Source organism: Gavia stellata, chromosome 6 (assembly GCF_030936135.1).
Source record: "Gavia stellata isolate bGavSte3 chromosome 6, bGavSte3.hap2, whole genome shotgun sequence".
Classification (NCBI taxonomy): domain Eukaryota; kingdom Metazoa; phylum Chordata; class Aves; order Gaviiformes; family Gaviidae; genus Gavia; species Gavia stellata.
Genome location: NC_082599.1, coordinates 28,741,121 through 28,885,299, shown reverse-complemented (window position 1 = coordinate 28,885,299; position 144,179 = coordinate 28,741,121). Strand labels below are relative to the sequence as shown.

The following is a 144,179-nucleotide window of genomic DNA, read 5'->3' as shown; positions in this document are numbered from 1 at the left end:
TTTTTCTTCTAGCAAATGTTGTCATTAAAGGATTATCTTTGTTGTGATGGCAAATGTTCTAGCTTAATTGAGCATGTGTGTAGTCTACATCTTTTTCTCTGAATAAGTTGTTAAACACTGAGAAATCTTGCCGTTTCCATGTGAAATAATTGCATATGGTACTCTCTGACTTTCAAGACAGGAGTCTCTCCTTGTTGACGAAAAATGCAGTTTGCTTTGGCAAAGAGTTTTGTCTTATAAATGTGAAGCTTGCTGACTTAATCTTCAAACTGCAAGAAAATGTCCTTCCTACAAGTTCTGCCTGTTTCTTAACTCTTTCTTGAGTTCATTAAAGGTTTCCTGCCTTGGATTGTTAAAACATCAGATGTCAGCATCTGACCAATGATTCCACAACTTGCCATAACAGAGTAAATGGTCGAATTTCATAAATGCATAGCTGCAATGCTGGTCACTTTACAGTCTGTGTTCCACTGCTGTAGGAGAAGCTGGTGTGCGCAGGAAAAAAGCACCAGGTTAATCTCTCTGGTTTGCCTAATGTCAATGGAGGAATTTCTAGATTTGCTAATCAAAATGCTTTCTAACTTTTTTCTCCTTTAACATATTCCTTTGTTTGCGTGTGTGTAGTTCCTCCTTACAAGAGAGAAACCCAAAATTATGGGAAGGGGAGGGAATCTATTGCTGTGTTCCAGGAGACTTACTAGAAAGTTAAAAGTAAGAGTTAGATGTTGGAAGAACATTACTGAAATAGTACCACACTCTTAAAATTAGTATCTTAAAAAAAGAAAGAAAACTTGTTCAAGCTATATGATTTTTGGAGTAAGATATAATTTTTAGCCTTTTTTTTTTTCCCCCCTTGTTCAACCAAAGGCTTGTTATTGTTAATGTCTTTGTATTCTGAACACTTACTGAGAGATTACTTAAGTAATAATTTCCAATTATACCTTCCGAATCTGGAATACTGGAACTGCTCTCTGGCATGCATGTTACCTCCTTAGCTCTTATAGAGTTGTACAATTTACACAGGTTTGAATGTAAGGCATTAAAATCTGGATTCTTCTGCTCTTTTGTGTCCTAGATTAGTCTCTGTTCAGTGATTAAATGACATAGTTTTATATACTTATAAACTGGTATCTTCCTTCTGATGCCTTTTTTTTTTTGTATCAGTACTGAATTGTGTTACAAAAACTGTAAATCTGTAAATGACTTGGCTTTTGGCTTTTGTGGGTTTTTTTGGAGGGGGATGGGGCTGTTCAGTAGTACTGTATTGTTTGACATGGAACAGAATCTGTCATGAACAAACCGTCAGTTGTGGAGAATTCCTAGCTTAAGTGCTGTGCAGTAGAGACAGCAGCAAATTTAGTGATACTAATTTCATATTTGGTATGTTTTCTAGCTAGATGAAGAGATCTCAGGAGTTCTTGAAGTAGTGGGAAGAGTAACAAATCAGGCAACCATCATGTGCATGTCATATGTCCAGTTCAGAGAAGATAAAAGTCCATTTGGTAAGTAAGAATATACATTATGACATTCATTTTGACTTCTGAACTCTTCTTCAATAAGTAAGAAGGGAGAGTGATTATATTTTCTTAGGGACAAGGTCTTTCTTCAAGCTGCCAGATATGGAGAAGAATGTAGAAAAGGAGAGTGTCATGGGAAAAATTATGTACAAAATACACTGTTTTACTGTCAAACTGTAGGGACTGACTGGAAGCTGGAGCCAGTCTGTATCCTTGCCATGGTTTGATCATTCTCACACTCCTGACCGCATGGTTCTTGTCTTGCACTGGACCTTGTGTGATGGTGCAGCTAGCAGGCCTAAAAATAACCCTCCAGAAAGCAAGCAATGAGTGTGTGGCTGCCTTGGGAAAACTGGGGAGGATGAGGGAGACTGGGAATGCTCAGCTATACTGCTTTAAAATAAGCAGTGTTTTAATCTGGTCATTTGCTTGTGGGGAATTCAGCTTATGCATCGTAACTATTCTCTTTGCCCTCTTTCAGATCTGGAACTCTACAATGAAGCACTAAAAATTATTCATGAATTCCCTGAATACTTCCCATTCGGTACTGGGAGGAACAATTGATTTTTCTTAGCATATATTCTGTGGATATCTCCCTGTCTGTATATATTTAAACCTTTTGCATCGATGAGGAGTGTTCTCTTGCAGGATTGTACTTGCTAGAAACTGAAGCTTTGTAGGCGTCTTTTTGTTGTTGTTGGTAGAGGTTCTAGGACACTTTAGAGGAAACTTGTCTTGAAGACATTTGGTGGGGTTTTAATGTAAAGATTTTTAAATTTCGTTTGCTTTGATACAAATTTATCGAACATGGGTATTTTTGCATCTTGAAAATGGACTCTTCTCCAATAAAAAAGATGGGACTACATTTAACTATTTGTGTCAGTGTTACATGTTAGAGTGCTGTTTTCAGTGATACTTGGTGACTCCTGTTCTATTTTACCTGACACAGGTGGAGTACAAGGTACTTACCTTTTGCACTGATGTTGAACACTTGGAAGATGTCTAGTTAGGCTTGGGGATTTCAAGCGCAGTTGACTTCCCATCACAACCTTCATTCTTGGTGGGAGTCTAAGCAGCAGTGCCAGGACTCAGCCAGCTTGCCATGATGACTTTAACCATATAAACCTCCACACAGTTCCCAATTTTGTTCCCAATCCAGGCTACTTACAGAACATAGCAGAGTTCTTGTATCTCTTAAGGTAACACAATCAAAGTAAAATCTAACTTTGGAAATATTCTCTGTAAATTAATAAATAAAATATTTCAAAGTATTTTAAATAAACCTTAGCCATGTTCATTAAGCTTTCATACAAACAGGTTTGAGGTTTAATAGCTAGATTTAGTGCCTTATTAAGATTGCTAGCTTTGTGTTTACTTATAGCCATCTCTGTTTTCAGTCAAGGAATTTGTTTTAAAGCCTTATTATCAAAGTTACTACAAACTGGGTGGATGATCAAGTTAAAGGTGATCTATTTCTTTCCCCTCTCTACTTAGAAGACAGACAATGACAAAGTTACTGTCACTGGGAAGGAGGGTAACTTCTGAAGTAGGAGTCAGTCTCATAGCATAAGCAAGAACGTGAGGTCCATATGGCATAGCATGCTCCATCCTGTAGTGCTATCACTGCTATATTTTAGTGCTCAGTAAAATAAAATGTCATTCTTAGTAACTGGGTGCATGTTTTCCTAGCATTTAAAGTCTTTTGTACTATTCTACTTCAGAAAATTGCTGTTACTTTGTGCATGTACATATATTCTGTAAAATGTTATGTACAGTTATGTCACCAAGACTATCCAGGCCTAATAAAAGTCTACCACTAGATGGCTATAGTGCTTCACCCCCATACAGAGACCATCCTTGCATATGTGGTCTTGCATGTCAATGTTTGAATGCACCTGAGTGGTAAATGCTAGTTTCCCTTTGTCAGTCAAGGCTCTTGTTCATCCAGTCCTGCAGTGACGGTATGTGGCTAGGCAAGCAGTATACAACTGAAAGTTTCCACTATGTGCTTTTCATTCATCTGCTTCTCTATAGACTGTTCACAAACCTTAACAAATGGCCTATCCTGGCTACATGGCTATACTAACAAGACAGCAATACAAGGAACTGTAAAATATTCTTGATATTAAAGTAATGCTCAGGTCACATATGCACTTACCAGGGTAGCGATGTGGGAAACTGCCATCCATTCCAGATACCCAAGGGAAATGAATAACCATGGGGCCTGCTAACCATCAGTTAGGACTGCACTAACAAGAGGAAGGTCTGAGAAACCGCTAGACCTCATAGATAATAAAATGGGAAATAGTGGCTTCATGGATCACTGACTGAAGGGCAGTCACCAGGGCAACTGTATCATAAACACCGAAGAGGGATGTCACCAAAACAAGGGCTGGGAGCAGGGCCAGTAATGGAAGGTGTAAATAGGAGCTAGCGGCATCTATGAGAGGACATTGAGGGTGGTGAAAGGTGGGAACCTGGGGGAGGAAGGGCAATATGAAGTGAATGATGTAATCAGGGCTGACTGGGAGAGGTTTCTGTCATGTGGAGCAGGACAGTGAGCCTACTGCTCCCACTGCACTTGTGACTGACTTCTGAGACCTGGCACCTTTTTCCCTGCCCTTGCTCAGGGAATGTTTGGAGCACCCTTCCTCACATAGGCATGGGGGACACTTGTCACATTGCCTTCTCCTCTTGTAACTTCTGGCATAGTTGGCGAGATCCTGATCTAAGCAAGCATAACTGGAAAAAATGAATCTGGTATAGAAGGGGTGTCTGCCAGAGGCACAGGGAAGCACAGATTGGGCAAGATGATAGCTGTTAGAAAGGTGGAGAGGGGATTTTTGAAGTGCTCAGTAACCAGCTTCTGCTAAAGCCTAACTCCACTGCTGCCAAGTAAGCCCAGTTTGTGCTTAATCAGGGAAGGGAGGCAATAATGAAAGGTAATCAGCATGAACCATAAGGTCAAAACATTTTAGGCTGCAAGGCCACCTTCATCTAGTGAACTCTGTCAGTTGAGCAGATACCACAAAACAGTAAATGTAAAAGTAACTGCAGGTAATAAAATGTGTGTAGCTATACTTTTTGTTAGAAGACAACAAATCACCGCCAAAATCACAGCTTTATTAATTTAAAAGCCAAACAAGGAAAAAATCTGGTCGTTAAAAAACATACACCTCTTACTTTGTAACTTTTGCAAATAGTGTAATTACTGGCATGAAAGCCTCATTACCAATTACAACAGCCAAAACTGATAGTTACACTATGCCAGAATATGCACACATTCATAATCCAAAACATTTCAAAGACACACTAAGTATCAAAGTAAGCATCTAATTTAATGAAATTATAGAATTTGACACAAACAGGTACAGTCAAGTCAAAAACGTTATAAATGAGTTTTCTTTAAATAAGAAAATGAGACGTTGTAAGTTAGTTGTGTTCACCTGGACATGGAATTTATCAAGAAAATTTACCAAACGTTGCTATTACAGAGGAATAAAAACATATCCTTGACACTTAAAAATCCTCATTTCCATAAAGCAGAAGTTTTATTGCCTGTATTTATATAAATAGGGTATCATACATTAAACCCCAGTTTACATTTATAAATGGAGACTATTTTGAAGACCTCCTCAACAGCAACATGAAGTGTGCAAAAATACTGGAAAGAGAAATAAATATTCTAACAAAAAGTAACTGCTCTCCCATGCCTACAAATACCAAGTACCTCTTAGATTTTTAACTTAAAAAAGATCTTTGTCAATTAGACAAGAATTTTAGATCAGAATAAATGTAGCAGGTGTATTACAACATTAATGCTAAATCAGAAAATATAACCCAAAGTCCTGAATGTAATCATGTACATCTACAGAAAACGTTTCCACATTCTATCTTGTTGCAACTACACTAGAGCACTTAGAACTAGTGGTATATTACAATATATTCCCTTTTAAAACACCAATTTTCACAGTCCTGGCAATACGGTACCAGTTTATTGCTAGCATTCCATTTAGTATTTCATAGCACGCAAGTGTTAAGTAACTCATATACTGTTTCCACTAGTAAGTAAACACACACCAAGTAAACTGATGTTATTATCACATACCTTAAAACAGGTTTTTTTCCCCCAATTTGTGTGAATTTTGTTGCCTACAAAATCAAGAACAATACCGATTCGCTCCTAGCACAGTATTAGCAAAGTATCACTGACTGTCTCTCAAGTTAATAAATAATCTTAATTCCAGCTGGTAACATACCTAGAACTACTTGTGGTCAATGTCCTAAAATTGTGCAGCCTTTTGGGAGCAGACTGGTGTCCGCTAGTGACTAGAAGCAGGATTTATATAGGTTGATTTCACACTTCCCAGCATATTTCAGAAGTATAGGGAAATGCTGATTATCCAAAAGTCTTCAAATTATTTTTTTAGTCAAAACTCAGCATGTAGTTTAAAACTTAAATATTTACAAGTCTCCAGTCCTTGAGATTTCAGATCTTCACAGTACTACGTTAAAAATTAATCAATCAAATGAAACCTCCTATAGTTTACCTGCACTCTGCACTGAAACAGACACATGACGTTTCAGGGAACTCTCCTAGCAATGTCTATATCCTGGAGGAGACAAACCCCCAAAATTCTTTAGCATTAAAATTCACATCAGCTAGGTATGTAGGTAAATTAAATAAGACCTCGAATTGCAAAGATATTGCTTTACTATTAACAAAACTTGGGAAGAGAAAGAAATGGATTTTTCTTTGAAATAAAAATCTTTAGAATACAATTAACAGTGGCACTTTGAATGAACTTACAAGGAAATGATCATTTGCATATAAGAAAGCGTGATCAAACAATGAACAGAGGAATCCACGACATCACTGTGTGATCTTCTTTAGAACACTTTTCAGGAGTTTGTTTTGAAGGCCCACTTTCACAGCATATAAACACTGTTTTGTTTGGAAAACAAATAAAAAGGGCCTATCAGCATTACCCTGAAAACTTCATTAAAAGTGCTTTTGAACTGAACTGCTTCAATCCTCTGAACAAGGACCACATACTATACTCAGAGGCTCATTTCAGGAACACCTGTTTCTACCAAGCACAGTCATACACACATCATTTTACTAATCTGATAGCAATTTTATTTTTTCACAGTCAGTAAGTCACAAATGACCTTTATCTAAAATATATGCTTGGACTATGATGGACATACATTAGAGAGCACCACATTTTCAAACAGTATTTATGCCTGGACAGTCTCTGCTGGAATGAGATTCCCTGTTGTATCCAGCTGCATACACTTACAAGAGCAGGCAGAAACTGGGCACTCAGTATGGTCCCTAGATAGCAACAGCAGAAAAAAAAAAAACAGGTGAAGTTAAAACTAACAAGAATTTTGTCATCTATACATTTAAGTATGTGCAGGGACATAGTATCTCAGAAAAACTCAGCATCGAAGTTAAGTTTTGCTTATGTTCTAAACCAACAAAACATTATAATGACAGATACAGCAAAGGAGGCATGTCCTACTCAGCGTAGCATACACATGTGAAATAAGAAAGATTTTAATGTCAACTTACCTGAACCAGCTAAGCATATGCCCAGCATGTCCACCATGCCTACAGTTGTGACACCAAGTAAACCAGTTGTTGAACTGGGCTAACTTCTTGTCTTTGCTAAGATCCACTTTTTCATCTGACTTGGATCCTCCTGTGCAGAGGCAAACCCACACCCCCAAATATGCTTGTAAATCATTATGCTTCATTTATATTTCAGTCCTAGTAACTCTATTAGAATAAATTTGAAATTGGAAACATTATGTGAAGAAGTGGCCTGATTTTAAAAGAGAAGTCAGTAAAATTACTAAGAACTGGTAGAATGCCAAAACAGGAATTATATTGCTGAGCTGTTGTTTCACATCTTACGGACACGATAAACTTGCCTATTAAATTTTACAAACAGAATGTCTTTCAACAGTGATTTATGTTTCAGTTTTACTCTACATTAAATGTTCTGCTTTAGAAAAATCAACAAAATCTAAGTTATGAATTGGAACAATTACAATATAGAAGTCATAACACAGATCAGTGAAAGAAAGAGAAGAGATATATAAATAGATGACAACTGCACAGCTGCGCATGGCTCTATAACAAGGCTGACCTAAAAATATGGACAAAATCAGTTTCATTTAGACCTCGTATAATGCTGAGCCCAAGACATTTAGAACCAAAAGATTCTAGTCATAATATTTCTTAGCTGTGACAGCATGACCCATACATTTTTTCATACTTAATGACAGAATGTATAACACATTAAATTTATTCTCTCTTCCTCTTCCAGCTAAAAATCAATTAATTTACATTCCAAGATTTCTGTAGCATCCCTACAATTCATCTCAAGAAAACGCATTTCCCATTTCTTACAGTTTTAAACCTCACAATACTCACCACCACAATACTTACATCTTTTCATATCTCTAACCACGGAATTTCACTGACAGTCTCACTGGGAAAACTGTCAGAACCAAGTAACTGTGCATACTGTCTGACACCAAAGAACTGAGACATAGGTTTCATCATAAAATCAGATGGGATGTAAACAAGTTTTCAATTACGGTCTTCCTCCCTCAAAATAACGAGTATGACTATACACAGTATGAGTACAAATAGAAAGAAAAAGGTGCAACAGAAGATCTTCCAACAGGAACTGCTAATTAGGCCTCTAACTAGTACTCTAGGTGAATAACTAAAACCCACTGTGTCATACCTGGACAGCTGGAAACCGGTGTTCCCATATTTATCAAGCAAAGTGCACAGCGAGGAAGGGGTTTACGGCAACCAGGACAGCTTGTAACTTTTGACTTAGTTGGTGAGCCGCTAACTCCATATTGGCTAAAACCTCGCCCCTGATGAGGAATAGCTGAGCAGCTGTAAGAGATTGATTTTCCACAGAAATTGCAACTCACAAACACCTAAAGAGAACAAAAGCCCATTAATTTTTTGGTTCGGCTCCACTTTTGCTACACCTATGAGTGCATTCGTTCAAGCTAGCAAACACTTATTTACCAGATATTCTACAGAGTGTCCCGGAAAGCCAAGGCTACTTGTGAAGGAGCTCCTAACATCTTGGCTTATAGATGTGGCACAGAGTCCTGAGAAGTAGGCCTTAATGATGCTCTCTTACCTCAAAAGCACATAAAACCATGCGTAATTGCTAAAACTTGGAAAGGTGTTATTAAATAAAAAGCTGTATCTGCAGTAATGAAAGAAACTAAGTTTACTCTACTTACTGTATAATTAAATCTGGTCTCTCCCTCCTTTTAGTCAGGTGACCCACTCTGGAGTCCCCAACATGAGGATTTTCCTAATAATCTTTATCTGCATTCCTTATGCCACAAGCTGTGACTCGATTCCAAGGAGCACATATTTTAAACTCTTTAAGGGCTATTTATGTTGATCACATAAGGAAGCAGCAGTAAGTTCAACTCCGTCCCACTTGGAACAGCAGAGATGCAGCTCTCCTTAAACAGCTGTGACAAGATACATGAATTCAGAAATAGCCTCCTTAGAAACCCTTGGGCCCTAAGGCTTCTAATGCACATATTTCGCAGACATGAGAGAGCGGAAGGTGCTATGGTAAGACCCTGTTGGCTAAAAATGCCACCAGATGTTAAGCAGATAGCATTTGGACAGAGGGTTAGTTTTTGGTTTAGCTTATGTTCAGAACTGATAATGAAAGTTGCTGCTGTTCACTTTTAGTTTAAGGTTCAAGGGCTTCAAAATAGCTTTGAACTTCACTTCAATTAGAATATAGACAATTTGAACTGATTCTTGGTTCAATTCCCTGGTTTCAGCATCATCCTCAGCCTGATGCTGAATTCAGTTGGATGATACATGTCTGATTTTGTTTTTCAACATGGGAGGAAAAAAACAAACAGTTTCCCCAGAAAAAGTGTTGAAAAGTTACAGTTTCTGTAAGACAACCTGCTATTTAGAAGAAAAAGGTTTAAGAAAAGAAAAAAAAAAGGAACACAAATAAAATGGTAGGGAACTGATTTCCTAGATTATATATGAAGAAATGTAGATTTGTTTACCATATTTCCATACTCTCTATCAAAACAGTTACCAAGTCCTTTTTAAAAGAGTATTTTGAAAAAAAACACAGCTACTTTTGTGGGGCAGCCTTAGTTGAAATCTTTCTTTTGCACATGAATCCTTATGAAAGCCAAGGTGCAGCCAGCAACTTTTTTCTATAGAAGGAGCATGCCACCTTCCTTTCTGGACTGGTCGTACTTCATACAAGAATTACATTTACCTGGGCTAAAGGTTTCGAACTGGGATCCAGCTTACTCCTGTGGATATCAAATTCTGCACGTTTATGCCAAAATCTCCAAGCATCTAAAAGATTCCTGTAGTTCTCGATCCAGTACTGAACCCTCTCATCCTTAAGTACATCCGATGGAGAACCCTAAAGCAGGCAGGAAAAATGTCAGACACACACTGAGGATACACAATACCTATTATTCACTTTTTCAGGCGGCTTTACAAAGCGTACTACAAGATATGAGAAATAATACAGTGTAATTTGCCTAGAAAAAGATTAATTTTCTGTTAAACTGTAATGTGAGTTTGATAAAAATTTTCTTCAGTCTGCTTCTCTGGTTGAAAATACTTGTGCTGCCATGTCCTCCTAAAAACTCACGTCTGTCAGATGAAGGATTATAAAATTCTGTCACATATCACAGTCTGTATCAGTTATAATTCCATATGCAGTTAAACACAGTGGAGGCAGTAGCTGCAACTGTGTAAGGGCCAAGACAAGTCCATCATAAAAAAACCCAAACCCAATGCCTAGAGACAAACAAAAAACCTCACCTCAGTTCTCTACCAAAATCCTGGAAACAAAAAAAATAATGAACCTATCAGGAAACACACCAGCAATAAGCAGGAGAATGGGTATTCCCAGTTCAGCTAGTGAAAAGGACTATGTTTTCTTTTTGTTTCTTTCCCATACTATCTCCTCAAGCTATCTCAACCAGAGAGAGTGAAGATACATGTTTATAGTTAACATTCAATGTTTCAGACGATTCCACAAAACAGGCATGATATATATCATCCCAATTTACTATAGAAAATAATTTCTAGTTCACAAGATTCAGTACTATACTGCTAAAGGAACTATATTTAGTTCTCCTCTATAAAGTTTATTTTCAAGTGAAACACTAACCTGTAGCATGCAATAGCTTGCTGTCTGGACATCTCCAGTTCTGTCAACGTAACTTTCCATCAAGTCAACTCCATCTTTTGTCAGCCCTGTTAACAGTATTCCCTCCAAATTCCCAGCATCCTTCATTTCATTCGTCAGCTTTTCAATAAACCTGTTCAGCTATAAAAAAAAATTTACTTAACTTTTCAGTCTCTTCACCCCTTCCTAACTTATTTATGTTGGCATATGACAAAACTTCTCATGATTTGAATAGCTTTCTTTAAGAGCGTCTGCTGCTAACAGAATATGCTGCTTCCTGGATGGTACGCAGAAAAAGTTATACGGTTATATCCACTATATTGCAAGAATTCAAGTATTTATCAACAAACTTTAAGCCTCCCGATAGGAAGTGCAAAGAGGGAGGTTACATTTTCTTTAAATACTTCAGTGAATTTAAAAGAAAATATTCCTGCTGTAAAACCAAGCCTTAATTCGAGAGAATGTAAATATCTGGAAATAAATGCTGAATAAGTACAAATACTGTCCAGTAAAACAGACATACAGGTAATGCAATAGCATTTAACAAACTAGCATGTCATGAATACTAAACCAAACAAGAAAAAAAACCCAAAAATCAAGCTGAAAGTACAAACTGAAGACCAGATTATACCTTATATCCTACTGTGATGAGAAAAACCAAATCACTCATGACTCATTGCTTCCACTGTTCACCCCCCCACCCCAGAGTTTCTTCTGCCTCTAAATAAAGCCCAGCTTAACAGTTTGCTTAAATGTGCAACCACAACCTTACCTGAGCATCATTGAGGAACTTGCAAGCAAATGCCACTCTGTCTCGTACAGCTACATTATTTTCATACTTCGGAGAGAAAAATGGGAATACTAGCATCACATGCAAGTTTCCACTTTTTCAATACATTGTTTGTAAAAGTCAGAATATTTGCACTGTTGTATAATACTATGAAATTGTTTATGTACAAAGAAAACATCACATCTGAAAAAAGCTAACATTAAATATCAGATTATCGTTTATACTCAGATAAAGGTATTAGAGCAAGACTGCGGCTACTGGAACAATCTACTCAAATGGCAGGAAGCCTGGTACAACACATCCTATGTGGTTTATGAAATTTTAGAAAAAGAAACTTTGCAAGTCATGTAGAGCTGGGCTTAGTGCTTCCAGCACATACAGCCAAGAATCTCATCAAGTCACCAGGGGAAGAAAAACAAACAAACATTCATTTACCATATTTACTAAACAACTAGCCTAACCACTCAATTCCTTCCTAAAATCACAACTGAAAGTTAATAGACATAATAAACAAAAAACCCCCAACCAAAAACTAACAGCAAACACATGGATTTCTCACAAGTGTATTGGCACTCAAGGTGCAGCAATGCACTATTACTTTCTGCTTTTTAATCCTTTTACTAGATGCAACACTGAAGAAAAAAATTCCTTGACTAGGTTAATTCTGGTACTTAGCAGTGCCCATATTCCCTCCTGATATTCTCAGAATAGAAATTGTGATTGACACTGCCAAAACAAGGAGATGTGCTTGGCATAATCTTTTTCATGCAAATTTCAACAGGTCTCACTGAAGTAAACATTAAAATTAAAAAAACCACCTTATGATCTGTTAGTTTCCAATTTATGAATAAAAAACAACTATAAAATTATTACCTAACATCCAGAGAACAAGGACATTCTCTCTTGAAGAGAGAAAAAAAGTCTCAGGTTTCTCTCCTCTGGGATTCTTACCTTATTGTTTTTTAATACCCTAAAAGCATCATATTATGACAACTTTTGTTTTCAACAGGTTTAGGCCAATTACCCTGTTGCATTACAGAAGTCCTCCCTTGGGCTAAATAATTCCTACTGAATCAAATACTTCTGTTGTTCTCTAACCAAGGATCAAGTATGTTACTCCTCTAAAGGCTTAAAGTCTCTCATAATTAAACATTTAGTTTACTCTTCACATGGCAATTTTATACCAATTTCAGAAGATGTGAAACTATTGTGTTTAGTTTCAACACAGTGAAATTATTTTAACAAGTAAACAAGGACAAACAAAATACAATTCAATGCAAATACAGCTTGATGAAAGTTCTGCAAACTCCCCTGCACTTACTGTGTTTTGTGCATTTCTATTATTAACCTCTCTCCCCTGTTTTCCCCCTGCTTAAATTATTTTGATAATGTATTTCTAGTGGTTTAATAACTCCATGCTAAAAAAAAAAAATGTGTGAACTATACTGGATATTTTGGCTGCTTAGGCATGTTTTGTTCACTAACGTAACATTCACTAATAGGAGATGTCTGTTTAGCAGAAAAATATGTTATCTGCCAGCATCAGGAGAAAATAATACATTCTAGTCTGATTACTTCATGGAGTATATAGCACTTTCCCTACGTATGTGTATGTATATATATGCACCTATTACTTAAAGGAATTTTAACTTAACAGAAAGTTACTCACCAAAACACCATCATATGAACCAGACTCACTTGTCAAAAAAGCAAACATAGCACACAAGTAGGGATTGTTCAACTGCAGTCTTAGAGTACTGCACATTTCTCTCCAAAGTGAGTTCTTCTCATCTGTGTAGCCTGATAGAGCCATTGCTACTACATTAAGGTTCAGATCACCTGATGTATTAAAAACAATCAGGGAAACAATATTCAAGTTAATGACTTAAAAAAATCCCATTAAAACTGTAATTGAAAGCATCAGTTTGAAACAGAACATTTTGTCAGGATGCAAGACAAAACACAGTAGAATTAACACTAGCCAAAAAAAAAAGTGCATACGCTAGCATTTATTAGTTTCTGCTTTAAATGCCTCTGTTCAGGTAAGTTAACAGCTCTAAAAGTCACAAACCCACATGCATGACAGCCTGAGTTATACTTCAAGCAACATCACACTGATTCTGGTATTTTGAAATAGTTTTGAACTGCTAAATGTGTTCCTATCACTATCATAAAAGACTGTCATTACTGTAATTCATACCCACAAGAAGTGAAAAGATAGGACTGTATATATAGCCATCACTTAAAAGACCTAGCTGCAGGATGACAATTGCACGTAGCAGCTTCAAGTTGACAAGTTTCCTAAAAAACATTAAATCTATTTCATCTGACCATTCTGTCAGAGAGTTCAATTTTATTTTTGAATTTGAAGATAGCCTGTCTCTGCTCTGAACCTTAGCTATGGAAAGCACACACATACTTCCCCCCACCAAAAAGGGGCAATATTAAAAGTAAAAGAACCTTAACAGCTCCCTTCATGTCTTACCTACCCACTTTAGTGGCAAGATAGTCTTTTAAATTTAATAAGAGAATACAGATGCAAAGCAGAGCTGTAGGAGGACTACGGGCAAGAAAACAGAACAAAAATACCTCCATCTCTTGGCTCCAGTATCTTAACTTTTCCCTCATGGGTTGCAACTCGTATCAAATATTACTCCAAAACAAATGTTTTCTGCAGACCCTGAATATTACATTTCGGTTATTCTACAGCCATCGCACTGGCAGAAAGCTGCACACAGCGCAACAGAAGCAGACATACATGACATCTGGCCAAGATGCAATTCCATTAAAATAAAAGAATCCCACTAGTTCTGAGTGTAACACTTTCTGGGGTATGTATCAACAGACTGTATGTTTCAGAATTTCCTATTTTAACTAGACAGTAAGGCATATGACAGTCTGAGGAGTGAAAGGTCTGTATCTGTCAGATTCTCAGGCTCCAATACAACCACTTCAAGTAACTATTTTATAAGACAACAGGCATCTTTTCCATACTATCTTCCATAATTCTGTTTACAGAAAAAATCTGCTAAGGTCATATAATGCCAAAATAAAAGATACTAAACACAATACGCACCTTTTCCTGAGGAAGCCCCTTTATTTAGAATTTGTATTGCTCGCCGTATGTCCAAGTTGAAAAGTGCTACAGCAGCAGCTCGCTCCCAGTCTCCCTCCTGTTCCAACGAATTTAAAAAAGGTTCCACATCTAAGTCTGTTCCCTTCTTTATCCACCCACAGAGCTGCAAAGCCAAGGATCTCTCCTCACTCAAATACTGAATAATATCTGCCTGTCTATCAGATCCACTCCTGCTGTGCCTGAGGTTCTCTGTTGTTCCTAGAAACGGGAAATGAGTTAAATTATGCTTAAATCGAAACTTAAATTGCAATCGCAATGCAATGCTTTGATTTCCATCATAAAGCAGAGTACAAAAGCTGAGTATCGTACTTTAGTACTTCATATTAACACCACTAAAAACTCCATGGCAAGGAGCAGCATACATAAAATTATTCTGATCTGCTAAAAATCATGCATCTAAACTTGACACATTCCCCACTAACTTTTTTCTCTCCTCTACCTCCTAAGATTTTGGAGGTTCTTGTTACAGTTGACAGGAGTTATCAGTATGTTCAATCTGAAAAGACATAATACACAGTCAAGCACCTGCTCTACCAGTTCTCTAAGAAACAAGCAGCTTTCCCACCACTGAAGAGTTATTTTTTGCTCCAAGGAGCATAAGTATTAATAAGACAGATTATGAACAGAGAAGGAAAGATTCAAATAATAGATTATACTACAAAAACTTCACTGAGCATGAGAGGCATAATGTGATGCACCAGGGATGATTACCACTTCAGAACAAGACAGCTCATTTAAACATAGTTATACAAACGTACTTAGTACATTAGCAGTGACTACAGTAAAGTCAGCTTCCTAGAACTACACCCCTGTGTGGAACTTCGAAAAAATCCAATAGTTACGTGAGGAGCAAGAATTTTCAGCACCTTAGTCAAAACCGAAATGTTTGAAATAGTTCAGTTGAAGATTTACCTCTGAGAATACTTTGTTTTTATGATTACTGACTTTCCAAGAACACTGAAAATTCTTAAAATTACTGTAATATAAACGGTTAACTTACATATATTGAAACACAAACAGAAACACTTTGCTTCTATATTTTTAAATAGCTTATTTCAACAATTTTTAAAGACAAACCCATAAGTGCACCATTCTGTAAACATACTACAATAGAACTTAATCAAAGTTGGAACATTCTTACCCAAAGATGACTTCACAATTGATTTAATGCCAGCATAAACTAAGGGGCCTTTGTTTCCTGTAAGTTTTTGATCCATATCTTCAGTATACTGCTTCATAAGTATTTTCATGTATAGGAAGCTTAATTTTTCCCAAGTGTTTGAAAAACTTTTTTTTTTTAAAGTCACATCCTATGAACATATGCAAAGTATTTACAGGATGTTGCATTACATTTAAAGATATTCATGCATTTCATGTAACTGGTTTACATATAAAGGTACATTACTTCTTTAGAATATAAACTACAGTAAAATAAAGGATATAATGCAGAGTGTACCAAAGTGACTTCAGCTGAGGATCTTCATTTCCAGCTAGGAGGTGGTTTCTCCAAACTTGTTCAGTATCAAGACCATACCTTGACAGAGCTCTGAGCCGCATTTTGGTTGCTATGTCTTTTTCCAAGGAACTAGCCTTTCCTTCTTCTGTACACTCATATAAATGTCGTCCACAAGCCCACATTAAGGATGTCACTGGACTCCACGCAAGAGAAATTCTTTCAAAAACTGTGAAGTCAGACATAGTCCTGTTGGGAGTCACTACTACCATTCGATTTTGACTTGTGGGATGCCAGGCAAATGAAGCAATGTAGTTTTCACACGGTTGGACACTTCTTTCAATTATTGTTGGCTCAGTTTCATCTCCAATAGGGGTTGGAGTATGCTGCATGTCATACAGTCTAATGATATTACTATCTCTTGTTAATGTAGCTAACAGTCCAGTTCTTGTTGGACACCATGCGACTTTTGTTAAGGGTTTTGGTTGCTCTGTCAAGGTCAAAACAGGCTTTTCAAACTTTCTTAAATCCCATATGGCAACCTGACCTTCATAGAAGGAAGCTACACGATCATGGAAATAGGGATCGACAGTCACTCCTTGGACAGCCTTGGTGTTTACAAATATTTTTTGGCTTGTGTTCCTCAGATCAAAGATAGCCAGATTTCGATGCATTCCAGCTAAAAGCAGCTTCTGGTCCCGTGGAAGCCAACAGAGAGAAAGACAAGCATCGTTCTGTCCTAATTCATACAGTGGCTTTGTTACTACCAGTCCTGCTTCTGGATCTCCTGCTGAAAGTCTTACTTTCTCTGTAGCAACTGCAGTCTCTGGAGCATATTTGCTACTGATATCCCAAATCAATACTGAAAAATCAGCCCGATGTTTATCTAACCCAGCAGCAAGCCAATTACTATCTAGCGGGTTCCACGCGAGGGTATTGCATTGCCGTGCATGTTTGGGAACAAACTCTTTGCCTATCAAATCTTTAGATTTTGAGTTGTGATCTTGACCGAGGCTAGTAAGTACCACTCGACCATTGGCCTGTCCAACAGCAAGGAGACATTCAGGATCGTACTTTGGATACCAAGCCACACATTTCATATACGGTGTATCTGAATTTATTGACAATAGCGTAGCTGTAGTTTCCTCCGATAGCCGCAAGGACCCTGCCTTGAGTTCTGAACTCACAGCAGAGTCAATGTGATAAAGGCTCAATTCCGAATCGCATACAACGAATCTGTCAACGTGGTGCGGGGCCCAGAGAATATCAGGTTTGGAGCCACTCATGATTAGGATAAGTTTACAGATAATTTAAGCTCTTGTAAGAAGATTCAGGTGATATCCATGCATATGGAAACTGTTGAGAAAAAAACATGTAGGAATGTTATAAGAACCCAAACTCCTTTGTAATCCGAGATCATCTTTAAACAAAGAAAAATATGGTTCTGAATGACTTTCAGCCCAAGTGTTTAATATGTATACATTTCAGGTCAAAACCTTAAGCATTACATCACGTTCCCCGCAGCACACTTTGTTTTTGCTGGTATGTACTTACTGAGACAGGACCAACATAGCAACTTACAAACTGACAACAGGATTTGCTGTGTTTATAAACTCCACACCAGTATTAAGGACAAAGGGATTAACTGAGATGTGATGTGGCATATGTGGGTGTGCTGCTGGTAAAGAGCCACTCCCTAAAACAGGTAGAAGAAAGTTTTTCTGTGTAATTGAAGTGCATTAGTTGACAAAAATTAGAATCTGTCTGTTTTGTCTGAAGTCTGTTCCGTAGCCTAGAAAGGCTTGCCCTCTGTGAAGATTTCTACAGAAACACAACTTTCTACTCCTCACCTTACTCTACTGCTCCTAATCCCACCTTCTGCCCCAACGTTACCTTGTCTTCGTTCATTTTTGGCCTAGCAGCTTTCATAAATGTACAGTACTGTTAAATTCCACTTACAGTTTCAGTAGGCGCATGCCGAGAATCATTATACATGCCTATATACAAAGAGACCCCACAGATTCTATAAACCTCTTCTATAATTAGAGAAAGGGACACAGGAGGTTGGGAAGCATGAGAAGGGATCGTTATTTATTTGCCCCGGGCCTCCTTCGTGTGTCTGCTGGTTACCCCCCAGCCCAGCTCCTACGTGCTCTGGGGGGCGCAGGGCCCCCTGGCCGCAGCCCGGCCCGCCTCGCCGCTCCCCACCCAGGGGCAGCGCGACGCGGAAGCCGCGGAACGAGAAGGCCGCCGAGGCCCGCCGGGACGCCGCGGCGCGGGAACGGACCGGAGCGCGGACGACCGCTACCCTCCCACCCTTCCCGGGCACGGCAGCTGCTCACCCACCCCGCGGAGCCCGACGACGACGACGACACTACTACTACCGCCGCCAGGCAGCCCCGCCGTCCGAGGAGGAACGGGAGACGCGCGAAGGCTTCCGGTTGCGGGGGCAGCGGGGAAGGAAAAACTGTGGCACTTCCGGCGCGCGGGGAAAGAAAAGCTGCTGCACTTCCGGCGCGCGGGGCGGCAGGGAAGGTGAGCGTCAGCCCACGCACAGCGCCTTCCGCTGGCGGAGGCGTGCGCTCACTTCCGGCCTCGGGCCGCGCTGCCTTCATTGGTCCGCGGGAGCCCCTCCCCCTTGCCGCGGCGGCTGTTGGGGCGCGGTGGCGTCACACCCGGCGCCCGCGTGGTGGGGCGCGGCGGCTGCCCTCAGGCTGGGGCGGCTCCGCCGGCGGCGGCCGGAGCTGCGCGGCCCGCAGAGTGCACGTAGGTTGGTCAGCGGAAACTCCCAGAGGGGGTTTGGGTGGCTCGGTTACAGCTGAAAAGCTGTGGTTTTAATCAGAGATACAAGAATTCATACGGCTGAATAAACACAGGTCGCACCGTGAACCAGTGACAGAGCGGGGGGAAGATCACCTGACACCCGCTCCGTTTTTGTTTGCTGAAATGCTGCTTTATGTAACGTAGTTCAGTGTCTCATCTTTAAAAGGTTGGTGTCGATAAGGATGCCAGTGACAGGTGGATAAAGGAGCAACAGTGGCAACAACACTGATTCTTTCACGTTAGTGGAAGTGGCTAGTAAGCAGAAAGAGCCCGATGGTGTTACTTGCAGTGAAACATGCAGTGGGTGTGAACTGAGATGACAAAACCTCTCAAAACCTCATTCGGTTTGGAGCCTGCTGTTGCCTGTTGGCTTTCCGAATGGCTTTCCAGAGTCCTCCCCACAGAGAACTGGGGTGTGACAAGTTTTCTGGCACCAGTCACTCCCTCAGCTTCACGTTCAGCCCTTTTTACATTAAGTCCTTCTAGCTTCCCTCTTTCCAAGTTCTCTTCCCTTTTCCAACCCAAGTGTTTCATGACTGGGTGCAGATTACCTTTTTCAAAGGTGTACAGGTTGGCTGCAATTCAGTAGATTTGCATAAGAACTGCAGCAAGTACATGCTCTTCCACCTTCTTTCTCCTGCCCTAAGCTCTGTACTTTCTAAAGTATACCTTAACTGCTTTAAAACATTAGGGATGCAGATTTTATTTAACCAAAGAAAAACGCCTGTTTTTCGTTAGCCTCATTCTTGGAGATGACTGGATTGCTTTGGCTAAAATTTAGATGGAATGACATCTGGCATGAGTAGTTTTCAGTTTATGTTTTTAAGGTTACATAAAGCTATAAACAACAAAAAACAGAGGCTTAAATATGAAATACTGGGCAACCTCAATAAAAGGGCGTGGTACCCAGCCTGTCAGTAATTATACAGATGTGTTCTATACACGCTCTGGAGGTGTGTTCTTTGCTTCATCTCTGTTTTTGAATGTGCTCTGTGATGGGAATTACAAGTGGATATGGAGTCTAATCCAAGCCCTACAGATGCCAAACAGGAGTCTTCATTTAACTTTGTAGACTCAGAAACATGCCCGGGGAAGAACAATTGAGGCCTTAGACATGTAGGATAAACTCAAAATTATCTCACGTAAGTAAAAAATACTGAAAAATAGGTATCATTGTCATTGCTCAGATTTAGCATGTGAATCCTAAGTCCTGTTGATGGTAATTCTGAGTATTTTTCCTTACATTCTATATATTATATCAAAAACAAAATGGAAGTGTTTGTACATTCCTAGAGAACAGTCATTAAGCAAAGTATTTCAATAAAGAGCTCAACAGAAAGCAAGAAGTTTTGTCAAAAGAAAGAAGAAATAGTCTTCTGTGGCATATGAAGGCACGGACTCCTGCTGTGCGAGGCAAGAATTGTTTTATGGAGATTATACATGTACCTATATACCCTAGTTGCACTGCCCACTCATTCCTGTACTTTTCCATCCATGTTTTCTATTTTGGCATCGGTTCCAGTGAGGCGCTGCAGCATCTGCTCTCAGTTCCGTATCAGTGATAATTACGCATCAGCTGACACTATCTACAGTTCCCCAAATATTCTTGTTTTAGTTCATTCTCTTTATTTCTCTGGCCTTTGCTGATCTTGCAACTTCTTCTTAACAGTTGCCACAGTCTTTGACATGGTAACGTTCTGAAGGCACAGGAAATTTGGTGTCTCCCTTGGGGTTTGTAGCATGTCTTCAGGAATAAGGGAATTATAGAAAAAAAAGTTGAAACATCCATCTAGAGAGGAAGTATTTAATATCTCATACAAGAAAGGCAAAAAATGTCTTAAACAACCTTTTAAGAAGCTGTTGGGAAGCCAAGGAAACTGTTTTATGAGATAACAGGAAATTATTCAGGGCACGTTTTGAAGGCTGCCTGAACATAAAAAAAGCAGCCCAGAAAACTGTACATAGACTCTAGTGGGGTGGATTATAAAACTTTTTTTTAGTAACTTGTAAAAGATAGTGATGAAACAAGCATTTGTCATCTATAAAGTATCAGAAACTATAATGAACTAAGAGGGGCTATAAAAGGCAACAAAAGACTTGGTTTGTTATGAAGGACGATGGTTCAGGGTATTTCAATGCAGAATATTGGCATACTGTTTAAAAGCAATGTTTAAGAATTAATACTGAATACTTGTTATTTTAAATGTATTTTTAAGTTTTTGATAATCCAACCAAATTATTAGTAATTGTTAAGAAATATTAATAAACAAAAATACTTTATTTCTGTCTTTCCTTTTTTTATATGTAGGGACTGGAGGTCCATTTGGCCCTAAAAGACCTTGGGGACCTCAGGTAAGTGAAACATAAGGTATAGAAATACTTTTACATAGTTTTCTGAGAGTTCAATGTGTATTTCATACACAGTCTAATTTTGTTGCTAAATGGTACAAATTTGGGGGCAAATAGTAATGCATTCTGGTAATTTGCTGCACATCTGGCACGGGGCACGGAGCTGTGTTGGTGCAGTCAGCTGTTCAGCTGGGCCCTTCGTATGTGCTGTGATATTTTTTCCCTTTCACTGAGGACCTGCCAGTTTTTCCCTGCTGCTGGAATTTCTGGCGAGCTACTAAAGTAGCCAAAGTGGCAGCTTCCCCAGTGTCCCAGAATGACCAGCAAAGTAACTTCTCCAACAGCCAAAGAGACTGAAGCCAATCAAGCAGTCTCAAAAATGCCGTGAATGAGAGAAAAATCAAAACAGAAGAGTCCCCTTGGTAGCAATTGCCCACCATACTTTTTTTTCTCATTAGCTGTTGTCAATGGCAGGTCCCTGATGCTTTCTGTCTCCGCAGTTGCTGGAAGGCGTTGTAGCAGCCGTTGGGTATTTAACTTCTACAGTTAAAGGAGCTTAGTTTTTGGAGGGGAGAGAGGAATCTGTAGAGAGTTGCTTACTGTGACAGGGATCTCATAAACATTGTCGTATGTTGCTAGCTCTATACGTCGACAAAGAGAGGACAGAATTTTCCTACTCCACTTCAATGCAACTGCCTGGACATGAGCATCTCTGGAGTAGCTGAAGCAGTACAGCAAATACAGAGTATCACAGATACACAGAATGGTTGAGGTTGGGAAAGAGGGTAGGGAGTTAAGGAGAATTTACTCGGGTCAGAACATGAACCTTTAGTCCTAAATTCCATTCTGCGTAGTTTAAAGCAACATTACTCAGCTTTCCCTATAGTGGACAGTGTTCTTTCTACGATACTATCCAAAATTAGTATTTTTAACAAAACCAAATTTTTGCCGTCTAATAAAAAACAATATTTGTTATTCTTGCCTCTGAGCACTGGGTTAGCTATTTTATTGAGCCGCCTCTGCAGAGAGAGCAGGAGGTTTCTGAGCCAGACCATTACTGCAGTGACAGTGAATGTGCCATAGATGTGGCATCACCATCACTCGAGGTGTTCAAAAAAAGTGTAGACGTGGCATTGCAGGACATGGTTTAGTGAGCATAGTGGTATTGGGTTGATGGTTGGACTTGATGATCTTCCAGATCTTTTCCAACCTTAATGATGCTGTGATTCTGTGATTTGGGAGACTTAAGATCTGCCATGAAAAGGGTTAACAAGAGAAACAAAGGAGTCAACATTTCCTTGCAGAAATCAAGCTGTTACTGCAGTGTTCAATTCGTATATTTTAAAATGTTAGCTGGTCTTCCAGGTGAAGTCACAACTGACTTCTATTAAACTGATTTTTTAACATGGAAGCAAGCCAGATTGAATTACCTTTTCTCTTTTAAGAATGTAGAAGTTATTTTGATTATTACTTCTATAATCTCTTTATTTCAAGCCTTGCATTAATGCTGCATAATGTTACAGTCTACATTCTGTTTATATTTGTCAGACTTTTCATACCAAACAAAACAACTACTGAAAAGTAAAAGTAGATGAACATTCTACTAAAACAGAGAATTGAGCCAATAATTTACTGTTGCAGCAAATAGTGGAAATTAATTACTTACTAATGGGCATATAAATCATAGAATCGTAGAATAGTTTGGGTTGGAAGGGACCTTTAAAGGTTATCTAGTCCACCCCCAATGAATATATATAAATGAATATGCCATGCCATAAATAGCATAACAATTTATACTAATGTACTTATAGACAATTACATATTTAGTAAGTTCCATTATTTCATAAAGAAAAATAAAAGCTTCCTAAAAGAGTGAAGATTTGGAATACTTTTTCAGGTTTTGAGTTGTAAGAGACTTCTACCTAAGATGTTGGTGATTCTTCCATGTCCCTTAGCTATTAACTTAATAGGATAGAATTTATTATTTAAATGAAAGAGAAAAACTGTTAAAATAGCTGGTAACAGTCCCTTTTATATTCCTTGTAAGAGCTGTATAATTATAATACCATATGTGAGAATTGCTTTCATGCAGTTGTATGTCAAACTATTTTCAGCAATTTCTCCTCATGGATGAGGTATAAATTTACATTTTTTGTAACTCTGACTGCAGAATATTCCAAGTTCGCTTTATGTACAAGTCTATGAGTTCTTCAAGAATTTTTAATCATGTAGGGACTTTGTTCAAGGGAAGCTCCATTTTGAGCTTCTTTTCTTCTTTAAAGATCTCTTAAGGATCAAGGTATACCAAGGTTAGTTAATGGTTTTTGACATATTAATTGGAAACAGTTTTTTTCCCTACAACTTTGTTATGCTTTTCTGTATTTGATTCCTGGAAGGCTGGCTTTTCTTTTAGTTTATGTCCATCTCTGAGATTTATTGTATTTGTGTCATGTCTGGCCAAGGCCAAATGAGCCAAATCCTTTCAGGAATACAGAAACAGAACGCTTAAATACTACTGGAGTTTTGCATGTTGCAATGCGATGAAAACACTGTTTTTTTAAAGACATGGCAATTTCTAATCAAGTTATGTAAGTCTACTGCTGCTCTTCCCTTACAGAAAAAGAAAAAAATACGTAGTCTGACATACATATACGGATTCAGCAGTGTGATTGCAAAAGTTGTAGGTACAGATTGCAAGACTATTTCCCCTAGGTTTTGCTATTTCTACTGAAAATTCTTTCATTTGTACAGATCATACTTTCACTCTTTGTATATGTTGTGTTTATCACTTAATTTTGTATGATTTCATAATAAAATCCTAATGCAAGTTACTGTATTCAAATGCCATATATTTTCAGGGTGGAAAAGGTTTTGAGGGTCCAGTAGGTCCAATTGGCCCACCAGGTCTTTCACCTTGGGCATTCATTAACTGAGGCATTCAAAATAATAATAATAATAATATTCAAAATAATAATGAGTAAGGAAGGTGACTGTTTTTATACAGCAGAGCATCCTTTGCAACTGCATAGGGTCGGATAAGAATGAAAGAACCTCTCAACTTCACTTGTTCCACTAGTATCAGTTGTTGTGGCTGTCCTTGTTATTCACTGAGATGCATAGAAATGTGAGTGAAGGGAATTGAAATAATGACAGCAAGACTTTCACAGGCACATTCATTTCCATTTGAAGTTAATTACTTCATTTTATTAATTGAAAAACTAATCTATGAAAGTTTTGGAATTGGTCTCCTACCTTAACTTTTTAGGGTATCCAGGGTCCTGAAGGAATACCTGGACCAAAGGGATCCCAAGGGTTGGGTGTTCAAGGTCTAAAGGAAACAGGTGAACAAAAAGCATGATTTTAGAAGGATAGAGCACGGGATATATGTTCCTGAGAACAAGCATTTTTAGACATTTAGAGCTCGTGAAAACTCGTGAAAGAAAAGGTAACTCTTCGGTTTGAATCGCTGTCAGTAGCTGACTGTTATAGAGAGAACTCCTCTTGAACTATATCATACATTATGGTAATCAGCCTCGGTCACCAGGTGCTTCCAAAAATAAATGGAAGTGTAGAGGCTTTACAAAGGGTTATTTAAAGGATTTGAAGATGAAATATGCTGTATTCTAACCAGGTTCCTCATTGCTGAGCCTAACCAATGCATTTTTTCAAACAGATGATGTGATCCCTGCACATAAAAACTTTGGTCATTTTTGCTTTAAGCTGTCAGCGAAGTCAAACATTTTACAAAAATGATTCTAAATTGAAATTTTGGGGTTTTGGGGGGGTTTTCTGGGAGGTTTTTTTTTTGTTTTTTTTTTAGGGACAACAAGGTGAGCCTGGTCCAAAAGGGGATTGTGGAGTTTCAGGAACCGGACTGCCAGGAAGTAAAGTAAGTCTGTTTTGGAATGGTTACTGTTTTAATCCTTGCTCTATTTTCTTACAACTGTAAGTAATAAATTACCTTAAGATTAATGTGGAACATTTCTCGGTGAGTATTACATGTGTTCTTAAGTGTCACAACAAGGCTGTCATTTGAATTCTCTGACAACCCGGAACTGTACTTACTTCAGCAGATCATACTACCTTGCTGATACATTCACTGATCACTTTCATCTTTCATTGACTTTGTAGTGCTTAGAAGATCCATGTATCAGGTACTGGCGCTCCCAATCTGGGTATCTAAAAGAGAGGGATGTGTGAAATGAGTATTTAGTTTCTCAGGATCAATTAGGAACTAAGGAGTAAAACCAGTTCTTCCAGGAGATATCCTCCCTCCTTGAAGCATTATATCTTAGTCTTTTAATATCTTAGAGTCCACCTTCTATTGCAAGGGGAAAAATGTTTTGCCCAGACACTAGCCTCGTTTACTAGCTGTGTCCTGATTAAATGCTGAGTGAGTCACCCAGTATGAAATACTATCATTATGCATTATCATGTAGATACACCAGAGGGCAGGATTTAGATAGCATAAATATCTTTATAGCTTACATAAATTGAATTCAGCAACTAAATGATTCTTTTGATATATTTATTGCAATCTCATTTTAAAAAGGCATATAATCATGGCTTCACTTACATAGTGTATGAATAACAATGGCACTGAGTTAAGCTATATCTAGTATTACGAAGAGTGGTTTTTAAAAACGATTTAAAATATTTACTTCAAATTGCATCCATTAGCTATGTCTCCTAGCCAGAAAAAAATCTACCGTTCTTTGTAGTAACTATTCTCATTCTTATTGAGTGAAGAGCATACTGGGGGAAAAAAAAGTAAATTTAGGGCAGTCAGTTTTGGTTAATATCATCAACCAAACTGATCCACAATGTTAAGACCTTTGACATATTACTTTCATGTACTATAGAATAGTCACCCTCTTTCATATTTTTATAGATCTGTATCACATTCACATTTGGTTGTGGCTTTCCAAGCTACAGAATCATAATTTACTTTGTCTGTCTTCATACAGAAGCTATCTCTTATCTTTGTTAGCTCTCTCTGTTTCTTTTTATTTCTTCTTTACCATTTTTGAGTTGCAGTAATAAGAATAGCAGGAAGCATTCAAGGATAGGTATTGTACCAGGAAAGAAAGCTGATACATGATTTTTTCCAGTAGAAGAGGTGACTTAGCATGAATGCAGGAAATAAAGGCTTTTTAGCTCAAAATTCAATAGCAACGTAAGATGAGTTTTACAGATAAAACTTTGTATTGCAGACCAGAGCTTTAGTATGGTCATATAATGAGTTCATTTAGACAGATTCAGTAGTCCTGGGAGCTAGATGTACTGAGCATCTGGTTCAGAACATGTGGTTCAGTGCAGCCAGTGAAACACCGCAGTACTAAACAGCTTAGAAAGAAGTATTACTAGTGTTAAAAACCATGCTGTAAATCTGGAGGCATTACTTCCATCAGATTTGATTTCCAAGTGAATATAAAGCTATGAAACTATATACTGGCAAGACTAGTGAGAAAATAAAGCTCTGAATTGTAAATATACAATCCTGTAACAGAACTGTCAAGATCCTTATTCTTTCCCCTTCACCAAAATTTTAATGAAATCAGCAGGAAATGTACTCCACTTACTTATAAGCTCAATGTACTCTGCTTACTTAAAAGCTCCTAGTTAGCATATTCCATTGCTGTTTTTTAAACATCAAATGAAAAGCGAATCAGGCATGGTTTATGTACATTTTTCTACAAGGGAACTGAAAAGAGACAGGAAAGTGTGATTATCTACAACATTTTATAATGGCAATGGTTTGTGAAACACCACTTGCTTCAGTCCTGTAGCCAGGGAGACCTGTAACACTGTAGTTACTGTCTGATTTAGGAGAAATCCTATCCTATAAGACATTCAACTACACTGCTATTAGGGTCTGTAACTGTACCAAAAATAAAAAATGAGGATTTGATTAGTGAAGTTTAATTAATTCATTCTTTTTCCTTGTAGTTTTTCGTACTGCAGAAATTGAAGGTAATCTGAATTTTAGAATGTTACGCTCTCCTCAGTGGATTGCTTCTTTTCCTCTCTGCTCATAACTGTTTTAACTTTCTTCAAGAAGAATATAACATTTGTATCTAGATTTATGAAATATGCCTTCCAGTACAGCAAGTTATTTGATAAACAATGAAACTAACACTGGTTTTCTTTGGGTCCTACATCCCCTACACTCCCAGCCATACAACAGTAACCTCAAATTTCCTAATATATTTATTGCAATGCACCCAGGTACTGCTCCAGCGCTTGGAGTCCTCTTCTGCAGTACTTCTGCTCCCTTCCCACATTACTTAAGTTTCTTGTCTTCATTCCCCTTCCCTGTCCTCACTGCTCCCACCACCCCTACCAGCCACCCGTGTCTTTTCCCTCTGTTCTGGTAAGAGTTAGCAAATTATGTGTCTGGTTTGCAGCCGTGGGCTCTGATTGCCAAGTTCACGAGTCCATCTGGACTGAGCAGCTGGTGGAGGAAACTCAGGTAAGGGCTGATCTCTCTTTGCCATGTGTGTTTGCGTCAGAGGGTGGTGGTGGTAGATGCCACCAAGTGCTGCATTCACTGCACTGCTCCTGTGTCTTATTAAAGGTGCATAAACTTAGTATCTCTGTTTTAAATCAGGTAGAAAGTAGCCAAAGAACTCAAAGGCTGACTGCAGGAAGTTCACTTGCATTAGAAAAGAGGCTCTCAGGATTCTGCAGGAGGGAAAAAAGAGTTTTCCCCACCTTGTTTAGTCTGCCATAGGTAAAATATACCCCATTAATTTTAATGGATTTGGTTTTATATGGGTGTAGTTGATAGGCTGCTGCAAGCATAGTTCAATGGATTTATAATCACAGAAGGCTGGTCTTTCCTACTTATGTACTTATAGAAGCCTTCCTTGTTGCCTTAGGCTTCAGGAATCACTAAATGGCTTTAATATTTTCCATTTTGCATTTTTAATTTATCATATGAAGCAACATTAAAGTTAATCTTTTGATGTATAGTTAACTCTCTCTTTCTTTCTGTTTCTCCATTTTCCTCATACTAAAATCTGGATCGTAGCAAATCATCAGCCTTGTTAATGACATTTCTTCATCAGGAGACCAGGAATTCTCTGAAAGCAAGTATTTGCACTCTACCATGTTGTGCTCTAATAGCTTTCTAAGGGGTATGCTGTGAAAGAGCTATGCTTGAAGTAGAATAAACAGATGTGCTTTAGCACTTTGTGAAAGTTGAATGCCTTCAAGGAAGATGTATCAATGGCAATTGATAGACATGGTGTTCACTCTGTTTCTATTAAATAACCTGATTAAATCTGCAATATCAAAATCAAAGTTTAGAATTTCTATATTCTCTGCCTTTTGCTTTTCATCTTTCAGATATGCTTTTCCTACAAAAGTAAAAAAGCAGAAATTACTTACAGAGAACACAAAGCCTTAACATTAATTTTTTTTGGTAAGACAAGTATTCCTAAGCTTTGCCCAGTACTTGCCATGCTGAAAGTGTTTTCTGGGTAATGAGAGGTATTCATTTCACTGTGAAATTTCCATCAGGTGCTGGAACAAAAAGAGCAAACACAGTCTTTGGGTTTGTAAACACAAAAAAGCAGTGAATAGACAACATTACTGTCCTATAGAATTTGATATTGAGTCTGGATTTTGTGTATACGTGTAAAAATAATGTCTGAGACATAAGCTACCAAGGTGATCTCAGGTCTAGAAAATGTGTCTTGAGAAAAGTTAAGGAGTGCAACTTACATAGTATTTAGGCAGAATTCTTTTAAAACTATTCAGTATAGTTGGATGGTTAATGAATTATAAATTTTATAAATTTTCAATCCTAAGTTTTTGATGAAAGATTGGACCTCTGCCAAAAAATCTGCTTCCCTCAAAAGCATCTTTTTATCATGTGTTTTTGAAATGCCCAAATTATTCATATATCACTTGAATTTTCAATCTGCAATTGACACATTTCAATGCTTAATCACATTGCAGTTCAGGGACCTGATGCATCCCAGTGATGAAGCCCAAGTCCTCCATTCTGCAGCACCATGCGAAGGAGCTCTCTGCTCTGCCCTGCCACCAAGGCGCCAAGGGATGTCCTCCCTCATAGGCGATGCCTGTCTGGGGGCACAGACCTTTTGCCCGGCATCTGCACAAAACTCCCTTAAGGCATGTCATGGTTCCTTGAGACTTACCACTGGCATACTTTCTCTCACCCTGATTTTTTACTTAACACCGTAACGTTACAATTTTACTCTGCAGCCTGCTATTAGATAGAAGAAATATAATTTGCATGCACCATGCTGAGAGCTACTCAAATGACAGCCCCTTTCAGCTATCCTGTCTATGTCTGAACATTTAGAGGATTTAAACAGTAGAAAGAATTTCTGAGAAAAACAGCTCAGGATTTATGTTTTTTCTTAAGTTGTCTTTTATTATTGTAATTGCTAATGCAGTTACCACCCTTGAGACATTCTCAGGGTCCTGGCAGACTCACCAGTCCTTGGGTCAGAATTCAGTTCTAGCCTACAAATGATAATGTACTAATCTCACATCTCTGATCTAGCCAGTGCTGCAACATTAACATGGACAACCTGAAGAGTTGTGGCCGTCAAAGTGATGGGTAAAGATGCAGATTGTCTAGAAGTGAGTTTTTTAATGTAAAAGTTCAGTTATTTAAAATGGGAAGACACTCATGCTCCCAGACTGACACTGTGCCTTTAATAAAATGGCTTGGTCTCCCACTCAGCCCTGGCTAAGTGCCTGACTATCTTCATTTAAGTTTTGGCCAACTAAACAGCAATAATGGACTGTAAAGGATCTAGATGCAAGGTAGAGCCATTTACAAGTGGATAGGCTATTTATTTACAGATTGCTTTGATTTTGTAAACAAAATGTGTTTTCCAGTATGACCTACTGGACATATTTTCTACACTGACTGCTTATTCAATCCACAATTTGCCTTTTGAATGCCTTCTAAGGTAAGAGACTTAGTTGTTTCATTTCTGTTTTTAGAGGACTACACTTATGGTTTCTGTATATGTAACTGCTTGATGGACTTGAAAAGAGGATTTAGGAAGGGTACTTAAATTTAGCATATTGTCTTTGTTATTAATGATATTTAAAATGAATTATTGTAAATTACAGGCATTTTTTGTAAATCAATTTTAATGGAGTTCAGTTTTCTCTAGAAATATTTTGAATCGCTGACTTAAATGTTGTAATGTTCATTTTATTAGTTTGTATTGTCATTATAATAGAATATTGTCTTCATGGAAAATATTTTACACATTCTGTTACAGCCATGTAACATTAATAATACATTCATGTATTGAATTTCATTACTAAGCCGTTGTTTCTTAGAGGAGTAAGTTGTTCATACTGATGTTCCAGACCAGGGTAATATACCTGCATCCCAAAACACCCAGATCTTTGTTTATTCCTAACAATTAGGGATTTCTAGAAACAAACTATAGTCTGTGTTTTCTATAATATTTCTGGTAATTTAATATAATCAGTTTAATAGCAAAGTAAGTTAATAGCAGTATGCATTAGTAAGAATTTCTTTTACCCTTCTGTGTATAGATGTTCAAATGAAAGCTAAAGATAGCACTGGCTTTTTTTAAGAAAGAAAAGGGAGCACTGTGTTTGTTCTACCCATATTTCTTCTCTAATAAAACAGGTTCTAATGTACATGTGAGCTGCTGTTGGGATTGTACTGGCTGCTATGCTTAAATCACCTACCCAGTGACTTTTTATGATTGTTTTTTATATGTTGTACCTAGAATTGTGCTTCCCACAAATGTGTATTCTGCATGTAAAGTATCTGTATTTATTTATTTGCTTCTATTAATGAAGTATTCATAGGTGTTTTTTTATTTTTAACAGGGAGGAAAAGTCATCTACTTTGGGATCAAAGTCACTATGTGGAAAAAACATCTTTGCTTTTGCTTTTTCCTTCTGGCTGTGACAACAAACCAGATAGTATATGGGCAAAACAGAAAGAAAGGAAAGAATTCGTATTCTCTCATGCAAAAAGATGAAGGTAAAACCATTTTCCTACAATTCCTGATTGACCATGTTGTATGTCTCCACATATTTCAGGATAATTAGCTAGTAATTGACAACTTACTTATGCATTTATAAAATGTGATTTATTTTGATTATCAGGCCTGGAAAATACTGTGGTGACATTTACTTGGTCATGGACTCCAATTTGATCTATGATTTTCGTTGACACGCATGTATCTCTTTTAAGATAAATGATAAGAAACCTTATTTTTAGTTTGAAATTGCATGTGGAAAATTTTGTATACAAAATCAACTAAAATTCTAAAACAATCCCATCAAGACCCTAATTTGAAAGTTTTTGCCTGTAGAGTGTATTTAATAATACCGGTATGAATTGAAGTAACTTAAATTTAGTTACTTGACTTCAGTAGAATTTCTTGGCATTTACAGTGAAATTTATCCTTAGAATTTTTACTGGGAAGACAGAGAAATCATTGGGGAAATTATTTGAGGATTGGGATTGTTGCAGAGAATTATCTGAACTCTGTTGTGCAGATGTGCTCATCATTCATAGATTTAACTTTCTTGTTCCATTACAGGTGATACATGTCTCATTGATATAGTTTTTATCTTGGACAGTTCAGAAAGTGCCAAAAATGAGTTGTTTGATTTACAGAAGAATTTTGTTCAAAACTTAACTGACAGCATTTTCCAGGTGAAGCCGGTTAAGTCTCAGAAGTATAATGTCAAACTAGCAAGTATGCAGTTCAGCAGTACAGTCAGCATTGATCATCCCTTTACAACCTGGAAAAATGTGCAGAATTTTAAAGAGAAAATCAAGTCTCTGGGCTTTATTGGCCACGGCACCTACTCCTATTATGCAATTTCCAATGCAACTCAGCTGTTTAAAACTGAAGGTCGTAAGAAAAGTGTGAAAGTGGCTTTTTTGATGACTGATGGTATGGATCATCCAAACAGCCCTAATGTCCAGGGTATAGCCACAGCAGCTAGGAGTCTTGGAATACATTTTTTTACCATTGGCCTTTCTAAGACAAAAGTCCAAGAAGAAAAATTGCGTGTGATATCTGGTGATTCATCGTCTAAACATGTCTTATGCCTGGATGATCAGAACCTGATAGTTGATACAGCGTTGGAACTGGTAAGTAATGCTAATGTTAATCTTGTCACGCGTCTATCCATGGCAGCTTTCATTTAACTTTGATAGGTAAGTCCTGAAGGCAGCGCAGAGGATTTTGTGGTGCATGTCTCTGCTACATCAGGAGTCAGGACAGAGGGAGCTTCCTCCTCCCAGCTGTTGTCCAAGGAGTTGTGTGCTTGGACAATAATGGCTCAGCTGCACTGATCACTGATGGAGGGACAGGGTATTTCCCAGCACGCAGAGTGTCTGTCTGAGCTTATGATAGTACTTGTTCTCATGCATAAGGCTGATAAAATCAGTGTCCTTCCCCTTCCGTAGTAAGGCCTTTCATTAGGAAGTCTTTTCATGTTCCCCTTGTTAGCATTGTTCCTTAATATTGTCTGTTTAGCTGTCCCATTACATCTCATTTGTTTTCTGATGATTATGGGTCACATGAAGTAACCACCTATTCCTACCGGAGGACCCAGTAGTTCCACAGACTGGTTCTTACCACAGTGAGGAAGGGATGAAGAATGATTCTTTACTATTCACCTTGGAAATTCTGTAAACTAGAGAGGAAAAATGGTTAAATTAGTACTCTGTTAAATTAAATCTGTATGAAAGTAATATTTTTCTTTTCTTTTCAGGAAGCCTTACTTCAGAAGCAGGTAGGTTTTTTGAGTTTTGTGTGTTTTGATTACTCTTACTCATACTAGATGTCCTGGTGTCTGCTTCTTCTGTAATGCAACAATACTCCAGGATTAATCAACCTTCCTTCCCTGAGTAAAGATTCCAACCATGGTTTCTTTTATTTTAACTTTCATCTATTTCTTCCATCCCTTCTCCTGAGAAATCTACCACTTCTGTTCATTAGTGAGTAGTATCAACAGTAAGACATAAAGAACTCTTCTTACCAGAGTGAAATAGAACTAGTATGACACATGCAAGTTCATTAGTGGTCTCATTAGAAAACAATAGTAATGTCAAAATGCTCCAAAAATTATGTGAGTTTTCACAGTGCAGTATACTATGTATATGCTACCTTAAATGTTTGCAGTTACAGTAGTAACAGGTTTATTTGGTTTTGTTATAGAAAAATCAAGCAACTGATTTTGATTGGGCTATACAGAAGTGTACTGTTGATTATATAAGAAATATATATATTATAAGATCATTTATTTCCTGTCACTCCACTTTTATGTTCTTTAGTCTGTGGCCAGGCAAAACCAGAGTTTTTGCTTTAAAAATTTGAAATAATACATTTGAAAAATGTTCTTCTTAATGTTTCTATTAACCTTGTAGTGTCTGCAGAAGAACTGTCAGTGTGAAAAGGGAGTAAAAGGAGACAAAGGTGATTCTGTAAGTATGCATTCATTTGAAAAGCCTCCAGAACTTGAATTTTAATCATTGAGATCAATGGTGCACAGTATTTTAATTGGTTACTATGTCTGTAAAAAGCAAGACATTAGCTGTGCATGTACGGCAAAAAGAAGTGATGTATCATAGCATATCACTGTGAAAGGCCACTGTTATAAGAGCTCAGAAAAAAAATCTATTCATGATCAGATACTGTCTGGGAAATATATTTATATTATTGGGTAATAAAACACTGTGGATAAATAGGTGCATGATTTTGAAGCCCAAATCAAAAAGTCATTTTTAAATCTTGCAACAGGGAAGGAAAGGTCCATTAGACAAAGGTTATCTTTCACAAGCAGCTTCTATTTATGTAAGGCATACAGGTTCAAAAGATTGAGGGTGATGACATGTATGAAGAAAGGTCTAAAACTCTGCCTCCAGCACTCTCTTTTCTCTTGTGACACGTCAACACATAACTGTTTCTTGGCTCTGGTGAAGAAGAGGGAAGTGGGAGTTCAGACAGTGTGTGACCTCTCTCATCCCTTTTCTATCCTTAATAGCTCCCCTAGAGACAACCAAGGTACATACAGAGGTTTTTGCTTTTCTCCCTAGACACCATATGTGTAGCAGGTTGTGACAGGGCTTATCATCCAGTCCCTTGGCTCTGGATAATGTGCATTTGGAACTGAAACCCCTGTTTCCAATTTAAAATTTGAGATCCAAGAATTTTAAGTTATTTTATCAAAAATTGTTAGAAGTAACGTATTATATATGTATTTTTTGTATATACACATATACACCAAGGTTTCTAATCCCTACCTTCATGATCCTCCAAATAGGAATAATGGTGTAGTAATCTTTTATTTTGGGGCTGCTGAATATTGACACTAAGCTGTTCTGTGCACAGTTTTTTTTAAGCAGAGAAGATCAGATAGTGGTGGGTAACTCTGAAAAATGGGGAGGAGGAACCATGTATGTTTTCTGTGACACCTTCCTGGTTAGATTTTCAAATGCTCTGTAGAAAATGTATTTATCATTGAATATTGATAAAAAAAAATCACAGATACCTTGTAATACCAGATTTTTTTTAGCTAAGTGAAAGTAGTGTCACACGTGCCATAGCTGAACCAGTGTGGGTTTCTACCTAAGCTTATTCCAGAATGATTTTGGCCTGCCCCCAAGATATAGTCTTAGCAAAACTGGAGAATTTTATCCTCACAATGGTAATAACATTTTCCTGCTTTGTTTCAGGGCAGTGCTGGTAACAGAGGGGAAAAAGGTGAGCCAGGACCAAAAGGAAACAAGGTAATGTGAATTTAAAAAAATAAAGCAAATTACTATCTAGTTTTATTCAGACCACAGAAGTGAATATAGCAAAGGATAAATATGTTAAAATATGATTTAAAAGATTGACTTTTGCTATAAGAGGTTTATAGTTAGCTGCTTTAGAAGTGAGAGAGAAAAATTTGAAACTAAATTGCTACCAAGTTAACACTGCCTATTATTCCAGTTTTTCTCTGACAGCAGAGGTCTCTGAATCTCGTTGAAGGCTCTCTAAGCTCGACAGAGCTTTCTAACAGTAAACAAATGTCTTGAGCAGAGCGGCTTTCTCTGATGACTAAGATTTCAGTCATCTAATAACAGTAGTTGAGTTTTCTGTGTTAATGTTCAGGAGTTGTGTGTCCTTGATTGTGGGAAGAAGTGTGGATGTTCGTAAATAGGAAAAGCAACTTCTGCTCCTTAAACAGAGTTCTTGGTTTTAGTGTAACAGTGATAAATAAAAGAGCAATAGATATTTCAGTTGTATTCCTTTGCTTCCAATAGGGCGATGCTCAAAAAGGAGATCATGGAGAAAAAGGTGAAGAGGTATGTGACTACTACAGTGCTAACTCATATTTGGTCTTTTCCGATTATCTTCCAGATCTTGATTCACGGTTTAGTTCCACTGAACTGAAAATGTGTTTTTCATTTTTCACACATCTACTTTACTCAATTATTTAGAGCGCCTGAACTAAGTTCTGGTTTAGATAAGCATCTATACTGAGAGAAACAGTCTAACCGTGTGCTCAAGTATCGAGATGGAATGCTAATGACAAAAGGAACTTTTGAAGCTATGTGATTTTGTATTGACTTGCGTTAGACTTATCCCAAAGATAGAATTGAAAATGTCATCACTAAAAACATCCAGATAGTTCTCCAGTAGCTTCTTACATCTGATATTTCTCAGCTTGAATTCTTGTTGGTTCACAGTAGAAAGATTTAACACTACTCCATGCATAAGATCAATTCAGTTTAAAAGTCCCATTTAAATGGTAGCATATATCTGCTAAGAAGCTGGCAAACTGAGTGATGTATTTACAGCTAATGTTATGAGGAAAATACGCATCTAAATTTGCATGTACTTATATGCATATATGATTCCAGAGAGATACTTTATTGTTGTGAATAGTTAAACTCTGAAATGTAATTCTTTACTGGTTTTTTTTTCCTACTTAAATTAGCCGTATGTCAGTATGTTACGCCTTTGCTTTCTCTTTTATGATTTTTTTTCCCTTGTTTTTTACATTTTCTAATAGGGAGCTCCTGGCTACAAGGGAGACAAGGTAAGGTTTTTATAGAATAGATGTAGTCTGAAAATAGATTGTCACTTGCTGACGGTGTGTGTGAAAGAATGGAAAGAAGAGCCTGTCTTGTCTTTTTGTCATGGGAGCTCCTAATGCAATCCCTAGAAGTAAATTCATCATTTATGTAAATGCTCGCAGACTGGCTTGTTGGAATAAAAAAAAAAAATAATGAGAAAACGTAATCTAAATATAAAACCAAAAATGTCAAAGACCAGTAATAAAGCTTCTGGAAGGAAAAAGAAAGTTGAGGGTTGAATAAGAGGTTAAGTAGAAATAACGTAAAATTGTTTACTACAAACACAAATAGATGTGGCAATCATTAGCTTTCAAAAAACTTACCACACGGAAGTTTACTTTTAATCTAGTTATAACGTGCAAGGGCTAATGCTTGATCAAAAAGAATCTCAAGATAGGCTCTCCAAGAAGCTAAAAAAATTATACACTTCAATGACTTGCAAGATTCTAGAGCCAAAATCTATGTTGCAAACTGGACCATCATAGCCAGAACAGAAACAGAGATAATCCCATTTTAACTTTGCTTGGTTTGGACACTTATCTCTCAGTGCCTCTCTGAATCTTTGAATTCATTAGAAAAATGCTTCAGTCAATTTTATGGAAACATTTCATGGAAATGGGAAAAGTAGACTCATATGTCTACTTTTCATATGTCTATTGATATGTTAAATCATCAGTGGAACACATTAGTAATTCTCTTTCTTCATTCAATTTATACAATCTTACAATTGTTATTCAGGAAAATCTCAGACATCACAGTAATGAAATCAGAATATAGAAAGGATCTCTGGAGGCAGTGCAGCGAGGTGGAAAAATACAGCAAAACTTATTAGATATTAAATGTATTATCCTCTTATGATGTAGGTTGGAAATTTTGTAGGCATTCTCAGAGACAAAAAGTATCTATCTTGAATAGAGCAGACCATATCTTCTACAGATGATATCTAATGATGCCACTCTCAGATCCTCACAATCTACTAAACCTCTTGTGCTATTGAACTGCTTGCACAGTCTTTAATGCATATAGTGTAATCAAAACATCTTGATTAGCTGTTAACCTTTTGATTTCTTATAAAGGGTGAAAGAGGAGAATGTGGATCACCAGGAATAAAAGGGGAAAGAGTAAGTGTAATTTTTATTTGAACTGTTTCACATTGATGAAGATACTAGAAAATCATGTAACTTATTCATAAACATAGCTTGTAAACATTATTGTAAATTTGGAACATCTTATAATTCCCTGGTAGTAAAGATACATTCATAGTAGAAATACAATTTGTAGAAACTGAACCCACAGTTCACCATATTATTTTTTTCCATTTTGTGGAAGAAATATAGTCACTTACCTAAAACAAAAGCTGTCCTGACCAATGCCAAGCCCTGCTTACAAAGGACTGTGAGTGTGTTACAGAGTTCACTGGATTTTTTTCCTTAAAATGTTAATTTTAATTCAAGTGTATAAAGTTATATTACAATAGAAGCAGGTTCTTACACAACCTGAACAACTTTCAAGTCTACCAGCCCATCTGTGCTGATGTACATTCACACTTCTATCTAGTCTTCCTCTTCTTTTAATCTGAAGTGCAGAAGCGATACAAGTGAATACAGATTTTTACCTGTTTTCTAAACTCTGAAAGATGGAAGGATAATGTACTCCTGAGCAAGATAATTATGTATCTTGGGTTCATCTAAGCAGGTTTGTATGAGTACTACAAACTCTGATTTATAGTACTACCAACTAGATTGCAGTTGATCATTCTATTAAAGCACATTTCTTCAGTTTTAATATCCATATTATGCTCACCTTTATCAAAGACCAACTTGAAATGTTTGTGGTTCCTGGAACCTGTTACTCAATGATGAATTTCAGGTAGGAATTAGGAAATACTCAAAGCAGCAGTATTTGTTGCAAAGAAAAAAGAGCATTATACTATAATAATATAATAAAAATCTAAAGACTGAGAATATCTTGTGAGATGCTGGGGTTCAAAATGGCAGCAAGTGAGTCAGAAAAAGCTGAAATAGCGATGACAAAGGAGAAATAGTTGCATCTCTCAGAGGAATAAAGAAAGATCATAACTTATTTATCCAGGCAATATGTAAGAAATAGCACGAGGTTATGTGAAACGTCTACTAAGATAAAAGGAAGCTGTTCAGAAGCTGGCAAAGAACATAATCAATGCAGCCAAGAAATCTGGATGTAGAAAGCATATGCCAGGGCTGCAGGAAATTTGCTGGTTTCATTTATGTTGAGGACAGTGATGGAAAAAAAAAAGTTTCACATCTTCAGAGGATCAGAAATTATAGTGGATTACGGACTTCAAGAACTTAGTGAACAAATGGAAATTACAGTCACTTCCAGAATTCCCAGCTTCTCATTTACAAATGCAAAAGATAGATAGAACAAAAAAAATTTTTTTTTTTTTTTGATGAAAGTAGTCTATGCTGGAAAAAATCATCAGAAACAGAACGTACATGGCCAAATGTATGAGAAGTAAATTCAATATTCTGAGGTGGATCTTTAACTGCAGTGATGGATATTGAAGCATAATTGGCAGTAGTGTTGTCTGATTTGAAAATGTTGCATTTTTCCCACGCCACATTCCAATCTCACTGATCAGACTGAGTCCAGCAGAGGTTTTGGTGCTGTGAATCTGAGTTTCTTCAAAAGCTGTTTGGGCTTGAAATTCAGACAGTTTGTGTTTGGCTTTGAAATCAAAACTGACTCCAATCATATGTGTGTATTCTACCAAAAGTAGCAATCATTGCATCAGCATATTGTTGTTTGTGCCATCCATTGCTTTTGTAGTTTTGTAAATGGGCTAGAACCAAGTGGGGTTTTCTGCTGTCTCTGGTGGCTGACGCTTGGCGTGGGAGCAAATTCTAGGGAGTAGAGAACTGTTAAAAAATTCTGAATCTGAATTTGTAGGGGAAGACAGTCAGTGAGGTGTGGCTACGTAGGTATCGCTGCTAAATTTGTCAAGGCTATTAGAAGCTCAAAATGTGACACATGCCTTGAAAAATGCAGCAGTCTTCCGGTGCCTCTGTGTGTGGAGATGTTGCTAATTAGAAGAAAGAAAGAAAAGACCAGTAAACTATTTGCTGAAAGCTATTTTTGCTTTAGAAATAAATTATAACTGAGTATTGAGTCAACTGGAAGTGAAATCCTGTAGAATATGCATTCTGGTGACTGAAGGAAAAAGCAGTGCGGCAGAAAGATTTGTGAACCATCTACAGTGGCAGTAACTGGTAAGAACTCATTAATGGAGAAATGACAGCTAATGGAATAAAAAAATACGGCATTTTACTTTTTTTGGATGCGTTTTTTAATGTTTTTTGCAAACTATTAGTGTGATTCTGCCATACTACTGATCAGCAGTTTGAGTTAGTGAGACAAAGTTACCTGAAGTTATTCTGATGTAAAGACTGCAGCATTTTTTTAAGAATTCTGTATCTAATATAAGTCTAGAAAATGAATTTAAAGACCTGTAGCGAATAACAACTAGTTAATCAAATAGCTAAGATGTGAGGTAGCCATCCAAAATGTTTGTTGTATATGAAAAGTATTTTAACCAAATATTGAGGATGGAATGTAAGAGGCAGTTACTGAATACAGAATGAGAACAGCAGTACTCTGGAGATAGAATAAACTTCCTAGAAAATGCTTCAACAGAGGTACGAGTCATTACAAGTACACTGCGGTTTTCAATACTTTAAAGCAGATAATTGCAATTTCCTATTAGTCTGATAATTGAATCTTATTTTTCCTCAGGGTTTGGAAGGTCCTTTTGGCCCTAGGGGACCTCGGGGACCTCAGGTAAGGGAACTAAAAGCTACCAAATAAAAAGAAAACACATTATATTCTGTACGTTTCTGCTACATATAACCTGTCAACTCTGTGGAGAGCAGTGTGTTTGGTGCATGAGGCACCAAGACAGCAGAGTCTGGCGAATCTTTGTCTTTTGGAAATAATTTTCAAACAAAAAATCTGCTGCTGCTTAAAGCTATTCAGAGGGGTGTGGTCCACTTGGGCTCTCCAGCTGCAGAGCTCTCCTCCTACCCTTAGAGTATAATCATGCCCTGTCATACCCCTACTTGCTAAAATCCTCTTATATTACATGGCAGTGTCCACCTGTATCTTGGAAAGCTGTACACAGTCCTCCTGAAATATAAAGCAGCCAGAGAGGCTGAAATTTGTTGGAGACTAAAATCTGCAGTAATTATTTAAAAACCTGAGAAACGAGTCAGAAAAAGTCTCAATGTTATTAGGAGCAGAGATTCTTACCACTCCCAGATCAGTGATCATTTGTTATCTGTGCAGAAGTCCAGATCGTCCTCTTTCTGTCTTTGCAGTTGCTGAAAAGGGTTATTGCTGTCTTTGTGTTTCTTACAACCTGAGTAATTTCTATTAAAAAAATTGGTACTAGACACGTAAAAAGAGCTGCTGTATGGAGTAGAGATCTCAAGAAGTTATACCAGTCTCCTAATAGATCCATAGGTGATGTGGAATGATGACAGCCAGCACTTGCCCACTCCTTTACTCGGCCTGTTTCTGGATTATACGAAAGAAAACATAGTGGGGGCATAATAGAGTAACAGAAATTTATTACTTGGTATTAGGAGGTGAACATTTAGTTCTAAATGCTGTTTTCTATGTTTTTAAATTATGTTTTTCTACTTTCCTTTTGCTTGGCAGCAGATATGCAATAATGCTACAAATTTATTAATGTGTTATTTTATGCTCCAATAATTCTGTTTGGTAAGCAATTAGTAAAGATGTGATCTGTGCCCCAAAAGATGGCACTTAGTTATTCTTGTTTATTAAAAAATGGAAATGCATGGAGTCAAAGGGATTTTTGGCCAATTTTGACAGGAATTAATGAGACAAATCAGATCACCAGCGTTTCCCTACATAAATTCAACTCACCATACAGTATATGTTCAGTTTTGCACACTCTGTAAAATACCAGCTGCTGTTGCAAGTCAAGCCATCTCTAAATTCTCGTACAATGACATAACCTGATTATTTTAAGGCAAAATATTTTTTTTTCCTTTTCATATACAGCATCACTGCAATTACTTCTACATTATCTCAGTTTTGAGCTTAATGTTACGTATCATCATATAGTACAATGGTCTACATTCAGTTTAGGTTTGAAAGGCTCATGAAAAAAAAAATCCTAACTGCTGGAGAACAGAAACAGATGAATGTACCACTATACAAGAGGACTAATGAATGGTTACAAGGTTTTACTGTAATTCTGAGCTATGAGAACTAAGTAATTACCATGGGAACTACAACCCACTTAATGACTAGAAGGAAGATAGCATGCGATGAGCTTGAGAATGATTTATCTTAACTTACGTATTAATATTAACAGATTATATTATGTATTTCCATTAGCACACCCTGCCTCAAGCACATTGCCATTTTACTGCTGGGACATTTGTCCATCTCACGTCATGATCATAATTTTTTTCTCGGGAAGAATAGCTTATAAAAATGTGATTTTTCAAAGTCTTTTTTGAAAATGCTTTTCAAATACTAAGAGACTTTAAAGAAATATTTTCTTTCTTTATATGACACCAAGATACTAAGAGAATAAAGTAGAGTTTGCCTCTTTTGAAACAAAGAAAACTGCAAGATTCCTTTTAGTAAATAGTAAATTAAAATGCATAAACCAAGGAGTAAGGCCATATAACTGTGAGTTTGTGCACAATACAGTACTTGGGACATCGCTGTACTCTTATGAGACAGTTATTCCCCAGTTTGTAAAGTTAGGATTTGAGCATAATTTGGAACGCTAACTATATTCATTTCATTCGCTGTTTCCCCCCCAATATTTAATTTTGGTTGTATAACTGTTACTTAGGTGTGTGATTGCATTTTTGTGTGCTTTGTGCACAAGCTGCAAAAGGAAAGGAGAGAGTAATAAATATTTTTTTTCTGACTGGATATCCATGGGAGACACAAAATCGCAGATATTCCAAAGTTTTCATATCTGTTTGTGAGCAAAAATGCAATATTTTGGAGGATTTACTATAGCTATTAACGATGGTAGCTGAAATGGATTTTTTTTTATTTATTTTTGGATTGTCATGTGTTTCCTGTAGTTTATCATATTTAAGAAAGGGAATGAACACACTCTGAGTACATTTTTGTGTCAGCAATGAGACCAATATATTTAGATTTGGGCCAGTTTTTGTCTTTTTATAAGCATAAAATTATCCATATTTGACCCAGTATTTTTACTACAATAAACGGTGATTTTGTGGTATTATTCTTTTGATAGCTTTTTTTTTCTTCTTCACTTTAAAAACTTCCTGAGGCTTCCACTTCGTTTTGATTATCAACCAGCTCTGTTAGTGGTAGTTGCAACAATGTTGACCAATCTGACCCAACTGGGCAGCCCAGCAGATGCCAGTGGGATGTTCACTAACTCCCAAGTTGGTGAACTTGGGAGTTCCAGGAAGAGTTAAAGCTTTAACGCTGGACTTGGGTGTAATCTGTTCATCCTTTACCTTACTGCTTTTCATAATTATCAGACCTACTTTTTTCTAGCTGTTGTACCAGCCACTGCATTGGTGAAGGGACCTCCTCAAACATCATCACTCCAGAAAGAGTACCTTACCTCTTCTGTCTCTTCCAAAGACCAATTAATTATTTCCTTGTGTGAGGAGACGCAAGGGTTGTAGTAATGTCAGGGAATTAAAATTAATCATCTCAGCTCATCATCAGAGAGGGATGTAGGGGAGGTGATTTCTTACGAATGGAGCTAAATAGGATGTGACAGCTTAGTTTATTTGCTTGGACAGAAGAGAGAATATGTAAATACAGCAAAGTCAGGAGCAGGAGGAGAAAGGAACGGAAAGCTTCAGATAAAACAGATGCAGTTCACATGGTATAGTAACATACCCTTTCTGCCAGCACTGGTTATTGAATATTAACAATATTCAATGTATTGGGCACTTCACAGGATATGACGCGGAAAACTCTTGTCCTTTAGAGATTAGCATTGTGCTACATTTTACTGTACCCTGTTTGGGCCAAATTCAAAAGAAACTTTACATGCATCTTCAAAGGCAACTCATTCTATACTTTGACTTTTATGTAGGGTATCACTGGACCTCCAGGTGAGCCAGGCCCGAAAGGCATTCAAGGAAGCAAGGTAAAATGTAGTTGTATATGTGTAGATGTTATTTATATAGGGAGAGAGGATGCAGAAACTGTGTAGAATCTTTATACTCTACTATCCTTTTTCCTCAGTAGTTTTTTGTTAGTGGTGTCCTTTGCACAGCAATAATGTGCACCACCTGCTTGGCGCACCATAGTGTCGTCATGTTATGAAGGCTTTGTATCATTGGCACATACAGACGATTCTCCATCTGGGTCTCCAGGACCATTTTGTAGGGCCACAATAGGGTGCTACCAAGGACCTGCCTAGAGCCACAGCACTTAGGTTGGAATTTAAATAACCTGAATATGTGTCTTGGCTTCTGCCATTACTTTGGAAGTTTTTTCTAGAATATTTTTGACTAAAATGCCTTGTGTTTAAAGATTTTAAGTAATTCTAGATAGTGGTTATAAAATCTTTAGATTGAATATTTAAAGTAGTTCTTAATTTCTTGTATACTGTAAAAACTCAGGACAACTTTGAAATTGGTAGAGGTGTAAGATTTGATGATGATTAATGCCTTAGTTATATTTGAAATAGATCATTTAGCGTTAATGACTGCAGCTTGTCAAGCAAAATCAGTTGGATGAAGTATCTGATTAATTTAAACAGTCTTCTGGTTTGCAAACCTTTGGGAAATTGCTTTATGTGAATACAGTTCTCTTGCCCATGAGACAGCTATTAACGTCATTGTTCGGTACAGAAGGATCTTTCATGTATCAGTTTGAAAAAGTAAGGTCTAATGACAAAGACTTTCTACCACAGGATTATTGATAGCCTGGTTAATACAATGCCATATCTAAGTTATACAAGGCAACTAAATTCACACCAAGCAATTTACCAAAGATGCAATATTTAAACACTCATGTTTTGTTTCTTAGGCAATGATTTCTTTTGAAGATTCACAGAAATAAATTTAGATATGGGAAATGTTTATGGTAAAAAGTTTGGAATACTGGTATCCATCATGATTTTCTGCTTACTGTCATGCTTTTTCATACTTCTTATTTCTTCATCTTCTCAACAAAATGCTTGATTAGGAAAGCTGCTACAGAATATTTCAGAAGTGGGGAAAGAAAGAGGACGATGGGTCTGAAAAGAGCTATTCATACATGTGGTGGAAAAGTCATGCCTCTCTTTAACTTCAGCACAGCAAATTACAGTAATTTTTTTATCTGTCATTTCACACTGATGAGTCCAAGATAGTACTACCAGATGCTTTTATTATACACTAAACCGTACTTGTTGAATGTTGTTTGTCTTCCTGTCAGTCTCTTCACACAATTTCATGTCTGTATACATGCAGGTCTTTCTAGAATTCATCTACCTGGATACAATATTTATGGTCTCTTGCTATACTGTAGCTGCAGATTTTCAGTATGAATAAGAAAGTTAGTTCCCTCTTTTTTCAGCTTCCTACTTTGCAACCTGCTGTTTAAAGTCTATAGTCGAGGTTTTTCCAGGCTCAGACATCTAGCATAATAAAAATATTGCTAGACAAGTTTAATTAATACACTTAGGTTATTATACTTAAAGAGTATAGCAGAAACATATGTATGTTTGGAGGTTATCTCTTGTCCATACCTAGCGCCAAAGCTAACCTTTGGCATTTTGGAGCTTATTTGAGGTAAGTGAAAAATTTTTTAATGATGATCAGTACATATAATCAATGGTTGTTTACAGCTTAATAAACACCCATTCAGCTAGTAAAGGTCAAGGCCTTTTTTGGTTCAGACACATAGCAGTCTTTCCAATATCTTTTGTCCTTACAGAAGGATTATTCAACTGCTCTTTTAAAATTAGTTTGCATGACACATAATACAATATCTCTGAAAAGTGGCAGTTATAAATAACTGCCTTGGATAAAATAAATAAGTCTATTCTTCGTGCAGTTCCTTATACCCATGGCGTTTCCATGCTAATGCTTTCTGCTTTTTGACCTGAACTACTGATTTGACCCCAGTTTAGTAGAGCTAAAGGCAGTTGCATGGCATTAGTATTGATGTGACACAACGCAGAACACCGCCGCTGAACACTTTTATTCATTGTTAGTGGGTCATGTTGAGGTTTGAAAGAGGAGATTCAGTTCCTCAAAATATAAACTCTGGGTCAAGCTCAGCCTACAGATGTGTTGGGTCTCATTTGTGAAGTCTACAGTTCACTCATATATTTGGCTAGCTCAGTCCATCCTGCTCCTCAGTAAGGCAGTGCTGTACCCATCCTCTCACTTTGCAATGCCAGGCAGCAGACACAGCTGGAGACAGTGTCATCTGTGTACTGTCTGGATGCCACTGGCTCTGGCAGCCACCAGCAGGAGAGGGTTGATAGCATTGCAACTTCAACTAATTTAATTTGACTTGTCTGAAGCAAGGTAGCATGGAGTCCAGAAACATTGTCCAAGAAATTACTTAAAAGAACTTTTCATACCTTACTTCTTCCATTATTCGTATGCATTTTCTTATTCTGTCTTAAGCTGCTGGCTAATCTATCAGTGTGAAGTCTTACTGGCTGCACAATACTCTACTTCCATCCCTTTTCATGATGCTGCCTTATCATATTGCCAGTAATAAGTTGAATCTCTCTCAAAGTCCCACTGCCTGCATTGACCAGCTTTCCACTGACTACAACAGGAACTCAGCGAACCTGTTTCCATGTAGACACGTAAGTTTAGGAGTGATCATATGCAGCTGAATCACATCCTTAATCTCTTAAAGTCTTTCTGATGCACTTTGCAATCAGTTCTTATCTTTAATAACCTCTTTAATATACAAGCAAACTTCATCACTTTATTTTCACCCTCTTTCCAATTCATGCGTGAATATGTAAAACAACCTGTATCCTGCACAGAATGTAGCTCAACGTGACATTAACTAAAACCAGTTTTTGCTATTAAGCAAACTTTAAAAAAAGTTTTCTCTATTTGCATTTCTGCAAATCATATATACAAACCTTCTTCACAAAGAGACTGAGGCATTTAAAATGATAAATTCAAACTCCACTTCTATAAAAATAAAAATACATGTTAACTACTCTTATATTATTATTAATTTACCTAAATATATTTCTGTTTAACCAAATGCTGAACTTGCATGTTAAGAGTAAACCTTCAACGCAGTATAAAACATAATAACTTTAAGCGAAAAACATTAGAGAGTAACAGGACATTTCACTCAAACACAGTTTTCACTGTGTATCTCCTGTCTTCTTAAGCATTCATCTCGGTCCTGTTTCCCAAGCACGTCCTGAGCAAAGGACCAAGATTATTCTGTTTGTTTTCTGTTCTACTAACTTTCTATTGCCTATTGGCAATGTTTCAATAGAAAGATGTTATATTTACAGAAGAAAAATGATATTGTTAAAGCCAAATTCTACATTATTTTCTCTCTCTAACTTAAAATACCAAGAAAAAATGCTGTTCACAGCTGTGCTTTATATTTTCTTAGACTTTTGCTTCACTTTAAGGCATTCTTCAGCTTCATCAGCCACCACATACTATCTGTATTGTAACATAAAACAAAAACTACGAATGCAAAGATGGCCCATGATACGATTTTGCTGGCTGATGCAACAATTTCCAAAAACCCAGAAGACACTATCTCGCTTAGAGAAAGACTGAAAGTACCAGAAACAGAAAGTCGGCAAAGAGAAAAGCCATGCCACTCTTGGTTCTGCTCCGGTAATATCCCTTATTCCTGCCTAGATGGCCAGGAATTGGCTAGACAGCTGTTTAATAGGTGGTTTGGGGACTAAATCAGTTGTTGTTGTTTTTCCTTGGTTTGCTTCTCAAAGTTCACATTGAACTTTCAACATTCCCAGTAACCTGTTTTCATACTTAGGTTCTACATATCTCTTAACTGCATTGGTTAATAGAGTAAAATAGCATCCTAACTGGCTACTGCATTTACTGTTGTTGGATTTATTTATTACCACATATATTGTGTGGTTACGTTCTCATTGGAAGACAGCTTTGCCCTTCAATAGCAATAAAACCCAGGAAAAATGCAAATATTCTAACACAAAAGGACGTCATGCATTTGGTTTCATCTCTAAAAAGGAAACAGAATCACCATGATTTTTCTGGAAAACAGAGTTCTAAGAATGAATATAATGCCCTTTATTTTGGTCAGGCAAACTTCTTAGCCCTAACGTTCTGCTGCTTACATTTTTGCATAGCTAAAGTACCTCATTGGGGTCAACAATGTGAAATGTGCCCATCCACTTTCCCCTAGGTGTTAGATAAAAAATGAATTTTCAACATGTATACATCTATTAATTTATTCAAAATAGTAGGCATTATTTTGTCTGTTTTCATTACTTTATTAAAAAATGCTTAACTAATATTTATTTTTAAAAACCCCCGGCAATGTATTCTATACAATAGCACTAGTAAGGTTCGATAAGAGTGTTTATATTCAAGGTAATTTTGAAAATGTGTTTGTTAGTGAGGGGAATAATAGTGGCTGTTTGCAAATTTCAGTGGACAATTTACAAACAGAATGATATGGTTACAGATTACAAAATTAAAATACACATTTCTAGAAACCATGATATATTCATGGAAAGACTGAAAACAACACATTCTTAAAAGCCACTCCTATAGTAAGAGCCTCTCTGGAAGATTTCTTGTGCATAGTAAGATTCTGAATCAGAGTCTAAAGTTGTATGAACAGATGTGTATTCAGACTTTTAAGGAAACAGTTAAGTTTGTGGGTATTCAAAGCAGTTATTCCCATAAAAACATCTTGGGATAATCATTGCATATTTCCTGGAAAATGTGTCCCAGAATGAACTGCTAAGGGATGCTGCTTCTTGTCTGAGGACTTACTAACAAATTCTTTCCTTACTTATGTAGCAAGTTACATCTTTCCCAGGAGACTGAAAAATCCAGTTTCCTGTAAAGAAGTGTAGTTCCTAGGTACCTCAACTAGCTTAGAAATGCGAAATATAAATAATATCTGTTAAAATATCTATATCTACTTGCATTGTTGTTGCCACTGTTTACTTTAAAGATAAAATAATCATATTTGAAAGATTATTTTTTACAATAGTTTTATCACTATCACATTATAGACTGAAATACAGAGTCTTTGTGTTCCTTACAGTATGTATGTGCTTTCTTAAAAGTAAAGAAATTATTTATATTGGCACTAACTGGTTGGTGCCCATCATAACATAACAAACTATTTGCAGGGGGGTGGGGGGTGGGTAGGCTGTTAAGTATGTTCCAAACTTAAAATGGTGAAGTTTTAATATGAAAAAATACTAAGTTCAGATCAAGTGTAATTTTCCTTCCCATTGCTCTAACTTATATTAGATGCCACCTGAAGGAAAATCCCAATAGGGAGAGAAAAAAGAATTTGAGCAGAGCGTTAGACAAAAAAAACAGTTACAAAGAAGCTACTTTGAAAAGCAGACTTTTCATTCTACGTGTAGAGATAATTATATTATTGCCAGAACTTTACGGTTTTAATAAGTTCCACATTACCTGTAGCACCAAGACCATAGAAGATAAAAGACAGGCTTACTAGTAGCCATATGAGGTTTGAAATATATATTCTTTAAAATGGATTGAAAATTTTAAGTTTCCGTGTTTTGCATGTTGTGTGGTAGAAGGTGGGTTTCTTTCTCCATTAATATTCAGGCATCCTCTGCTATCAGTGAGAAAGAATTCAACAGAACAATATTTTCATGCTACCCTAGATGCTTTTTATCCTAAGGGCTGTTTACACTGCCTACACTGGTACCTACTAGTACAGCTGCTGGGAGGCAGATTACATGACACTAGTCATTGGAAAGATAACTCTGTAATGTTTTTATCATGATTTAAAAAGCAGCTTTTTGAAAAACATTAACTTCAGTAGGACTCCTGTCTGCATTCAAGGCAGCGCATATATTAGCATAGCTCTTTCATGTGGGTGAACATGCGAAGGAGTGAATGATTTGCGATAGGAAGCATTCCTCAGAGTTACTGTCCTTGGGAAGTTTCTGTCAGAAATAGATACAAAACCCAATGTCCGTTTGGACAACAGGACAGAAAATTTGGAAGACACTTTCCAAACACAACAAAGGGGTTTACTTTATTGTTTCAGCTGAGAGATGAGCCTGTATTTATCAAACATAATTTTTCAGAAGGGAACAAGTTCCTACACCATTTCAGAAGTTTAGTTTTGACAAATAGTGGTGTTTGCTGTGCCCAGAGTAGCCTACTTACACATAGTGGTGCTGCATGCTGCTGAATTATTATTAATTTTTTATCTGATAGATTTTTTTTTTATTATATTTTTTTAAATATATTTTCAATGTTGTGCATCTTTTGCATTCATTCTGTGAGGCGTGCTAACACATCATGGCACAACAGAGATCCCAGGCTGCCTTCTCCATGAAAGAAATGAGGACTGTGAATTTGAACAGCTAATATTTAGCATACTACTGGTGTTATAGCAGCCTGTGCCTATTTCTTTCTCACTGAGGCACCTCTTCCTTGAAGTGGGGAAGTCCATCCCTAACTAGACTGTCTCCAGGCCCTGAAGCTACATGGAGCTGTATAATGTTGCTTGTCAAGTGGAGAGGTATTGAAGTAAGAGTGGGTGGTGAGGTAAAGGAGCCTATAGGCTGAAAGGCAAAGCTTCCTGGGCACCAGGCTGGTGTGCTTGGCTTAACGTTCTTCCAAAACCACGCTTTGTGCATCTTGACCAGCTTTGCAAAAAGCACAGCTGTGGGTAAAAGTGGCAGAAGTATCTCTGTCCTTGAGGGAGTGTCTATGCATGGAAATTTGCTTGAAAAACTTTCTATTGAAACCTTAATACAACAGTTTTACTTGTATAGCTCCCATGGGGATAATTTTGCCCTGGAAGCAAAGCACGCCACAGGGCTGGGTGTTTGTAACTACAGCACTGTGGCTTTGCTGATACTGTTCTGCCACTGCACTTCTACATACTGATGCACAATCAGAAGCTGAACTTCCATTGATGCTTAGATGCTTGCGACCTGTCGGCATGAATGAAATTCAATAGCCTAAATTACTGCCATTGGAAATGAAATGGAGACTTCTAAGTCACTAAAACCCTTCTGAAAATGTTGCTTTTAGTATATACTATTTTCTAAAGAAATAGCATTAAACATTTCTATGTATTTCCCCTACTTCTTGTCTGAACAGAATCAGCCCTAAAAGCCCTGAAATGCAGCTAACTGTTGGCTTAAAGGACAACAGTACTTAAAACAGAGGGTTTGTAAAGAGAATTAAAGAGGAAACAAGTATGAGCTTTGGTTGTATTATTCTTGGCCTTTCCTAAATTTCCTGCTGATGGGAAACACTTAATAAAAATTATTTTCGATCAGCTGATTTTAAAAGGACAGTTTGTTCAATGCCAAATTAATCCCATGGAGGAACTGGAATTCTAGAAGATGGGCCATTTGGGGAATTTTTGTTGTTGTTTGATCAGTTTCAAAACAAACACAGGAGGAAAAAACCGCTATGAACAAAACCGGTCCATTTCCAGTTGGCTTTATATCAGTAAAAATTGCATCATTTATGATAATCTGAATACACATGAGCCAAGTTGTGACCCTGGTCCCGAGGCTTCATGAAAATCTTATTAGGAAACCCAAAGAATAAGGTCTACCTAGGAATACAGTAAAATTCTTTGCTATATTCTGTATTTTGGCAACAGCTACATGCACAGAATCCACATTAAAGCAATGTCATTGTTGCTAATACCCCATCGGTGTGCTATGTGGAGATACATGTGCTATTCTGCTGAGTTATGCCAGCTTTCTCTGATTTTTCTCTGCCTTTTAAGACTCACCTCCTATTGATGCTGTATCAATTTATTAGATTATGAAGGTGTGCTATAAAATCTTGTGTTTTGAATAAGCATTAAATTTCATAGCTGCTCTTCAAATTATATTGTTCTGTAATGGAATTAATTTAAGACTGGGCATCAAGTTCCACTTTATTCTAGGTTTAAAGCTGCAGTAGTAGCACTCCAAGTGCATAGTTATCAGAAATTAATCTTCAAGGATAATCTGTTTATTTACTTTCACTGTATATTCCCATTCCTGCATCTTAGCTTCATTCTTTGGAAGATTGCAAACTGTTAGATTTCTGGAGAAATACCTGGCTTTGAAGTTGTTTTTTACGCTTCCATTGACCTCTCAAGTGCAAAAATCTCATTGAAAGGTTTCAGAACTCAGCATATAAAATTTCTCGGTATATACAAGATTTCAACCCCCCAAATGCGAATACCTCCCCAGAAAATAAACACATTTTGATAAAAAGCCCTTTTAATAATTGTGTGGCTATGTTGGCTTTGTTAGAAACATACTAAACATGGAAGATAATTAGGAGCTGCAGTCAAAGATAGCAGTAGGAACAACAGTTGTGATATGCAGTTGTTGCTATGGGAAGAACCTTGGGTGCAATGTTTAAAGTATAAACACTGCTTAATTTCCAAATGCCCATCTTCCTAGCAAGAAAAAAGCTGAGGAAGCACCAAATTATTGGATCAAATCAGAACCAAAGATATGACAAAGAATAAATATATTTTTTATCTTTCCTGATGGGTATGAAAGACTGGCTTTGTAACATTATTTTCTATCCCAGCAACTTGAATGGCCCTGCTCCTAATCTAAACATCTATCTTTAAGACAGGGTTTTTTTTGTTGTTGGTTTTTTTTCTTTTACTTTAAAACATATTTCCTTAGCCCTAAATGAGGCTGTGGAAAGACACTCTGGCACAATTTGCTTAAGGTTCCATTTGCATTAATAGTTTTCTTTCCATTTTTTTTTCCTTTAGGGAGAGCAAGGTCCTTTAGGTCCCTATGGTCCTCCAGGACTCCCTGGTGTTGGACAGCCAGGACCCAAGGTAACTCTCAGTAATATGTCTGTTAAAGTGCTAACTGTGGGCAGTCTTTTTTTTGGATTGAAGTTCTCACCTGCTGTTTTATCAAACTCAAACCCTTATCATCTAAATGTAAAACTTATACAATATTGACAGGTTTTTGTATTTGCGTAGGATGGAGATAACAGACCTGCCTTTCCAGCAACTCTAAGTTTTTATCATGATCCCATTGACATAATAGAAGTCAGAAATAATGCCATCTAAATGGCAGTTAAATATGTCAGACCTTTTTCAAGCACTAACAGATGCTTGCACTAATGAGTAAACCATACTTCAAGGCATAGAAATGCATCTCAGTCACTGTGATGCACAGTCAAGTGACAGATTTGCCTTGTTATTTCCTCACTAGGGAACAGATATTCTTCTAGGTTATAAAATTCTCTCTCTCATGCAGCATTTAATTCCTCCATCTTATTTTATTGCAAAACACTAGAAGCTGGAATCCAGTCTTGCTAATTTGGAAAAGTCATGTCTGCCTATCCTGGCCAGCCAAATCTCCTTTTCAAAAACTGCAAAAGCATCTATATAGGAAACATGACTACTTAGTTTATGAGAGTTTTGTCAGAGACCTATAGCTCAGACTCAAACTTAAGAAATCTGGTTTGGGCAGAACTAGATCTCACCCTAGTTCTTCTGGCTGCTAAGTCTTTGGTGTTGCTTTATGCCATTTCCCCCCTATTTTTTGGAGCAAAGTGCCAGTGTCTAAAATACCTGCACTTTTTTTTGCTTTTCCTGCTCTAATTTGTACATTCATTGAACTCCTACATATTTTCTGTGCAGTGGGGCAGACCCTGGAGCATAGAGAGGGTTTATATAGCTCAGAAACTAGTAATTTGCCATGTAAAATGAACAACACTGGGTCATTCCAGAAGGGAAAATAGTTTATGGAGAAGGATTCTCACTCCCTGTCTCTGTGCTACTTATAAAAATAAGAGAGAGAGAAAAATCCTCTGTGCTTTTATCCTTGAAGCACATAGTCCTCAGTAAACTGGAGGAATTGTGAAGATTATGATGCCTTATAAATAGAAGATACAGAAACTATGCAGTTCCTGCAGTTCCCATGCAATCCCATATTCTACTAAGCAGGCTTCAATTCGAGTGCCTAGACAGAGGCTACAGTGAGGATCCCTTACACCTGAGCATTCCTTCTTCATGGTTGGGTTGTACTGCAACCAAACTTAGCCTGACTTCGCTCCCTCATCCCTGTCATCTCTCAGGTCCTGCACTTTTAAGCAGTTACCCCTATGCAAAGTGATAACACCCCTTTGCTGTTGGCATGAGGGCTGGAATGCGATATAGTGCTTCAAGTATTAATTGAAAGGTAGTTTCAAATGTTTCTAAATTGTTATTTACGCTTTTTTTACATCAGGAGATGTTACACATTTGATTTCAGACCTTTCTGGTGACATCATTAAGTCATCTGTATGTAAATGTTATGCTTTTCAAAAGCATTGAGTTGAATTCAGACTGAACTTTCTAATTTCTTTTTCACAAGGGTGCTCAAGGTCAAGAAGGTAAAATTGGATTCCCAGGACCGCCTGGAATTGGTGAGCCAGGATTACCTGTAAGTCAGTGATATATGCATTGACAGTGAAAATAAAGTAAGTCTTAGTGAGTGTAATTGATTGAGAGCAGCTATATTGGCTACTGATTCCATAAACCACCTTGTACCTAGTCTAGAGTAGCAGACGTGTTTGTCTGTGCCAGCCCAGTGTTGTGGCAGTAATTGCATGTGGCTTGCCCAAGTAGGAGGATAAAGCCATGCCCAAACAAGTTTTGGGGAAATAAAAAATTGCTTGGTCCATGTGAGCAGAATTGCAGTATCCAGTTTTCAGAAAGACATGGAGTTGTATATGAATAGCTGTACCCTGCTTGTTTGAGTTGAGGATAATCTTTAAAAATTGTCTAAAATCAAATTTTAAGAAGATGAAAATGCACGAGCTGAGACATTCCTCAACTCCTGTGTGTAATTTGGATTACATCAAAACCAAAGACCCAAATTATATGCTTTTAATTATATCTTTATCTTCTGAATTACAGAACTTTAGCAAGGGTTTTGTAACATAGAGTTCGTACTCACTGGCTGCTTTTTCTTCCTGAAATGTATAAAATATATGGTTTTCTTGTGTATTTCATTAAAAAATCTCAAAGAGATTGTTGATTAAGAAGCCACGAATACAGATAGGTGTTAGATTATTTCTAACAGTATTTTTGAAAGTCACTTTGTGGTTGTAAAAGACTATTTTTCGCACAAAAAATGTAGAAACTTTTTATTTAATCAAGATCATCCTTAAAAACTCTTTATTAGCTTTAAATAATGAAAGATAGCTGAGTTTTGTGGAAGAACAGAAAGTATTACAAAAATTATTATTTCTGTACTTGTTTGAAACAAAATTGTCATTCTCTAATTTTGGATGTCTAACCTGCCATTTTGTATGAAAAAACCCTATGTTCAAATTAATGCTTTTCTTTATGAAAATCATTAAATTATATGAAATTACAGGGAATAAATTTCACAGTCGTAAATGTATTTATTATAAATTAATCTGCAGGTTCATTTGAGTTTTAAGGGTACGATCTTTAGACATTAATTATGTAATTCACACAATTTCAGCATTAGCTTATTCTAATCTAAATCCTCCAATTAAAGGTTGCTACACTTCATTTTAATTGCTGGGGCTCAGCCAGCTGTTACAGGAGCATTTTTACTTACCAGTGTTGTAAGAGTTGCAAGAACCTATACTAACAAGTTAGACAAACTGCCAATGAAAAACAAAATTGCTGATATGCTGATATAGTCTGGATATATTTTTCTTTCCTTACAGGGACCACGTGGCCTTGATGGTCTGCCAGGTGAGAAAGGTCTAACAGGAGAGGGCATTCAAGGCCAAAAGGTAATTTTATGGAAATTTTTTTTTTAACGTTGTGGGCCAGATTTGCAGTAGTGTCTAAGTTATTTAAGACCACTGATCATTCCACTGGTATAAAATGTCAGCTGATGGATCTTGGTCTTCTGAATCACTGTGCTCTCTGACTATCCCTCTGAGTTCAGAAACTCTATCAAGATAATTACAAAAAGTTGTACAGTGTCTCTAACAGTAGTAAGGTAATGATTCTCTTATTTATGTGTTTAATAAGATACCTTATTTTGGTAGCATTAATGAGATAAATTGTGTTCTGAAAGACTTCTTAGCTATTTATGTTCTGTATTGGAAGAAAACATTCAGGAACTGTTTTCATAGGTCTTACCATTTTGGGAAACTAAAAGATGGGTTGTATGAATCTCTGTGGACAGTTACCTCATTAAGGGCACTTGGTTAATCTGAAGTAACATTGGTTAATATGAATGGTGAACATTCCTTTTTTTAAAAATAAGTGCAAACAAGCAAAAATTTGTCATTAAATCACAACTGGCCTTCCCATCAAAATGTATCCCTCTTTTTTAGTGGCTTCAAGATTCTCTAGAGCCTTGAACTACTAAGCAAAGATTTTTCTTCCTGTTACGGAAAAGACGTTAGTTGTGTCCTTGCACCAGGTTCTAAACTGCTCTCTCTGACTAATGAACATATTATTGCATTTTCAAAATGTAGCTTCCTTCTTCCTAGTATTTCATTTTCTCCTTTGGAAGTCCTGTGTTCAACAACACAATGAATGCAGATGAAGCCTGTTATGAATTATAACTGAATCACTTTTCTCTAATACTGATAATCCCATTGACTATTTTTCCTGTTTGTTTGTGAAGGAATACTTTTTTCCTCATTATCCGTATTGTGATGACCAGTTTGTCTAGGATGGTGTTCTTTATAAATTCCCAAACACAGGTACAAAACTGTCACATATTTCTAGGGTGAAAAAGGCTCTGAAGGTGTAGCTGGTCCTCCTGGACCGCCAGGTCAACAAATGAAAGGTGACAAGGTGAGGCACATACTATTTTTCTAATCGTATCTATAGTTGATTATATTTATAGTTAAATTAATGATGAATTATTCACACAATATCCCAACAGTACCAAGGTATGCTTTACCTGGAATCTGAGGAACTATGCTACACCGTTCCATGCAGCTCCATAGGCTGCACTCATCTATACAAGTAGCTGAGTCTGTTAATGTTAACTGAGAGCACTAAGGACTGTATTCTATGCAGCTGGGAGTATGAGGGAAGAAATGGACTTTTTTCTCCTAAATTTATTTCAGAAATACTGTATTTAAAATATTTTAAATTTTATTTAAGTATTTTTAAAAATGTTAAAAACCTTTTGAGTCATCTAATCTAATGGACCTGTAACAGGCAAAGGAACACTCTGGCTTTTGAAATTTGTTAGCTTTTTGGTGCCCAGTCCCCCAAAGAGGGTTCCAGAACAATTTTAATTCCCTTGACCTGATGAGATTCCAGCCTGTATCTTGTGCATCCCCAGAGAGTGGCTGATGCAACATGTCCAGATGTCCTATAGAGCACAGGCTCTATAAGATTCCAAATCTTCCTTCTCATTATTTAGTGCCATAGCCCTCTTCCTACTCCCCGTTGTTTTCCTTCCCTCCTGTCCCCACAACTCCTGCTCTCCTTGTTGCCCCACACTCAGCTTCAGTGAGAGGAGAGGACAGCTGTCCCATCCAAAGTCGTTGACAGCTTAGTCAGCAGGAAGTGCTTCATGGATGTGGCAAGTTTAACTTGAACATACTCATCTCATTGTCCAGTCAAATGGCTCTCCAGAATCTTCAGAGCAACCTAGGTGGTGTGGTGTGGTCTGATTTGGCCTGTCTGTGAGGGATATGCTTGGTGAGCACGTGCCCAGACCATCTTGCTCAAGGCCTTAGTTAGAGGAAGATTGGTTGTCTGTGCAGGAATGAGTCATCTTTTTCCCAGGTCTGTATAGGAAAAATGCAGTGATGGCCAGGACAGTAAGTGTTTGGGACCATTTCAGTAAGTAAGTGTTTCTGGCATAAGTGAAACTAATTATTTTTTGTTTTCTAGGGACTAGTGTCACACATCCTTGACAGCTTCATGGGGCTGTCCTACTTCCAATACCCACATGACGTCCCCATATTCCTCTATTCCCATAATTCCCGCTGCCGTAATTCCTCTATTCCCTCCCCAAGTGCTGTACAATACCATTGAATACCAAGTGAGAAAGATTTTTCAAAAATACTCTCTAGCTGCTCTGTTTACACTTGCAAGTTTTTCTTCTGAATGTTGTGCAAGAAACTGTGTGTATTTCTGTACAAGAAAATCTTTCAAATTACAGTCAGTATGTAAAGATAAGCTATGAATCCTTCTAATAATGAAGTTACAGCTGTGATCATCTAATGTTATAAATGAGATAGAGTTTGTAGGTAGGAAGGGGTATTATTTTTATCAGATCAATTGCCATAGGCAGACTTTCAGGTATTCCAAACACATTTAACTCAAATAGAAGCAGCAAACTTCAAGATAATACGGCTTGGGGACTGTTGCTTGTGCTTAGTTTAAATATGTTAATCAGCTAGCATGGCCTATTGCAATTTAGCTCTTGGGAATACTTTTTGTATAGGGTGAACAAGGCCAAGTAGGACCGCAGGGCCCAGCAGGTCCACCAGGAATAGGCAATCCAGGAAGCCAGGTAAGTCTACATTTTGGACATGTAATGAGCATTTGCATGTGGTTTTCGTTTTGTACTTTATCAGAGCTCTAATTTTGATGTGAAGACATTAAAAATCTCACAGTGATTTTTCATTTTAAAAAGTATCAAACTAGTCTTTAAGCAAAGCTTATAAATATAACTGATTCCAACTGATTTCAATTGTCTTAGAATCAAACAAATAGAAATCTGGTCTAACTTGCATAATAATTTGCATAGGAGATAAATCAGACGCATTTCATGGATGATGACATATTATAGATAAGAGTTTCACAAGGTAAGAATCCACCACTTCTGAATTTCAAGCCCTTTGAAGCTTGAACACAGCTTTTAACAGTTGGATACAGAAAAACTGAAACATCCCAAAAGATCTTTTGATTTTTGGTTTTTTTTGGAAAGAAGATAAGAATTCATGCTTCCACCATACTATGCCAATGAATCAGGGCTTAGATGCAGATACTGAGACATTCCCCACTTGTTTTGTCCCTAAACAGTAATTGTCATTACACTTGGATATGTCAGTGAAATCCACAGGATAGTGACAAAGGAAAAATAAAGATCTCAGAACTAAGCTTGAGGACAGGCAAGCAAATTGTTTTCTTTTAAAGATAAGATAAAATAGTTATTAAATGCAAGATGGACATGTGGTGAATTTCAGATGTGGAAAAGTGTAATGCACTGACTTATTTATTTTGCTTTGTAGGGTATACAGGGTCCACAAGGAAACCCTGGGGCAAAAGGATCTAAGGGGTTTGGTCTGCCAGGTCCAAAGGTAATGATTCAGACATTATTTTTTAAAAATAGCACCAGCAAGGAACAACAAGCAATGTATCTTTGCCAGGCTTTTCAAGAGTGTGTTTGATGAGGTAAAAATGTAAGTCTTCATTGGAGATAAAAATTCACTTTTGAACCTTTGAGGGAAAACCACCCGTGTTATCAAGGTGTTCCCCAAATGGAGCATATGGTTTACGCTTAGCGTCAGCCCTTAAGCTTTGTGAATGTGGATTTTAGGTTCTAAATGAACACAGATTTATAAACAAAGTTATCTTTCAGACATGTTTGTATCAAATTAGTTTGGTGCCACATGCACATTGTGTTCAAGTAAAGCATTTTACCAAACAACTTAGCTGTAAACCAGCGATGGTTTTGAGACTTAAAGCTAGTCCCACCACGCCTACAGCCTGTCCTTCAGCCTTCCATGGTCATCATGAGAAAGAACCAAAACCAAAGATAGAAACACTAGGAGAGAAAAAAGAGCTTAAGTGTACTTAGTAGCTGACACTGCACCACAGAAGGAGGGAAAGTAGGAAGAGAACAGGAAAGTGGGGTAAACAATTACTGTTGTGAAAGCCCAAGCCTGTAGCAATACAGTGTCAGGTGAGCACCGTAAGAGGAGAAAAAGGGAATTGCTGAAATACTAAGGAGAGCAAGTAGAATGAACTGATGAACTGTAAAGCAGAAGTGTGCTTTGTAACCACCTTGATTTACAAAACGAAGACATTAGTCACTGTAGCAAAAGCAGGGAGAAATACAATCATTTTCTTCTAGGCATTACTTCGACATCTAAGTAGCAGTTACAGCAGCAATGTTTAATATTAATGTAAGGAAAAATAGGTAGCTGTGAAACATGTTATGTATGAGGACAATTTTCCTAGTGTGAAAAGTATTTTAAAACGCAAAATTGAAAAATGGAATTCCTATTTCATTAACTGTTTTGGAACTACTGGGAGGAAGAATCATGAGGGTGAAACTTTCTCTTAAACAGAAGTTCTGATTTTTCTTTATTTGGACTCACTTTTCATTCAGTGACCAAAGAGTTTTTGACATAGTGGTATAAAGTAAAAAATAAAATGTAGTAAAACAAAAAGGAGAAAGTTGGAATGATTCACTTAGATTTTCTACCCACTGCAAGGTTAAATGAAAGAGATTCAGTCCTACAAGTTACTAGGGTTTTTAAAGAACAGAATTTTGCAGTTGAAAACTGCTTGGCTGAAAACTTGACTGCTTAGAATCATAGAATATCTCAAGTTGGAAGGGACACTTTTACGTGTAAAGCAGTTAGTGAAATAGTGTAAGTACTGAATGAAGCTAAATTGTGCTCCTCTGTTAAACAAAAGACTTTTTGTTACTAGGGTCAACCAGGTGAACCTGGACAAAAAGGAGAACCAGGTCTTCCAGGAGTTGGCATCCGAGGACTTAAAGTGAGACTATTTTTATTTTTAACTGCTCCTTCTATTTCTTTCACTAGTTGCTGATAAAGTAAGTAGAAGATTTTTTGGTATAAATTGGACTATGATTAAAATAAGAAGGAATGTCAGTGACAGATGTTCACTTAACTTCACAGTTTTAGCTTTTAAACTAAAAATGCTGCTCTAGAGCTCCCACCCTGTCTCCTAAAATCATTACTGCAGCCATAACTGGAACAGAGTTTTTCCCCATCTTTTCTAAGCTAGTGAGGTATTTCCAAGGCCTTTTAGAAAAGTCACTACCTCTGTTCCTCTGCAATGATTTGAAAAAAAAAACCTGTGTGAAAGCAGTTGTCATACTGCCTAATGTTAGAAGAGCTGTTAAAGCTTTGACTTCAGCTGCCGTTTTGAAGACTGTATACCATGTCCTTAATGATTTAAGTAGGGCTTCCAAAATCTTGGGTAAGATGACACAGACATCTTGGTTTTGGTGATTTTTCCCAGGATCATGGAAGAAGCACTTGGCAGGACTAGTTCCTATGGATAGTTTCAACTCTTTGTGGCAAGTCTTAAAAGTAATGCTTAGACCAGTTTGTACAATGAGTGGGGTGTTAGTCTGCAGTCAACAGCTCCATTTAGGCATTTTTGGCTGACCATTCCTTAAGGCCCAGATGTTTGACTTTGCAAGTAAATTACATTTGTATCATATTGTTCTTGTGCACAGAATACCAAATAGCATTCAATCATGTTTTTACTCACTGAGTAAAAAGTTTTATTTAATACAAAACCAAGATTTAAAAAGTAGGTGAGGAGACTGGAAAGAAATTTAAAATACTTATTTTAGATTGTATGAGTAGAAAAAATTACTGGCTCTGTAGAATGCTTAACTTACTGGGAATAACAACCTTTACTTGAGCAAAAATATTGTTTGTCATTAATTAATTTTTTAACCCAGTTAGATCCATTCTACAGAATAAAGAATTTATTGAAGTGTGCAGATATAATTATTTATTCTTCTTTAAGGGAGATATAGGTCTATCAGGACTTCCAGGAGAGAGAGGGGTGCAGGGAGATCCTGGGAAGTCAGGGAAAAAGGTAAGGAAATACATTTTATCACATATAAAAGGTGTAGATGAAAGAAGAACAAAACATTATTTGCAGATATGCAATGGCAAGGAGTTCATCCTGGAGGAGGGCATGTGCCAATACTTTTGTCAGGGAAAAGGGACTAGGATAGTTGAGATGTTTCCAACAAACTTTAGTAACAGTGGCTACCAACTGAATCTGCAACTGATTTAGCTGCCCTGCCTTTTGTGGGCTAATGACTACTGTTAAGTTTCACAGTCTTCTTGGAGAACAGATAGCTTGTATGTTTAGCCTGTTCCTTACAGCCTGTTTGGATTTTTCCTGACACCAAGAAGTCATGCTCAGATTCATGTGACTTAGGGCATCTAGCAGGGTGGTGAGCTGTGGCTGAAACCTGTCAGCCTCGTACAGAAACCCTCACAAACAGCTGAAACCAGGGCTGCTTGTTTCCAAGGAAAGTTCTGAGATTTTAAGAGAAACTCTGCTGTATTGGGAAAAAGAAGCATAAATTCAAAATGGTGGAAAGCACAGTGTCCAAAACAGTCAATTTAGAGTAAGTTAAATGGAGGGTTTTTATTTTACTGTTTCCGAATAGAACGAGCTGCTGAGTGAGCAAAACTCAGTGCTTTGGCTGGTTGTTGAACTACTGCTGAGAATCCAGGCACCTCCAAACTCTGCTGCTGTGCAGCTCTTAAATGAGGGTAGCAGCTGGCCAACATGTAGAGTGGATGAAGTGAACGTGATTCAGAGTAAGCAAATCAGCATTTTTTCAATGCAGGTCTTTCATCAGAAAATATCTGAATACCTGTAATAAACATCTATTAAGAATGCAGCTTCACATATTTTTCATCTACAAAGGCAGGGCAAATACCAGTTTGACAAGCTACAGCCTGAGGCAGTAAGCCTTCCACTGTGGAAAAATATGTAGCATTTCTGTTGCTACTTAATTATTTTCTAAAAATTTGAAATCGCCCACTATATAAGTGGTCAGAAACGAAGATCCCAGTGTATCAGAAGTGAAACATCAGAATTAAGAGTAAGTGTTGCGTTACAGTTACAGATGGCTTTTGTATTTGGGAATGCTGTTTTTCTTCTCTTTTGTGTATTGCCTTTATTCTGATAATCAATTTGGTGCTGTCACCTTCGCTGTCGTAATTTATTATAAGTGAAAATATTAGCACTGAGCAGCTACCTTGGCTATTCAGGACATTGCAAAGAACAGCTTGATGCCTGCAGTGGGTAGCACGGTGATGTTATGGCAGATATTTGCAGGTGTGAAGCTGTTTCACGGAAGTGGGATCCAGATTGATGCCTATCAACAGCAGGCTCTGTAATGCCACTTCTGTCAACAGCTCAAATCAGAAATGGATTTTTAAATTTAATTTTAATCTACTTTTCACTTTCTGAATTACCTACAGGCATTCTGATATACTAATGTGACTTATATTATGCATAAATATTTTGTAGATAATGTTCCTTAATAGAATGTTTTATGTGGATTATTTGTGAATTATTTGAAGTAATGTTTCTGGCATATATTTGCAGCCTAGATTGGCCTTTGGCGACAGAGTTGCCTAAAATTACTGCTTCTTAAAAGTTGTTTTTCTTAGAATTGGTCAACCAAGACCTTTTCTGATAACTTTGCAAACATTTCGCTTGCTCATGTGAGTATATGCATGCAATTCTTCCCAGAAAAGATTGATGCAATTGCAAATGGCACTATTACAAATGTCTGTGAAAATAAGGAATATGAATGTAGGAGGGTGGAAGGGGTTTAAGAAGACGGTATACTTTATTTTTTGCAGGAAAAAAAATTGACCGGATATTTACTGAGATTTTTGGGAATAGTGTTTATGCAAGCATTGTTTCTCGTAAGCCTATTGATTCAATAAAATTAGCTACATGAAAATTGATTAACCATCTAATCTTTGTTAGGGGGAAAAGGGAGATCAAGGTCCAAGAGGCCCAGAAGGTCCCCCTGGCAAAGGAGATGCAGGCCAAAAGGTATGGCTTGACATGCACACTGGAGAAATACTACAAACTTTAGAAGGACCTATTTTATAAGAGTTCAGATTCTGGCCTATTTTTTCATTCATTATAACTTAAGTAGCGACTATGTATTTAACTGGTGATTCGAAAGGATTTAAGAGAGAGCGATGTGTTCCTTAGCCTGAACAAGTGCAGCAAAATCGGACTATGAACATAGACCCTAAAGTTAATTGGGCAGTAGAGATTTCCTAAAAATTCAGTACAGAGTTTTCATTAAAGTTAGGAGGAGGCAAATTATCTCAGTATGCTGATAGGGAGAGAGAAGATGCTAAGAGAAATTAGGTGACTAGTTAGATATCTAGATATGAAATTAAAAGCCTGGAAAGATGTTATTAGTAGACAGACAGCTTTTATTTCCTACCTGGTTAAATTTAGGGCATTTGGGGCAGATTCTAGAACTGAGTGGGATTTCAGTTGGAGTGGAGCATCTAAATACCTTACTAATGATGGGCGTCATTATTGTTATGTTTTTGGTTATTTGTGTATCTCCCAGTTGGGAATGAATTTTTGCTGTGATTGAAAAAAAAGGTTTGTTTTCATCAGGGTGACCCTGGAGAAAAAGGATCCCAAGGATTGATTGGTTACAAAGGAGTACAAGGCCCAGCTGGACCAAAAGTAAGCTTATTCCTCCAGGGTAACCCTTCACTTTGTGTTTTATAAAAGAATCTATGGAATTTATGTAAAGTTCAAATTTCTCAAGCATCTGATGCTTGGAGACTTAACAGAACAAAGGAAAAGCAGAAGTGTTTCCATCCTCCATCCTGAATGACACAAAAGTCCCAAGGAGAAAAAGAATAGCTAAACATGTAATAACAGATCTTACAGTTATGCATGAGCATTGAGAAGCTAAATTAAAGTTGTTCAAGTGATTCTAACCATGAGCATTTCACAAATTTTTACTTTGAAACGCTAACTTTCCATTGTAATATTTTGTGAGTGTCACTCTGAATGATAAGGAAATTGAAATAATACAAGTGTTCTGGTTATTCCATTGGCTTTGTAAGCCAGACACAAAAAATTATTTAAAGTTAAAAAATCAAATACAGGGTTCAACCAATAGTTATTTGAAATGTCAAACTTGGACCAGCTTTCACAAGAATAAGTTGATTTATGTTTTTTCCCAAATATCGTCTATTTTGTAGATAGATCTATATTGTAGATAATTTTATAATATAAAATGTTGAAAAAACTTTTTGCTACTTGTGCAGAAAATGAAACTGTCTGTTTAAATCTAGATGATACCATTTTGTAACAGGGTGAACCAGGAGAGAGAGGACCACCTGGTGTTGCTGCACCATCTATTCAGGGACCTGCTGGACCAAAGGTGCTTACTTGATATGTATTTGCTGGAGACCAGAGATTGGAAAATTTCTAGTGCACATTTCTGTCAAAATTAAAAGACTATAAGTTAAAGAAGTTTAAATTCCTTGTTGTAGTAAGAAAGATGACTGAATTTTAGGAATAAGGACTGAAAAGTACTGAAAAAACAGAGAGTGTTTGGGGGCCCTTTAACAGGATGCTGAACTTAGTACGTGTTATTGCCTCCTGAAGCCATTTGTTAAAAAAAAAATAAATAAATCCTTATTACATTTCTGTTGTGTTTTGGCCCCTCCTGTGAAATTAATCACTTTTTAAAGTTTTTTTTTTTTTTTCAAATTTACTACGCATTTTTTTTCTTAGACAGTGACAGTAAATCCTTGCAGGAATGTGTCTATGTATACTTCTAGGGAATTATATGCTGAACTAGATGATTTTTTGGAGCTGAATGTTTGTATGTCACTTCCAAGTGAACAGCTGGCCTGTAGATAGTACTTCAAATGAAATGTCATATACGAGATAGCTAGAGCTACATCCATCTCATTTTCTCTATGGGGAAAATGTGTCTGAAATGAGTGGGACTTGTCCTGCTGAGTAAAATAAGCAGATTCAGCAACAGTAAAGCTAATTTTGAAGGTTTTAAAAACATTTGAAAATTCACTACCACCCCATTTTTATTTTAAGAATAAAATAGTTGCTGTTTTTATAATATGTCAGTTAACTTCAACTTTAATTGATGCTTTTCAGCTTTGGTGATAGTTTTTAGGGTAGAGAAATCACTAATGTATATGCTATTGCTCTGAAGTAATTTCATCCCCATTTTTCTTCATCCTTAAAAATACGTGTGCCCCTTCCCCCAAGCACATGTAGGTATTGTACATACAATGTACTCATCAGCCTGGCAACAGAACATCACAGAGGGCTAGGATGTGGTTTGGACTTGTCTGTACATGGAGGAGGAAGGAAGAAGGGAATGCAAGCTCAGGGTACACCTGGAGTAAAAATGCAACCACAGAGGAGAAAGAAGGGAGAGGATTGTGGGGTGCTCATATCTCTTACATTGGTTTAAAACCATAATAATGTGCCAAACTTTATGTCAGGAAAATATAAGTGGCGTGCTATAAGGCACAGGTTGTATGAAGACAGGTTTCACTACACTGGTCTTCCTTCTTCACATTTTCCTGGTTACTGTGACATTGTTTAATAGACTAGTAAGTAAGTCAAGATTGTGTATTGATAAAATTCATGCTGAAGAATAAGAACTTTGTAGGCTTTATTGGCTTTTTCACTATGATCTTATGCTGTTCAGTACAGTTCATATCACTTTCATAGCAGATGGGCCACAATCCAAAATCCACTGAAGTCTGTAGGAGTTTTTTCAAACTCTTTACTAAATTTTAGATCAGGGCTTTTATGTGCAGTGGCTGATGTGAGAAAACAAGTATTTTGGATAGTTATAAAATGCAAGTTGATTTTTAGAAAATATACAAAACTTTGTCTCTTTAGCTCCGTAATAATTTCTTTGTTTAAACGAATATCTGCTATGTTTCTGACAATTGCTCAATAATGTAACAGGCTACACAGGTCTGTTTTCTCTCTCCACTGTGGAAGGTACAATGATTACTAGTAATTGTGGTCTTGGAACATCCTGATATCTGCACTAGTGAAGCCAGACATTATAAATTTCTAATGCAGGGAATATGCATGTTTTTCAAAGCTGGAAGTTATCATGGTCTGGGGTCTTTTTAGTACATCTCTAAGTATTTGATGTAGTAGCGGGTGACTGCTGGAGGTCTTAATTCCTGGACAGCCATGGTTGTGTCACTGGAAATTTATTTATTTTAAGCTACACCCACATTTGGGGATTAGAGTTTTATTTCCCTTGACAGCCATTATGCTGTTACTAATATGGAGACAATAACATTACATAGTTGTTTTTTTCTCATATTCCTTTCTCATGGTTACAGCTGCTTTGTGGTTTTGATAGAACATTTGATCTGCATTCCCTAGTGAATGTTCCCTGAAATACTGCCTGTCCTCACTAGTGTCAAAAATTGCAAAAGTTTCATTGAAAATTGAAATTTACTTTTTAAGATTCTTAATGTAAAGTAAAACATCTGTTGCCATAGATTAAACACTAGAAGGAGCCACATTTTGCTCTGTGAAGGGATAACATGAGGAACTTGAATTCTAAGCATGATTGCTTTCCAGGAAAGCCACTGACAGAGCTAAGATTACCAAACAATTGTACAGGGTAATAGTTAAGGAAAAACTCAAGTTTCTTCCTGTGTGTTCAGAATGTGGAGCTTACAATTTTGAAGTGCTGTGCCATTGCTTCTGTAGCCTTTCTAAACATACTCTGCATCAGCACTTGTCTTTGAATTTCTTTGCTATTCTCCACGTGCTCTGGCAGAAACAAGGTTATGCAGCCTTGCTTGTGTGGGCAAAAGCAGGCAGAAGCCACATGTGAGTCTGGCCACTGAAACTGAATTATGATATACAACCTTCAGTTGAAAACTAAAGCTGTCAAGTTTTTCTTCAAGGCAGAACAAACTCTTTGACACAGCTGGGGAGAAGCAAAAGTATAAGAGAGGTCAGAATCAAGGTAGTAGAAGCTTCCTCTAGAAATACCGATTTCATATTACCTAGCTCAATAATTGTCGCTGTCAGAAAGAATTGAATACTTGTTCTTTTCTGCAAAACTTCAGAAATTAAAACTGAAGATAATGAATATGGTTTTGGATTTGTTTCTTTTTGGATAGGGGGATCCAGGACCCAAGGGGCCACCAGGAGATGATGGACTTCCTGGAAATTCAATAATGGGACCAACGGTAAGAGTTTTTAGAGAAACATGGAAAATAAAAAAACATGAGACATACGCCAAACTATTGTGAAAATGTAGAAACCACTTGAACAACGTTTTCAGGAAAGTAACTGACCAATTCTTCAACTTTTCCATCATTACAGGTTGTCTATTTTTAAAAATAAACTTACTATCTTTTCAAAGAAGAAACACAAAATAGATTAAATAACTAGTCCAGTGTGCCTCTCCCTGCAAAATTCCCTCAGGAAGTCTTCATTAGGAAGGTAGCTCTTCAAATTCATCTCCATCTTTAATTATCTCATGTGGTCTTTTATACCTCTGTATGGGCAATATGCTCTTTACTGAGCATAAACTGAGAGGTATTCATTATTTTAACAGTGATATTTCAGTATTACCAACCTTGCACATTCAAAAACATAAGTAAGACCCAAAAGAAAGACTTCAAAAAATAGATCTTTTGGAAGTACTTACTTGCATATGAGTTACAGAATAGGATTTACTTGGTTATATCATTTACATTTTTAACTTCAACACCAAGAATGGAGTACAGTAGTCTGTAGCAGGATTGCTGTGCTCACTGTTTAAGCCTTTAGTGGTTAACTGGCAAGATCAACACACAAGTGAAAGACCAGAGATAAAACTGAGGATTCAGTGGTAACACAGAGACTGCAGTCTTTTCAAGAGCGAGAGACAGAAAAACTCTCCTGTGTAGTACACGTGAGTTGACATAAGGCTGCTTGAAGAAAAAGGTGAGACCAAGGACGTTGCCTGTGGGAAATAAGTTAGAGGAAAAGGATATAGAATCATTTGCAAAGGGTGAAATTTATGGGGTTTTTATCACTGTTGAACAGTGAAGTGACCTTTTCAAAGAATGGTTCTATCTCTCCTGTTTCTTAAGTGGTAATAGTAGTTCAGGATGACTGTTAGATACATAAAGTTATGACTGCTTTTCCTCCTTGCATAATGCATTACAGTTATCAGCACGGAATTTTGTCTGATATTTTATCACCAAATTACTCAAACCCTTAAGTAGGGTTTTTCCTCAACTCCTTGGAATTGCCTTTCATTTAACTAATCAGAGTAATATGGCATCGTTAGAAAACAATGCCACTCATCTTCTACATTATTTAAGAATAAACTGAAAAGTGCAGTCCCTAGAACAGATCCCATGTCCTCTACTGCAAAAACTGGATATATTTCCTTTTACTTTGCAGCTTTCACCTCCTCCCCTCTAACGCATTTTATGATATCATATTGTACTTTCATCAGTCATGATCTGGGTTGAAGCTTTCTATAAGCCTTCTGCCACTTGTGATAAGGAGGGAATAGTTCAGGAAGACTTCTTTCAGTGTTTGGGAAAGGTACCATTCTTGTGATCTCCTTTCCAGACTGAAATCAGGAACCTTTTTAATAAACCTCTTTTTTTTTTTTTTTTTCCTTCACATTTACCATATCTGCACATAAAATGTGCCACTCAATTCCACTGTTTCACTTCTTAGGAATATAGGTGATAGACCCAAATTCAGAGACCAATTAGTTTATGTGTACCTAACACAATGTAGTTCAAAATAAAGCAACTTAATGCAATAACTTTTGTGTGATAACATTTTAGGAATACCAATAGTGCTTTATCCCGGCTTGACAGACTTCTACCAGTACACCTACCAAAGAATGCTGGATAGCACATTGATCCACATGCATTCAGTAGCTTGTACTTTTGAATTTTCAGAAACTAAATTTATTTACTTTGTCTATAATCTAGAATGCTACTTCACTTTGTTTTTCTTATAAAAAGACGTGATGAACATGACTTAATTGTCCAATCATATATTTAATCATTTAGGTTTAGATTATGGAAGTTATTTTTTTTCTTAACAATGACCATAGACACAAGATTTATGTTTGTATTTTGTTTACCTTTTTTTTTTTTTTTTCTTTGAAAGACTGTAGAAGCAACTATTTCTATATTACTGCTTCAGATTACTTTAAAACCTGCCCTGGAAAGGTTGGCAAAGTAGATGAATTAATTCAGCATGCCATCTGTGACATCAATGGTACATGCCTTGTTGCCGGTGTGCTGACTTAGAGTGAGTCACAGACCCCACAAAACTGTGGAAAGCAGTAATCACAGAATTGCTCCTTGGCCATGTCTTGTGTATTTTCAGTGCAGCTATTAGGAAAATTAAAACTAAATAATCTGGACTAGAGAGCTGTTTCTTACAGCAGATTTGGTCATAGATTTGACTTAAGTAGATTTATAGCTGTGTTACTAATGGCAAAACCAGCCGCTTGACAAAATCCCAGTTCTTACAGAAGAGAATGTGTTAACATGTATTTGATATTTACAATGGTCTGCTAAGATTAAATGAAAACATCTGTTTGGCTGTTCTTTACTGTAGTGGAATTAGAAGTAAAAATAGAGATTAACTCATAATCCATGGTTTCCTTTCTTGTTTAAAAAAATGTTGTTATGTATTTCTAAAACATTTCTCATTTTATCCACCATTTGAGAACTATGACCTTTAAGAATGAGGAAGAAGTAAAATTGGCTTTCCATTATAAAGCTATTTATGAACTATAAGCACACTCGTTGGTTAAATTTTCACAGAACTGGATCAGAATTCCATCATTTGAAATTTAGGAAACATGAAGAAACATCTTCCAGGGCTGATACAGTTTGAATCTGGTGGTCAGATTGTGTTTAAAGTCTTCCAGTGAAACTATCCCTTTGGACTGGAGAATAGGAGAGATTCATACAGGAGTGACCTACCATGTACAGTTTCCTTCAAGCATAACTTATGCTTGCACCTCTATCCCAAATTCCATCTTAAAGTGGTTTCAGGGTTTCATTTTAACCAGGACATTGAGTCTACCTAGTCTTTCTTCATTCACTTAACTCCTAACCTAAACCTGTGATGTATACCTTTAGGAGGGCCAAAGCAGCTCTTTAATTTTTCCTTGACAGGGCTCAATTGGTTAAGAAGATCTGATTGTTTATGTCTGTGGTAGAGATATTCATGGGACAGGAAATTTGGACCCAAAGTCTGGTTTTGTTGGATATCTAACTAGAACATGAGTTGGTTTGTTCTCCAGTCATGGACACTGTATTCAGACAGATGAACTGCTGAGATCTGAGCTGCTATCAGGACTCCATTCATGGTTTCTTGAAGCATTGTGTTATTGCAGAAATTTCCAGGCACAATGTACTGATGAAGCAGCAGTTTTCAGTCATTTGTAGTTTCTTTTTTCTAGCTGTTTATTTTTACTGGAATAGACAGGGAAATACTGGCTATTTGTATGCAGTTATTCTTCAGGATATGTTATCTGTATGTGTATTAACAACTGACACTCCAACACTCTACAGGAGGGTCCATGTACATTTCTTGGTTCTGTGGGACTGAGTGAAGGGAGTACACTTCTCCCTGTATGGCCATATACATAGCGTGCTTAGGAGTGGGGTGGATGTGTGACCTACAGGTATTGATAAGGATTTCCAATTGGCGGTGCTGTCATGTGAACATCTACAGTCAGACTGCCAGCATATCTTGATGCCTCAAAGTAATATGTTTTCTTTCTGGGTTCTGTGAAGAACAGTCTATTGCAAGCTCAGTTAATTTTCTCATTAAATGTCAGGAGGACGATCACTGGAATGAGAGAAGAGGAAAGGATTGCTCTTTGCTTCTCTTCTGGTCATAAAAGGAAGCATTGAGGTTTTGCAAATGCACAAATCTTTAGTGGGAATCAGTGGAAGAGTCAACAGAAGGAGTGATTGTCTCCTGATACAGAGCATTTTAGGCTAAACTAAGAGAAATACTGCATATTTCATATAACCGGCTGTATTTCTTTCTTTTACTTCTTTCCCTTGTAGAATGCAGTTTTGCTTTACTCTATGAAAAACCCAATGTGATTACCTGGAAGTGCAAAATGTGCAACATATGATAACTTAAGGCTGGCCTATTATGTTTCAGTATTGTTAAATTCATTGTTCAAATGTCAGGACTTACCCCCAAAGTCATAGAAGTTGAGCTTTTTAAAAATAAATTTAATTTTGTATTGGCTGAAGATGAAGTCAATGTTCTGAAGATTTCTCTCTGCAACTACGAATCTAAAAATTAATAATATGCTAATGAAAACTCCTATTTGTCTGAAACCTTAATTTGATCAACTGAAGCAACAATAAAAAAAGCACAAAAATTTCTGAGCTTTGCGAACAAATTGCAAGAGCTGGTAACTGCTATTCTATCTTTCCAAAAGGATATTAAAAAGTTTCCTTACGTATTTGTTAATATTTGTTACATCATGATGATCCCGTTACTGGCACGATGCCTGACTTACTATTTTGTATTTAGGGTAACCGGGGACTACCTGGACTACCTGGACCTCGTGGAGCAAAAGGCGATGGCCACAAAGGTGAAGCTGTAAGTACAATTTTAATTCTGTACTTTGTGTTCTACAAAAAAAAAAAAAAGAATTATTGTGTGATAACTCAGTATTTAGTTACTTAGCTAAGTGCAATTAATCTTCTTTTTCATCCTTTAGCTAATTTAAATATTTCATATATATTTTGAAGTCCTTGCCTGTCCTAGACACAAAGCCAGTTCTACAGGCAGTCAGAACCGGATATGAACTGTTCTCATTTCAGCATCATGAAAGGGCTACCATGTAATTCCATAAAAATCTTCATGGCTGCTCATACATGTTTCATATAATCACTGCTTTGAATTCTTTTCCTTCCCTCCTTCCCTCCCTCCCTTTTCTTTACTGTTCTTTGTTCAAGATCTCTAATAACATCTGCTTGGCCAAATCTTGCGGCCTTCAATTCCTTGGTTTTCTAGCTGCTTTTCATACTGGGGTGTTAAATCCTCTTTTTTGAAGATTACCCCACCCTTGCTTTTCTGATGGTTAGCTCCAGAGGGGGTTAATGCCTGAGTATTCCAGCTGGCACATTCCATTACAAAGGCATATCATCCTAAATTTCAGTCATTCCAAGCCACACAGACATGTTTGACCAGCCTTTCACTAGAAGGTGAAAATACTGTTGCCATCCTTCAACCACCACTTGTCAAACTTCTATTAGCACTGTTTTCTTTATGTCTATAATCCAGCTTTATTTAAAACTACAACCACAAAGGCACTCCCAAATACACTGATGTGGGACCTCAGTGCTTCCAAATAAGTCATGGCTCAGCTCCAATTTCCTAGCATTCAGACTGATCCTGGGAAGATCCTTTGGGATCAGAATTAGTTCAGAGGGCATTCATTCAGAATTCCTGGTGTAATGCCATGTGCCTGACACATTTCACAGCACACAGGCACACTAGACCATCTCAAGACTCCTTGGAGGGTCAAGGAGTGCCAGTAACGGACCCAGACCCATTAAACAGAAGACATGCAAATAAATGAAAAAACCCTACTGTCATCCCAAATAAAAATGCGAAGCGAATGCAAAGGCAGTCATGAAGAAGGCAGTAATGCAAATAGATGACTGACAAACTTTTAGTAGGCTTTAAAATGCCTCATAGGAACTGAATTTTTAAGCTTTACAAGTTAAAATATCTGTTTAAACTATATGAAAAAGAAGTATTGGTAGATACAGAATAAAATGCGTCAGTGAGAAACTGAAAACTTTTCATTTCTAATTAATCAAAGAATTCAAGACAAGCCTGGTTGGGTAACCATTGATTAATAAAACCATACAAATGCTGGTTGTAGTCTGCCCAGTCACAGGATGACAAACTTAACATGTATGCACTTCCTGCATTTCTATTAGTGACTAGACAATAAAAAAAAAGAGCTTTACTCTGCAGTAGTATACCTGAAATCACGTCTGTTCTAGGATTCCCATCTGCAACTGCCATAAGAGTCATGCTTCTCTGCAACTCAATCTCAGGCTTCAGTAACAGCTGGTTGTGTTTCTCCCTGTCACATGAGTGCATGTCCCTGAAATGTGTGAAGGTTCTGTTGTGCTGTAGCGTGCATCTTTACACTTCTAGGGCCGCCTTTCCATGCCCCATGATCTGGAAAGACCAACTTTATAAACCACTGGCAGACATGGACAAGATTTACATAGCTAAGTCTCTGTAGCATGATGGGGCAAAGACATTTGCCCTATGAATGCTGGAGGGGAGGCTGGGGATGCCTCCAACAGCATGAAGGGCAGCTGAAGGGGCTGTGATGGAGTGAGTGGGGAGTTCAGGAGACCAGACTATCAAACAAACACAAATACACCAAAGTATGTTAGGGTTACCAACCCCCAAATTCAGATGGGTTAGCTCTGGTATCCCAGATGTGTAATGTCTGCAGTGTGTGAATCATGGAGCAATGTCTGCTTTCTCACCAGTTTCTCTGAGAGGAGAACAACTCCAATGTTCTTAAGTCAAGAGATGGACTTTTTTCCCACGACTCTGGTAGTATTTTCAGGTTTCCACATGGGACTGAGGATGACTGTTGCTCAGTACACATAGGAAATGTGAAGAATTTGGCAAAATACAGCAAAACCAAAGAGATAGGTGACTATTGCTGAAATTCTCTTCTTTGTTGAAGAACACAATTACTCTTTAGGACAACTACTGACATGCTTTATTCCTCTGTTGTACCAGGGACCTCCAGGACCAGCAGGCCCCCCAGGACCAGCAGGCCCAAAAGGCGTGGGAGATGCCGGACCAAAGGTATTTGTACAATGGTAGTACATGCATTGTACTGACTAGTAGGCAAGGTAGACAAACATCTTCCAAAAAATGCATTAGATTAGAATGGCATATATGTGACATCTCCCACTTTCCATTTCAGTTAAAAGAAAAGTTTGCGACAGACTTTTCTGCCATGATAGATACAAACCAGTTCTTGCTTTATCCCCAGATTTGATGCAAATCTACAGGTTTTCCATACATCCAAAGACGCAGGATGTTTCTAGACGCTGGAGTTTCCATGTGAAAGTCAGAATCCAACACAAGCAGAGTATTGCCTAATAATTATGCACTTCCTTTCTCCTACAGAAGTGCAAGGGACAAGGCCCCAGAGGACTCAGGGGAAATGTTGGTTACGTCGAACTAATGAGATATATTTAAAGTTTCTAGAAATTAATTCCAATGAGAAGACTATAAACCTTCATCTAAAATTATTATTAGTTTAGAGGCAAAACTTGGCAGCAAAAAAAAAAAAAAAGCAAAACCGATAAAGGGATTAGAAATACAACACTGAAACACTTCCGAGTTTTTTTCATAAAACACAGAATAGCTAATTGTTACTAAGTTCTAAGCAGTATGTAATTCACCTAAAAAGTCGCATTGCAATTACTATGTTATAAAAAATTCGAAAAAAGAGACTTAAGACTAAAATCATACGAGAAATTGCTTTAAAATATCCCTTAGAGTGGTTTTATTAATGATTTCCTCACTACATAAGTGAAATAGGAAACAGGCAGCCTGTTGCAGGAGAAAGCAAAATAAATATCGCCCAAACAAGTTTTTTTCCCAAACAGAAGGAACTTTCAACTTCAGTTCCCAGAACGTGAGCCTTCCCATTTAAAATAAACGACAATAATCTCTTAAAAACATATCCATAGTAAAGGAAAATCTGAAGGACATTCATCCTTAGAATGACCTGACCTTAGAATGACCATAAAATGGCCTGACAATGGGATCTGGGAAACCTGGCTTTCTGCTTCTATTCTGAATTACCGCTTATTAATACAAGACATTTCACATAAAGTAATGCAAGGTCTGGCCCATGACACAAACTACTAAAGAACTAAAAGTAATTTTAATTATGTTACTCAATATAGACTTACAGAAAATACATACGACTAAACTAATTAGATTTTTTTATATGAGATCATATCTTTTCAAAATAGAGATATCAGACTTGATACAATACAGTCTTATAAGACATTTTTATTGGTACTACAGAAGACCATTTCATTAAAAGCCTAGAATCTTGTGTGAAAACATTAAGGCAGGTATTGATAAAAGTGTAACTTACAGCTACAGAATGTCTAGGGGCATCATTATGTCTGGAATTCCCCCTCGCTTCCTAAATGCATAATTCTGGAAAGTAGTGTTTCCCAAAGAAAAGGAATTGGAAGGTCATGTCAGGTAATCAAATAAGATGGTTTCCCACTGTGATGCCATGTTTGAAAGATTACAAACCCAGATATATAAATCAGAATTTCAGTGGGAATATAGGGGTTTAATATAAAGAAATCTGAGTTAAACCCAAAATGGAAATAAAAGATTCTGATATTTTTTTAAGTGAAAGGAAACCACTAGAATAATTACAGTGAAATTTCTCACAACTAGAATTTTTAAAATCAATGTTTGTGGTTTTGTTTCTGAAAAGTATCACAAATATACAAGGTATACAGAAATACACTTAGGAAAATCATAGTGCCTGGCTTATATGAGAGATCAAAAAGTGGGTCACAAGTGCCTTTTGTTTTTATAGTCATGAACTCGTGTAATTGCTGGCACAAGCAATTCTTTGGCTGTATAATTATTAGGAAAGCTCCAACCCAGGTCATGAATGATGGAAGTACAATATGGTATCATAAAATGCATTAGAGGGGAGGAGCTGTAAAGTAAAACAAAATATATCAATTTTTTTACAGTGGAGAACATGGGATCTAGTCTTTCTATCACAGTTATTCTTAAACCACTGTAAGTCTTATGATATAATAACTATTTAATTAAATCATAGATTAGCTGTTCTAGAACTTAGAGTTTTCACTTTCAGCTCTAAGCGATGTAAATCATTGCCAGTTGAAGTGAGTTGTTCATATGCCTTTATAAAGACATCAAATCCTTACTTGTCAGTCTCTTCTCCACCTATGAACAGCATAAGAAGTATTACCATCCCGCCAGATCTGTGAGCTGAAGTATATTCACGGTATTAGTAAAGGAGGTTTATTGGTAGTATCTTTTTGTGGAGGAATGTGACCTGTGTTTTGTTAGTTGAACGTTATCAATTAATAATAAATTTGGCAATAGGACAACCTGAATTTGACTGAGCAGAAGTGAAATAGCTGGGACCAAAAGGTGAGGCTCTTATAATTTAATAGTATTTAATTACAACAGGAAATAATATAATGGAATATCTAATAATAGAAACTCTTATCCTAACTCATTATCTATAAAGAAGCCAGCAAAAGATTAGGCAAAGGCACACTGATAAATTGTTACCACTATTCTCATGTGTTGTCTGACAATTTCAGGTCAGATCAGGGCTGTCATGTAAATTAAAAGTATCTTCCTCATTTCCATCAAGTCATCTCCATTGTCACAAAAATTGTCAGAATTGGGTACCTTGATTCTAAGAACCAAATTGTTGAAAAACATGGATGCAAAGGAAGCTGTGTTTTCACAGCTTCCGTAGAACAAGGCCTCCTGTGGTTGTGGGAGCTGGCTGTGATACAGCCTAAGGAGCAAGACCTTAGCATGTGCAGTCAGTCTAGTTCAGGCAGCCACATGTACAATCTCAGAGTGTTCTCGGGTGATCTGCATGGGTGTTCTAGGCTGGATAGGAAATGTGCTGCTGAAGTGAATCTTCCAGTGGACCCATTTACTGTGCTGTAGCTTCCAGACCAAAAAGAGGTCTGAGCGGATTTCCTTCAGATGAAGCTAAACTAGATGATCTGATCTGGAAGTGCTCTTCATGTACTTCTACTTCCAGCGGGTGATCAGTCCACAGGAGCAGATTAGGCAGGTCTCTGCACATTGCATACAGTGTAAACATCAGGTTGCAAATTCACTGCTATTGGGCCTGTAGCACTATCTGTTGATGGACACGTAGAGTTAGAAGCTGCTTATCAAGCAGAGGTTTCTACTCATAATAACCAGTTGTAGGGTAGATTCAGAATGCACCATATCCATGGGTTATGGAGAACTGGCATCTTGTTCTAGGAGAAGTTGTATTACAAAGAACCCTGTAGAGTAGCTGTCTTTGCAAGTAACACAACACAATTAGGGCAAATCATGCTCACATCAAATTTTGTATGAAAAATTTTGCGTGGATCTACAGATTTGATGGTGTTGCCGTGTGATATTACCCATCAACTCTGGCTGCTCAGATTAGTGCTCATCTAACAGTCACTGTCAGAAAATTAAAAAAAAAATCAAGAGTTAAAAACATCTGATAAAAATTTAATTTGTATTTTTTACTTTTTTGTGATGCACCTAGATTGGTGTGTTAATCCTACGGGGAAAAGTGCATATTGTTTCTGTAAGTGGTGAGCAGCTGTAGCTTTTGCAGTGTGTGACTGCTGCACCAAAGCAGGCATTATCCAAATAGATAGTCACATCTGTGATTTAGTTCTGTGCCACACTAGACATGGTGTAGAGTAGACTAGAAAGAAAGAAATTAAGTATATAAACATCTCTTCCCCCTCCCTGATTTTGGGAGGGAGAAGAACCGCAGAACTTGGTTCATAAAATGGACAGTCTTTTGGTTTTTTCAACTAAAATGTAAGTGCACTGGCTACCTTTCATCCCTTCCACATTAAAAAAATTAAGAACAGCAACAATCTCTGCTTATAAAAAAGAACATTTATTTGATAAAAGAGACTCATAAATTTACACACTAGTTAATTTGAAATTCCTTTGAGTATCATTATATAGGAATGTTCCACTCAGCTGAATCAGAGTTCTGTTCTCTCCACTTTCAGAAATGGCTCACATATGTGCACACTGCTGCATAGGAATGTTATGTATCAGAGGTCAAATTCACATGAAAACAAAATTGGAACATGTGGGATGCATTCAGTCCTGGCAGCACCCTATTTTCTGTAGCATTAAAACAGAAGCACATAATGTCAGAATACAATAAAAAATTGATTTAAAAGCACTGTTGCCAACTAGGAGGTGGGTTACAGGTATTCAAGAGCTAGAGCCCAGCACTAGAAATAAAGCAAGCTTCATTCTTAGTAACTGGATAGCAGAAGGATTATTAAAACCCCTAGCGTAGTCCCTAGTGCATGAACATTTGGGCTGGATCCAGTTGCAATACAAATAACTTTTGCAGCTTGGGCTCTGACTATTTGAACTAAAATGTGGAAAGTAGAGATGCAATGTCTTTTTTTTAATATGTTCTTCTTAGAAATACCATTATATCCACTAGTTCTCACTAAAGAGAGTATTGCGGTGTCTGTTGTATGTTTCAGTATCAAATACACGTTTCACAGTAAATGAGGTGTATATATTTGGAAGCCAATATTTATTTTTCAGGTGACCATTAGGTCATTTAGTGAATTTTCTTGAACAAATGGTATGGAATAGACATTGGAATCCCATAATTTGTACTGTCTTGATTCAGCTCTTTATTTCTTGTTTCAGTGGTGTTTTCCTAGTTCACTGTTTTGCTGATGGTGACAAGCTTGTCTACAAGCACAATACAGGAAATAAATTAGACTTCATCAAAGAACAGTACTAATCCTTCTTGAAATGAATTCCCTGGAGGACAGTTTAGTGTCACACCTTAGAAAAAAGAACTGCTCCACTTCGCAACTCATAAAGCAAAATAAAAGTCTTTTTCTCTAAGCCAAGAAATACAGAAACTTTGAGGATTACTATAAAGCTCTACAAAAGAGCTTTTCAGTGAGACATCTGGTATTAACTACGCATGTGAGGCTAAAATTCAATCCTTCACCTGCAACGACCCTGGGTAAGAATGTGTTACCCATGGGAGGAAGAGGCAGATGACTTCAAGTTACCCTTATGCTCTTTTTGGTCAGGGCTGGTCTAAGAGCAGGGTGTAGGTATATTGGATACTGGATCATAAGGAATCATTTACTTGTTTGGTAACCTCCCATTCAACTTCCATCATGGCAGCTTACAGGCTGTTTCACAGGCCACAGCAGCCCAGGATCTCTGAAAAAAACCTTATAATCAAAGCCTTATCTGTATATCCACCTCTTAGCTCTGGCACCTCTGGCAGGTTTCAGAGGGAGGCTTGAGCAGGGAAAGCCTTGGCTGCTCTGCGCAACTGCTCGTGAAGAGTTCTCCTGCAAACATCTTAAGTTTGTATTATGGTTTGCAGGGACACTGAGGACCAATCATTATTCCTTTGATAATAGATAGTACTAAACAGGAAGATGACTACATTTCCCAGTAATACGACAATCGCAAGCTAATTGTAAGAAAATGCATTGCAGGAGGAATTGAGAGACCGGGAATGTTTTAAAAGATCAGGAATATCTACCATTCATCCCACTGCAGAGGGGCATTTCCTGGCACCATGTACCAGACTTAAGTGCTACAATCTTTAAGTACTTAAGATTGTAACCTTTAAGAGTTTATAGCTAGAATTGGGGGGAAAAAAAAAAAAGGCAAAATGTTCAAGAGCATTGCCAATATCTTGTCTCTTTGCATTAGCAGGGAGGGTGTGATATAAAAGCCTTGGGTCATCTGAAGAAAAGTAACACTACTAAAGAGAGTAGCTCTCTCTTTAGTTCCCTTTTCTGAACCAGACTCGACGAAAAGAACAAACTCCCCTCTCTGATCAAATCTGAGGGAGAAATTTCCTCCTGACTGAACATGGCAATCAGTTTAACCCAATCAGCTGACACAGCAATTTAAAGCTAAGAGCATCCATGTACCATGCCTATGTCCTGACTCAAACACTCCAGTGCTTTGGAAGAAAGAGGAATTGAAAATAAATTCAGAAGCCAAATGTTACTTCAAGAAGGAAAGCATTATAAGCTCAGTCTAAGCCTTTGGATTCAGAGGTTCCCAGCTCTCCAAATCCATCAAACCTGAGCATAGTTTGGGCCCTAATATATTTACATAAATAGGACATATGTCAGAAATTAGCGTGAGAGTATCATAGTCATATATAAAAAACACAGATTGGAGTCATCTCTCATTAGAGAATGAACCTTGGGCATTTCACCTGAAAGCAGTCGTCGTGACTGCACACATTCTTCCCAGAAAGTAAAGGAAGTCAGTAAAAGATTCTGTACTTTTGTTTCCTTCCTTTTTAATCAGTTTGATATGTTGTTTTTTTTCACCTACTACAACTCAAGTGTCATCTGTGATTTGTGTGATTCATACTTGCACCTCTCACCTAGTTAGAATGCTCCCTTTGCAGTCACAGCCATTTCTACAGCTTTTCCGAGTGCAAAAACCAGTACAATGAAGAGTTTTTATGATGGGGTTTTTTTTTTTATTTTGTCAGGAAATACGATTTCTTCTTGGCTCTGTTGTTAAAATACTGGGTGATCAATAGCTTATCAGAACATTTCTTTCTTCTGCACTTGCCTGCACAGGCATAGGTTTAGGGACATTTGCTAAACCTGATTCAGAATTTTCTGCATCTATAACGTATCAGTTATAGATTTCTTTTTCCTTTTCAAACTGATGGGAGTTTTCTAGTAATCATGTGCTGAATGTGTGCCTATTCCTTCATTTGTACAATTATGGACTGAGGAAAACAACTCTGCCTCTTATGTCCCCATGCCTTCCCTCTGCAAGTAATGTCCCCTAACCCCCATCTCCTTTGCTGGGCTTGTCTGTAGCACGAGGGGCAGCACTGGGCTCAGCGTTCCCCACATTCCCTGTGGCCAGCCAGCTGCTGCCTTCTGTCTGCCTGCAGGTTAAGGATGAGCCATCTCTGGGTTTTTTTTCCCCACTAAAAGCATAAATTGAATCTCTCTCCTTTACTCAACCTCTGATTATCACCAAAACTATCGAAAATGAATATGCTCAAGGCCTCTACATTTCTGATTAATTTGGCTGAAATCAACTGATGAGTTCAAAATATACTGGGAGAAAAAAGAGGACTAACACAGACAAGCAGAAACACAGGCAGAGTATCACTTAAGCCTCAATTCCTTAAGAAATCAAGCTAAACATATATGCATTAAGGCTTTTTAAGAAAACAAAGAGAGGGCTGTTCTTTTTGTTCTTCTATATCAATGCTATTAAAATTCATTTAGTTTTTATAAACACATTAGTTTGACAGTTCTGGAAATTAAATGTCTCTAGTTTCAGAACAAGCACAGTATCAGTAAAGGGCATGATCACTGTTGTGTCCCACTAGTAAGCTTCCTGTCCATCCTGGTAAGCCCCTGCAGAACGTGATGGAAAAATGGTATTGTTTCCAAATGAGTTTGCTTTTCTCTTTCTTCTGTAGCTGATAAGTTTGCAAATTAGAGTCCTAACTCTGTTGGTGATTTTGATCACGTGGACCTTTGCTTGGGGAATAACGTTCTTCACCTAGAGCTTAAATAATGTGGGTGCCTGTATTTTGGGGGTTTTTTTTATATCTATCTATAAAGCAACTGTTTATGTATGTAAAGTTTGTTTTGCTTTTTAAATTCAGTAGTGTGACTGACTGCTTTGTAAGTGGATGAGAGATGTAACAGTTGATAGGTCATAAATTACTGACATTTATGTGACTATTTTCAGGGAGACCGTGGAGTGAGAGGCTATCCTGGGCCCCCAGGGCCACGGGGAAGCGGAATGGTTGGTCCCAAGGTTGGTGCGATGCATTTTGAAATGTTAGATTAGCCTGCCTCCAAAGCACAAGGCCTTTACTTGGCTTTGACTGTATCGACACAAATCAGCAGGTGCTGCTTTGGCTTTTTTCTCTTCCCCTCCCTCTTACAATTTGCTGAATGGCGGGTGCTCCCAGAGACTGTGGCACCACAGGGGCTGGGCATATGTAGATGGTGCACAGGAACTAACTCACATGCCTGGCAGATTTACTTGTGCTGGGTTTTATTGCTCTGGTCCTTTGTGCCTCTGCTGTTGTGCCTCCCTTGTGTGGAGTGATTGCACGAAGCTGTTGTATAAAGATGGTTTCTGTTGGTTTCTACCTGGGAAAAACTGGGAAAAGTATCACACTGTGTCATGGGCAAATTTTATTCTTTAATTATCTTCAGCTTAATTGTTCCTTTGCTTTCCTGGGAATTTGCCAAGGATAATTACTAAGGCCCACCATGAGAAATCATAAACCAAAGAAGAATCAGAACTATAATCACTTTTTGCTTGCAGTGACTTTGGGATGGCTTCCTTCGTGTTACCAGGAATAGAGTGTACTTCCTAATTATTCTTTTTTTGCCCCACTGACTGTTACAGGGTATTATGGGACAGAAAGGCTTGCCTGGTCGACCTGGCCCCCCTGGTGACAGCATACCAGGAAGCAAGGTAATCCAGTTTCATGTGATATCTGTCCAGTTTCTTCTCAACACTGTCTCTTAAGGAGATTCATTGTCCGTTTTTCTCTTTGCCACTGAGTCAGTGAACTTCGGCAAATGTTCATTGTATATTTAAGTTTCTTGTTCATAAGGTATGTAATATTTACTTTAACTGTTGAGTTTTCAGTATTGGTGGCACCCTATTGCTTTCCTATTATTCATGTCATTACAAATATATTTAACCTGGGAAAAAAGTATCATCTCTGCCACATCTTACTGATTAACTTAGATTTAAAGGACGCTACAAAGAAAACATCCAGGGTTTTCTCTGGATGCCCTTGTACAAGCCAGTAACAGAGATCTACCATGTCAAAATAAGTCAAGCAACACATACAGGAATATAAAAGAAATTAGCCGGTCTCCCACATACTCTTCATCAGGTTTTTACTCACCCAGTTCCAGCCATAACCACAACGTCTCTCCTTATAAGGAGAAACGCAAACATGGTAACATATTCTGAACATACAAAGTTAGTAAATGGCCTTGTCACAAATGTGTGGAAGACAATTCTTAAAACTGGAGGCTCTAGTGGAGAACAACCCAAGTTTCTCCTAGTTATTTCTCTTATATCAGTGTGCTTAAAGTTGAGCATATGATCGAATATTTCCCTGGATCAGGAGGATTGTGCTCAGCTCTCCAACTCTAGGTTATCAAACCACCAGTGATTCAGTAAAAGGGGCACTGTTTTAGCTGGGTTAGGAAAGATGCCTCTCTATACTGCAGTTGGCTGTAGACACTAAAGCCGCCAGGGAATTCATTGACAAAATAGGCTTTTGTTGGAAAATAGTGACACGCTGAAACAAAACAAAAAAATCATTAAAATGTACCTTGTTGGCAAAATGTTTCAGAGGAGAACCTTTCTTTGGTTCAGCATGGAATTACTTCATACAAGCTTTACCAAAAAAGCACCAATTCCTTCTGAATTTGTTTTGTTCAGTACTTGCTCTGATTCCAGCTTCAATGTCTTCTATTTTTATGTTCATGTTCAATCATTTCCCTTTTTACACTGCAGAGAGCCCTTCCTTTTTTCACTGTGAGGTGTTTCATAGCATAAAACCATACTTTACTGTGTTCTTTCTTTTCTCCTTATTGTAGAACTCTCTTTAACAGATTCTGATTTATTTTGTGTCAGGACTTTCCTAGATACAGATCTCTACATGGTTAGAGTCATGACTGTCTACACCTTTGGTTCTGATCTCTTTGCAGTTTTCTTCTATATTAATTATTATCAGTAACCACAAAGCTATTACGTATTTTAATGTGAGGGCATAAGGAACTTTTCTTTTCTCTTCTTCCTTTGTTTGCTGAATCTCTGAAGGTTCTTTGCTCTATTCTGTGGAAAATAGAAAAACTTCTGCTATCTCTGTATGGCTTTATGGTATAGGAAAACTATTTCCTGCCTGGCTTTAATAGACATTTCTGGTGTGTTTCCAGAATCTAATGCTTGGGATATATCTTTGTTAATTCTGTGGGTGTGTGAGGTTATTTATAAAAATGCAATTGCCATTCTGAACAGAAATGTTTCAGCAATCAAATGCATCTGATGGTACATGAAAAAATATACAGATTATATAATATTTTTTCTGTTCCTGAAAAAAGACAAAGGTTAGTCAAAATATGCTCAGTGTGTACATATCCATCCATCTCTCTCTCTCTCCATATAGATACACATAGAGTTTTGGATGTTATGTTGGCACTTCAGTGCATAAATATCTAAAGCATATTTTAGAAGTGTAGAGAACTCAGTTTCATCATGGAAGTTTTCCAGTGGAATAACACAGTCCACTGACACACACAAACAAAGGCATGTTTGTAATGTAAGGATGTAGAATTTAGGGATGTAGGAAAGTAACATGTGCTCTGGCTATGGAAGGTCTTTGTCTTTGGGTTTGAAACCAAAACTGTAATGATGTGGTGGATCAAACTCAGCTGGTGGTGTTTCTGTAGCATTTCACAAGTTGTGTAGGTACAGTCTTGTCACTTAAATTTTCTTCCCTTAACAATCGCTTTTTGTAATTATGATTATTTTTATATAATTATTAGGAATAACTTCTTTCTGAATAACTTTGGCAACTCTCTTGCTCCTGTAGTACCTGTTTCCTCCATACGCTGATGCTTGTTGAGCTTCTGTCTGTCTCTTCTCTCCTTCTATCTCTTCACAGCCATGTCAAGCTTCATTCTTTTTGGCCAGTCTTCATCAGCTTAAAGTTACTATACTCCTGCATTTTTTTATATATATACATAGACCTTAGTCTGCATATGTTAAGAACAGAATGTCAAATATGAGATGGTTTTTGAGTAACTTTATGTTGATAGCTACATTCACAGGTCTTCTTTTTTTATGCTTGGTTTCCTTTCAAAACCACAGTCTAGACATTTTCAGATCTGCACTCAGTTCATAGAATGACATTTTTACATGGAAGTTTGCTTATTGATCAGTAATCTAGCAGGATATTAGGGTCAGGGATCCAAGGGTCTGCATTTTTACATGCATACCACTTTGGTTTTTATGATAAGGCTGATGGTCAAGTTTGAATTTAATTATGTACGTGGATTGAACTGGCAAAGCAATAAATATTTTTAAATTAATACAGCATGCTTCTTGGTTTTTACTAAATGTTCAGTTATGGTATCTATGATAAATCCTTCTTATGTTGATTGATTGCACAAGTAGAGGAAGCAGGATTTGGTTCTGCAGTTGACGTTTTAAAGGATAAAACTCACATGTGTGCCTGTGAGAAATGTCAGCTGTACAAGTATGAATTTTTTTAGAACAGTAGGTCTCATTCAGTTTTCATTGCCTGAACACCATCCTAACAATGTCAAATGGGCTGTAACAAATGGCAGCAATAAATCTATAGTTTTGTCAGATCTGACGTTTATTATTATTGAAGGACCACTGGAATACACAGCATATCCTAATTCTGGTTCATACGTATGTGCTCTGCAGATCTGCAAAGGTGTTAATCAGGAAGCTGTGTGATGACCCTAGTCAGGAAGGATAGTCAGTCTCAGTGGTGGACAGCAAGCATTGAAACAAGCTGGCACACTGTTTCACTATGTTTAAAAGCCATTTGCGTTAATAACCTACATGAAGGACCCAGGAACCACAGTCCTGCTAAAAAGTCACTTAAAGTAAATTAGATTAAATAGTCACTGTGCGTTCTGCAACAGTGCAAAATAAATTGCCTTGTGGAGCCCATTGCCTTAGGAATATTCCCTATTTGCAGGAATATTTTTTTTTTCCCAGGTAAATCAGCTGTGTAATTTGGTGCAGCACAGTTTCTTTTCCAGTCTCTAGAGTCTACGTAACGGTGTCTGAATTTTTGCTGCTGTAAGAAATTGGGGAGAGGGGAAGGGCAGAAGTTCTGCTTACAGAGGCAAGAGGCTGCCAGTTAGCAGGTCAGTGATAGGTAGCCCCGATGACAAGTGGAGCATTTTAGCTCCCTAAGTTAGGGCTAGTGAGCCAAGAGGCTCCTGCAGGGCAGGGCCGTAAAGGCAGTGCTCCAGCGGAGACGTGAACAGTGGAGGGCAGTGGGTGCCCCATGCCCATCATGGGGCAAGACCACAATGGACCTGTGTGCAAGCACAATCTCCCATCTTGGCAGGATCTCAGTCAAATCTGGAATTTGGACAGGGAAAACCATCCATGGACCATGACTCGTAGTATACTGCCTCTTCTAGGAGCTGCATCTCATTGTCTTAACTCCTGGTGAGCTCACAACTCATGGGAGACAGTACAAGTTCCTTGAGTATAAGGAAGAGCAGTTTGACTTGGCTGTGCACCGTGCAGTACCTTCTCTGCCTGCAGAAATCCATAAGCCCCTATCCAGCACAGCAGGAATGGTCAGTGGTCAGTCCTTCTGCACTAGTGTGCCTTTGGTGAAGGCTGGAGTCTTGATAAATTTGGAAACATTTTTGTATTTCTCTGCCCATTATGAGCAATATAACCCCTTTAGGCCTATTTGTGAGCAGCTATACAAGTATTAAAAGATGCTTTAGTGACACAGTCTGAGAGCTCTTGACTGAAAAATAAATCTAACTAACCTCGTACTTGCATCTCATAGGCTAGGTTTGGTACAGGTGATGCCTGCTCTTGATGTCATTGACATTCTCTGGAGCTGGTTTTGGTATCTGCACCGGGCACTGCTGTCACATGAATTATGTATGTAATGTGGATTATGGTGAAGCATTTATGTACCAGGGAATATACTAACCTCTAGCTGTGTTTGAAATGTATACAGCAGTTGATCTGGGGGGAAAAAAAAAAAAAGTGTTACCCTGTTAAATAAAGCAAGAAAGTTTCTGGGAGCCAGATGCTGTGAAGGATTTTCTGTACATATTTTACAACAGCTGTGTTTTATAACATGTTGTATGCCAACACTGCTAGCATGAACATGCTTTTCAAGTCTGTGTGCGTGCAGCAGGGCATGTGTAACAATCGTTATAAACAAATTTGAACTTTGTAGCTGGACTGATACTGTCTTTTGAAGTATCAGCAGAAAGATGTTCTGCTCTCCACATTGTGAAAAGCAGAGATGTCTTTTTATTTACTTAAGATCAGAAAAACTAAGTCAACCCTGCAGAGATTCTGGGTGTGTATTTCCAGAGAAACTGTGTGTGGGACCTCATTTTACTGCTTGTAGTCTGGATGAATAACTGTCTGAGCCTCAGTGAGGTTACTTTTTCTTGCATCTGTTTCAGTGAAATGACAGTATTTCATTTAATTAATCAGGAATAAATTCTTCATTATATACTTTACAAAGGCTTCATGTGTGTCCTGAATCATACCCAACTGCTTATTTCTCCAGCTTCAGACCACTTCTGTCTTGAAAATTCTGTGCTTCATTGAATAATACAAATATCTGGCTTTCTCTGTGATGCAGCATGTTATAAAGTGAATAGATACAGCATAGGTTTTACTTCAATTTTCAGTTAAACTTACTTTCCATATTCTGTTCAGGGAGAAAAAGGAAATCAAGGTTTTCCTGGACTAAAAGGATCAATAGGAATTGGCCTTCCTGGACCAAAGGTAAATCATAGGTTTGCAGTAAGGAAAAAAAGGTAGTTTCTTCTTCCTTTAGTGCTTATTTGGTGTGACAGGTCTTTGAAGATAAATAGAAGGTAAAGACTAAAGACATTGCCTTGTATAGCTAACAAGGTAAGTGCCTACTACTTACTGTCAGCTTTGGTGTCTGTGAAAATCCTAATTGTCTTTAAGGACCAGGCTCAGAAGTAGGATCTAGAATGAAGTCATACCTGTTAGCAGGAGAATAATATTAGTCAAATTACATATTCAGTTGTCTTAGATATTTTTCAGGTATTACAAAATGTCTTTTTATTTGCCAAGCTTTGACAAAAAAAGAATTGCTTTTTGACTAATGTCTTTAAGGGCTTTGTTTTATTTGACTCATCTTTTTACAATGAATGATTGAAGCCCAAGCTTGAATCTTTTCTTACTGAACAATTTCCTAGTGGATACAAAAATGGTAAGAATTTCCTACACATAGCTATTTCCATTTAACAAATTTTGCGCAAAGAGAATTTAAATACTTTGGCTATTTATTAGTGATTTTCAGATGTGCAGCTTCTGATGGGAACAGTCTAGCCAAAGGAAACCAAGGCTCATGGTCAATGTGGATGTGCAGACCAACTATGTGCATACACAAGTAAGAACAGTGTGCCCAGGCGGAATGAGCATTGATGTAAATGCATGATGCAGTACACCACCTTTAATTCACAGCATATGCCTGGGCCAGCTGGGCAGCCCCTCTGCAATAATTACACCATCACTGAAATACTGAATTTATTATGAAGGATCTGTCTGGAAAGCCTGAAGAAAAAAACCATGGCAGTCTTCATGGGAGAGCAAAGATGATCAGGCTCCCTAATTTTAAGAAGTTACCCCAATAAGAGTTCAATCCCTTCTGTAGTCACCTGAGGCAGGCAGTACCCATTCAGAGCCCCAGCCACTTGTTGTCTGCAGTAATGATGTTCATGGTACTATGGTCTACAGTAGCTCACCTTATGTAGCACTTTCTCAGACTTCTGTATTATTCAAGCTAATACAGCTTGGAGCTTTTATGCAACAGTGAAGATATATCAAGCTCTTTCACAGAGATTCCAACTTCTGCCTCCCAATTCTGTTTTCTCTCAGATGTCAAATGCTACATAGTATAATAACTATTGCAATATTTTCACTGTTCTTCATATTCATCTTGACTAATCTTCATGACCCGATGTAAATCTCTCCAAATACAATTTTTCTGTTTGCTGTTAATATAGCAGACTTGTCACAGATTAAAAGTAATGGTTTAGTTCAGTAGGAATTTCATATAGGTGCCAAACACCAAAGAGATCAGGTTTTAGTATATGTATGTATAAGAGCGTAGCAGCACCACTGTAATCAGTAGATCATATTTGCTCGCCCTTATGCTGCCATTAACTTTCATGAGGTTAGATTCAATTCATGGACAGGTAATGGAAAGTAATATCCTTTGCTGGATATTATGATTTTGTGAAATAAATAGAATAGAAACTATCTTCCAAGAGCTTACTTAGGGGAGACGGGTTTTCTTAATGCTGTGGAGGCACTATGTACAATTTTCAGGTTTATACCAGTTTGAATAAGATCAGAATCAGTCTGAGAGTCAAAAGGGTTCCTTAAAATTGATAGCAATCACCAAAGTGAGTGCTGTAATGCAGGAGGTATCTATGTGATTCCGTTGGCTGGCTAATAATAAGGAATAATATCAAAATGGACAGTAATCTAGATAAATTTCTAAACTTTGAAGTTTCAAGTAAAAGGTAAGGTGGTCAGTAACTTCCAGAGAGAAGTAAAAAACTGTGCTGCACAATCTCCTTCTTGAAGAAATGTCTAATTTAGAACCTGAATCTTTTGATAGCATGTTTCAGACCTGCGTTATGTGAAAACTGTCTCTTGAAATGCCATAATGTTGAACTTTTTCTCTTTTTGGAAATCAAAAGGTCTAGTCACTTGGGGAAAAAACTGCAGAATTGCTTGCGAAGGTATTTTCCAATGGATGTAACAGTCCAAGCATGCCTTTTCCTCTGTTCTTTGCAAGCTCCCAATTTTTTGTGGGGGTTCTATACAAAGCTGGTGTGAGTTTCAGTACATTGGCTGATCTGAGGCAGTAACGTCTCTCCATAGGTCTGAATTAACATAGCTCCAGTATAAACGTTGTTTTAGAGTTCAAGAAAAATCACAGAAGAGTAAAAAATTATGTATTCTTGACATTTGCATAAAGATGTCTTTACCCCTCACTCCTGAATTAAGGTAATTTTTCATAGAAATTTCTTAAAGATTTTTTTACTGCCCATCTTGCTTTCTCTGAGAGCCTGCTTTCAGATGTTCTCTTCATAATACATACAGGATAAACCAGCCACACACACACACAAAAAAAAATCAGAAAATTTATCTTAAAAAATCATTGAACCATAACTCCAGCTCTGGGTATCAACAAAACTGGAGTTACTGTATTTGTTTCATATGGTTGTTTTAAATTAGGGAGACTATGGAGATAAAGGTGATCCAGGGAGCAAAGGTGCCAAAGGAGAGATTGGAGACCCAGGACTTCCAGGACCAAAGGTAAAACACAATTTCATATTACTTAATTTTATACAATAGAAATTTGGCTTTTGTTAATTATCTCACTCTACACGTTTTCAGGGAATTTGGGGAAGAAAAGGTGAACCTGGTCTTTCGGTATGTACATGAATTAATTTAATAGATAGGAGTTTATTTTGGGAAAATATTTAAAGGTTATTTGATGTTACACAAGGTTGTTTATGGGGCATTGCATTGCCTACATATTTTTAAATAAATAGATTTCAGCATAATTAAAACTAGAACACACAGCAAATTATTTGATACTCTTTTTCAGAGAGAAGAAGTTATCAGACTTATCAATGAAATATGTGGTAAGCGTTCCAGTATGGAAAAAAAATAGTTCTAATAAAACACACTAAATTTATATTGACTGAATGGAATTGTCCTCTACATATGTGTGTGTGAGGATACCATTGATGTAAAAACAATGCTCACTATGTTGCCAGTGCTATACTAGAATTAATTTGGTCCAGCTCTGTTTCTATTTACCAGTATCAGTAACTAAAAATTAATTCATTAATTGAGCTTTAACTGACTGTAAATCTGATACATCAGTTAAATTCTTTTGTATGAAGGTGGTTTCTCATAAAATGTCTGAAATGGTTATCCTTCTAGGTTGTGGTATCAGATGTAGAGTAACACCACTGGAACTAGTATTTGTCATTGACAGTTCAGAAAGCGTTGGACCAGATAACTTCAATTTTATCAAAACTTTTATGAAAACAGTCATTGACAAGGTATCAGCCAACCACGCTACAGCCCGCATTGGCATTATCAACTTCAGCCATAAAGTGGAGTTGGTATCTTCTCTGAAGCAATACACAACCAAAGAATACCTGAAATCAGCGGTTGATAAAATGCCCTACTTAGGAGAAGGCACCTACACAGCTTCTGCTATCCAAGAAGCCATTCAGTTATTTCAGGCAGCACGCCAGGCAGTAAGAAAAGTGGCTGTTGTAATAACAGATGGACAAGCGGACACTCGTGATAAAGTACAACTGGATACCGTAGTAAGAGAGGCCCATGCTACGAATATTGAGATATTTGTCATTGGGATTGTTCAAAGGACTGATTCTCATTATGATGATTTTCTGAAAGAAATACAGCTCATTGCAACAGACCCTGATGAAGAACATGTTTACCAGATAGATGACTTCATGACGCTTTCAGGTAAAAGAAACTATTTTAGTAAGAGGGAACTTGAAATAAGCATATGAGAGTTTAGCCTTTCCCATAGCAAGATGAGGCAGCCTGCTGAATGGCAGCTTATGCTTCTTTTGGATGCAGCTTGCTCTTCTGTTTCTCTTCATTCACAAGGGAATGGGGTCTGATAGTACATTGTATATTTCAAACTGTGGCTTGAAAAAATTCTGTGGCCACAGCTGGAATCAGGAGAAAATCCAGAGGAAACCTATAATGAGCCATGCAAAAAAAAATACATTGATCTAGACTAACCACAGACTAGCCCTATAAAGTATATTTTTCCTGAGCATAAACTTATTTTGCTATGCTGAGCCTGTGGATGGAGTTAAGTCTCCAGTGAGACGAGCATCCAAGCTAAGGTTCTGGTCCCAGCTGGAATTAAATTTAGGGCTCTGACTCAGGCTCCAGCATTCAACATAAAAGTATTCCCAGTCACTGAATTTTTTTTGTGCAGATAAGTAGAATGTGTCGCCCCGTTTTTCCTTCTTACACATAAACACTTTCTTTCCTTCACTCTGTTTTTTTTTCCTTCACTGTTGAGCTATGACTTCTGCTTAAAAAAAGGACTTGGTATTTTTATTGTTTCTTCTTAAAAGAACAGAAGGGCCTTAAAATCAAACAATTCAGAGAGTGTGTTACTTTATTACTTCTCATTTGCATTTTGACATAACTTTAGAAGATGGTCTTTCACAAGTCACTATCATTAAAGATTTAGGGTTAATACTGCACTAAAAGGTTGTGGTGAATCATTATGACTTTTTTTGATTACCCTTAATAAATGTCATCATTTTGTTGATCTTTTCAGCTCTTGAAAATAAACTGATCACAAAAATCTGTGAGAATGAGTCTGAAGTCTACACCAGAAAAGAGAATGTTTTATCTCCAAGTCCAGAATCTGAAATTGCTAGTGAAGATACTAATAGCCAGTTACCTAAGATGACTACTTCAGAGATTTATACGCTCCCTGCAGAAGGAATCAATTACACAGTAAGTAAAGAAGTAACAGTTATCAAATGTTTCTAAAAGATGTGTGTCTTTATTTGAATTCAAATACTCTTTATTTCAGCATTCACCAGTCTTTTAATATGCAAATACGTCATTTGGCTAGACCAAAAGATTTGAACAAAACTTTTAGAGTGAACTTACTTGTTGAGAACAGAAGCTTACAGAAGGAAGAGGGTAATACTGTTTCTTAGTTGCAATAAATGCCAACAGTCCTCATAATTTTTGTAGTTCTTATTCATCTTAGAAGTGAGTTAGAAATCTTACAGATACATCTCTGTTGAAGCAGATACATAGTGTATAAGGCATTTATTTATGTGCAAGCTGATTGTTAGTACAATGCTTCTTGTCATGTTCACGCACTTCCCAGGTGTTATTAAGCCTTGAGTATTGTTTTGCTTTCCACATTGGGCTCTACTTCTAGGACTCCTCATTCATGTTACTCTTCATTCTCCAGCTTTAAATTCCTCCTGCACTGCATTGGGGTTCTGCCCTCCAACATGGTGCTGCTGCACAGATAGATTGGACAGGTGGAGTTTTAATGCAATAGATAAATATTTTCTGCAGATGTGCATCACCTTAGTTCCCTTATTAGGTCTTTGGTATTTTTCAGCCACTGTCTTAGTATTGGAGTAGGATATTTGTCACCTTTACAGTATATTGGCATTAACTCTCTAGGGTGTTTTTATTGCTTTGCCTAAAAATAGCTGATGATAAAAACTGAGCATTGCTTGCCCCTATAAGCTGTTGAATCAACTAAAATATTTAATGTATAAACCTCTGTAGCTGCATGGAATGGATATAGTGGACCACAATACTGGTATTTAAATATTAAGTGAATTGAATACAGATTGGAGCTAATTAAATATTACTGACTTACTGTGGAGGAGTCAATGGATTAGCCAATATTAATCATTTGGATTATTGTTTATGTAATATCATTGATAATTAAATAGTTCACTTCCAAAATTCAGTTTAATCTCTTTGACTAAGAGCTCCCTTAGTAGGTGTGATTGATTTAGGTTTGGGGCTTGTAATACCTCCAGACAGATCTGTGTGACACTGAGGGTGAATTTTGACATTCTGTATCATTAAGAAAAATAAATGTAAACCTGGATTTATAGGTGCTGACTATAAATCGTGTGATAAGTATCACAGATAGGATTAGTTCTAAGTGATTAGATGCTCACACACTTGGTTCTGGCTGGCCATGGTTATAGTTAAACCTTCAAAACTGTTGAATTACTATCAGAAATACACACAGCCTTTTTGTAGACCTGGAGAAGAAATGCAGTATGCAAAGGACTGGATGAATTGTTTGCACATTTACATTTCACCTAGACTTCAATTTTCAGAGTCACCATGACTGAAGAGTTTTCTTAAACTGACTGTGTCAGTAGTGGCCTGTAAATGGGGAAATATTGAAGTTCTCAGTAGGCAATCAATGTGTGGGATTAATGCAGTCATTTGTACTATACTGTATTAAGATCCTTGCAAATCTTCTTCAATATACTAAAACGCTAGAGAGGCAAATTTCTATTCAAGTCTTAATTTGAAGAGGAGGGTTGGTTTCTTAACACTTTGTGGTGGGTTGACCCTGACTGGATGCCAGGTGCCCGCCAAAGCTGCTCTATTGCTCCCCTTCCTCAGCTGCACAGGGGAGAGAAAATATAACGAAAGGCTCATGGGTTGAGATAAGGAGAGAGAGATCACTCACCATTACAATCATGGTCAAAACAGACTCGACTTAGGGAAATTAGTTTAATTTATTACCAATCAAAATCAAAGTAGGATAATGAGAAATAAAACCAAATCTTAAAAACACCTTCCCCCCACCCCTCCCTTCTTCCCAGGCTCAACTTCACCCCCGATTTTCTCTACCTCCTCCCCCCGAACGGCACAGGGGGACGGTGAATGGATGTTGCAGTCAGTTCATCACATGTCGTTTCTGCCGCTCCTTCCTCCTCACACTCTTCCCCTGCTCCAGCGTGGGGTCCCTCCCACGGGACACAGTTCACGAACTTCTCCAATGTGGGTCCTTCCCACGGGCTACAGTTCCTCACGAACTGCTGCAGCGTGGGTCCTTTTCACAGGATGCAGTCTTTCAGGAACGGACTGCTCCAGCATGGGTCCTTTCCATGAGGTGCAGTCCTTCAGGAACAGACTGCTCCAGCGTGGGTCCCCCGCGGGGTCACAAGTCCTGCCAGCAAACCTGCTCCAGCGTGGGCTCCTCTCTCCATGGGTCCACAGGTCCTGCCAGGAGCCTGCTTCAGCATGGGCTTCCAACGGGGTCACAGCCTCCTTCGGGCACCCACCTGCTCTGGTGTGGGATCCTCCATGGGCTGCAGGTGGATATCTGCTCCACCGTGGACCTCCATGGCTGCAGGGGCACAGCCTGCCTCACCATGGTCTTCACCACGGGCTGCGGGGGAATCTCTGCTCCGGCGCCTGGAGCACCTCCTCCCCCTCCTTCTTCACTGACCTTGGTGTCTGCAGAGTTGTTTCTTTCATGTACTCTCACTTCTCCAGCTGCCCTTGTGCAGTTGGTTTCCTCCTTCTTAAATACGTTACCCAGAGGCGCTACCACCGTCGCTGACTCGCTCGGCCTTGGCCAGCGGCGGGTCCATCCTGGAGCCGGCTGGCATTGGCTCTGTGGGACACAGGGGAAGCTTCTAGCAGCTTCTCACAGAAGCCACACGTGTAGCCCCCCCACTACCAAAACCTTGCCACGGAAACCCAATACACACTTCTATCAAGGTAAAGTCTAAAATTTCCATGATGAGCCACTGGCTGTTAGCTAGAAATAGGGAAATGGGTGATTTGTCACTTGGCTTGATACAGGCAAGGACACATCTATGAGACAATCTTATTAATAGCATGTGGTTCCCATAACACAAGTTTTGGAAATTTTTGCTCAAGGGATTCCACATCTAAAAAGATCTTTGGAGGAGCATAATGTACATGTGTTTTTCTGTCAATAACAGGTACCTTGTTCCTCCTGCCTGCCATTTCCCATTTCTTGACAGGTTGAAGATGTCAGATCATTCCCAATGAGCGTACTAGATGTTAAGAAGCACTGATTTACCCCGGAGTTCCTTCCATTTTTGTTTTATTTACATTACAGACTAAGCAGTGACTGAAATTTTGCTTCAACAGAATGAATTCAGCTTACTGACTAAATTGAAGGCATTACTTTGCCTTTTCATTCAGCTCTCAGTGTCATGAATTATGGTCATGTACTGAATAACCATTAGAAGGAGGTCCAAACCTCCTGCTGTTAATGGTATTTTTTCACACATTATTTAGCAGAAGTTTCCTACATAATTTTCTCAATTTTTTCTCTTAGCATCTGAGCCCAGACAGAATTTTAAGTTACAAGATTTTGACTCCTTTTGCAGCTTAATCCACCACGGACCAGATATACTGAGCCACTGCCATCTGCTCAGGATCTCACTGTGACCACCTCTGCTCACAGAGAATCAAGTTTTCCCCCACTTTATGACAAATCTGAAATCAGACCTCAGAGTCCAGCTGTCAATCCTTTGTTCAAAGTAACTGCTACTGAAGATCACCACCTAACTGTGTTGCAAACACAGATAGCAACAACCCAAAAAGGTAAGTAATAAATACTGCCCTCAGGTATTGGGTAGCAAGTCTGCAGCAAAAAAACCAATGAGCAAACCCCACTCCCTCCCCCAGTATAGTTACTAGATTTTATAACTTTTTGTTTATCTGGGTGCTCTGTCTGCATGCATCACACACAGTGAGAGCCAGATTTTCAAACCCAGATGACAAACAACCCTTGCGTACCAATTGTGTGCTTAGGTATTTAAAGAGAAGCTTGGTTCTTACATCAGGATTTAGGCAGTCTCATTTCAAACTGATCCTGTATTTGTTTAGGCCTGTTCAGGTAACTCATTAATAGAAATGGAATTTGGCTAAAATTTGAGAGAGGCATTTATACTCTCAGGCACTGCAAGAAAGAAAAAAAAAAAGGGATGCTTTTCTTACTGAATGAGGCACTTACGGATAACGTAACTTAGCCCCAGAATCCAAGCTAACTTTTACTGATATACTTTCAGATCCAAGGTGCTTTGAACCTCTGAAACCAGGGGATTGTCGGGACTACGTGGTAAAATGGTATTATGACAAGAATGGCAACTCTTGTGGCCAGTTCTGGTACGGAGGTTGTAATGGTACCAACAATAGATTTGAAACAGAAAAAGAATGTCGAAAAACCTGCACTGATTGATGAATAAGTAAGTTGTCTCCATCAGGTCCTCCTTCAGTCACCTCTTTTCCAGGCTAAAAAGATTTAGTCCATTTAAATGTCTCCCATACTACACATACATATTATATCATCTTTTATACCTTTGATCAACCTTGATATGTTTGCCTGAACCTTTTTGAGATGGTGGGACTGGAAGTCCACTTGGTAGTCATGGATTTATACAGTGACACAGTGAGGTTTTCTACTTTGTTCTCTATTCCTTATCTTACAGTTTCTAACACTGTATTTGATTTTTTGACCATTACTGAGATTGGAGGTGATATTTTCATAGATCATAATTCCAAAACTTCATCTATAGGATAAGCTGAGAACCCATCTTATTATATGTGAATTTATGATCATTTTTCCCCTTGCATATTATTTCACATTTATCAAAACTCTGTTTTCCTTTTCCACTCACAGCCTATGCAATCAATATCACAAGATCTTTCTGCAATTTCTTGCAGTCACCCCTTTTCTTTACTACTTCAGAGTAACACCATGTTGTCACCTCACTTTTTACTCCATTCTCTAGATCACTTACACCTATATTGAGTAAGACAGACCATAGCTTAGATCCTCCAGTGACTTCTTTCCACTGACCATTTATCCCCTTTCCTTTGTATTACTCTTTTCACCACTTATAAATTAGAAGACTGTCCCTCTCAAACAAGTATAACTTTCCTTTGGGGAGGGACCTTAGTTTTAGAAATCAAAGCAGACTATACTAACTGCCTTAGGTTAGTGAGTGAGGCATGGACTTGCAAGAGGTTGCTTATCAGTAGTACATAAATTCCTTTACAAAAGCCATATAGCTCATTCCCAGTAAATTGTACTAAATACTCATTTCATCTTTCAGTACAGGAAAATTCTATTGAATAGCAGCATGTGTTTTTCCGAACATTTCAGGAAAATTAAACAATTCCTTATTTCTTCTAGAAATGACTGCTGTTTGGAGTTTTTAAAGCTGGAAGTTCATGTGTATTGAGGAAGAACTGACTGAGAAGAATCTGAAATTATGTGTTAACACGAATATATTACTACCACACTCTACTGCTTTCCCCACTCTACTGCTTTCCCCACTATGGTATACACATTAACTTACAATCACACATACACACACACAGGAACATATGCCTTTTCCCTCCAAATTTATATCAACTTGTTACTACTACATGTGGCAATAATAATATTCTATTCTTAGGATTAAAATGTCAAAAGTGTTTACACTTAGCATTTAATGACAGAGGTCTCTTAGAAGAATAAAATATGCTCTAGTTTTAAACAAGAGTAAGTGATTCCTGAAATAAGCACTCTTAATACAGCATTTAGAGACATAAATTAAGATTTCCAGTAATTGGAGTACCTCTTTGGAATGTAAATACCACAGCTATAGCTAATTAGAGGGGGTTTTTTCACCCCCGATTAAAGCACATTTGGATTAACATCAATATAATCTTTTCAATTATAAAAAAGGTAGGCGTTTCATTCAGAATTACATTAAAAACAAGATTCTTCATGTCCTTTAGGCTAGTCAGTACATTTCAATTTCTCAGGGCCTCTGTGTTAAAAAGTTATTTCACTCTAATATATGGTATTAAATTAAAAAAGGGAAAAGTATGGAAAGATGTATACAAATGTTTACTTATATCCTTTCTACTTTTAGCCATAATCCTATATGAACATATCATTAAAATTGAAAATTGCGAGCATGTGATTAAAATGGAAAGCAATATCTGATAGAGTCATGCATTGTTATTTCTTTGCAAACAAAAGACTAGTATCTACACAGGCAGTATGGACAATTCTTGATATGTTTAAACAATTGCTTGCACAATTTTTCACCACCATGTAACCAAATGATAGCATGTGCCATGCAAAAAGAACTTGTTTGCAGCAGACAGGATGCAAAATTGATTCTATGGAAAGACATGCTTGAAGTACAGTGTAAAAGTTTTTAATTTTTTTTTTTTTTCAAAAAATCTGGCCTTGTTAGTGATTTTCAAATTAGAAAAGAAAAAACTGACAGCAGCCCCAAAAGAACATCCTGCTCTTATTATACTCCGAACTTGTACTACGATCACACACACAAAAAAAAAACTGAGGGGCACAATTATGTTCTGCGTGACACAGAACAGTAAAACTCAAGGAGTTAAATGGAGTTAAATCCAGTTGGTAGCTGGTCACAAATGGTGTTCCCCAGGGCTCAGTACTGGGGCCAGTCTTGTTTAATATCTTTATCGATGATCTGGAGGAGGGGGTCGAGTGCACCCTCAGCAAGATGGCAAATGACACCAACATGGGTGGGAGTGTTGATCTGCTTGAGGGTAGGAAGGCTCTGCAGAGGGATCTGGACAGGCTGGATCCATGGGCCGAGGCCAATTGGATGAGGTTCAACAAGGCCAAGTGCCGGGTCCTGCACTTGGGTCACAACAACCCCATGCAACGCTACAGGCTTGGGGACGAGTGGCTGGAAAGCTGCCCTGCAGCAAAGGACCTGGGGGTGTTGGTTGACGGCCGGCTGAATATGAGCCAGCAGTGTGCCCAGGTGGCCAAGAAGGCCAACAGCATCCTGGCCTGTATCAGAAACAGTGTGGCCAGCAGCAGTAGGGAGGTGATCGTGCCCCTGTACTCGGCGCTGGTGAGGCCGCACCTCGAATACTGTGTTCAGTTTTGGGCCCCTCACTACAAGAAGGGCATTGAGGTGCTGGAGCGTGTCCAGAGAAGGGCGACGAAGCTGGTGAGGGGTCTGGAGCACAAGTCTTATGAGGAGCGGCTGAGGGAGCTGGGGTTGTTCAGTCTGGAGAAGAGGAGGCTGAGGGGAGACCTCATCGCCCTCTACAACTACCTGAAAGGGGGTTGTAGAGAGGTGGGTGTTGGTCTCTTCTCCCAAGTAACGAGTGACAGGACAAGAGGAAATGGCCTCAAGTTGCGCCAGGGGAGGTTCAGGCTGGATATTAGGAAAAAGTTCTTTACTGAGAGAGTAGTGAAACATTGGAACAGGCTGCCCAGGGAGGTGGTAGAGTCACCCTCCCTGGAGGTATTCAAAAGCCATGTGGATGAGGCACTTAGGGACATGGTTTAGTGGTGGACTTAGGAGGGTTAGGTTTACAGTTGGAGTTAATGATCTTAAAGGTCTTTTCCAACCTAAATGATTCTATGATTCTGTGAAGGACATTACCTTGTACTATGTGTCCTGTGATATTGTGAAAATGGACTCAGTGGTGTAGAGCAAAAGTCAAGCCGTTGAAATCTAAAACTAGTTTCCTTTCACAGAAAAAAAAAAAGTAAAATTTGACACAACTTTTAATAAGTCTGTTAAGGTTTTTTGCATCAGAAAAATAAATTGTTTCAAAGTATACACCAAATGATATAGATGGACTCCTGTGATAAACAAAACCAGCTACATAAATCTGGACATAAGCAGCAAATAAAATAAAAGGTCAAGTAAAAGGTTTCAAGCAAACAAATTGCCTACTAGCAGTGCAAAAAGCTCATGGAAGGAATCAAACCACTGTTCAGTAGTAAAGCCAATGCCATCATACCAAGAATATCAATGCCCTGGAGACCTTTAATAATGAACAGATGTTTAAAACAAGAAGAGAGGAATAAACACAAAGTTTAGGGAAAAAGAGCAAGAGGGATAGACACAATGATGCTTTCAAACTGGCTAGAAAGAGTGGATTCAAAACTTAAAACACAGTGTTAACATACTGTCAAACTTGAAAGATGTATTGAGGGTCATTTTTTTCTAGGCTAGGTCTCAAATCCAGTATTCAGAATTCATTTCAGTTATATGACAAAGGCAATGTGAGAAATATTAAAAGAAAGAGGCAGTGCGAACATTTTTAAGAAAAAGATCAGCACAAAATATGACCCTCAAAAGAAGAAAAAAATCATCTGAAGAAAAAAAAAAAATCACCAGCATCCCCCCCTTCCCAAAAGGGCCCTCACCCCACAGCAGCCTGGAGTCAGTAACGGTAAATGTGACATCCTACTGTTCAACAGGAATGATTCATTGCACTGATACAGGCAAGCAAGTTACTTAAGTTGGAGACATAGATAGATACAGATAACTAGAGAGACAGATAGCTAGATATATACAGGGATAGAGATACATATCCAGATGAAGATACAAAGAAAAGATCTTTTCCTCCAGGAAAGATGAAAAATTTTCACAGTGGATTACCTTATGGATAGCTGTAAAAAACCTCTGAGTATAACAGGTTCATTCATCCACTTCATTTCACATCTACCAGGAATATTTTAGGTTTAGCTGCTGCTGGGAACCTACAGCAGTCTGGGAATTTGCAGAATCTTTCGAATCTGTTCTAATCTTCTGTGCCTGGGCAGTTGCTTCAGGGATGGGATTAGCTGTTGTGTTCAGCTCCAGATCTCCAGACAAAGAGATACATCTTGTCTAAGAAATACTGGGGTTAATGAATTTGGGAATAAATGTGGAGATGTAAGTTATGGGTGTGCAATAATATCTTCTGTAATATTTAGTGCAAACCTTTCTGGTAAAGCTGACAAGCTTTAATAAGTACAAATAGTTACACCATTTGCTATGTAACTGCTAAAAATAAAAAGAAGCAGTTGCTCTTTAACATGCATACAAGGAATCTTCTTAATGCAGTTAAACCAGTGTGATCCAGAAGGTCACTGCTTTCTTTTCCACTTTCATGTAGAGTTAACTAAACCTTTTGTAGCAAAGAAGCAGAAGTGAAGGCTATAAAGGTTTTTTTAAAAGTTGTATGCTGTTGAAATCAGATTATCCTGAAATAAGCATCCTTTTCTATTCAGGTCTTTCTGTGAATCCCCAGACTGCAAACCCTGAATGTATGCTCTGGTATTTAGTAAACCATGAAAAAGCACATAAATCCCTGCTTAAAGAACAACTCTTCTCTAGATCTGTATTGGCACTGACTGGCAGCATTGGCTCCTGTGTCTCCTCACCCAGCTCCGCATCCTCAAGGGTGTCATGGGTCAATAAACCAGGAGAGGGCACCTCTTGCCCAATGTCCACTGCTTTATTCTCAAGTTGTATAAAATCATAAAACATCATTACTAACTTGAAAGCATTAGTTTCCACTGGCAAACAAACCAACCCTTTATTTACATCACAGGCAAATTTTAAAAGCAAGAATAGTTTAATCATGAAATCCTTAAATCTTCTGCTAGACCAGGCCAAATGCTATAAACCATAAAAGCTAAAAATGGTTGAGAATAACAGGGGCTTTTCTTTTGTATAGAACTGACCATTATAAGGTGATCCTTGCTTCTAACAGTTCAGAAAGAGACTCGGAAAATTAGCAAGAAAATAGTACCCCATCAGCTCATTGTACAGCGGCAGCAGCTTTTCACTTTGAGAAACTCTACCAGTCTCTTGCTAACAACTATCAAGTTGAATTCATCTTTTGCCTTAAGGCAGTTCAGTCGCTGTCTGTCCCTAGGGCCCATTCAGACTGTATAATAACGCTGTCTCTCATTGACCCTCCTGCTGTCTGCACTCCTCCATTTCTTCTACATCTTCAAATTTCCTCTCTGTTACCCTAAATTGACTGAAGATAGGCAACATTTCCTGCACTGCAGTTTCAAACATCCTCAGAAAACTGATTACCACATTTCCTCATTTGGAAGTTGCTGTCAAAGACTTTCCGGGGCGGGGAGGGGGGGGAAGGAAAAAAAAAAAAAAAAAAAAAAGACTTTACTGGTAGCATGGCTGAGACCAGCATCCACTTTTTTTAAAGAAAAATTTTATGAACAGTATCTATTTATCGCAGCATTCCTGAACTTCTCTTGCTTAGCTGCTTTCTTAGCTCTTTTGGTGCCATCTGTACATACAGCACACCCTTCTCGAAGCTTGCAAAGGCATCCAGCTCACAGCACATAGTTTAAAGCAAGTTCTCACAGGTAACTTGATGAATTTTTTAAAAAGATCTTTTATTAAAAACAAAACAAATAACTCCTCTTCCTCCACCCCTCAGTGAAAAGGCCAGATCTTCATGGGCAGGTGTATGGGCTGAGACACCCTAGGCTTCACCTGCAAGTACAGCAACTTTTCTAAGATCTTCTGACACATGAGATACTGTAGGTCCAGCACTGAGATCTTTGACATCCCCATTATCTACTGGTATTCCTCCTGCAGCTTCTTATCAATTGTCCTTTATAATCATTTCATTCTCCTCAGGCTTACTTTTTACCTTCCCAGTTGCAGAGCTCTTCCAGCTGCTGCTGAAGCTGAATCTGCAGCAAATCGAGGTTTTGAAATTGCACAGGCAAACGTAAGCAGACATCTCAGCGATCATACTTGGTAGCTAGACAAAAAAAAAAGTATAAATTGTATTTAGTTACTAGATTTTTACTTGAGACGGCCTTAAATATAAGTGTCTTTATTTCCAGGAGTATTATAACATCTTTTAGTAGCGACAGAATCAGGTCTAAGCTTCAGGGATAAATGAAACCCAGATGTTGAGCCAAATTCTACTTAAGCTTGGCTTTTTTTTTTTTCTAACCAGGAATATGTAGAAATTCAGCCAAATGAGTAAGTCTCTAAAACGTGATCCATAAAGACTTTCTATTTTGGCTTTCTAGCAGTACGTAAGACCTATTTTAGAGCAATTTCTAAGACGAAAGGAAGAACACGTGGGCTCTTACTTGTCTCACAAGGGGAGGGAGAAGGGAGATTTTTGCATTTTATTGGCATGGCAAAAGGGATGTCTCCAACATCTGGCACGGTTGACCCTGGGGCACAAAGAAAACTATTTCATATTGTAAAAATAATGGTAGATAAGAGTTTTGACAAGAAAAAGTCTGGCAACCACAAAGGCCAACATGTGAGTAAACCCCTCAAAAAAGAGTTTTGGACTAGCTTTAAAATTGTTGCAAACTCAGCTAATCCCAGGTGCTGCTGGAAGCGTTGGGGCTGGTGCTCCTCTCTCAGCAGCTTAAAGCTTTCAGGACACTTTAAAAAAACCTGCCAGAGCAGTAAATTAAATGAGCAACAATTCAGGATGTGCCTTGGTACGTCCCCTTCAGTAGCAGGGCTGGGGAAGAGGGGCTGCAGGGGAGAGACGGTCAGCACATGGAAGGCATCGATTCAGAGAAGGATTTCAGGGATTTTGTGGCCTGGTTGCTGCCGGCTGGTCAGGGGTGCCCCGGGCTGGCTGAGCACACAGGCACGGGTGTGGAGAGCGGGGCAGGGGAGGGAGGCTGGGGACAGTTAGTAGTGATTTTTCCATGGAAAGCAAATAGCTAGTAATTCTTCTGAATTACCATCATGACATAATTGGCAATTTCAGCTGCTTCTTATTTCATTCAGGGCAACTCCCTAGTGCATCGTGTTTTCTCAAAGGATAGCTTCTATGAGTTGTAACTACCTTGTAAATTAATAGGTAGAATATATTTCTACTGACCAGAAAGGCTGTATTTTCCAATTAATTCAAGCATAATGAGATTCACATATAAAATCGAAGTTTGAAAATTAATATTTTCATTGCAATGACCCTCAGACAACTATGACTGGGACTCCATCAGGCTGCACACTGCATAACTCTGCAGATCATAAGTTACTTGAGGCACAGGCTGCCAAAATACACGAGTCGCTGTAATAAGCAGAAAGCATACTGACGAGAGCAGTGCTGGAGGCAGAACTGCGCTCTGCCTGAAGGGAATATCACGTTTGCAAGTAGAATTCTTCAATTTTTGTTCTGGATGAACTGTACAATATAGTCAACCAAAAGTCACAGTACTCACTGGATATTCCAGAGTGTACAGGTTAACTTGTGTGAGTGAAAACCATTCTTTGAGCTAGATCCTTGAGAATTTAGTAGTCATATCTCAGGCTGGTTAGAGATTTTCTGACACGCTCAGTGATGCATTGGATTTGTGTACAATTCCTAAGCTGGTTGAAACTTTCTTTGTTAAGAGGAGAAAATCACCCAAGAAAAGTTCCCTTAAGTAAGTTAACGTCCACATCAGTAATTTAGGTTAACATGGAATAAGGATGTTGTACTGTCCTCAAGTCAAGCATTACAGAACTTGTCATGTCAGCAAGAAGAAATCTCAGCATCTTAAATGATGCAGCTGCAGTACAGGGCCCCAACAACCACAGCTTTATCCGACAGTGCCACCAGGAGGAAAACAACAAAATGCCTCTATAAAACAAACATAGCAAGACATCAACAGGTTCTTACAAATCATATTGAAGTAACAACTTCCAAAACTCAGCTCAGCAGCAGTAGCTGGTTAAGTGTGGAGGAATGGTTAGCTGAACAAGGCCATAGTGCCTTGGAGCTGAGCAAACCATGCTACCCATAGTGCTTTGGAACTGAGCAACTCCTGCTACAAGCTGCTGAGCAAGCAGGCAGAAAGGCAACTACAAGCAGCTGAGCAAGCAGCTGTGCAAGCAGAAAAAGTGAAACTAAGTTAAAGTTTTGCGGAACGCGAACCAATCAGCAAAGCATAATCGTCGCGTGGACAATGCTAGTTAACCAATCACTAAACACTGTAATTCGCGTGAACACATTATAAACTATATAAGTTTGATGCTTGTCACTAATAAAAGAGAATGACCATATTCACATTGAAAGGGTGTCATTACTCCGGAACGCACTTTCCAATCTGCGCCTAAGAAAATCCGACCACCTTCCGACACCACCTTCCGACATCTGGTAGCAGAGGATGGTTCCGAAGCGAATGGTTACGAAGCGGATGGTTCCGAAGCGAATGGTTCCGAAGCGAATGGTTACGAAGAGGATGGATGGATTCCGAGGAAGATGGTTTCGGAGAGGACGATTAGGATCGTTTCGAGAGGGTTACGGCGCAACTCTTCAAGAATGCGGTAAGCGCATTATAAGAAGGGATTGGGAAAACAGCGACTGGGAGACGCGCTGCCCTATAAATGCCCGGGGCAAGACAGCGGCGCAGACTGGCCACCTGCCTCTCAGGGAAGAGCTGCTATCATGGAGAGTGAGGCAGCTGCTACGTTGCTCGCGAGTATACTCTCTAAGAGAGGAATTGAGACAACGGTGAAACAGCTATGTAAATTAATTAAGCTGGGACAGTGTTTAGGGCATTTTAAAGACACTCACGCTATATTCTCGGTATCTGAGTGGCGTGAAGTGGGGAATTCAATGTGGAATAAACTTATCGATGGAGATGAAAAGACTGAAAAAGAAATCAAATCCGTGAGGGAGCTGTGGCGGAATGTACTAGACACATTAAAGGCTATGAAAGCAGAACGAGAGATCGCGTGTGCCGCAGCGCAGATGCTTGCCCCAGAGTCTGCCCCCGATCAGCCCAAGTGCGCTGAGAGTAAAGTGGGACCTGTTGCTCGATTTTTTGGCTTACCGGCGGTCAAGGGAATGTCGGGACCCATATGTAAGACTGTAGAGGAGGTAAAAAATCTGGCAGAACAGCATGCGGCTGACTCGCGCAAGGGGGGCATTTCCTCTGTCGCCTATGGTAAAGATCCGGAAGTTCCCAATTCGCGGACACAACTGCTATCTGACTCCAATGCGGAAGGATCACAGTTAAGAAAGGAGGCAGGGCTCCAACCGCCCAACCCACAGGGTGGGGAATCCTGTTGCGTTTCGTCGGCTCCACCTTCTTGTCCACCATCGGCTCCACCTCTTTACCCTCCCTTGCCACCCTCAAAAGATTCATCAGGACCAAGTACGCCACCGTCTGATGAAATAAAAAAGACTGTACCAGATATTTCTAAACTTCTGCAGAATGTGGAAAAAAAATTGAAAGACCTGGAACTAGTTATGCAGACAGGAAAATCACAAGCAGGAACAATCCTGCCTCCCAATCTCTCTGGACCTAATAGCATGACTCGTCCTGGCCGTTGGAGCGGTATTGTACGAGATGCGATATTAGAAGGACAATGGGGGGTTGCTTCTAGCCTGGGACCTGCAGCTTTTCCTGTGATACATGAAAATGGAACAGCAAAATGGGAACCACATGATTGGAAAATTTTACAACAGGCAAAAAACACCATCACCCAGTACGGGGTAAAATCTGAGGCATCACGACAAATTGTTACCTGGATTTTTTCTGCTGATTTAATGTGCCCACATGATTGTCAAAATTTGATGAGACTATTATTAACTCCTACGCAGTTCTTGCTTTGGGGGTCCTCCTGGTCTCACAGAGCAGTAACTGCGGCAGCCCAACATCAACAGCTAGGGGATTCTTTGTATGGGGTAACAGCTGAGATGCTCTTAGGGACAGGGCCATATGGAGATCAACAAGTTCAATTGCAATTCTCGGTAGAGATGTTACGATTGTCTGCTAGGCTTGCACTGGATGCGTTTTTGAGTTTGCCAGGGTCTGGGACACCATCTTTTAGTGCTATACAACAGGGGGCTACAGAACAGTATAGTCACTTTATTGACCGACTGTGGGAGGCGGTTATGAACCACCCTGATTTGGGGGAAGAGAATAAACAGCAAATGTTTCGCATATTGGCATTTGACAATGCTAATAATGCTACAAAGAGTATATTGGCTACATTGCCACAGGGGGCTGGGGTGGAAGAAATGATTACCCGGGTTGAACGTACTCGAGCCAGAAAACAAAATGAAGCTATGGCTGCAACTTTACAGACGGCTGTTAAGGAAGTAGTGCAGCCTCTGGCAGCAGCTGTACAGTCAAGGGCCTCCCTCTGCCATACCGTTTAGTGGAATGTGTTTTCGTTGTGGGGAACAAGGACATAGCAAAAGAAATTGTAACACAGTTGTCTGGTGCGATAAATGTCAAAAGAATACCCATGCTACCCGAGCTTGTTACTTGGGCTAAAGTTTAATCAGAAAACTACTATACCAGGTTTTAAAGTAATATACCGGGACCCTGTTACCGGTGTATGGAAAGGACCTGTTTCTGTAATTTTTAATGGTAGAGGTTATATGTGTGTTTCTACAGATAACGGACCACTTTGGGTGCCAAGCAGAGCAGTGAAAGCTGCAACATCCACCTCGCAGATGGAACTCAGCAACATATAATCTACAGTGACTTTGAATTATGAACATTTTGCAATATATTAACAGAGATCAAGTGTGTTGTGAGGATTGTAAACGATGTCGTCCTTGGGTATTATGTCAGTGTTATACCTGTGAAAGGGAATGGTGGGTACGACTTAATTATGCCCAAAGGTGGTGTGATTCATGTTACCAACAAGAGTTAGACACACATAAGATTTTGATAATTACAGGTCACGCAGTAGCTTTGACGCTTGCTTATGTTAATAATGCTAATAATTGGATTAGTTTAACATATGATAGAGCTAAAGATCTTTGTTTATTAGCTGTGGAATGTAAAAATAAGAATCTAGTACCAGAAATTTGGAAAGTTCCCAAAGATCGATGGGAAGAGACAAAAAGGAGGTGTGAGAAACGATTTGCTTGGAAAAAGAAGTACGAGGGTAATAGATAAAGTAGACTGACGTAATGAGTTCAAAAGGTATGAGTACTTGGTGGCCAATCATAATCTGGAATACAATTTTCCTATTGACAGTAGTGAAGGGGATCTATACATTACATACCATTAAACCGCGAGAAAACTTATGGGTAACGTGGGCAAATAGGACTGGCAAAACATCATTTTGTTTATCATTGGCCTCCGCTACTGAGCCTTTTCGAACTTGTTTAATAGGAGTACCTGGATTTCAGTACAGTAGTTTTGGTAACTATAGTACAGGCGACTGCTCGAATATAACTGCCGTAAGCAAGTGTTCAGCGCTCTTAATCAACAGGCTAAACAAAACCTTACCATGGGACCCTCAGGAATTAGACTTGTTAGGCTCTCTACGTATTGGTAACACCTCTCAGAACTGGACCCAAACCTGTTTTATAATAGGGGGCCCAGGACAGACAGGTCATAACTATTATAGACAGCAGAACTGGACGGGATGGACCAATATCACACCGCATGTTCGCCAGTATAACTATCAAAATGCAGGTGATTTTTGTGGTACCAATGATAGCAGCAGACAGGGATTAGGGGCCGCTGGCGCTGAGACATTGGGATCTCGTTTACATATATGGAATAATGGTACCCCAAAAGCTCTACCCCCGGAGGTATTTTTAATATGTGGAGACAGAGCCTGGCAAGGAATCCCTGCCAACGCTTTTGGAGGTCCATGCTATTTAAGGAAACTAGCTCTCTTAGCCCCTGGGGAGGATTGGTGGAAAAATGTGTCGAGTAGTAACACAAGGGTCCGAAAAAGGCGAAGTGTTTCAGGCTTACCCCCTGACTGTAATGATAAAGTAACGTTGCCAAGTTTGACGGAAAAGGCGTTTCTTTCTTTCCTTATTCCTGGGGCCGCTGCAGGTAGAGCATTAAATGAGCTAGGAAAGCTAGCTTGTTGGGCAGAGAAACAGGCGAATGTAACTACAAAAGTGCTAGAAACCTTGCTTGAAGATCAAAATAGTTTACGGCATGCTATTTTACAAGACAGAGCAGCGATTGACTTTTTGCTATTGGCTCAGGGACATGGTTGTGAAGATTTTGAAGGAATGTGTTGTTTTAATTTAACTGATCATGGAGCTTCAGTGCATAAACAAATACAGTGGTTGAAAGATCACACGGGAAAAATTCAGCAGGATCATGGGTTTTTAGACGATTGGCTTACAAAATTATTTGGAGCGCTACCACAATGGCTGATAGGTTTAATAAAGGAAGGTTTACGCATTTTAATTATACTAATATTACTATGTTTAGGCTTTTGTATTGTATTTAGCTGTGTTAAACGAACAATTATGAAAACCATTGACCAAGCATGGCTTGCTCAAAAGAAAGAAGGGGGAATTGTGGAGGAATGGTTAGCTGAACAAGGCCATAGTGCCTTGGAGCTGAGCAAACCATGCTACCCATAGTGCTTTGGAACTGAGCAACTCCTGCTACAAGCTGCTAAGCAAGCAGGCAGAAAGGCAACTACAAGCAGCTGAGCAAGCAGCTGTGCAAGCAGAAAAAGTGAAACTAAGTTAAAGTTTTGCGGAACGCGAACCAATCAGCAAAGCATAATCGTCGCGTGGACAATGCTAGTTAACCAATCACTAAACACTGTAATTCGCGTGAACACATTATAAACTATATAAGTTTGATGCTTGTCACTAATAAAAGAGAATGACCATATTCACATTGAAAGGGTGTCATTACTCCGGAACGCACTTTCCAATCTGCGCCTAAGAAAATCCGACCACCTTCCGACACCACCTTCCGACAGTTAAGGACTTTAAATCACCTCTTAATTCATCTCACAAAATCACATTTTCTACTGGCCACCATAGCTACTGCATATTCCTCAGTCTCTTTGACAAATTTGTAAGTTGTCTTATGACTGATGTTTAAACTGGACATTGTGGAAACAGATACTGAGCAAACCAGATATTGAACATTGCAGGGACAAGTCTTATAAGGTATTTACACTGAAGCAGGAACACAGCTATAAAAAGGGCCCTTACACACATGATAGTATAGTATAAAAGCCAGAGGGCAGCATACCCCATAATCACACCATGGATCCCCTTGCAGCACCCCACTTTGTCTATAACCATTGCAATACGGCTGAACCTAGCGAATGTACATCTAGCAATAAAGGTCAAGCCTAGGAGCGCGTTCTGAAAGCACCGAGGAAGTCAGGACTCAGCGTAATGGCAGCAGTAGTAAATGAGAGTCCCTGGCCCCGAGCTACATCTCCAGTACAAAGCCAGGCGGAGAACTCGTCATGCTGGCAATGAAGCTGTGACACAGAAGCAGCCGCCTTCACTCTAAGATAGATTACTCATCCCGGTGATCTGAGGTTAAGGGCTCCAGAGCTCATGAGCTGGTGTGCAGGGAGGTGCAGGAGGTCTGAGAGAGGAGTAAGGATTTTGGTCTCTGCTTTTGGATTGTGGCTCCACGCGCCCAGCCTGACCCCTCCTGGATACAACCTGGGATACAAGCTGAACTACCTTCCTACCCCTCCAGTCAGCTCAAACTAGCAATACCCCAGCACACCCGTTCTCTGTAAAGCTTTCTCATATTACAAGTTCATTCTGGGAACATCATTTCACTAAATTCCTTTTTTTTTTTTTTTAAATTGGCATACTTTGCACAGGGAAATATTTTTACTTTTATGTATCTTACACTGTTTTCTGTAGCATCCTGTTCTGTAATGAGAGCCCGTTCCAGCTTTCAAAACAGCAGCGTCTATTAATCAAACAGCCGCAATGGGAGAGGGCAGCATTAACATCGGTTCTAGAAGTTATTCATGATACAAAACCCACTCTAACCATCGCATCAGGACCATTCTCACTCTCAGGTGTATGTTGACCTTTCACACTCACGACATGCTAGTACCACACCTTGGTCTCCATGTCCACCTGTTCTCAGGCACTCTACTTGCCAGCTGGTTACCATAGGGTGGCAAGCATTTGTTTGGACATTTCCTCCTGTAGGTCTTGGTGTAAAGTTTTTGGATACTGGCTGTGTTTCTTTAACTGTGCTTTCTTTAACCAGCTTTGCTTCCTCCTCTAACACAGACCAGATGTATTTGTGAAACAGCAGTGAAACGCTAAATGTCACCATAATGCTGAACTGAACATCAAGGGAAAATGTTTCCTGCCTTGTTGCATTTGTTTCCTGTTCTTTATGTATTCGCTTTTTAAGAATTACTACAAGTAAGTCTTAAGCACTGGGCTTAAGGTAGGCACAGGTGCTGCAGGCAGCGCAGGCCCCCCTTTATTACTTCCACTTGGGAAAAAAACATTTCGGATCCTGTTATCACATTGCCTATAACAATTTTTTATGGCGTTTTTAATAGCAGCTACCTGCCAGCTATTAGAGATTAGAAACTTTTGTAGCAGAGAAAGGAACTGTGCCAATAGCAGAGTTAATCTTCTAGCTCTACATACCAAGGAAACGTGATCTCCGAGTTCGGCAAGCAATAGGCACAACTATTGTAGAGGAACAGAAGGGAACCTTTGCACCCATAAACCCCAGTGTGCATTAACCAGGATACAACACTGGAAGGAGGACAAACTCAGCCTACAGTTAGTCACTTATACAATGCAGCAGAACAGTCCCTTCCCCACATCATGGAAATAGCACACATTAGCATTGAGATGAAACAGCATAGTCTAACTACCCTTCTATAAAATGGGACACAAGAGATGTTTTGTGTAGTACTATTCGGAATGATAAGCAGAACTTCCACAATACCACCGTTCCTCTGGAAGGAAAGGGAGAAAGTAAAAACACATGAAGGATGAGATGGGCACAACAGAGCCCTGCCGGCAGTCAGGCAGGGGCTCTCCAGGCTGCGGAAGGGAGCTGACTGTGAAGCAGCAGCAGGGACCAACAGGACCCAGAGGAGCTGAAGGGAAAACACGCAGGTGCCAAAACATCTCCCTGCAAAGCAGATGAAACATTTTAAGATTGTAGAATAACTCAGGTAGGAAAAGACCACAGAAGTCATCTAGTCCATCCAGGATTCCAGCTCAAGGGAGAGTCAGCTACAAGGTCAGATTGGGTTACTCAAGCCTCTACACTGCTGCGTACAGACAAATATCCTAGGAGAGTGAGCCTCATCCTCAAACCTGACCATCTTGAACAGTCCAAAGCTCCTGAGGGCAGTCAGATGGAAAGGCTTGTACAGGTATTAAATAGAGAACGTGCTGCCCACCAGCAGGTGGTACGAAGCATTGCAGCTGTACATGGAAAAGCCATCGTGAAAGTGCTCCCTTGATGAGATGCTCGAGCTGAAACAGAGGTTGAAGTTCAGCAATCCAGGCAGTCGCATAATAGAAAAGTGCAAAATCAGAAGGGTTTGTCCTCCCTTTGGTGGTGTTAGAATCTCTCTACTACTACTGATTGATACATTAGCATGGGACACCCACATTCCTCATACTAGCATTTTCTTTCCTTATGATCATCTTAGAGATGCTACTTCTACAGCATGCAATTTCATTTTTTTTCATGCTGTTAAACATTTGTAAGTGTTTCCTCATTTTACAGTGATGTCAGGAGTAAAAATTCCTAGATGCACACATAAGAGTAACTCATACTCCTTCCACTTCTTTGAGGCTCACGAGGACTGAGCCTTCAGGATGGCAGCTTGCCACCAGTACATATGGATATTTTAAAAAGCTTTGCTGAAAATATACCTGAAATCCACAACTCTGACTACCAAAAAAACCATTCAGCAATACTGAAACTCTTGGCTGCAGGACTGATCAGTATGGCAAAGACCTGATGAAACCAGAGAGCCACCACACACCTGTAAGGTGCTGGTTTTCAGTCGGTATTGCTGACAGCTCCTTGAACAAGTGCCAGCCAAAGCATGGACTGGCATAACTGCATTTACAGTGGGATTTTTCTGCAATTACAATAGGATTATATGAAATAAAGGGTCTGTGAATCTAACTCAGTCTCCTGGAGAAAGTATTTGTAGTCGTACCATGACTAATGTGACTCAAATGCTACCTTTGTAATGATGGTTTTAAAGCAAAAAGATACAGCTGATCCATGAGACTTCTCCCACTGGGATTGGTGTGAATATATGAACATTCAGATCTACGTTTGATAAGACAACTTCTGCATTTAGAGATCATGAAGCTTGCCTAGAATGAAAACATGGCCAATGCATTTTGAGAAATATTTACTTGAATGAGTCTGAACAAGATGCATGAAATGCAGCTTTGGAAGCTGACAAAGATAAAGCTCATAAAGCCCGAGTTAGCTGACAGGGAAATACTTTAAAAGCAGGTTGCTGTTGATTAGACTGACAAATGATGTTCTAATCTGGGGAAATAGACACCGCCCATTCTCTGCTAAAAAACAGGGTAACATTGACAAATAGGAACAAAGGCTTCATTGTTCACATTGAAGCACTGCCAGCTTCTAGACAGGAGAGTTTGCTTTTCTAAACGGTGTTTGAAAATGGGTTTTAGTCATGATTACCCTACCTATCCTTGAAACAATAATCATATTTCAGCTACCATTTCAACAGAATCTACAGCGGAATATGTGAAACCTGCTGTTTGCAATGGTAAATGTTCAAACTACTGGAGTTGGTGAAGCACTCTTCTGTGCTGGGGAAAGTTTCAGACCCTCAGGCTGGATTTTCATATGATTTATGATTAATCCCTACAGAGTGCTCACCCGGGCTACAAATCTAGGAAGGATATGGGCCACCTCCTCCACTTGTGATAGAATAGCCAGAGAACAGACATTTAACAATGTTGTCGAACTAGGAGATTGAAGACAAAATTCATTTTAAAAAATTAATTACAGAGACATCTATTTGTTTTGATTTCTACCAAGTAGTCAGCATTTGGCCCTATGTTACCGTTTGTCTTAAATGTTATGCTCTCCATCTCCAGGGGCAGGGAGCAGGAAGACAACACTTAACAGCACAACATTTGGGTGATCCTGAGTTAAGAATTCATGTGGGACAGTGAAAGGGGGGAAAAATAAAATAAAATCATAGTCCAAGGTTTTAAAGGTGCGGGGTACTAATGCACATTAATTTCCAAGTCTTTTTGAACAGTTCTTAGACAGAGGAGGAAGAATCAAGACTTGACTACCCGAGGCCATCCAGGATCCAGAGCTGCTGGGGAACACTGAAAACTCGGGGTGGAACCAGGAAGCAGCAGCAGCAGGAGGAGGAGGAAGCTGATCTGGTTCTTCAGGTGACTGAAGTTACTGACAAAGCTCCTTTCCTTGCAGTGGGTTAGGATTTTATCCTAGGAGGGGAAAGAAATCAGAAGAGGGCAGGGAGTTGCTGGAAGCCAGGTTAGAAATTCAAAGAAGCAAACCAGCCTTTTTGACTTCAAGATGCTGAAGTGATGGGTTCACACGCGCCGTAGTTTGGTTTTGTACAACTGAAGAACAGTACCCTGCAAACTTATGAACCTACTCAAGCAAGGTTTTAGAGTTTAAATGAAAGAAGCAAGCTGTCCACATTCCCGAGACACTCACATCCCCATTCAGATCTACTTAATTTGAAACTCTGTTGCCACTCAGCTTTACAAAAGACTGTTCATCTCTTTGTGCAAAAGCAAAGAAATTAGATAGTGACTGTAGCAACACTTAATGGACAAGTGGAAAATTCACATTTCTTCTAGAAGAACATTCTACAAGGAATTCCCTCTTCTCTAAGGAAAAGATTTTTCATAAACCTTCAATACAACTGGGTGCCACAGTTTGGAGCCAGTCCACCTGTCCATCCTACCAAACGGAGAAGGATTTTAGGCACGCAATGATAAAACATGATTCCAACTCTTGCTTTGATAGTGACTCATTTAGGCTGATTGTAAATGTTAAGTTAGTAAAACTTTACAGAAGGCAGCGTACCATTTCACATACAGACCTGAAGGGAGCCACAGCTACTTGGGAGTGTGAAAATGACAGCGATCCATCTGGTATCACGTACTCCTCAAAAAGCACAGTGCAGAGCAGAAGTGAAACTATTGACAGGAAAACAAAAGGAAAAACGGTAGGAAAAAAGATGGGAATCTGTTTAAAAGACAAATGACACATCCAAAGAAGGTAACACCTTGAATATGCAAAAGAATTGAAATTTTCTCATCCCAAGAGCTGTCCCACACATCAGAGAAGCCCCAAGTAGAACTGGGACACGGGGGTACAAAGTTGTGGTCAGTACCGCTGCAGACTCCAGCACCCAAGGCTTCACCCTCCCTAAATAAAACAAAGCTTACAGAGAGGCGTTTGGGGGGGAGGAAGGCAAGAAGGGTCTGTGCTTCATGGCTTGTAGTTTCACCACAAAAGAGGAGTGTGACACACAATGGAGCAGGGGGCTGAGGGCGTCTGGAAAAAAGAGTTAAAATGAAAGTGTGTGGGTCACAGCCCAAAACCACATCAAACCTGGATGCCAGTGCTAACCAAAGCACACCTAGAAGTAGTCTCCCTGCCACATTTGTTGACTAACCAGCGTTGAGGGCATCTCTGCAATTTATTTTTATTGGCACTTTAAGCAGTTTTGCAGGAATATATATTAAAAAGCTGAAAAAATGCAGAGCTCAGGCTACATTTCTGAATGAAATAACCACTTTTCCTTTATAAATGCCAAATACCACCCTAACACCTAGAAGTGAGATCCCATGATCCATCTGTTTTCCCATGTCTATCTTAAATTACATGTGGAATAATGAAAACATTCACTGGAGGGCTCCGATTTTCTCACTCATTCCACATATAGTTGTCAGAATAAGTCTCTCACTATTAAATTTCTGGAACCCATAGAAGTGACTCATTATAACGAAACATTGTCAAAAAGGAGGAAAGACTGCTAACCATATTGCAGCAAGACTGGAACCAGCGATACGCAGGCTTATCTTCCCCACAGCTTAGAACAACCTTAGCAGTCCCAGGGTGTAAGATACTCAAATTTCTTTTTAGTTCACACCAGTGGAGAGAACCCTAGGAAAACTCCCTCAAGCCAGTGAAGCTTTCTGTAAGTGACCAGGTGAAGAGAGAGCTTACCTTCATTGCATGACAATTCAATTGTGTCTACAACTTCTGGTAATCAAATAACAAAGTCTGTTACATACAGAAAAAGCAAGCAAAGCAAACCCACACTTACAAAAGAGTTCTTCTCCAGCATAGTAGCTGTAGTTTTTGTTCTGCTCCAGTACTCGCATCACCCTGCAATTTGCTGGATCTAGTTTGATCCTGACAGTTGAAAGTTACAGTAGCATCACGTAACAACATAACTTGTGCCTGAAACTTCAGAAAGCTTTTATCACCTGTTCAATTGGCTGTTGTCCCTTAGCTAAAATACTCTTAGCTTTTGAGCAGTTAAATTGCTTGTCACACACTTCCTGCACTTCGCAGACATGCTTGCACTCCAGTCACATGCAATGAAATAGTTAATTAATCCAGGTTAACAGTACTAGCAGGGTCTATTACAGTACTTAAGGTAATTAAACACAGCTGTACCATGCTTGAGCCTACCCTGTCCAACAACCAACATTTCCCACTTAAAAACACTTCCCATCTGCCTAAGTGGAATACTCTTTACTGCTGAATATTATTCTGCATGAATAGCAGAAAGCTAGGTTAGAAAGCACAACATTTAAGTCTTAACTGCTTTGGGATTTTTTTTTTCAGAAGAAATTAACTGAAAGAATAAATACTTTTTAAAAAGTGGTTAATTTTGAACAGTTTTGCTTTATCTTTGAGGTATCAGCTATAGCCAGTTCACTCAGGACTCTAACAAGGTAGAGGCACTGAAAAATCAGGACAATGCAGAGACAACAGCGTGCTTATGTGGATCTAGTACTAGCACTTATGATTAAATTTACACTTAAAAAAAATACCATCTTTGTTTTCAAGGTAGCTTGCTATTTGTTAAAAGCATAAATACAATAACAGAAAACATAGCAAGTGTGAGAAGCTTTTCGACTTTCCTGTACCCAACCAAAAAAAAAAGTAAGAATGTTTTTATTAGACTAAATTGTGCTGCTATGCTACTCTACTAGCATACAGGAGGGGTAAATGAAGACAGACATGCACGCATATGAGATAACTTATTTTATTTATTCAATTCTCAACTTAATTTTAATGCTAAAAATTGGTCAAAGGCACTTCAAAGAAGGTATTTAAGAAACAAATCCTTATGGTGATCATTCCAGACAAGTCACCAACTTATACCTGCTATTAGGGACATGACTACCTATAATTGCAAAGTGAAACATTCACAGGTTTTAAGTGGAGCATACTGTCCAGCAGCAATATTCAATTCTTTGAGAGCGTTAATAACATTTGTGGAGTATTTTAAATACAATATGGTAACACAAAGCAAATTACACTTTTGGAGTTCCACAGAAGTTTTTCTTGACAGAAAAAGGACAAAATTGCCTTTCCAAGTGGTCCTGTACTGAGGGATCTATTTTCATCTGTGCGTGCACTATCAACATCAGTAGCAGGTACATCAGAGAAACAACCCGCACTTTTCTGCCATACAAAGATAAAACACCCTGCTCAGATAGACCTCTATTATAAACAGCTTGCTATCAGCTACTCAATAAAATTCATATTTCTGCAAGCGTAACAGAACAAATGGCAACATGTGAAGAAAAAGTGATTTTTAATATATACCCCCATGAAAGCAAAAGAAGAAAGTGTCCTTAAAGGTAAAAGGTACTGGGAAAAGAGTTTCCACAAAATGAGAGATGGTGCTAACATCACCAGCATTTAACCTCTTCAATAAGACCAATATAGACTGCAAAAATTAATTGGGAATGAAAGAAGATTAAAATTGGTTTTTTTCTGCAAACAAAGATTAATACTATCCTCTGATTAAGAACAGTTATCAGAAGGTAACTTCTTGGCATTCTCATTCCTTCTGAACTAAAAACCACTTAACACAAGGTTAAAATGTTACTCTCTTACACTAAGTGACATTCCCACATCCAAGTGTGACCAACTGCTGCCTAGCAATTTCAAGAAAACCAGTTCAAAATTTTTAGGTGGGTCATTTCAATCACTATGGTGCCAATGGAAGTTTTCAGGTTTTATAAAATTTTATAAAATTAAGACACCTCTTGTAGAAACAAAACAAAAACACACAGCAATAATTGGTAAAGCCTAAGAGAGCTTGTGTTGCTGTGCTTCAGAAAGGTCTATCCACCTGAAATACAGTAGCCTCCTCGGGCTGCAGAAGTACTCAAACTCAACGTATACTTTCTCAAAGCACAAAGACCTGAGAGTGAAATAACAAACTACTAATAGTAGTGTAATATTGTACATTAAAAATTATACTAACTGTTCACATTCCCCTTTTTAAGGGAGTGAGATACGAACCAATTATTTCAGAGGTATCAGCTCATTGTTATGGCAATACAATTCAACAGAGAACAACAGTCCTCTGTTACAATCACAGAATGTAAAAACTGGTACTTTTCTAGCTTGTCTGGAAGGAAAAAAAAATTTCTTTGCAGTGCTGTTAGAAAGGCGAAAGAAATAGTTTCAGAGGCCTAAGCACAAGGACACTTGAAAACAAAGCAAGAATGGATCTCTGAAGAAAAGGCGACTCTTATTTCTCCAGATAGGCCACCTATTTATCACAATGTAGTACGTTCTCTAGCCTTATTCCCTCAAGAAATGGAACTTGTTCCTTTATTTCTCCATTCTCTCTGAGGTCCTGCACATTTTGTGGAAAGAGACATTCCTGCCCCACTCTGCTAAACCCACAAGCCACAGCTGGGCAGCAGACAAGAATTAGAACTGCTGCTGAGAAAAGGCTTCACCATAAGCTCAGCAGTGGCTGGTCTGACTTGCCACCTCAGCAACCAACCTGCGTGGAGCTCAAACTTCTCACTCCCTGCTTCCTCTTGTCCACCTGAGACTTATGCGTGACGAAACTGAAAACCCAAAGACAAGATAGTCAGAACAGTAAGGAACATGAAGAGGAACTGATGTGACTTCACAGAGCAGCACAGGGCAAACAGAGGACATAAATCTGCAGAAAATATGCACGATTAGTTCCACCTGTCATGGAAGAAAATCTTTAAATCCCCATGGATGAACTGAGGAACAAAGCAGTAATAAGGGAACAGTACAGTAGTTCAGTAGATCTTCTACTTGGGCTGAATTTACAAAGAGGTTAAGTTGGGATCTTGATTTCATTTTATAACTTCCTTAAGTATTCCAGAAAATTTTAATTGTTTGTTTGAACAATGCCGTTGGAGTTATCAATACCATATGGATTTCACAATATTATTGGTTTGTGTTGCACATGGGATAAACATTTAGCTCACAGAAGGAAGCACCTCTCAGCATGGTACCATCCATTCTCCTCTGGACAAGTATCCCTCTCACTAGAGCAAACGGGAAACTTTTTCCTTTTTTAAACAAATAGTAACATTTTTTTACTTAAGTCATAAAATAAAACTTATGTCCCTTTCAGTACTTCAGAGGCAGTCTTGCTCAAGAAGACCAGCAGATTTAACCCTACAGGAACTATTCGTTCAATTAATACTTGATTTATGAACCCAGCCTGAATTCAGGCAGAGAAGTTGTATGTAATATTTCAAATCCATAAGATATATCAGTAATTGCCATCATGCTGCAGAGAAATGGTCAGAAAGGAAGTCATGACTCTCTACTGTTGGACAACAGATAGTTCTTGCACAGTCTGGGGTTCTACCTTTGGAAAAAAAAAAAATCCAGTACTTTATGGTAACATCCTCTTCCAGGAACATCCTGGAGGACAGCAGTAGTAAATAAGGCTGTCTGCTACCAGTATGTGCCCTTTCCAAAACAACAACTGGAGGTAATTAGGTTATGTCCAAATTCATCAATATGATGAAGGTGAAAAGTGATAAAAAGATGAAGAAACTTTTTTAAGTGTGGAATAAAGACACACTACATGTCAAGCTTAACCCCATCCCCCATACTGCTATTCACTCAATTTGAAAAAGAGAAAACCAGGAAGTTTTACGTTAACTATATAAAACATAGGCTTGGCCTCTGAACATTTTTCAGTAATTAAAACACTTATTTTGTCCCACACCAAGAAAGTGTTTTCAGTTAAGAGGCAGAGATACTCAAAATAATGGAGAAAGTTAATGCACTTTGAAAGAGTCCTGCATTCAGGCTGGCTTACCTGAATAACTATATACTTCAGCTTCAGAAAGAGTGAAATAAGGATCATTTAACACTTTGTTCTGAAAAAGCTAACAAGAAGCAGATACAGAAGAAATTTTAAAAAAGTGGAGAAAAAAAGAAATGTTCAGAAAAGTGAAATTAAGTACTTTAGCCAAATAAACTAGATGTGTAGGGAAGCAGTCAAATCGGCTTTGCTGCAGTTTTAAAATAAGACTTGTTTGTATCTGTAAAATTTTAAGGAATAAAGTAACTCCACAATCTCAAAGTATAGTGATGTGAAAATTAAATGGAAACAAAGTAAGTATAATACTGGCTGGAACTGAGTTATTATAATGCCACTGTAACTTTGCTAAGGTACTATTCTTTCTGGTTTACATGGAAGGTGTGATGGAAGAGAGACTTCCATTTCAAAAAAAACATCTACCTTATCTTATGCTGAGAAATTCTGAGATGAATTTTTATATCCATTCAACCAATAGGATAAGTTAATACAGGGGAAAAAAAAAAAGCCACAGGCAAATATGTAAGCAGCTTGCATCACCTCAGCAATATAAACAATAGTAACTATTTCTGGATTTCTCCCTAAAACAGTAGTGATTCAACCTCATATTGTTTTGTACAACAGAGACTTAAAAATTTTAAAAATAATTCATAGCAGTGAATACCATTTCTGAAACAATTCAGATGAATCTTTTGGGTGGATCTCTGCCTATTCGTAATAACCAGTCTGTCATTAAGGCAAAGCAGAGTTGAGACTATTTTCACGCCTCTCCCTTCTTTATAGGGCAAGGTGCACACAGTAACTTCAAGACATTGAGAATACTAGAGAAAGCCATCACAAAAGTATTTGACTGTGCAGCGTCCAATTTCTAGTATTAGAACTGACCTAACAGAACATCTGGAAGGAAATAGAGGAGAACAGGAAAAGAAAGAGAAGCACTGTATCATTATCTTTGAACCGGTTCACTATGTTTTTTATACAAATTCTTCCTGATATTCGTGTACCAGAACAACCTCCTATTTCACAGCTTTAGGGCCCCAAATCTTCATGAGCAGGGCTGCAAGGTCACACTATCCCAAACAGTCAGAGCCAGCACCAGACTCTGTTGTAACACAGTGACAGGAAGTACTGCCAACGTAATTTTTGAAATAAGAATCGCCACGAGTAATTTCAGTCCACAAGCTTCATGCAGGAGTTTGAGGAGACTCTTATTCATTATACTGGCTTCTTTTAGGTTTCTTCAAAGTCCAATTAATTCTCAGAAATTTTTTGCTTTAGCTTTTGATTATCCTCCAGTGCCTCATTTTTGCTCTGCTCTTCTGGAATCTTTGCCGAATCAGGATTGTACCGATACAAATACCCATACGGACGGAGATGATAAATCAAATATTCCAAATGATACATAGTCACGGAATCAACGTAGTGGAATGAAACTGCTAGATCAGAGCAGCATCCAGGACCCTAAAATACAAAACAAATCAAAATAATCAGCCAGAATTGGAACACATGGCCTGGATTAAAGATCTGGGAAGAATTCAAAAACATACTTAACTTCATGGTAAGAAATGCTCTAGCTACTGAATACAAGTATAAAAAATAGATGCTTTACAATGAAAAGAGTCTACTGAAGAACTAGACTTTTTTTTTTCCAGCTTTACTGCATAAAAAAATCGCACATCCTGTCCTTGATTTTGGCCACTTATGCTGATCTCAAAGCTTGCTGAAAAATAATACCTTTAAAAGTAAGATTATAATCCTAAAAAAGAAGCCACATCACAGATTATATGATCATCGAAGTTTACAATGCAGAATACCTTCAGATTGCTTTAATTTCAAGTAGTGCTCTGCTCCCCCCCATTTTTTATTCTTTTTTTTTTTTTTAAAAAAAAAGAGATTTCAGATGTGGAACACAAAGTACAATCTGAAGATCTTACAGTAAGAATGTTTCAGCTTGTAAATGCTATTTTTGTAGCTACAACAAAAAAAATTTTAAAAGAATTAGCTTTGCCAGCTCTCATGCTTGCTTCTACTTCTACAGAAGCTAGACAATAGTCCAATACAACTACATGAAGAAATCTAATCCTATTTCCTGTTTGGGGCATGCTTTTATTTCACTTCTAGGCAACGTTCACTCTTCTATAATCTTTTCAATGGAATTCACTTACATGTACATTTTAACAACCTTCAATAAAAAAAGTGAGGGCACAGCAGCTACCAGGGCTCAAGCCAGTTAACATTGCACACAGTTATCAGTGATAAGAGAAGTATATTGCAGCACATCTCCATTTGAAGGGAAAAAGACTAGCAGGCAGTATCGTCATGCATACCATTACCCAACAGCCCCTCCAGTAACCCGGGAATCTCTTAGCCAATGTTAACCAACTACAGTCATGAGCAAGTCTCAAAATTACTTCTATTTCTACAGGTTTTATGCAAAGTTTGCTGTTGGGTAGAAGATAAAGGTGTATCAGTGCCACCTCCCCTTTCAGTAGGCTTTAATGTCACTAAGCCATACTGTTTGAGCTGGCTCTGTACAATCAGCACACACAGCTTGGAATGAACCACACTGGTCTCACTTCTCACTGTATGCTGGGAGTTGGGTGGCTGGAGGACAAGCTAGGGACACTGTGTGCGAGATTTGAGGGAAAAAAACAGAACAATAACTTTGCAAGGAAGATAGCAGTGTTGACACTAGACAAATGTGTCAAAAAGGTTTCATCATTTTTTCTGTCCACAGAACATAGCAAAACAGCAATAATAATTTAAGATTCACTAGCTCTTCTGGAATGTTAAGTTCTTAGCATTAACTTTTAGTTGATGACTATTTAACACACATCTACACACAGGTGTATCACAGCATCACAACAAAATCTTCTTTTCTAAAATACATTGCGCTGTTATTAAACTGCTAATTCACACATCATACACATTCTTACAAATTATAAGATGTACTTTATAAAATGAGTACCAGGTTCCTAAGGACTTACCTCTACAGCAGGATAATAATTGTAATTCCAGTACCAGAATGTTTTTGGTAGGTATCCTCTGATTAAGTGATGTTCCGGAACGAAGGGATGAAAGGTTTCTCTACCACTTGTATCCCTAGAATCTCCTGCTTCCACATTAATGATCTCCATGCATTTTCCTAGTGCTAGGTCTTCAATAGAGGAACTGTGAGAGCATTTGTTTGTTTTAAATGCAGCAACAAATCTCTTCAGAGCTTCTTTGCTTAGAACATATCCTGCTCCTCCACTCATGTAGCCCTGTTTCACATAAGGCTTAAACCTTCTTCCAAAGTATATTGGTTGTTCAGGACTGTATTTTGAAAGAAGCCATCTCAAATTGTCCAATATAACATATGTATCATCATCTGCTTTCATAAACCAATCCGCATCATCAAAATAATGGTCGTACACATATTGAAAAGCTTTAATAGTCTTCCAGTACAGTTGGTCCCTGCCTTCTTTGGTTTCTAGGCCCACAGTTGGGAAGTCTTTATTTTCCTCAGAGCTCATAAAAAGTATTTTATTACAACGTTGGGCCCAAGTGGCCTTAACATGCTTGGCTTTCTTTTCTAGATTTTGAGGTCCAGTCATGACCCAACATAGTATTTTCACCTTCTGATACAGTCCCTCTGCAATATTTTTATTTTCATCTAAAAAAAGAGTAAAGTTCCAAAACAGTATTAGACTTGATTGCAAAACAAACATAAGACCAACGTCCCCCCAGACATTCTGTTTCTAGATCAGAAAAGACATGCAGAGAGAGAAGAGGGATTTGCTTCCAAATGTAGCGGATAATGAAACTGATGTTAGATTTAGGAAGAAAACAAACAAGCCTCCCAAAACCAAGAAACTAGAATTCTTAAAGCTACTTCAGCTTCACAGGATAAAGGAAAGCATAAGAGCCACATCAAAATGGTTATCTGTTCAGGGAAGTCTGGCTTCAGAAAACCTTGATTTGTACATAAAAACTGTTCAGAGGCCACCTTTTTACGGTGTTAGAGGACTAAGAAAAAATTAAAAAGCTGAACATTTTTGCCATTCACAATGAACACAACTTAATGATTACAACACAGAAAGGTCAAAAAGTTAATAAGCTCTGTTATATATATTCATCTTAACTAACAAAACCTAATAAATATTTCTAAAACAGCAACATATTTTTGAAGTAAAAAGCAGATGGTAAGCCAGAAAGAAATAATTTATCACCAAATCAAGTTGAATCTTACGTGTAAAAAAATCAGATGAAGTAACTTAGGATACTATGAAACTAGTATTAATTGTTGTGCTAAAATGTTTTTATTTGCAGACAATCCAACAGAATAAATAGGCACAGTTCATTTGAAGTGTGTAATATAATGGTTTCCAAGCTGCCAAAGCATTCATTTCCCTCAAAGAAACATTTTCACTTGATACATACAGAGTGATTTTAACTCATGTAAAAGAATATTCCATGGAGAGCAAGATCTGCATAACTGGTCCTAAAATATTCCTGCCTACACTTCATGCAACGACAGATCAGATTTCTTTGTAACAATGTTCTACAATTACATGTGAAACGCTCACAAACTTGTCTTACAAAGTTTGCAGTTTAAATACGTTTAAATAGCAAGTTACTTATTAACATCTTCTTCAGCAAATGCATTATAGTGCATTTTTTCCTCATCCAAACTGTCCCAACTCGGACACTATCTGTATTTAGGATTTAGAATTAACTCATTCAATGAGATGCATCAAATGTAAAAGTATACCTGAAATATCAGAAGGGTCTACCTTCTTTGGGGGGGGGGGGGGCAGGGGGGGAAACAAAAAAAAAAAAAAAATCATGCAACAGAATTTCTCAGGTTTTGACCACAAATAGCAATCTATGTTTGGACTGCTGCATGATCAGCTTGGCAAACAATGCCTACAGTGACCCCCCTCTGCCCCCCCTGCCACGGCCCAATTCCAAGTTTCACTAATCGTGTCAAAAAGTGAATTTCTTTTTTTTTTTTAAAGCTTTACCTGAGAGTCTAGATCAAAAGTTAGAAGCAGTCCAAAATTAGCTTCTTGAAGCTAAAAAGCAATTCAGCCACATCTACAATGCTAGCAAATATATCTGCTCAGCAAAACCATCATTTGATGTCAATACTTCATTTGAGAAGTTCCTGCTCCAAACAAGTCTGGATACATAAGTTGGACAAACAGTTGAACTCTAAGGAAAAAAAAAATCACTACTGTAATAAAATTGTAAACAAAGAAAATCACCATTCAGTAGACCTCAGGAGAACAAAGTTATTTAGATGTAACCTGAACATGGGCAAAGTGAAAGAAAAGGATTCATACAAATCCTTGGCAGTGAAGAAAGCAGCATTTTGCAATGCATGAAAAGGGAGCATATTATACAATTACTCAGGCGCAACAAAATACCTTTATGCTGTCCAGAGTCTGCATTGAAATTCATTTGTCCTTGCAGCTGATTGTTATCGGTATCTGCTGAGTGTTGACCATGTGGATCATTGTGAAGGATATGAGGCTGGATCTTAACCTGTTCTTCTAGTATAATGCTGAACAGAAGATAGCATACAAAAAATCCTATTGCTGATCCAAAAGTGAAGGTTAGAAGGTTCATCAAAGACTTAGAAGAGGCCATCTCCTGAAGGTAATACACTGTCAAAAACAAATGAAAAATACATTAAGCTTAAAGCTGCTTAACACAGAAATCAAATCTAAAACTATAGAAAGAAATCAAGGACTAAACTTCAGTTCTAGCTCAGATTCAGCTCCCCTGGGCTTGCATGGAAGTTTAAGTACAAGAGCAATGCAAATATTAATATAAAATTGTACAACCATTGACAAATTTAGTGCAAAAGGCCTATCATATATTCTTTAGCTTAAAATTATAAAGGACAGTCATCAATCACAATAGTGACTGTACATACAAAACCCATTATATTTATACAAGAATGTATACATTTAAAGTGCAATATCTTAATTATAAAATTGTAATATATGTTCACTTCTTTATTATCTTCGTCCCAAGAAATCTGCGCTTTAAAATGTAATACCTAAGTCTTTTACGTAGCTAAAAGATGATGATCAAAGGCAATCTACAGGTCAAGATACAATATGGTCATGAGATGTACTTAAAATATATTACAGGAATTCTTTAACAGATGTCAAACACAAGCAGATTTTGAAGAGTATAAAAGCAAATCTACTCTCAAAGTAGGGCAGTTTTCCTCCTGCTTTTAGGAAGTACTGAGGATAGACTTTCAGAAGAATGAGTAAGACAACATCTGAATTTTCACACAGAAACACCCATTTGTAAAAGGCATTTGGAAGAAGAGAAAAAGAAAACATCAGCCTCAAGGCCTCTTCTACACATCAAAAACCTTGTATTTAAGTAATAAAAACACCCCTTCACTTCAGCCACACCCTTGCTCCTCAAAAACTAAAGGACTTAGCTGACCATTTTTATAAAATTAAACAAAAACAGCATCTACGCCTGCATAAAATGAGCTTTATACATCCGAAACAAGTGTGAATTTTTATATATTAAACACTTGCAAACCAATTTCAGGCTGTTGAGGCCTGAGGCATTTTCATCTTTGCAAAGGGTTGAGATATTTTCTAATAATTCATGACTAAACTACAAAAACATTGACTGTTAAATATATACTGGATTCAAGCCAGAGCCTTACAAACAAGTTGATGATGTTCCCTCCGTTACGATCATTCTTAATGTCAATGGGCAGAACTCAATTTAGTTAGTTAGGGAGCCAAAGAAAGAAAATTATGGAATGTACACAGCATCGATGAAAACCATTGATCAGAAAAGAGCTGCAGCCACCAAAACAACTCATTTAGCCTGCACCCACTTCTCTCATTGGCTGTTCAGAGTCTATTGGAAAAAGTCTGTTCCCAAGCAAGCTGCATGAATCACTTTGCAGCGACATGCACTCCAAATACCAGCTTTCTGTCTGTTCTCTCTTGAACAGAAAGCAGGAAGGACAGAAAGCAGGTGTGCATATTGTTAGGTTGGCATGTTCAGAGATCATCAGATTTACTGCACACATGCAGATCCAGAACATCTGAGCGTGAAGCAGCTCTAACACCTGATAGGCTTTCCTTTTTCTAGCAGTGTGGAAAGAAAAGAAAACTGGAAACACAACTTGAAGCACAAAATAAAAATCAAGAAACTTAAAGGTTGTATCAAATTCACGTAACTATAACTGTGGTTGATAAGGAGCCGTAGTTCTTTAATACGAAACAGCACATTATAGAATTTTTTAATCATACATTGTCTCAATTCAGTACTACATCTTGGCAGAGACTAACAATTGCCTTTAGACATCACATCTTAAAGTATAAAGTTGACTGTATTATCATTTGTGACCCAGGCCTTGAAAAAATGACTTGGTTTCCAGCTTTATTTCTATTGTCTTACATGCCACTAACTTGGGAAGAAAACTTGAGGACTCAGATCAGGTGCCTTCCAAAAAAAAAAAAAAAAAGGCAAAAAACCAAACCATTTAAGGAAAAGCCTATATGCACAAGCAGCCTGTGACACTGAAAATTATCCACTGTACGAAGTCCCCTCAAAATTTGCAATACACAAAGGGAGAGGGCCAGAATAAAACAATGCCTTCCTTCAGCATATTAAAAGGAAAAAAAAAAAAAAAATCTATGCACACAGTGTAGCTACAGCACTTCCTAGAAGAAAAAGTCCCCATTGTTCCACTGTTCAATATTAAGTGTCTCTTTGCCATACGATTTCAGTTATCTGCTCTAACAGCTGTTAAAATTACTCTTGCTTGGAGAGAAAAAAAAAGAAAATCACTTGAAAATAACTGCTGCTTATTAAACTATGGAATTATGTTAAATTAGATTCTTTAGAAAAAAAATTCAACTGTATTGGAAAAGTTAAAAGAGAAAAAAGTGCATTCATCACATTTGGAAATCAGAAGTTGATTTGGCAGTATTCCACAAGCAAAGAGGATTTCTGGGAGCAGGTAGGGACAGGCGCTGAAGCTGTTCTTCATATTTGATATGAAATGCCCCTAGTTACAGTTTTCAGTCTGAAATAATCTGCTCAGTGTTCTATCAATTTTATGTCAACAGACTGAACCACTGTATATGTGTGTGTATCCATATGTTTATAAACTCCAACAGCAAACAGGACAGAAATCTTCATTTTTTATATTATCTTGACATTTGACATAAGTAGAGCCTTTTAACTTGCCAGCAAAAATAACTGAATGCTATAGCATTAGACTAGAACCAGAAAATGTCTAAAAGGAAGGTCAGTTCTTATTATGGTATGCATCCACACTCAGACTCTCTGTTGACATTCTTTTCTATACAGGGGTTCTTTCAGGGGCAAGACATGCAGAACATATAAGTGTTCAAGACCAGGTTGGACAGGGCTTTGAGCAACCCCATCTAGTGAAAGATGTCCCTGCCCATGGGAGGGGGTTGGACTAGATGATCTTTAAAGGTCCCTTCCAACCCAAACCATTCTGTGATGCCATGATTCTATGACATACAGAGAGGGAAAAGGTAAGTGCAAAACCTACCAGGTCACTAAAAGATCCCCACTTTCATTCCTATTTCTATTTTTACTTCTTTTGAGTTCAAAACCAGATGCTATTTAAAAAACCACCTACAACAAAAGCCTAGATTTAAATTTAATTTATGCTCCACTGCTCTATCATGGCAGCTTAAACAAATACATCTATTTAGATATTCATGTAGGTAGCCCGATTCACATCAACCAGACCAACAAATGTTTTAAAATTCTATCACAACTTAACAGTCATTGTAGATTTGGCTCCAAATCTAAGTTTTGAGAGTCAACAATTTCTGCACCTTCAAACTTACAAAAAAAGTAGTTTTCCTGTGTTAGGGGCTGCTGAACCTGGCAGCCCAATGAAGACAAGGCTGCTGCAACTCCATGTTGCCAGGTCCAGCCAGTGACAAGGCTGAGGATATACTCCCATAGCTGCACATGCAAACATGCATATACACATGGCTGACCATACAGATCAACACAGCTAAAAACAGTGTTCATTCAAACACAAATATAGCCTGGCCTTATGCTGCTCCTCTCCCTAGCTGACCAGGACAAAAGTCCGTTAGTGGGGAATATACACATACATACAATGCAGATTCCTCCAGTAACAGGCCTCAGACACTCACTCTATCCAGGAACCAACCCTGAATCCTCAGCCTGCCCAGAGCTCCACTCCAGCTGCTGTTACAGACCTCCTCATCCAGAAACACACACACGCAGCTCCCCACAGGCATACCATGACCCACCAGTAAATGGCCTTAGACATTCAGTCTACTCAGTAACTGGCCCTTGGATCCTTTTGTCTCTAGTTGCCTTGCTTAGACACACACATGCAAGTGAGCCTCCAAAATGACTCCCAGATCTTACAGTCCCTCCGGTAGCTGGTTTGGACCTCCTGGACTCTCATCTTGCCAAACTGAAGACCCTCTGATTTCACTAGTACCTGTCGCACACTTACAGGTGCCTCACAGCCTGGCTCCCAAGCCTCTTCTCCAACTCACTGGCTAGCCCTGCGTGATACTTACTAGCAACCACACACTGGCATACTTGTCAAGACAATACGCTCACACTCCGGTCTCTCCAGTTACTGGCACTCCAGACACACAAGCCTCTACGACTTACAGTCTCCACTCCAGTTGCTGGCATTAAGACTCACTCCAGTCTCTCCAGCTGCTGGCACACCAGACAAAGAGGTCCCTATAACTTATGGTACCACTCCAGTTGCTGGCACTTAGACCTCAGTATGCACACATGAATACACTACAGAGTCCCCTCACCCAGGAAAACAGTTAGAAATGGAGCTTAATGAGAAAAGAGGACCAGCTGTGGTAACCTGGCACAGGGCATGGCCAAACATAGTGACCAGCCACTTGTTTACAACTGACCAGGCCCTTTACCCCCTTATCCTTCTATATTCCCATACTTGTTCCTCCTCAAACCACCTTGTTCCCTCTCTTTAGTCACTCCTCTAAGTATCCCATAATAAGTTTTGTATAGTCACAAAACGCTCTTCTCCTGCATCCCATAATATGTCCCATATTCTGTAGGCAGTTACGCCCCTCAATCTTGTAAGCTGTTCCAGAGAGCCCTTCTGTTGACTCATCTTGATGCACATCACACCTGGGCAATGGGGCTGATGGCTCTGCAGTGACAGAACCGGGGGGTGCTTCCTCTGATGAGATTAATGGGGTCCCCCCCCTCGCCCCCGCTGTGCCTCTGTACGGTTCTGGTGATGAGCCTTTTAACACATTCATCTAAAACACTGTTCTCACTCTGCTAGCTGTTCCAACAAGGGTTAAGGTTACCTTCCTAATCCAAAGCAAACTTAGGGAATCCCCATGCAATAGTAATACACGATACTGGAGCTTGCCCCACCCTTCAAAAAAACCCAAACCCAACCATCTTTAAAATTGATACTTTTAAGCAAACTCAGACCATATGACTTTCTGAACTTGTTTCAAGAGGAAACACATTCAACAGAAAAAAAACAAATCTGGGATTTTGAAATTTACAGAATGCAGGACATAATGCTAGATATTCTTGTACATGTTTCATCCCACCATAATCACTTTAAGATTATGAAGTATAACAAGAATTCATTATTTCTCATAATGAGAAATACGGCTAGCCTACACACAAAGCTGGCTCTTCTATGTATCCCTTACCAAGTGAGGGAGAAGCTCTGAGGCCCCAGCATGAAACAGAATGTAAATGTCCATTGAGGGCTGCATAATTAGCAATGAAATTGAGCTCTACTGCCGTGTCCTTAAGAGTCGAGCAACACATCAGAATAATTAAAGTTAAAATGCAGAAAACTTAGTTAGCTGTGCAATGCCCAGGAAAGGTCTTCTGTTCACTAAGTCCCATTATTTCTAGAAGCTTTATATGTACATATTCATATGGTTCTAAAATGAAGCTATATGCAAAACAGTTGTACATTTGCTAATGTTGCCTGCATCACGGATTACTGTGAACTGCTCCAGTTTCCTATTAACTAAGCACAGCTGTATTTTTCACTTTCAAAAAAAAATTTTTTTTAAATACCTAATGTTATAAGCATTTCTTTGGAGAGGAACTTCTTCCATCAGAAACTCTGGATTCTTCTATCCAAAAATATAGACAACAAAAGCAAGGTATCTTGGTACAGGTGGACAATAGCAGCATTGAAACAAGATGTGTAACAATCCACAGCACAGGTGAGATGGAAGAAAGATCTTAGTAATCTCTTTCCTCATTCCAAGCACTGACACCCTCTTTCACAACAAGTGACCATGTCCAAAGCATGGCTTTCCAGACCTCTACTAACCTAGTTCTTACTAAAGGGAACTGCGACGTCAGTCCAGGAAGTCCCCGTTACAAGGAGCAGAAGGCGGACGGGTGGGGAGCAGCGAGCGATTCCCTCCCTCCCCAGAAGGCACCTTGCTCCCTCCGTTGGGGCTCTGAGGGACTCGCTGCCTGTCTTCCAAGCAGACCCCTCCTCCGGAGCCTCTCCTTCCCCGGCGGGCAGCCAGGCACCTGCTGTCCCCGCAAGCGCGGCTCCTGCGGGCAGCCTTCTCGCCGCCGCCGGGGTGACACGCGCCACCCCGGCCACCTCCTCCCGCCCCGCCACCGCAGGGAGGCACCTTCCCCACCTCCCTTCACGTCGCCTCCCCAGACGGGGCGCTGCCTTCAGGGGCCTGCCCGCCGGCCTCCCCCCAGCGGCGGCCCGGCCCGGGGCCCGTCGCCGCCGCCGCCGCCCCCTCAGCGCCGCTCGCCGCCGCAGCCCGCCCGGTCTCCCCCTCACCTCGTCGGCTGGCGGGGGCCCGGCGCGCGCTCAGCCGCGCGGCCCGCAAGCAGCCGTTGGCCGCGCGCAGGGGAGGCCGCCGCCAGACCCGCCGCCCCGCGCCGCCGGCACCATCCCGCTGCCCCGCGCTGCGCACCCCCGGAGAGAGGGGGCGCGGCACCGCCCCGCCGACTGCTCATTGGGTGGCAAGCGCCGGGGGGCGTGGCCGGCCCCGCCACGCGCATTTAACCCTTGCCCGCCGCGCGAGCCCCGCCGCGTGGCACCTCGTTTACCCCCTCACGTTGTCGCGCGCGCGCGGCAGCAACGGGCGCCGCCGTCGCCGGTGGGGGGCGCGGGAGGACCGCGGCCTCCCCGACCGCTCTGCCCCCTGTGCGGGAATCATCGCGCGTGGGGACGGGAATCAGTCCTTTCTTCCCCCTCTTCCGCCGGGCGCGCGGCCACGTCGGCGGGCCGGGCCGCGGGTAGAGCCCGTGCCTCCCGCGTGGGGAGGTCGCCGGCGCGGCGGCGGTGGGTGAAGGCGGGTGCCCCGGGCCGCAGCTGCAGCGTGAGGGGGGCGGGGGGCAGCTCGCCTGCCGCGCTGGGCGGGTTGGTCAGGGGCCTGAGGTGTGTGGGTGACAGCATGGCACAGGGCGGGAAGGGGAGAGCATCCGAGGGCAAGGGGGAGCGGAGGGCGTCACCTCCCCTTGACCGCTTCAAGGTTTGCAAGTGGTGCGGTATTTCGGCGGTGCTGCCTCGTCCTCTGCCTCCTCAGGCACGTTTAGAAAAGAAATGCCCCGGGCAGGGCTGTCCCTCCACCCATTTATCGCCTTACCGTGCTCTTGTCTGCCGGGTCTCGCCTGGAAGCAGCTATGTCGCGTGTTCGGGCCGGGCTGCGGAGCTCCGCTGCTTTCCAGCCCCTCGTTCCCCTCACTTCAGCCGGTCTGGAGCCTCTGCACTTCCAAAATACCATTAGGCAACTGCAAGAGACGTTGCTAGGTAACCGAACCCTCTGAAATCATTCCTTATCTCCCTGTGCTAATGCTGCCTACCTTTTTAACATCTGTGACGTTTCTCTCCTGGTATCTTTCCTTAGGAAAAATCTATTAAATATGAAGAGGGATTATAGATTTAAAAGGTGTTTCGCATTACAGTGTAACCAAAGGACAGCATTTTGCAAACAACAGGTAGTTAATGGAGCTTTGCAGTTAACAGGTAGAGGGTTTTTTTTTTTTATTTTAAAAGAACTGGGGTGCAGGTACATGCAAACAAGAACTGGCCCATGCTGAGGGCCACTAGCATTTCTGTAAATGGAGGTCACTGTACACACTGCTCTTGACGTCTCCTCCCTCCCCAAGGTTATCAGTCCATCCTCCAGCCTGCCCAGGGGTTCAGTCCGAACCATAGCTTTGCCTCTTCATGGCTCTACATCTGTGTGTTTGCTTTCTGCCTCCCATCTCTCCAAAACAATTACCCCCTCAGGGGTGTGCCCTTTCCTCCTCTATTTTTAGTTCTTTTTCTCTGGATGATTGGTCATTCAGGAGATGTTGGCTTTTGTACTGGTTTAAGAAGCTCCCATGTCCCACATGGCTCCAGGTCATAGTTTCTCATTCCTGCCCCATCCCACAGTTTGCTGCCCCCTTAAAATAAAAATTACAAGCAAGTTGGTGAATGGTATCTCCTTGAGCTAGTTTCATCATAGAAGAAAGGGCAGGAGTGAGGTGAGCACACTTGTTGTAGGGGGGAAGTTGGAGTGTTTGGCATTAAGAAATTCAACTACAAACAATAACAAAGACAATGGAAATTGCAAAGGCTGCTGAAAAAATAGAGGTGTCTCTCTTCACATTTCCCTTTTTCTTCTCCCCACCAAATTTTGATAGGAGTTCTGTCCACCCATGTCTGGGGCATGCCTTAAAATTCTGAACTAGATTAGGTGAGGTTTTCAGAATGTCTTATATTACAGAGAATGCAGTATGCTTGAGTTTATTTTGCTTGGCGAACTCTAAAGCCCGGTCTTACATCACGGGAGTTCTACTGTCAAGGACTGTGGCCCATGTATATTACATATGTGTATATGTATGGATGAAGTGCTACACTTTTTCATACCAACATGTTCATTGAGCCGTTTCACTCTTTGGTAGGCTAGTTTGAAAGGAAAATTTCAAAGAGACAGAAGGTGGAATGTACTGTAATTTAACAAAAGTCAATCATGGCTTGCCTATTAATATTGGCGTACACAAAGTTTGCTTTAATGAATGTGACTGGTTTGGCCACATTGTAATAGCTGTTTAACATTTTACAGGGACATTTACATACCACACATGCAAGCAGGTTTTTTTCCTCCTTGTGGATAGATGAGCAATCTCTGGCAGTTCAGAGTAAGGGAACGTGCCCCTCCAAGGGGTTGCTCTGCATGTGCAGCGTGGCAGCAAACACAATTCCACACCTTCCGCTGTGCAGCACTGCTTTGCATAACAAACCGCCTCTGGGTGGCTATGTAGAGGGAAAAGCCATTCTCTTGCTCTGGGGAGGAAAGGGGGAGCAGGCCTGGTGCTCTTTCTGGCTTGCAGGGCGTGCAAATCTGCTTGACCGCAGTCTCTTTCTATATAAATGTGCTACTTCTATGGCAAACTCTCCTCTGCTACTGAGAAAGCCCAGCGGTGATGGGGGACACACTGGTATCATGGTAAGATGGCACTGAGATTCATAGCACTTACCTTCTGGCAGGTGTGGCTGGGAATAAATGAGAGGGAAATGACATTTTTAGTAATTTAGTAATTTAATTTAAAATCACTTTGGTCTCCATGTCAGTATATACAAAAGAATGAAATCTTTCCCTGCCTAGGAGGGCTAGCCATATTCAACATAAAGACTGTTTCCTGCATGCTTCCAAAAGGTGCAGGGCAAAAGCAGGGTAGTGGGCCCTTAATCCCTTTACTCATCATTACGTAGGTCTTCATGAGCTACCTGGCTGGGCATCTTCACCCCTAAGCCCTCTGGAGAGCACTCCAGAGTACATGCCTACCATAAAAGCCCACTCACAGATCAGCTACTGCTCTCGATTCCATTTCCATGCACAGGAGTCTGAGAATACAGATTTCTAAAGAAGAAAGCTGACACAAAGTTAAGGTGGAAGGCAAAATGCTACAGCTGTTGTGAGGCTGTGCAATTTGGCAAGTCATTGACTACGCACATAACATTTAAATATTTAATTGGATGTCTAATAAATATATGCAGTGAAAATATGATTTCCTTCTGTAAGCAGCTTTCTACATGCTAATGGCTGACAAGGAACCAGCTTTACCAGATCAAATTCTACATACTTCCATGTATGTAGAATTACATGTAAAACTATTTTGTTTTCTTAACATTTTGTTCCATCATAAATGGTTTTATGTTGACTCCGTTTATGTCATTGCTTTTATGGATCATCGGCAAGACCATGAAAATATATATTAATGAGTAATTTCCACATATTTTGACTGAAAGCTACTTTTGTGTTCTCTGTTCACTACTATTTGGTCAAACAGACAACAAGATTAAATATAATGCCTTATTTGCTCAGTATTATTTATAAAAAATCCCACTAACTTGACCGTTCAGATTCAGTGAGACCATTCTTCTCTAAAGAACCTACTACCCATTCTGTGTCAGCTTATGAACCCACAAATTGTAGTTGCAGGCACATTGGACTAGATCAAGTATGAGTATTATCTGTGCCTACCCTAATTCCTAGAGCAGAACAAAGGCCTTAGGAAAGTGGATGGAGTTTCAATTTACCACCACACCTTTGCTCACTTGACTTGAGACAGGACACACTAATTTGGTGCTGTGATGTCCTGGAACAGTCAGAACCCTATACGGAGCTGTAAAACTAATTTACTTTATTTACTGTTATCGGTTTGATTACTGTGTGAGATGAAGTGATTATAATACAATAAAGATGTAAGAGCGTTCTCCATGTGGAAGTGTATCACCCCACCTTCCTTTTACCCATAAGAACACCAGCTGGCTGAAAGTCTGACATCCTGTTACAATACGGAACTTTACTCACTATATTTCTTGCACAAACAATAGTGGAATTGCTATGTAACAATACAGATTACTGATCTGTGACGTTAGAAGTATTGCCTGCATTTAAACAATGTACCATCTCTACACTGCTATTTATGTTAACCGGTTCTGCTTGCAACAAATAATTGACTTAAAACAAGACATTGTGAACTTACAGATTAGTATTCAGTGTGTGCCAAAAGCTTGAGTGATACATTTTGAGTGGCAAAATAAGGAATTAATCACTGCATCATGCTAAAAATGTGACATTTTAAAGAACACTTTAAAACAGTTTGAAGTAAAGGGAGTTTGTTCATTATCAAAATCAAAGAACATTAAATGTCTTTGTATTTTGATTGGAAATATCAGACAACATGTAGTAAGTGATCATTCTGGAAATTCTGCAAGAAAAGCACTTCCCACAATGTTTCTATCCAGCTTACAAACCTGCCCCAAAGGCTACTTCAGAGTGCTCTGGACTATGTCCTTATTTGTATGGATGAAACAGTGCCAGGGACCATTCTTTGACATAATTATTTTACGATTTTTTCAGTTCAAAGTAAGTTGAGGGCTGTGTTGCAGCCAACTAGAATGAGACTTTCCTATCATGAAACTGAGAAAATGATGCTCATTTTCAGTGCTGTGGGACGTGGTGTGAAGGCATGCAGGAGCATGGACAGGTTAGGAAGTCTGCTGGGATTCCCTTGGAGGGCTGCACTGTGGATGGACTGAAACCTCAGTCTTGTCCATATTGCTCTTGGCAAGTGTTAGTCTGTAAACCTTGCCCAGAGATTTTCTCAAGGAATGCTGCTTGGCATGGACATAAATCACACCGATGAGTGTGCTCATAATTAGTCAGCCTCCCATACTTGAACTTACTTTCTGGCCCTGATTTATTTACAGAAATGGCCTCGCAAAACCTACCTTAAGGAATTACTTAAGAAAAATACATCTCTCCCTATTCTTGTTACTGATATATATCTGCATAGATAAGTATATTTCCATTTATTTTACATATGCATGTAACTTAAAAGTTAGCCAGGGCAAGTGAAAATATTTTCTCTGTCAAATCCTACAATAATAATAAAATAATAAATTCTCTAATAATACAACCTCTAATAAAAGAGAGGCATTTCAGAACCTGGCAAAGCCTATTCCTGGCAAAAGCAAAGAGGTTCAGGGGGCTGTTGTCAGCCAAAATGAGATTCAAAGTAATGCTGCCATGAAGTATCATTCTTGTATAATTGTATTTCTATGAGAGTTGACAGAAGATTTTAGTTGGCTCATGTTTCTTTACTTTTCTTTGGAAAAAAAAAAAGTGCTTAATAAAAATGTTGGAATCAATACTGGAAATTATCCTGTTAAATTAGTAGAAATACTCACATTATTATCTATTATCTGGCATCTGTGATAAGAGATGAGGTATTGTTCAGTAAGAATTAGAATGCAGAACTAACTCTTCTACTTCGCAATCATTAGTTGTTTAATTCTTTTAATACTTTTGACTTGATACTGCATTTTGAGTTCCTTTAGAATTGATTTTCTTCTCTTTTTAGCTTTCTTCTCTTTTTCTAATCAGGAAGAGTTCTCTTTCTTCTCTTTATATGTAAAGAGACAAAGCTATTTTTACAAAGTCTGTTGTTAGAGTTTCTAGCTAGGGAAGAATAGGGAGGAGAGACATTCCATTGTACTGTTTATATCATAGCAATAACAACAACAGAAGTTTACTTCTGTACAGAATTCAGAATTAATTCCTAGGAAAAAAGCAGAGTAAGTAGCTATAATGAAGAAACAAGGCGATCATTTGAAGGGTTCAATACTGCTTGATTTAACAGAATTAGTAAGACACCAATACATACTGTGAAGCGAGCTCTATTTTAGTGTATACCTCTGTGAGAAAATGGGAAAAAATTACTTTCGCTATTAGATTTTTTTCTGTTACAGAAAATAATTGGCTTAGTGTATGTGGTAGTGCAGTTGTTTATTTTCCACACTGCAAAGTGTTACATTTGCCAGTCTAGTTATTTCATTGCAGACCTTTGTTGTATTTGTTCTACACCTCTGTTTCTGGGAACAATACTAGCAGGGTGATAGTTTCTCATTTTGAGGTAATAGCTCGACCTAGTGATGGGAAAGAGCAGCTGCAGTCATATGATTTAGAATAGTTTCTCAGTCTTTTATAAACCAAAGACCATCTAACTTTCTTTAAAAAAAAAAAATCCTCATGCAGTGTTCAATAATTATTATTATTATTCCTCTATTGTTCTTAACGGTATTTAGGAGAGCGTATATGTGCATTTAAGCACATTTCACTGGACACGTTTGATGTCTTGCAGATGAAAATCACAAAATTAAATACAGTGCTTTAAAAGACTAAAGCAGCACAACTGATGTGTGTCAACATAACTTTATTAGAATTACGTCCAGTTATTCCAGCTGAAAAATACGTTCCAATGTATTTTAAGTCTCTGTTATAGATGTTCAAGCATGGATTTAGCTGTTACAGCTTTATATCAGCTACCCATGTTTCTTACAGCAGAAATTAGCTGTATTCTAGATGAAAAGGATCTTGTTTGTATGAAACAAAGCATCTACTGAACTGGGCAAAATCTCACAATGGGTGAATTACAATGAAAAAGTGAACTGAAGATTGTCATTTGCAGTTAATCCTGCTATATTGACTACAACGGTTACTTTAAATGCTAATTCAGCTGACACCTAATCTTTCTTACTGTATGAAAAAGAACCAGAATTTAAATTAGTTCTACCATTATGGTGCTAAAAACCCTAGAGAATTATTCCACTTTATGTTATAGCATCAATATCAGACAATTAATTTTTCTATCTTATTCTGCAAGTGGTTAAAAAAGCATAGTCTTTGGTTTTGTGGTTTGTTCCCCCCCCCCGAGGATGAGAGAATAAATTACACTGGATTCCTTCTCATTAGCCAAGACCACTATTCAGCTGAAGTCAGCAATGTTTCATTCCTCCGTGGTCTTGGGCCTACTGACAATAGAGCCATTGGTATGCCATATGCCATGCCCACAATGTGCGCTGTATGGCCAACAGCTCTTTCAACAACCTTTTCTTGTCTGTGCTAAGGAACACGGGGGATAATGGAAGGGCTGGGTTTGTTAAAAAAAGATGCGGCAGTAGAGCAAAATGCTTAGTCTTTTGTGAGGCAATAACAAATCACCTTTCTTTGTGTTCTCCTTTGCTGCTGCAGTAGACGTGCCTTCCTAGTACTTTACTGAAGTTCTGAATGCCCGGGCTCTAGAAAAGTTTTTCTTTTAACATTTCAGTGCTGTGACCTCTAACTCTGAGGTCAGAGCAAGTCTTATTTGTTTTGAAGCTTAACATAATTAAGCAGAAAAGAAGAAAAAGGATTAAATAAGAGAGACTATAGGAATAGGAACTCCCAGTGGGAGAGACAACTAATTTTTATACCATGAGAGAGAGGATTTTGTCTGGAGGAGAGACAAGTAGCCTGCATGTCCTTCCAAAGGAAGAGAAAAGAAGAGAGAGGAAAAAAAGAAAAAATATATATTCAAAATTGTAGGAACAAACAGCTCTGTTAGGTCAATATGTTCTTTAAAACCTGCAAGCTCAAAGCTCGCTGGCATGTGGTGCAGTCCCACTGGGTAAAAGGCAGACCAAGTGGTACAAATGTGAGCCTACCTCGCTTCAAGCTACAGATCTCCAAACAGCTTTTGAATTTGACAGTTTCTCTTTTCACCTTTTTCCCCCACTCAGATACGGGGATTAAGGTATGGTTCTGCCTGAGATCTTCAGTGCAAGGACTCAAACTTTAAGTGTCACTATTCTCCTGGGGAAAAAAAACAAAATAGTAAAAGGCCTTTGCTCTGCATGTGCATGTCTCTGACATGTAACCTTACTTTTCAGGTCTCAGACGTGTTACAAGAACACCTGGTACTACAACTATTGCCTGGTAAATATACATGTATCCAACATGCCTTTGTATTTGTAAAGATAGCCAGGGTATGAGATACAGTATTCATGTCAACCCATGCCATTGGGGAGGAGGAACTGATCTCTACCTTTCCCTGAGTCCTGCCCACCACTGATGTCTCCCAGTGTATAACGGGCTGCCAATGCCACCATGGTACACGGATGTTTCTGTGCAGCCCCATTAGGAGAAACAACCTTCTGCTTTCAAGCTCAGTCCCTGCCCTAGAAAATACACTAGGCTGCTGCCACAAAGAGCATTTGCCATTTGCCACTTTATTTTCTACTACTGCTACAATGCTGGATCATAGAGCAATGTCTGTCTAAAGTTACTTTTTCCTGGTGGAAATGAAGCCGTACACTAACTCCCTGCCCCAAGAACGGCATTAGATTCTTCCTAGTGTGCATTCAGGAACAGAAGATGTAAATGTATAAAGTATCGTACGCAGACTTCAACATCAAAGTAATTTGTAGATGCTGATAAACACAAGAACATCAACAGTAGCATATCCCATTCTGTTGGGTCTGTGACGATGTGTGGCAAAGTTTTGTGCAGCAAATACATAAAAGAAAAAATTCAAGCTGGAAAATACAGGATTCTTGGTGATCTGTGCCCAGCTTACATCATAAACATTCAGTCACTGGGAGTTGAGAAAAGGATAGTTTGAGGCATCTGGAAACTTGAAGCCACGTATTCCCATGACTCTATTACTACACAAGTTAGGATTGACGAAGGAAAAAAAAAAAAAAAAGTATTGCTATTGCAATTCAGGAAGTGTTCCAGGCCAGATGGAGAGTAGTTGGCCCAAGCTCAAAATGAATACTGGATGCAAAGGGAGTCATGAGAGCGTAGACAAGATACAGCCCTCTCCTTCTCACAGCCAAAATCTCCCATTTTTCAAAAATAGAAAGTGTTTCAGCATTATCCGTAATATCCCTCAAATTGTTGGTGACGAAGCATATTCAACAGTCCATGACTATGTAGATGGTCTGGTGGAGTGCAGAATGCCTGTGTTCCACTGCTACTCAGTAGCAATTGTTGTGCAAAGGGCTGGTGCAAGCCTGAGCCGAGGCACATCAATAGAATTTCTGATTTTTCACAGTCCTGTTTGTCTTAACGACTTGGCCCATGAATCCACTCGTGGCAACCTTCACCATCAACAAAGGGTGTTCAATTCCTGTCTGAGAAACTGCAGAGTACATGCATTTGATGCTGTCAGAAAAAGGAAAGTCTTTCTCCAATACTTCAGTCTGGCCACTGTTTTCTACTGCAGATCTTGTTTTCTTGCACAGCTCCAGTGAGAGCAAAGGATGGGAACACAGAGCTGGGAAAGCCACCATCACAAAACCAGTTGAAACGTGTTCTCTCATGCAAAAAGCCAGAAATCATGAGGGATGCCTTCAGGAGGCTACTCCCTGTAAAACCCCCAGGTACTACAGGTTGTTAACTTATTAGTCATCACTGTGAAAGCAAAAAAGACCTTACTGTCTGTCTCTCTTAATCACAGCCTCCGAGTTCTCCACTTTCCCCTCAGTTCTGCCTCCTCTCCAAACAGATTTCATAGATCTCGCAGAACTCACACATTTCTAGTCTTCCAGGCACGCTGGTGGCACCACATCCGATGGATGCAGCAAAGGTATTCTTCTTTAGTGGGAAAAAATTAGGAGCACAGACTTCAGTTATGAGCAATGCTCAGCTGAGAGTGGAGCTGACAGTGACCAGCTCAGTCTAACAGTCATGCAGCTGCAACAGTTTGTTCTACATTGTACTCATCTACTTGTTCACTTTGACTTTTCATTTATTCATTTACCTGTTGCCTTCAGAGAAACCTCTTAGCCTTTCATTTCAGCTGATTAGAAACAAAACTAATCAAAGTATTTCTTAATTAATTATTCATGAACTTTCTTACAGTGTTTTTCAGCCCTTCTTAAATGGTTTCACCTGTGGCCAGATGGTTACTCTCAGGTACTAAACAGATAACACAACAAAGTAGAAATTATCTTAGCTACTCATGGCACCCGATATTTACGTTCAAACCTGTTCTCTCCACCCAGCTAGCATCAACTTAAATTCCTCCCAACAAAAATGCAGGGCAAAATCAGCTTTAAAGGAGTATAGTGGAGAAGAAAATGCTTTGCAGAAACTATTACATATGGTAATGTCTGCAGGAAGGAGAAAACCGAGAAGGAAGATGTGACTGAGAAGAACAGAGCTATGAGACTGGGGCGTAATTACATCTAGTGTTGTCTGCGGAAATGCTGAAAGAAAAGATTGGATATTGAAGAACGACACTTAATGTAACGGGACTGTAATGGGCTACTTGGCAACAGTAGAGAAAAGGCTAGAAAAGGACAGGGACATGTCAGTTATTACCTGCACTGTTGTAACTACCAAACAGTAACATAGCCAATGTTTAAAAACAAATTGTATGTGGTATTTCTGCCATTAGTCCCATTTATAACACCATCAACTCCTTTAAAATAGGGGATTAAACACGCAAGACATAGTAAAATGCAGCAGTTATCCCCAGTTTTTAAAAGTAGTAGTAAAGGGGAGGATAAATATGTGGCTGTTACCCAGCATACCCCAAGGATGCAGATGTGAATGAGGACTTAGGAGGTTTCGCTCTTCCCTGGCTATGCTTGCCCAGCCTTACTGCACCACTTTCTGCAAGTTGCTTCTCACACTCCCTGCTTCAGTTTCTCCATGAAAAGATTCTCATTTTACCGAATGGCTTGTGACTTACTATCATAAAGCACTGTATGAGATCTAGTTATGAACCAGGAGTTGCTCATAAAATGAAAACATCCAGACAACAACTTAAGCCTAAGCAGACTCATCCAAAAATCATTTCTCTGTGCGGAGAAAGAAGTAAAGACGTAAAGAAAAGCTGTTTACAAAAGACTGACAAAAAAAACCCCAAACAACCTAGGTTAATACAACGTTTGCCTGTTATTTCTTGTAGTTCTTCAAAACGCAGAGTTTGTGACATTTAGGTATCTGGAAAAAACCCAAGATACAAGGTGTTCCCCAGCACAACCACTGCTCTTCTGTGAGCAGTGACTCAGTGTGCCATTGCATGCACTTTTACTCTGCTCTTCCAGGTAGTGCACAGCTCTGAGGACTATACACATGGCACCTGCAGGCTGCCCAAAGCCTTGTCTCTGCCACGGCCAGTCCTGTGTTCAGGTGAAGCTGTGCTGAACAGAAACCTCCTACATCTATTCCTGATCAGTGCTGGAGTCTACTTCTCATGCATAGGATGCTTCAACACATTTATCTTTCTAAAGCCTAAAAATTTCCTTTTAATGGCTTCTTAAAGGTCCTTTTAAAATTCTACACACAGACCACACTTACTGCTGATGGTCTGCATAACCTGAAGAACTTTATGCACAGCACTGCAGTTTTACACTAAGTCCACTAAAGCTAGCTATGAAAGTGCACTGCATGCAAATTACTACTAATAGCGCTCTTGAAGTATGTGTGGAGAATTAAGGTTTATATTTAGCACTTCACATCCTAGTCTTCAGAGTTGAATTTCATTTACTTCAGCACTCTCAAAGGCAAAAAGGCAAAACTGTCCACTAATGAAGCTCAGCATCAAAATCCCTTTTCACCCATAGCATCTATTATTCAAAACTGAGTTTTGCACAGCAAAATCCTAAGTCCTCAGCAAGTGCTTCCAAAGGTGTATGCTTGCCAGTGCGCTCTCTCCCAAAGCAAATAAAGCAGCTTTAAGGCAACCACATGCAGGTGTCTGAGCTCTTTTCACTTTACACCATACGAGGTACAACTCAGGGCAGATTTGCAGGGACAGGATTTCTGATGGCTGCAAGTTGCCCTCATAAGCCTCG

The 144,179-nt window shown here is 38.7% G+C and overlaps 4 protein-coding genes across 6 annotated transcripts in view; 2 read left to right on the top strand and 2 right to left on the bottom strand.

Annotated features, from left to right (window-relative positions):
- The window catches only part of RPA3 (replication protein A3), a 3,610-nt gene extending 1,228 nt beyond the window's left edge, over nt 1-2,382 (top strand). Inside the window, exons 3-4 of the mRNA XM_059818971.1 lie at nt 1,394-1,502; nt 1,999-2,382. Of these exons, the coding sequence (XP_059674954.1) occupies nt 1,394-1,502; nt 1,999-2,081 (192 nt within the window). The 3' untranslated portion in view covers nt 2,082-2,382. The remainder of the gene's footprint in view (nt 1-1,393; nt 1,503-1,998) is intronic.
- Nucleotides 2,383-4,677: 2,295 nt separating this feature from the next.
- MIOS (meiosis regulator for oocyte development) lies at nt 4,678-17,469 on the bottom strand. 2 transcript variants are annotated; one of them, XM_009818867.2, is made up of 10 exons: nt 16,128-17,469; nt 15,827-15,925; nt 14,626-14,883; nt 13,219-13,388; nt 11,532-11,597; nt 10,742-10,900; nt 9,830-9,982; nt 8,282-8,486; nt 7,096-7,225; nt 4,678-6,855 (listed from the first exon to the last, which is right to left on the bottom strand). In XM_009818867.2, exons 1-10 carry the CDS (start codon nt 17,422-17,424, stop codon nt 6,759-6,761), a joined length of 2,634 nt encoding a protein of 877 aa, XP_009817169.2. In that variant the 5' UTR covers nt 17,425-17,469; the 3' UTR covers nt 4,678-6,758. The 2 variants fall into 2 exon arrangements, with proteins under 2 accessions (XP_009817169.2, XP_059674432.1); XM_059818449.1 differs by lacking the exons at nt 9,830-9,982; nt 10,742-10,900.
- A 12,765-nt stretch (nt 17,470-30,234) lies between these two features.
- On the top strand, nt 30,235-119,034 carry COL28A1 (collagen type XXVIII alpha 1 chain). Of its 2 annotated transcripts, XR_009484029.1 has the most exons (37): nt 30,235-30,264; nt 31,172-31,328; nt 31,894-32,453; nt 33,080-33,100; nt 33,735-33,791; nt 35,043-35,096; nt 35,616-35,657; nt 36,368-36,394; nt 37,508-37,552; nt 40,203-40,247; nt 43,546-43,599; nt 52,401-52,469; nt 54,001-54,069; nt 55,331-55,399; nt 56,352-56,420; nt 58,033-58,101; nt 58,823-58,891; nt 60,252-60,320; nt 61,329-61,400; nt 63,327-63,395; nt 63,984-64,055; nt 64,696-64,764; nt 67,520-67,588; nt 71,931-71,999; nt 74,181-74,249; nt 81,978-82,046; nt 82,650-82,718; nt 87,732-87,800; nt 90,297-90,377; nt 90,459-90,494; nt 90,673-90,709; nt 91,014-91,568; nt 92,407-92,588; nt 96,002-96,218; nt 96,686-96,862; nt 97,813-97,960; nt 119,021-119,034. XR_009484029.1 is itself a non-coding variant. In XM_059818385.1 (36 exons), exons 1-35 carry the CDS (start codon nt 30,253-30,255, stop codon nt 96,853-96,855), a joined length of 3,531 nt encoding a protein of 1,176 aa, XP_059674368.1. In that variant the 5' UTR covers nt 30,235-30,252; the 3' UTR covers nt 96,856-96,862; nt 97,813-98,621. The 2 variants fall into 2 exon arrangements, 1 of the variants encoding a protein (XP_059674368.1); XM_059818385.1 differs by lacking the exon at nt 119,021-119,034 and having other exon boundaries at nt 97,813-98,621.
- A 2,463-nt stretch (nt 119,035-121,497) lies between these two features.
- C1GALT1 (core 1 synthase, glycoprotein-N-acetylgalactosamine 3-beta-galactosyltransferase 1) lies at nt 121,498-126,142 on the bottom strand. Its single transcript, XM_009816097.2, has 3 exons — nt 125,902-126,142; nt 123,478-124,145; nt 121,498-121,951 (listed from the first exon to the last, which is right to left on the bottom strand). The coding sequence occupies exons 1-3, from the start codon at nt 126,122-126,124 to the stop codon at nt 121,742-121,744; spliced, it is 1,101 nt and encodes a 366-aa protein (XP_009814399.1). The 5' UTR covers nt 126,125-126,142; the 3' UTR covers nt 121,498-121,741.
- Between the last annotated feature and the right edge of the window lie 18,037 nt (nt 126,143-144,179).

Excerpts from the sequence above, each read along its gene's own strand:
- MIOS (XM_009818867.2), bottom strand. The coding sequence starts at position 17,424 with ATGAGTGGCTCCAAACCTGATATTCTCTGGGCCCCGCACCACGTTGAC. Across the intron at positions 8,487-9,829 it reads GTTCGAAACCTTTAGCCCAG|GTGTTTGTGAGTTGCAATTT; the intron begins GTAAATGTAATT and ends TGTTCTCTTTAG. Across the intron at positions 6,856-7,095 it reads CATATGCTTAGCTGGTTCAG|GGACCATACTGAGTGCCCAG; the intron begins GTAAGTTGACAT and ends GTTGCTATCTAG.
- COL28A1 (XM_059818385.1), top strand. Across the intron at positions 58,892-60,251 it reads TTGGTCTGCCAGGTCCAAAG|GGTCAACCAGGTGAACCTGG; the intron begins GTAATGATTCAG and ends TTTTGTTACTAG. Across the intron at positions 67,589-71,930 it reads ATTCAATAATGGGACCAACG|GGTAACCGGGGACTACCTGG; the intron begins GTAAGAGTTTTT and ends TTTTGTATTTAG.
- C1GALT1 (XM_009816097.2), bottom strand. The coding sequence starts at position 126,124 with ATGGCCTCTTCTAAGTCTTTGATGAACCTTCTAACCTTCACTTTTGGA. Across the intron at positions 124,146-125,901 it reads AGACTCTGGACAGCATAAAG|ATGAAAATAAAAATATTGCA; the intron begins GTATTTTGTTGC and ends CTCTTTTTTTAG. Across the intron at positions 121,952-123,477 it reads ATTATTATCCTGCTGTAGAG|GGTCCTGGATGCTGCTCTGA; the intron begins GTAAGTCCTTAG and ends TTTGTATTTTAG.